The following is a 108,141-nucleotide window of genomic DNA, read 5'->3' as shown; positions in this document are numbered from 1 at the left end:
TGACGGGTGCAGCTCTGCAGGCCCAGAGGCTGCTGGGAAATCTGGCCTCTTCATCCTCCAGGTCGTAGGTGGAAGCCATAGTAAAACTGCAAAGTCTCTATAGCAACTCAACAGTACAGTTGGACTTCCTGTTCTCCGCTCTGAGCCGACCCACAATCCTTTGCTCCGTCAAACTATTTGGCAAACAGATGATCAAACGTGGACTTCAGGCTTCCTACTGACGGACAATGAACTCCTCCTGATCAACTTCTAATGTCGCAGCATCGAGTCTCAGACTGAATAGAATTGATTACATTGATTGGAAACAATAAGTCCTATTCTTCTTGCACTTTGTAGTTTGCACTACAGTGTAGGCAAATGTTTGTGTTCTGTGTTGTGTCTTGTCTCCTGTGTGTTCAGTTTGTCTGTAACTTTGTGTTTTGCTGCTGCCAACCGAACAGGTCTCTCTTGTAAATGAGATCCTGGGTCTCAATGAGATTTTACCTGTATAAATAAAGGTTAATAAAATAATAAAAAAGTTTGATCAGAAGCTGCAGGAACTCCTGAAATTGTATTGAGACTTTGTCACTGTTGGTTTTTCTGAGTTAGTGTTTATTTAAATGTTTTGATTTTAGATGTTTTATTAATTTTTGACTATTATTATTGAACATTTGACAAATTTCTTTTAAATATTTTATTGATATGTTTCCCTAAAGTTTGTAATATTTAGGGTTATGGTCAATTACTTCTTAATAACAAGCTGCTGCAAAGATTTTGATACTAATCATATTACAATTTCATACTAATCATTTAGTTTTGTCATTTAAAAAAAATGTTTTTCTCAAATTTCCCAAAAATCAACCAATTTAGATTTTACAGACACAAGTATTTCTCTAAAATCTTTCATTTTAAAAAACATTTTATCATTCTTTTGTCAATTTTCTTTACTCCCTTTTAAAGAAACCATTTTATTTTTTATACAGTTTATAGTTTTCTACAATTTTTGTTGATTATTTGCTAATATTGTTTAGTTATCATTATCAGATATGTCTTCCTATAATATTATAGTGTCAATGCTTAAAACTTTCATCTGTGTCACATCTCCAGACTGTAACGACTGTCTCTCTCTAGCACAAACCAGCCCGATCAGTTTCCAGCGTCTCGTTCTACAGAATTTCAGACAAAGAAGTTAAATTCCTTTTAAACTTTTTATTGGTTTTGTAGTTCTTATACAATATTGTACATTTCCTCATTTATACAAGAATTCACATATTAACAAGTAAGAGTTGATAAATGATGCAGAGATGAGGAGGCAACATGCTGTCGAGACCATCAGGTGACCCTCAAAAAAAAAAAAAAAAAAAACGTAAACAATTTATCTCCAACTTTGTTCATCAGTTTATTAAAAATCTGATTCAACAAACTGATAAATAAAGTAAAAGACAGAGACTTCCTGTCGTCTTTAATCTCAGTTTCCTGTTGCTGCTCATGTTTCAGCACAAACTCAAACCCATAAAAAACACACAGCTCTCCACACAAGCAAACACACACACGCACGCACGCACACGCGCACACAAACAAACACACACACACCCAGAGTCTCTTTAAATAAAACCTTAAAACAAAACTAAAAAGAACTGATCGGGATCAGTCTTTCATTCCTAATCAATACGCAGATCTGATATGTGGTGTCCGATCAATACTCGGCTGAAGCTTTGACCTCGAACTCTCGCTAACGACACACAGAGCAAACGATTAATAGGACTAATTAATATTCCTGTCTTTAATGAGGTGAGGCTCAGCAGCTGCTCTGACAACCGAAAAATATCTCATGTGAAGATCAGAGGCGTCTTATCAATTAAATCAATTAGAAATCAATCAATCAATGACTATTCCAGTTCCATCAACCCATTGATCAATTAAGTCATTTAAAAAAAAAAGAAAAGGAAATTATAAATCATGTTATGACCAATGGGGAGAATGCGACGGGCGTCTTTTCAAAAAAACAAAAACAAAACTATCAATAATTTATCAATTCAGCTGAACAGAAGAGATTTTCACAATAAAAGTAATATCAGTCATAAGTTTCAACTCTTTAGATTTTCAGAATAAAACCAATTAGTTGTCGTGTTGCGTTCAAACTCCGTAGTAAATGTGAACATCATGTGTTTGACCCTGGAGGTGAGAGTCTCTCCAGGTGAGTCCGTTCACAGGCGAGTTCAGACCAACAAACAGGAAGTTAAATCTTCACGTATTGATCTCTTGACCTATTGATTATCAGAGCAGCTGCCGATCGATCGCCTCGTCTTCTTCGCAGCAGCAGCTCTAAGAGATGTGCTGTAGAGGCGTGAATGAATGAGCGTGCTCCGGTGCGACTTGGCTGATGATAATAACTACATTACCCATGAGCCTTTGCTGCTGTTGTTGTTGTTGCCGCTAATTTATTCAGCTGACTGATTTTCTCAGGTTTCTAAAAAAAAAGATGAAGCCACAAACTCGGCTCTGATCAGCTGTTTAGTTATTGAAATGCACCCTGGGAGTTGTAGTTTTTCTGTCCATCACACAACAGAGCGACACACCTGTTTGAACCTCTGCACCAATCAGAGAGGAGGACGGCGGCGGCGACTACAGAAACCAGGTGTTTTTTGTGTGTTTTTTTTTCTTTTTGACCTGAGGAAGTTTTATTCTGAAAAGAAAGAGTTTATCTGAAACCGTGTGCGTGTGGGGGCGGGGCTTCACTTTGGCTCTGCTGACGACTTAATATAGGGATAGTTCAACATTTTGGCAAATTGGCCCATTGCCATAATCCCTATAGTCATAGCAGTAGGTTCGTTACCTTTAATTGTCGGTGCAAGCTATTTTTAGAACGGCGGAGCAGAGCCGTGAGCTGCTCAGAGCTACACTACGGAGGCTCATTATGGGATTTCGTCTTGGTTTCCCTCATCAAACTCATCAAATACACAATCCAACAACTCCACATCGCTCTGGTGGACAAGTTGTGAGCTGCACATTCACCACGCTATGAGATAATAACACAACGTTACCAGACAGAGTTGTTTTAGAGGGAAATTCATGTAAAACCGCTGATGCACGTTGCCTTCAGGGACAGTTTTTCATCAAGCAGTCTCTGTATTTACCTCTAAAACAACTCTGTGTGGTAACGTTGTGTTATTATCTCATAGCGTGGTGAATGTGCAGGTCACAACTTGTCCACCAGAGCGTTGTGGAGTTGTTGGATTGTGTATTTGATGAGTTTGATGAGGGAAACCAAGAAGAAATCCCATAATGAGCCTCCGTAGCGTAGCTCTGAGCAGCTCACGGCTCTGCTCCGCCGTTCTAAAAACTTGCACCGACAATTAAAGGTAACAAACCTACTGTACTGCTATGACTAACTTGCCTAAATGTTGAACTATCCCTTTAAAGAGTCTTTTTATTTTAATTTAATTCTTCAGGATTTCGGTGTCATCGCCGCCGTCGCTTCGCTCTCTCTGATTGGTGGATGTGGAGACGCGTTGACTTTAAGACAGAAACCAGAAAAAAAACAAAAACCAAACGTCCTGAAAAAATCCCTGAAAGCTGATCTGAGCTCAGCGCTGGGCTGCAGGAAGCTGATTGGTTGAGAGGAGGAGGAGGAGGAGGAGGAGGGGGAAAGGGGAGGAGGGGGGGTTGTTATTAAAAAGAGAGGAGGGGGAGAGGGAGGGGAGGGGAGGGGCAAGGTAAAAAGCTGAGAGCCAATCACTTGCTGTCTTTCTAAGCATGAGGGGGGCGGAGCTTCTTCACAGGTGCTGCCAGTCGATGGCGACCAGCGTCTGATTGGCCTCCTGAGCGTGACCTATGACCTCAGCGATGCCGTGCTGCCGCCACAGACGCTGGATCTTCCTGTAGCGCTCCGAACACAGGTGGAGGGGGTTTCCCCGCCTGCAGCAGGGGCACAACAAAACCAACTTTAACAAACGCAATGAACGATATAAAAGCAGAGCAGAGCAGAAAGAGCAAATGTTGATTTATTAACTTAACCCTCTTGTCGTTTTTCTGGGTCACCCGATTTGTTCCCTTCCTCCATCCTTCCTTCTTTCCTTTCTTTTTCCCTTTCCTTCCTTCTTCTTCCTTCCTCTTTTGATACAATTTACTTTCCCTTCCTTCCTTCCTTCCTTCCTTCCTTCCTTCCTTCCTTCCTTCCTCTTTTGATACAATTGACCTTCCATCTCTCTTTCCTTCTTCCTTTTTTTCTTTCTTTTCCCCTTCCTTCTTTTCTCCCTTTGTCCTTCCTTCCCTTCGTCTTTCCTTCTTCTTCCTTCCTCTTTTGATACAATTGACCCTCCATCTCTCTTTCCTTCCTTTTTCCCTTTGTCCTTTCTTCCTTCCTTCCTTCCCTCCGCCTTACTTCTTCTTTCCTCTTTTGATCCAATTGACCCTCCATCTATCTTTCCTTCTTTTTCCCCTTCCTTCTTTTCTCCCTTCTTTCCCTTCGTCCTTACTTCTTCTTCCTTCCTCTTTTGATCCAATTGATCCTCCGTCTTTCTTTCCTTCCCTTTCCCTTTCCCTTTCCCCTTCCTTCTTTCGTCCTTCCTTCCCTTCGTCTTTCCTTCTTCTTCCTTCCTCTTTTGATCCAATTGACCCTCCATCTATCTTTCCTTCTTTTTCCCCTTCCTTCTTTTCTCCCTTCTTTCCCTTCGTCTTTCCTTCTTCTTCCTTCCTCTTTTGATACAATTGACCTTCCATCTTTATTTCTTTCCTTCCTTTTCCCCTTCCTTCTTTCCCTTTGTCCTTCCCTCCCTCCTTCCTGCCTTGACCCAGGTGGACAACAGGAGGGCTAAAGTTGGTGTACATGTTTGGTAGGAGGGAGGGGAGATGGGGGGTTCATGAACAACATAAAGGGAAACAACAATGTAAACAACAATGTAAACAACCACACCCACTTGAGTCCCTGGTCGGTCTCTCCGTAGTCGTCCAGGTACGGAGGAGGATAGAAACAGCCCTTTGTTTTACCTGCTACAAACAACACCTGGCTCTCTCTCACCCTACACACACACACACACACACACACACACACACTGAGTTAACAAACATTGTATAATTTAGATTTACACCGATAATTGACAACACTTCCAAGCCTGTTGTTGTTAACCAACCAAATATCTCCACATTCTCTGTGGTCTTTAAATTGTGATTATGAAGTTTTTTTTTACCAAAATCACAAATCCTGATATTATACCGATACCGATTCAGCGCGTTTAGCGTTTATACCCCCATTGTCTCGGTTCCACTGAGCGTTTCAGTGACGGTGAGTAACGGTGCTTCATTATCACCGACGATGCTCCGCGCCGGTCGACAAGCGCTTCTGCCCCTCAGCTGTGTGTGTTGTGTGTGTGTGTGTGACTGGGTCCAGCTGAATGAGGGGCTGACTGACAGAGATGAAAGATGGTGAAACGCTGTTAAAACAAAAAAACCTTTGTTTGTATTTTCTCGGTGAGAAACTATGGCGGACCCATACAGACTGTTGCAGGCCGCTACACCGAGCTGTCGAGCCGTTCACCTCTGAGCCAGATGCAGAGCGGGGCGGGAGCTTGTAGCACTAGTGCCCTCCCCTGAAACGGCCAGTTTGCGTCTGCCGTTGGTTCACAGCAATTTGAAGGCAGAAAAACTCAGAAATGCAATTTTGCACTTCCTTTTCTGCTGCTATGTCCTCTAACACAAGAAAAATGCCTCAGGAACACATATGTGAAAAGCACGAAAAACAAGATTTTCATCGGAGGGGGTCTTTAAATAAAGGTTGAAACAAAGAGAAAGTGTCGTCAGGTATCGTCAGGTAAAGTAAAGTTACCTGAGGAAGAGTCCGAGTCCGGCTCCGCAGGTGAAGGTGTGAGCGGTGCAGGCGCCCACGTCTTCTCCGTCCACCTCGGTCTGGCAGCAGTAGCTCTGAGAACACAACATGGAGCCGCACACCAGACACAGAGTCGGAGCTCTGGACTTATCTCCACCGGACCGCGGACACCTGCACACGGAAACACACAGAGGTACAGGTACAGCTCAAGTCAAGTTTAACCTTATTATCATCAAAGAGGAAGTTCATATGGTCATTGCAAGGCCCATGTCAGATAGATAAAAAATAAATAGTTAAAATAAATACAAACATACATACAAGCGTTTAAAGCATTTAAAGCTACAGGAGACAGGGTGTGTGTGTGTGTGTGTGTGTGTGTGTGTGTGTGTGTGTGTGTGTGTGTGTGTGTGTGTGTGTGTGTGTGAGTGTGAGACTGACGTGAAGCTGGACGCCTGGTTGATCAGGACGCTGTAATCTTCCGGCAGCTCTATCAACCTGTTCGATTCCCTGGGGAACCTGACGATGACTCCGCCCCCCTGAAGCGTGTGTGTCACACCTGGATGAGAACACCATCTACACACACACACACACACACACACACACACACACACACACACACACACACACACACACACACACACACACACACACACACACACACACACACACACACACACACACACACAATCAGTGTTACATCATGGTTGATCGATGGCAAAACAGGAAAAGTCTCATAAATCTTAATAAAAACTCAATAATAATTGATTATTGATCATCAACATATCCATGCTATTCTTGTTGTAATATTATTCAGTTATTATCATCATTGATTAGTTATGATCTACGGAAGCGTATTGCATTCACTTGAGTAAATTTAGGGATTTTGGTGAAACCCAGCCATGTTTAGCTTGAGTTTTCTCAGGAACGGAGGCACGTAGAAACAAACGGTTTGTGGCCATTTGAAGCATAAAGTTTCACCTTTCAAATGAGCCACAGTATGTGTTGGTGGCAATAATATAGAATACATTGTGGCTCTACAAAAATCATCAAAAATGGTCTAAATTGCCGGTACACTTGACTAAAACTTTGGAAAGGAGCGCGGCACTCAATGAGTTAACATACATCCATGGATATGCTCCACAAAAATACAGTCTTATTTTCACTGTGTTCCAAGTAAATTCAGATTTATATTGAAAGGAAACGACCTGTTATTACAGAATACCTCCTCAGAGAGAGTCACTCAGAACAGTCTGATGTAGCACCTTTATTTTGAAATCAGTCCTTACGTTACTTGCAGTTGGGAGCTTCTCACGGGATTTTGAAATCTCAAAGCCAAGTCAGAAAACAATTACCACGAAAAACAGAAAATAATTAGTCGGAAAAACAAACCAAAAAAAATAAATTATTCAGAAAAACCTGATTTTCTTTTTTGCTCAAGTGAATACAAAACGCTTCCGTAATGATCAGAGTGAAAATGGGAAACAACAGAAAATCTTTGCCTTAGATGTTAATAAAAACCTGGAAATTGATTATCAATCATCAAAATGTTGATTAATTTGATGCTAAACAACCAATTGATTATTAATTATTCCACCTCGTATATTGTGTATGAATGTGTGTGTGTGTGTGTGTGTTACCTGTGTATGAGCGGCTCCAGCAGTGTGTGTTGGCTCTGGTAGAGCTGCAGCAGGTTGGAGGGCAAGCCGAGGTAGCTGCACAGCGCCTCCCACTGGCCGGGACCTGCAACTACAACACACACACACACAGTCACACAACATGACACTTTGTTCTCTGCCTCACCTGCTGTGTGTCGTCACATCCTGTTGTGTATCTTAGATGAAATGTCAAGAGTGTGATCTGCTGCAACTCAATTTCCCTACGGGGACAAATAAAAACTACTACTACTACTACTACTACTACTACTACTACTACTACTTACTACTACTACTTACTACTACTGTATCTGTATCTGTATCTGTGTTGTTGTTGTGTTGTTGTTACCGAGCAGGTCAGCAGGCGGCGCCGTTGAGTTCAGGTAGTGGAAGAAGAGGGCGGCGGCTCGGAGGAACGGGAGGAGGCCGGCTTTGACACAACGCCACAGCTGCCACCCGGAGGAAACCTCAGGTAACAAACTGAAACACACACACACACACAGACACACACAGACACACACACAGTACGATGAACAACTGTAACACCACGTTAGTTTGTTTATGTTTATATCCATGTAGATTTAATAGACACTAGGGATGTCATGATCATAGATTTTCTTGGTACGATTATTGTCAGAGAAATAATCACAGTGTTACGATTATTATGCATTAAAGCAGAAGTAAGTGATATATTTGTGTTAATATAAGTCTTAAATAGTTATATCTTCCGACAGCAATCACTTACATAGAGTGTTTGGTCTGAAACACGGGTCTCTCAGTCCCTCTGCTCTGCTCTGAGCCGAAGAGAAAACATTTATCGTATCCTACAGTTTTTATCCAATGAGGAGAGAGAACGGCATGCAGGGCTGTGTGTGCAGCCAAGGGACGCCGTGAATGTGGCGACGTAGGGACGAGGACTGTTATGGTGCGTTCAAGGAAACTCGTATTTTTCCGACCGTGAAGTGGTACCAGTTCGATCTGGTACGAGATCACAGGTCGGAAGTTACGAGTGGCCGTTATAGTGACTTTCACCGGTAAAACAGGTCGGAAAAACACGAGTGGGTTGCCTGAAACGCTACAAAGTCGTAAGTTGTGACTTGAAGCTGTAATTTACGATTTCAAAAGCCTGCCTGTAACGCAGCATTAGCGAAAACGACCGGACCACTTACTTCTGCTTTAATTAATTTCACAACACTATGAATGTGTAAAATCAAATATAATCAAAATATAATACATTACTAATTGTTTACACAAAATATTTCAAGTATTTATTAATATAGGACCAATTATCAACCAACCAGGGGAAGCGCTTGGAATAATCAGGTCATAAATTGTCATCTATACCGAATGTTTACGTTTATTTTAATCGTTTTCTGTTTTGTTTTGTTGTTTTTTTTAAATACAAATGACATGCTAACATTTAATTTCCTACCAATTCAATGTTACGTTAGTTAAATGGACCAGTATCTGAGCATTTACCTTTACTTTGGCGCCACATCTGCCAATACGGTTCTGACATAATCTTTTTTGGAAAGTGGCGGTATTTAGGAATCTTTACAATTAATTAATTGCGTTGTTTAATACCTCGATTAATAGTGAAAACAAGTAATTGTGACATCCCTAATAGACACACACTGATGCATAGGTGTGTATTGTGTGCGTGTGTGTGCTCACCTGCCCAGGTGTCTCCTCAGTGTGTCATAGAGCTGACAGGTGAACTCCTCCTCCTCTGATCCTCCACTGTCCTGATCCATACACACGTCATCTACACACACAGACAAGTAAAAGAGTGATACAGGTGTTTGCTGTGTTTGTGTGTGTGTTAGGGATGGGCATTTAGAATAATTTTCTACCTGGTGTTACCCGGGTAACCGATTACTGTAATAAAAATAGAATGACGTCATGTATCAGGTGGATAATAAGAGTAGAGACTGGAGTTTAAGATGCACATATGGGTAATATGTGCATCTTTATGCCGCAGCTGAGGAGAAAACTTTTTTTTTCTTCAGTCATTAGCGGTGCTTATTTATTAGTCCACACTACATTTTGGTGACTACGCTCCCCTCTGCCTCGCATCGTCTCAGGAAATAACTGGGAACATTTCAGAATGTTTGTAAACTGAAAGCAGATTTTCTAACAGACTTGATGACACCTGTCGTCTCCCTCCCGACGGTTTACGCCGAGGGAACCACCACAGATTCTTGTAAAAGGTTTGAAAGTCAGAGGCTCGATCCAAAAAATGCTTTTACACAGCAAAAAAACATGTTACTTGATCTGAAACTGCTACGAAAATACCGAACCAGGCACACACATCCCTAGTGTGTGTGTGTGTGTGTGTGTGTGTGTGTGTCTCACCTGAAGCCGAGGTGAGCAGGATCTGAACCAGGTGAGCCACGATGACCAGGTGAAGGAGGTGGAGGTGGGCGGAGTCAACGAGGCTGCGTCCCGATTGGTCCAGAGTGTGAACTGAGGTGTAGGACAGCACACTGTACACCTGCAGATACAAACACACGACACACACTTTTATTCTGAAATTCAACTGGAACTAATGACTAACTGACTGACTCAATAACTAACTAACTGATTGACTAACTAACCCAATAAATAACTGACTAACTAAATGACTAACTAAGTAACTGGATAACTAAATAACTAACTGACTCAATAACTAACTGACTGATTCAATAACTAACTAACTAACTAACTAACTAACTAACTGACTCAATAACTAACTACATGATCTAAATGACTAAGTAGCTGACTCAATAACTAACTAACTAACTGACTCAATAACTAACTACCTAACTGACTCGATAACTAACTAACTGACTCAATAACTAACTAACTGACTCAATAACCAACTAACTAACTGACTCAATAACTAACTAACTAACTAACTGATTCGATAACTAACTGACTCGATAACTAACTAACTAACTAACTAACTGACTCAATAACCAACTAACTAACTGACTCGATAACTAACTAACTAACTGACTCTATAACGAACTAACTAACTGATTCGATAACTAACTGACTCGATAACTAACTAACTAACTGACTCAATAACTAACTAACTAACTGATTCGATAACTAACTGACTCAATAACTAACTAACTAACTAACTGATTCGATAACTAACTGACTTAATAACTAACTAACTGACTCGATAACTAACTAACTAACTGACTCAATAACTAACTAACTAACTAACTAACTGACTCAATAACTAACTAACTAACTAACTAACTGACTCAATAACTAACTAACTAACTAACTAACTAACTAACTAACTAACTAACTAACTAACTAACTGACTCAATAACTAACTGACTAACTAGCCCAATAAATAACTGACTAACTAAATTAATAACTAAATAACTGAGTGACGCAATAACTAACTAACTCAATAACTAACTGACTAACTGACTCGATAACTAACTAACTGACTCAATAACTAACTAACTCAATAACTAACTAACTCAATAACTAACTAACTAACTAACTAACTAACTAGGTACTGACTGACTAAATGACTACGTAACTGAATAACTAAATAACTAACTGACTAACTGACTCGATAACTAACTAACTGACTCAATAACTAACTAACTAACTAACTGACTCAATAACTAACTAACTCAATAACTAACTAACTCAATAACTAACTAACTAACTAACTAACTAGGTACTGACTGACTAAATGACTACGTAACTGAATAACTAAATAACTAACTAACTAACTGACTCGATAACGAACTGACTCAATAACCAACTAACTAACTGACTCGATAACGAACTGACTCAATAACCAACTAACTGACTAACTAACTAACTGACTAAAGAACAGGAAGTGATGAAACTCACCAGCAGGTGGAACATGTCGACGTCGAGGATACACACGTTGTTTTCCACCTGAGAGTCTGGAACCAGGACTGAAACACACACACACACACACACTTAATACAGCTGCCCGCGTGTGTAATAGAACGTGTGTGTTTCTTACTGTTTGTGTGTGTGTGTGTGTTTTTACCTGCAAGCAGCCTGATGAAGTGTGTGTGAACTGTCTTCAGCGGAGCGCCCGTCCAACAGGCCGAACTGAACCTGGTCAGAGAGCTCAGACAGTCGTCCTACACACACACACACACACACACACACACACAGTGACGTCATTACACACCTGAACCAGATGTAACAGTGACATCATTCAGCCCCTCCCCTCCCGACCAATCAGAATGCTTCTCTCTGTGTTTGCCTGTGTTACCTGTCGACAAGGTAAACTTCCAAACAGCGGCTTCTCCTCGTCCATCAGGAGGCGCTCTGCAACAAACAACACAATCAAGTTGACCTCTGACCTCTCAGGCGTATGTGTGTATCTGTGTGTGTGTGTGTGTGTGTGTGTGTGTGTGTGTGTGTGTGTGTGTGTGTGTGTGTGTGTGTGTGTGTGTGTGTGCGTGTGTGTGTGTGTGTGCGTGTGTGTACCTATGCTCTGGATGGTGTAGGCGCAGGTGGACCAGCTCAGCACCGGGACTCGCTGGTCCTGCTCGTTGGGGTTCACCTTCAGTCCGACCTTGTAGGTCGACATGCTGAAGGTGGTGATCATCTCGCTGACGCTGCTGGAGAACGGGTTCCTGAGGGACACAGTGACATCATCAGTGACATCATAACCACCACCTACCGGCCAGAGATGGACAGTAGTACTCGACCCCAGTACTTGAGTAAGAGTACAAATACTACTGGTCAAAATTGACTCCGTTACAAGTAAAAGTAGCTCAGTCGACATGTTACTCGAGTAAGAGTAAAAAAGTACTTGCTTTTAAAGGTACTTAAAGCAGAAGTGAGTGATATATTTGTGTTAATATAAGTCTTAAATAGTTCTATCTTCCGACAGCAATCACTTCTATAGAGTGTTTGGACTGAAACACGGGTCTGTCAGTCACTCTGCTCTGCTCTGAGCCGAAGAGAAAACATTTCTCGTATCCTACAGTTTTTATCCAATGAGGAGAGAGAACGGCATGCAGGGCTGTGTGTGCAGCCAAGGAACGCCGTGAATGTGGTGACGTAGCGACGAGGACTGTTATGGTGCGTTCAAGGAAACTCGTATTTTTCCGACCGTGAAGTGGTACCAGTTCGATCTGGTACGAGTTCACGGGTCAGAAGTTACGAGTGGCCGTTATAGTGACTTTCACCGGTAAAACAGGTCGGAAAAACACGAGTGGGTTGCCTGGAACGCTACAAAGTCGTAAGTTGTGACTTGAAGCTGTAATTTACGATTTCAAAAGCCTGCCTGGAACGCAGCATTAGCGAAAACGACCGGATCACTCACTTCTGCTTTAAGTATCCAAAAGTGCATGCTTTTAAATTTACTTTAAGTAAAAGTAAGAGTAAGAGTAAATTTCTTATTTTTCACATCAATGAATTACTATAATTTTTTCTAAATGAATTTAAGGAGCTTTTCACTCTTGTTTCTGTGAATTAAGTGCTGCTTTTAGGGTTAGGGTTTCCTTCTTTGACAAACACAGCTTGTGTCCAATAGGATTTTAGAAAAAAAAAAAAAAAGAGCAGACCTGAAAGTAACGAGTACTTTTCAGCCTTCCTAGAAATTAACTAGAGTAAAAGTAAAAAATATTTGTCTTGGAAATGTATTCAAGTAAGAGTAATAAGTACCAAAGAAATCTAATACTCAAGTAAAGTACAAGTAAATTTACTCCGTTACTGTCCACCACTGCTGCCGGCTGGCTCCGCCCACTGATGGAGGTTATATACGATACAGGGTTATATTATATATTGATCGGGGGGATCGATAGAAGCAGCTTCTGACTCACTGTGGAGTGAAGTCGACTCTGAATCCTTCGGGAACCGGAGGCTCCGCCCCCTCCATCGCACCTGACACACACACACACACATTAGTTAATACACACACAAGTTAACACACACATACACACACCTTGCAGTGACTCCGCCCTCTGAATTACTGACAGGTGACTCACTTTCAGACTGCTTCCTGTGGGAGGAGTGTAGTGCTGATATCTGCTGATTGGTCGTCCTAAGCCACGCCTCCAGATTGGGATGATTGACACTGATAGAAAAAAAACAAAAAAACAAGAGGAAGGTCACCTGTCTGCAGGTGTGTGATCAGGTTGGGTGTGTGTGTACCTGTGGTTAAAGGGACATTGTGTAACTTCTCCTGTTATCTATTCACGAAAATCGAATGAGCCGTTCATATCATTCATATCTCCATGGAGCGGGTAAGCTCGGTGCTGGCTGCCATGTCGTGTCGCCATGTTGTTACGTTCAGTGGCAGCGTGACGGTAGGAAACCACGGAAACTCAGCGGAGACAACATATTGTCATGTGTATTGTTTTGCCTCGTGTTGACGGACCACTTGTTTACATAGAGGCTTGTTTATGCCGTTACTGCAGCGGCTGTCGTCCGTCTGCCGTCCGCCCAATTTCACGTGAATGCAGCATGAAAAATATGATTGAGTTGCTTGTGATATACAACCACAACACTAGATGGGAGTAATTCCTACATAATGTCCCTTTTACTTGAATTCGAATCGCTTTATTAAGAATCTCGATGCATCTTTGAAAATATTATTTTCGGCGCCACTAGAGGTCAGGTGTGTGTGTGTACCTGTGGTCAGGTGAGGGTGTGTACCTGTGGTCAGGTGGGGGGGTGTGCGGCAGCAGGGGGATCACCGTGTTGCTCAGACACTCGCAGAGCGGACACAGGAACTCTCCGTTCTCCACGTCGTAGCTGGTGTGACCTCGAAGACGCTGCTGACGTCTCTGCTCCTTCAGCTGCACCGCCTCAAAGTACCTGTGCACAGGTGAAACACCAAATTAACAACTAATGTAATGATAATATATCATAATAATGCAAGTAGAACCTTTTAAAAGCAATAAACCTTTACGTCTTATTACTTTTTACCACTGTAACTGGAATGTCAGGAACTTTTAAGTATCCTAAATAAATAACAACAATAACAATAAAATGGACTCTTGGTCTCTGCAAAAATTGCACTTGAATAAAAACTAGAAAAAGATAGCATTTCCTGCAGAAAATGCGTGTGAATGCTGCAAGCAGCTGAACGCTGTTGCTGAAGCAATGCTGAATTAGCTGAAGAAATTGTTGAATCAATGCTAAATTAGTTGACGAAGCTGCTGAAGCAATGTTGAAAAGACTAATGTTAGAGTAGAGTAGAGTAGAGTAGAGAGTAGAGGAATACTTTATTCATCCCTAGGAGGGAAAAAGCTGAAACATGTAACTTGTAGTGTGAGATGAATGCCTTTTTAAAGGTAAAAAGCAGTAGAAATGCTAAAGGGAGAAGAAAACATTGAAATTCTGCATGTTTAAATGTAATGGATAGTTGAAATCTGCAGCTAACCTGACAGGAAGGACAACTGATGAACCAGCACTAACATAGCCGAAGCAATGGCTGAGAATATATTTAAAAGTAGAAGATGTGAGACTTTGTATGAAATGGCTGGAAATTACTTGAATTGTCAAAGAAGAGTTTGAAAAATTCCTGAATTAGGAAAAAAGTTAATGCCTACTGAAATACATTGTAAACTGACAGCAGAAGAACATTGTTGAAGAATATAGATCGAGCATTAGCTGAGGAGTAGAACATGTAAACAGCCGGTTTAATGGTGTGAAATGGTTGAGAAGAGCCTCAGTAGTTTAGGATACGTGTAAAACAATGTGTTCAACATGACCAAAATGGGGAAATGTGTATTTTCAGTTTAAATAGCTAAAGAACAAAATTAACAGCAACGAGTCCATTAACTACAACAGGAAGATAGAGAGGTACACAAAACAGTCAGACAACTGTAGGAAAAGTGTGTGTGTGTGTGTGTGTGTGTGTGTGTGTGTGTGTGTGTGTGTGTGTGTGTGTGTGTGTGTGTGACCTGACAACTGTATGAAATATGTGTGTGTTGGACGTGTGTGTCCATTTGTGTGTGTGTTTGTTGTGTGTGCATGTGTGTCTGTTTGTGTGTAATTGTGTAAATTGTGTATGTGTTTGGTAAGTGGTTGTATGTTTGTTGGGTGTGTGTGTGTTTGTTTGTGTGTGTGTGTGTGGTAGTTAGTGTGTGTCCATTTGTGTGTGTGTGTGTGTGTTGGATGTGTGTGTATGGTGAGTGTGTGTCCATTTGTGTGTGTGTGTGTGTGTTGGATGTGTGTGTGTGTAGTAGTTAGTGTGTGTCCATTTGTGTGTGTGTGTGTGTTGGATGTGTGTGTATGGTGAGTGTGTGTCCATTTGTGTGTGTGTGTGTGTGTGTGTGTGTGTGTGTGTGACCTGACAACTGTATGAAATATGTGTGTGTTGGACGTGTGTGTCCATTTGTGTGTGTGTTTGTTGTGTGTGCATGTGTGTCTGTTTGTGTGTAATTGTGTAAATTGTGTATGTGTTTGGTAAGTGGTTGTATGTTTGTTGGGTGTGTGTGTGTTTGTTTGTGTGTGTGTGTGTGGTAGTTAGTGTGTGTCCATTTGTGTGTGTGTGTGTGTGTTGGATGTGTGTGTATGGTGAGTGTGTGTCCATTTGTGTGTGTGTGTGTGTGTTGGATGTGTGTGTGTGTAGTAGTTAGTGTGTGTCCATTTGTGTGTGTGTGTGTGTTGAATGTGTGTGTATGGTGAGTGTGTGTCCATTTGTGTGTGTGTGTGTGTTGGATGTGTGCGTGTGTGAGGAAGATATACAAAAAGTTCTGACCTGACAACTGTATGAAATGTGTGTGTGTTGGACGTGTGTGTCTGTTTGTGTATGGTTAGTGTGTGTCCATTTGTGTGTGTGTTTGTTGTGTGTGCATGTGTGTCTGTTTGTGTGTAATTGTGTAAATTGTGTATGTGTTTGGTAAGTGGTTGTATGTTTGTTGGGTGTGTGTGTGTGTGTGTGTGTTTGTTTGTGTGTGTGTGTGTGTGTGTGTGGTAGTTAGTGTGTGTCCATTTGTGTGTGTGTGTGTGTTGGATGTGTGTGTATGGTGAGTGTGTGTCCATTTGTGTGTGTGTGTGTGTCCATTTGTGTGTGTGTGTGTTGGATGTTTGTGTGTGTGTGTGTGTGTGTGTGTGTGTGTGTTGGATGTGTGTGTGTGTAGTAGTTAGTGTGTGTCCATTTGTGTGTGTGTGTGTGTTGGATGTGTGTGTATGGTGAGTGTGTGTCCATTTGTGTGTGTGTGTGTTGGATGTGTGTGTGTGTGTGTGTGTGTGTGTGTGTGTGTGTGTGAGGAAGATATACAAAAAGTTCTGACCTGACAACTGTATGAAATGTGTGTGTGTTGGACGTGTGTGTCTGTTTGTGTATGGTTAGTGTGTGTCCATTTGTTGTGTGTAATTGTGTGTCTGTTTGTGTGTAATTGTGTAAATTGTGTATGTGTGTGTGTGTGTGTTGGATGTGTGCGTATGGTGAGTGTGTGTCCATTTGTGTGTATGTGTGTGTCCATTTGTGTGTGTGTGTGTGTGTGTGTGTGTAGTAGTTAGTGTGTGTCCATTTGTGTGTGTGTGTGTGTTGGATGTGTATGCATGGTGAGTGTGTGTCCATTTGTGTGTGTGTGTGTGTGTGTGTGTGTGTGTTGGATGTGTGTGTATGGTGAGTGTGTGTCCATTTGTGTGTGTGTGTGTGTGTGTGGTAGTTAGTGTGTGTCCATTTGTGTGTGTGTGTGTGTGTGTGTGTGTGTGTGACCGACAGACAGTCAGACAGAGAGAATGTGTGTGCGTTGCCATGGTGACGTTGCCATGGTGAGGTTACCATGGTGAGGTTGCCATGTTGAGGTTACCATGTAACTGTTGGCTGGTGGCTTTAAGGCATGGTGGCAGCTTTAACCATAGGCTTTAACTGCTCTGTGACACCCTCAAACAGATCTAATGTACGACAAATCTGTACTTAGTACGAGCAAAAGGTTTACATTTTCCGAACCATAAGACCTTGCTGAACGCGTCCATGTCACTTAGGTGTTTCTAGAGTAAAAATTGTTGATTGTGACGCAGGTTGGAAACTTTGGGATGTTTAGAAAATCAGCGCCTACACTTGAATGGGAGTCAATGAGAGGAGAGAGGGAACTGGCCGCACTCGGAGGCTCCCAGTTTAAATTGTGTAAGTCTCTCTGGTTTTTTGAGCACATGAAGAGATCGAGGATGAGCTTGTCTACAAACGTGGTGGAAATTATGTGTGTAGAGTGTAATCTGTGGCCGTGCTGACAGGATAGAGAGAAAAATGTGAGAGGATTTTTAGACCCTCTGTCACTCTGCCAACTGCCAACGTCCGAACATTCCGTCCCATTGACTTTCATGTTAAATCTGAATTTTGTCAGAAATTTTAATGATTTTAAAACTATACATATATCTGAAACTGTTGAAGATATCAATAAGCTGAGATATAGCTGAATAGTTGAAAGGTTTGTGAACAGTTTAAAAGTTGAATGAAGTCTGTAGCTGAAAGTATGCTGAAGCTATTAGAGGCTGAATGAAGCAGAAGATTTTAAGAGTTTGAAGACTGTTTCAATGTATTCCTATGGGAAAAAAATTTGCAGAAAAAGTTAAATATTTTAAAAAGTATAAATAGTATGAAAGAGAAAAGTCATAGCATAAATGTCCTGAAAAAGCTGCACATTTTGATATATGAATTGTTGAAATAGCACAAAGTATGAAGGACTAGTTAAACGCAGAAAAAGGGAAGAAGACTCAGAATAATAATAAGTTTAAAGAAATAAAATGGCCGAACAGAATAACAATACTGTGAATGCTTTCAGCATTCACACTAATCACAACCAAAAACAATAAAATAGATCCCGACTCTGTTAATAAAAAATGCACTCAATTATAAAACCACACACAACCAAAACAATAAATAAAATGGCTTATCAAGTCTCAACAAAACTGTTTGATGAGGGAAACCAAGAAATCCCATTAGCCTCCGTAGCATAGCTCTGAGCAGCTCGCGGCTCTGCTCCGCCGTTCTAAAAATAGCTTGCACAGACAATTAAAGGTAACAAACCTACTGCTATGACTATAGGGATTATGGCAATGGGCTAATTTGCCAAAATGTTGAACTATCCCTTTAAGAATCAAGAAAGTTTGATGTGAAACTGCTTCTTTTTTTGTATTTTTTAAGTAGCCTAATGAATTTAGAAGCTTGTGGGTTCTTTTTTTTTTTTTTTTTACATCGTATCGTGACAAGCCTGACCTGATGTCACCTGTATCTAAGCGGCTGTCAGACTGTGTCGTACCTCTGCCAGCAGGTGGCGTGCATGATGTGTCCACAGCTGGCGGTGTGAATCCCCAGCGACAGGTCGGGGTGCATGAACACGGGGTCGTGTCGCTCTGAAACACACGTTCACGCATCCATCAGTCAATTACATAGATCGTAACTCTGATTGGTGCTGCTGTGCTGATGATGTCAGAGTGAGGCTCACCTGGGTCAGGTAGGTTGCGCCGGCGGTTTTTGGACAGAACGGTGGACCTCTGGACGAACGCGGCCAGCACCATGGCTCTGCCGTGACCTCGGACCTCCTGCTCCTCCTGACACAGGATGCAGGTCACCAGCTGACGGCGCTCGGCTCCGCCCACTCTCCTGGGACCGACGCACACCTGAGACACACAGGTGGGCGTCGCGTTGGGAGGACTGAGAGGAGAAGGAGAGGAGTTCATTAGTATATTAGAGGGAGGGGCCCAAGTGAGGATGATGATGCAGTGATGGATGTTAACAGTGTTGCTTTCATCAACAAAAATGATGACGAAATATCATCGTCATAAACCTTAAGCACGCGACGAAAACGAGACAAGACGCAACGTAAATAGTAGTCATGTGACGATAACTAAAATGAAATATATAACGCAATATTGTTCACGAATAAGAATGAGACTAAATGTGGTTTACAAAATAAACATGACTAGCGTGTGTGTGTTTGTGAGAGAGAGAGTGTAAAGTGGGTTTCTCTAAAATATCTGCTAAAATAGTGTGTGAACTGAAAATAAATATGTTGAGCATCTTCCATGTCTGGAATGGATGTTTTCTTGAGTCTATAAGGTAACAATAATACAACCAGACTTCATTGTAAATAGGAAAAGTTGAGATCTACAGCTGCTGCTCCTCGCACGGGAATGAGGAAAAACCTGATAATCTGCTCTCAAACAGGGAGCTGCACCTGATCAGGTGTTTCCTTGTTCCGTCTCTGTCTATGGCTATAGCCATTCTACCAACTGTGAGTGCAGAGACAGTTGATGAACTCCTGGATAATTTCAACTGCAAGATCTCAAATGTCATGGATACCATTGCACCTATTAAAACTACAGTGTTTCCCATACATTCATTTTCGTTCGTGGCGGCCCGCCACAAATAAATGACGCCCGCCACGAATAGATTTTTCGTCTTTTGGCTCGACCAATGCAATATCGTTCCGTTCATTCATCTCTGCATTAGGGGTTGCACGACTTCAGATTTTTTAAAGTCGACTCTAATGTTATGAAAGTCGAGTCGACGTCGACTAGTCGCTGATGACGTCATTCATATTTTTCCCATCATAACTAAAATCACAGGAGGAGGGAAATGCTTTGCAACAATCTGTATTCACTGACAGACGCTCATGCACAGAAATTAGTCCACAGAACAGCAGCTTTATAAACAACAAGCTGTAAATCTGTTTGTTTTTTTGTAACATACACTCCTATACAAGTGCAAAAGATAATACTGTAGCTACTGTCCGTTAAACAATTAGGGAGGAAAACGACACACAGGCCTCGTCACCATCACAGTCCTGCTCACTCACAGTTTCACTCACAGTTTTTTTTCCTGGTTGGTTGTTGTTGTTGTTGTGCGCGACGTAAAGCTGTCGATATGAGCGGAGTTTTTTTTTTTAATTGCCCGGACACACTGGCCGCGGAAGCGCGCTTGGCTTGTGTCAGGCAGCAGCTTCTCCTGCTCTCTCCTGCTCGGTTTTCCACACACACAGGTCTGTCTCTAGCGCTGTATGTATGGATGTGTGTCGTGTGCAGACGCAACTGATAAATATTTATAGACGGACAAGCAAACTAATCATCATTTATTTTATTTTGAAAATTGACCGGATTCTCTCGCCTTTTCTGTGCCCGACTTCCTGTCTGGTACGAGATCGTTCTATCCAGCTTGACGGCGCTCGTATTTTTTTCATTCAGCGCACTCAGCTGTTGTTTCAAGCTGCTACTCTTGGACTGTCACATGATCAGCGACTAGTCGACGTCAAGCTGAAAACGTCATTGTGGAGCAGTAAAGTCGACTAGTCGACTAGTCTGTGCAACCCCTACTCTGCATAGCGCTCTTTCTCCGTTATTGGCGTTCACACACACACAAGCGCGCAGGCATGACAGCAGTGTGTGGTAAAAGCGAGACTCATACTGTCCGAACAAAAATCGGCAAAATAATACAATGATGCAATCCCTAAAATCACCTAGGAATAAATCAGCTGTAATGTCAGAATTTAATACAGTCGGACGATCTGACTGTCACATCAACATCAGTCGCAGGGTGTCGCTAGCTCCTCCAAGGACTGGAGTGGCTCATGCCATGGGCAAGAATGGTGTTCAAACAGTGTTTCCCATTAATTAACGAGTCTGTGGCGGCCCGCCACAGTCTCTCACAGAAAAAAAAAAAAAAAAATTCAACTTTTTTTTCTTCTTTTTTTCTCACGTGTGTCTACGTACGGTGCGCCCGCACGCGAGAGAGGCGGCAGTTTGAGAGGCTGACTGGCAGAGATGAGAGCTGGTGCCCTAGCATGGTTATGTAAAACACCATCTCTGATCTCTGCTTGCACATAGATACACAGACACGGGCGCACGCTAAATGCGCTATATCGCGCTAATTGCTCAGTTGCAGCGCCAAAACTGAAAGTTCTTTAGTACTGCTTTAAGGACTTTAAACTTCACCTATTTTCTATTATTCTATTTTGTTCTTCTTTGCTCCTGCTTTTAACTCTGTTGTTTAAAAAAAGTCTGTTTTTATGCAGTTTTATGCTGTTCTTTAAAAAGTTTTTTCTTTATGTAAAGTACATTGAGTTGCCATGGTATGAAATGCACTATATAAATAAAGATGCCTTGCAGCTGCTGCGCCTCGCACTGGAATGAGGAAAAATCTGATTATCTGCTCTCAAACACAGTAAGCGCCACCCTTTTCAGGTGTTTCCTTGTTCCCTCCCCTTCAGATATGTTGTTTATGTTGTTGAGATCAGAGCTCAAACTAGTTTTACTTCTGAGCAACAGAAACTCAGACAGTCGTCGTCGTCTGTGAGAGGTGAAATGGCGCAGAAAGGAGTTCATCTGGACCAGGAGACGATCTCTTGTTCCATCTGTCTGGATCTACTGAAGGATCCAGTGACTATCCCCTGTGGACACAGCTACTGCTTCAACTGTATTAAAACCCACTGGGATGCAGAGGATGGGAAGAAAATCTACAGCTGTCCTCAGTGTAGGCAGACCTTCACACCAAGACCTGTCCTGGTGAAAAACATCATGTTAGCAGATTTAGTGGAGGAGCTGAAGAAGACTGGACTCCAAGCTGCTCCTGCTGATCACTGCTATGCTGGACCTGAAGATGTGGCCTGTGATTTCTGCACTGGGAGGAAACTCAAAGCTGTCAAGTCCTGTCTGGTTTGTCTGGCCTCCTACTGTGAGAATCATCTCCAACCTCATTTTGAGTCTCCTACATTTAAGAATCACAAGCTGGTGGAGCCCTCCAAGAAGCTCCAGGAGAACATCTGCTCTCGTCATAATGAGGTGATGAAGATGTTCTGCCGCACTGATAAGAAGTGTATTTGTCTCGTCTGCCTTGTGGATGAACATAAAGGCCACGACACAGTCTCAGCTGCAGCAGAAAGGACTGAGAGGCAGAGACAGCTGGAGCTGAGTCGACAGAAAATCCAGCAGAGAATCCAGGACAGAGAGAAAGATGTGAAGGTGCTTCAACAGGAGGTGGAGGCCATCAATGGCTCTGCTGATAAAGCAGTGGAGGACAGTGAGAAGATCTTCACTCAGCTGATCCGTCTCATGGAGAAAAGAAGCTCTGAGCTGAAGCAGCAGATCAGATCCCAGCAGGAAACTCAAGTGAGTGGAGTCAAAGAGCTTGAGAAGAAGCTGGAGCAGGAGATCACTGAGCTGAAGAGGAAAGACGCTGAGCTGAAGCTGCTGTCGCACACAGAGGATCACACCCAGTTTCTACACAACTACCCCTCACTGTCAGCACTCAGTCCATCTACAAACTCATCCAGCATCGACATCCGTCCTCTCAGACACTTTGAGGATGTGACAGCAGCTGTGTCAGAGCTCAGAGATATACTACAGGACCTTCTGAGAGACACATGGACAAACATCTCACTGACTGAGACTCAAGTGACTCAGAATCAGGTCACCCTACCACTTCACATGAACATGCAAAACAAAGGGGTAGGGCCAAGGAGGCAATTCAACCGACCAGTACCAATACCAGAACCAGTACCAATACCAGTACAGACTCAAGTGGATGTTTTACTGTCACCACCACCAGAGCCCATGACCAGAGCTGACTTCTTAAGATATTCACAGGAAATCACACTGGATCCAAACACAGCAGACAAACGTCTGTTATTATCTGAAGGAAACAGGAAAGTAACATACATGAGTAAATTTCAGTCTTATTCTAGTCACCCAGACAGATTCACTTGGTATCCTCAGGTCCTGAGTAGAGAGAGTCTGACTGGACGTTGTTACTGGGAGGTGGAGTGGAGAGGAGAAGGAGTTAATGTAGCAGTCGCATACAAGAATATCAGCAGAGCAGGAGGAGAAAGTTTGTTTGGACGTAACGACAAATCTTGGAGGTTAGATTGTTCCAACAACAGTTTCACATTTATGTTCAACAGCATCCAGACTCCAGTCTCAGGTCCTCAGTCCTCCAGAGTAGGAGTGTACCTGGACCACAGTGCAGGTATTCTGTCCTTCTACAGCGTCTCTAAAACCATGACTCTCCTCCACAGATCTAAAACCATGACTCTCCTCCACAGAGTCCAGACCACATTCACTCAGCCTCTACATGCTGGAGTTTTTCTTTACCGGTTTAATGGATTCACAGCAGAGTTGTGTAAACTCAAAAAGACAAAGATCATTGAAGGAGCAGTTGGTTAAAATCTGTATTTTAGTTCATCTCTTTCTTTAGTCTCCATGTTTGTTGCTAAAAGCTCATTGCTGTTGTGTCTCTGCACTGCACAGAGATCACCTGTCAATCATTAAACATTGTGGGTGGGACTTTGACCTCTAGTTGTCATTTCTCGTTGTGTTGATGTTTGAGTTTGTTGAGGTGGAGCTGGAGCCGTGGAGGAGATCACTGCTCATGATGATGTTTCTTTACCTAAACTCACATTTCTCCACATGGAAATAGAAACTTCTCTGAGCTCTAAATGTTTGTTGGATATTTGTGTTGATGTGTTGTGTGTTGTTGTTGTTATTTGGGCCTTAACAGAGAAACCACCAGACCTTCCTGTATCACTGAGCTTTGTTCTCACTGTGGAAACTAAGAAATCTACAATCACATTTACATTGATGTGTTTGAATGATGTTTGACAGCTAACAGACCAATGTTTGCATTCTCTGAGTGAAATGTTTGAATATATAGTTAGTGTTTTTGACAATAAACTTTGTGTGATATATATTTTTGCATTTTGTATGTATATAGTGGGAAGTGAATAATAAATATGTTGAGCATCTTCCATGTCTGGAATGGATGTTTTCTTGAGTCTATAAGGTAACAATAATACAACCAGACTTCATTATAAATAGGAGAAGTTGACATTTACAGCTGCTGCTCCTCACACTGGAATGAGGAAATATCTGATTTCCTGCTCACAAACACACTGAGCTGCTGCACCCTGATCATGTGTTTCCTTGTTCCCTCCCCTTCAGATCTACAGTTTGAAGATGGGTGGAACCAACATGTGGTGAAGAGGAGGAGCCGACAGGCCCCGTTCACTGCAGAGACACATGTTGTTGAGATCAGAGCTCAGACTAGTTTCACTTCTGAGCAACAGAAACTCAGACAGTCGTCGTCGTCGTCGTCGTCGTCTGTGAGAGGTGAAATGGCGCAGAAAGGAGTTCATCTGGACCAGGAGACCTTCTCTTGTTCCATCTGTCTGGATCTACTGAAGGATCCAGTGACTATTCCCTGTGGACACAGCTACTGCTTCAACTGTATTAAAACCCACTGGGATGCAGAGGATGGGAAGAAAATCTACAGCTGCCCTCAGTGTAGGCAGACCTTCACACCGAGGCCTCCTCTGGTGAAAAACACCATGTTAGCAGCTTTAGTGGAGCAGCTGAAGAAGACTGGACTCCAAGCTGCTGCTGCTGATCACTGCTATGCTGGACCTGAAGATGTGGCCTGTGACTTCTGCACTGGGAGGAAACTCAAAGCTGTCAAGTCCTGTCTGCAATGTCTGGCCTCCTACTGTGAGAATCATCTCCAACCTCATTTTGAGTCTCCTACATTTAAGAATCACAAGCTGGTGGAGCCCTCCAAGAAGCTCCAGGAGAACATCTGCTCTCGTCATAACGAGGTGATGAAGATGTTCTGCCGCACTGATCAGCAGTGTATCTGTCACCTCTGCCTGGATGAACACAGAGGCCACGACACAGTCTCAGCTGCAGCAGAAAGGACTGAGAGGCAGAGAGAGCTGGAGCTGAGTCGACAGAAAATCCAGCAGAGAATCCAGGACAGAGAGAAAGACGTGAAGGTGCTTCAACAGGAGGTTGGGGCCATCAATGGCTCTGCTGATAAAGCAGTGGAGGACAGTGAGAAGATCTTCACTCAGCTGATCCGTCTCATGGAGAAAAGAAGCTCTGAGCTGAAGCAGCAGATCAGATCCCAGCAGGAAACTCAAGTGAGTGGAGTCAAAGACCTTCAGAAGAAGCTGGAGCAGGAGATCACTGAGCTGAAGAGGAAAGACGCTGAGCTGAAGCTGCTGTCGCACACAGAGGATCACACCCAGTTTCTACACAACTACCCCTCACTGTCAGCACTCAGTCCATCTACACACTCATCCAGCATCGACATCCGTCCTCTCAGACACTTTGAGGATGTGACAGCAGCTGTGTCAGAGCTCAGAGACAAACTACAGGACCTTCTGAGAGACACATGGACAAACATCTCACTGACAGTGGCTGAAGTGGATGTTTTACTGTCACCACCACCAGAGCCCAGGACCAGAGCTGACTTCTTAAGATATTCACAGGAAATCACACTGGATCCAAACACAGCACACAGACAACTGTTATTATCTGAAGGAAACAGGAAAGTAACATACATGAGTAAAGTTCAGTCTTATTCTAGTCACCCAGACAGATTCACTTTATATGTTCAGGTCCTGAGTAGAGAGAGTCTGACTGGACGTTGTTACTGGGAGGTGGAGTGGAGAGGAAGAGGAGTTTATGTAGCAGTCGCATACAAGAATATCAGCAGAGCAGGGGATGAAAGTTGGTTTGGAGGTAACGACAAATCTTGGTCATTAGATTGTTCCAACAACAGTTTCACATTTTTGTTCAACAGCATCCAGACTCCAGTCTCAGGTCCTCAGTCCTCCAGAGTAGGAGTGTACCTGGATCACAGAGCAGGTATTCTGTCCTTCTACAGCGTCTCTGAAACCATGACTCTCCTCCACAGAGTCCGGACCACATTCACTCAGCCTCTACATGCTGGATTTTGTGTTTACGGGTTTGATGGATCCACAGCTGAGTTGTGTAAACTCAAATAGACAAAGATCATTGAAGGTGCAGTTGGTTAAAATCTGTATTTTAGTTCATCACTTTCTTTAGTCTCCATGTTTCTTGCTAAAAGCTCGTTGCTGTTGTGTCTCTGCACTGCACAGAGATCACCTGTCAATCATTAAACATTGTGGGCGGGACTTTGACCTCTTGTTGTCATTTCTTTTTGTGTTGATGTTTGAAACTAAGAAATCTACGATCACATTTACATTGATGTGTTTGTCAGATCAAAATGTTGTTGTTGTTCAAATCCACTCACTAATAAGGTCTATGAGCTTTAATCAAAGTGTAAACATCATGATTATAATCATACCCATGTTACTAATTAACCTAACTAGTTGCTCCTCCAGCTGTTTATTATTGGTATCATTTACTTTTCCAGCCTTTTGTTGCTCTTGTCCCAACTTTACAGAAACAATCAGTGTATGTTGTACTCCAGGTATCAATAGATGAGATCATTACACTACAGAGAATGATGTATTACAGCTAACAGACCAATGTTTGCATTCTCTGAGTGAAATGTTTGAATATATAGTTAATGTTGTTGACAATAAACTTTGTGTGATATATATTTTTGCACTTTGTACTGTATGTATATAGTGTGTGGGAACTGAAAATAAATATGTTGAGCATCTTCCATGTCTGGATTGGATGTTTTCTTGAGTCTATAAGGTAACAATAATACAACCAGACTTCATTGTAAATAGGAAAAGTTGAGATCTACAGCTGCTGCTCCTCGCACGGGAATGAGGGAAAAACCTGATAATCTGCTCTCAAACAGGGAGCTACACACTGATCAGGTGTTTCCTTGTTCCGTCTATGGATATAGCCATTCTACCAACTGTGAGTGCAGAGACAGTTGATGAACTCCTGGATAATTTCAACTGCAAGATCTCAAATGTCATGGATACCATTGCACCTATTAAAACTACAGTGTTTCCCATACATTCATTTTCGTTCGTGGCGGCCCGCCACAAATAAATGACGCCCGCCACGAATAGATTTTTCGTCTTTTGGCTCGACCAATGCAATATCGTTCCGTTCATTCATCTCTGCATTAGGGGTTGCACGACTTCAGATTTTTTAAAGTCGACTGTAATGTTATGAAAGTCGAGTCGACGTCGACTAGTCGCTGATGACGTCATTCATATTTTTCCCCATCAGAACTAAAATCACAGGAGGAGGGAAATGCTTTGCAACAATCTGTATTCACTGACAGACGCTCATGCACAGAAATTAGTCCACAGAACAGCAGCTTTATAAACAACAAGCTGTAAATCAGTTTGTTTTTTTGTAACATACACTCCTATACAAGTGCAAAAGATAATACTGTAGCTACTGTCCGTTAAACAATTAGGGAGGAAAACGACACACAGGCCTCGTCACCATCACAGTCCTGCTCAGTCACAGTTTCACACGCAGTTTTTTTTCCTGGTTGGTTGTTGTTGTTGTTGTGCGCGACGTAAAGCTGTCGATATGAGCGGAGTTTTTTTTTTTAATTGCCCGGACACACTGGCCGCGGAAGCGCGCTTGGCTTGTGTCAGGCAGCAGCTTCTCCTGCTCTCTCCTGCTCGGTTTTCCACACACACAGGTCTGTCTCTAGCGCTGTATGTATGGATGTGTGTCTTGTGTGCAGACGCAACTGATAAATATTTATAGACGGACAAGCAAACTAATCATCATTTATTTTATTTTGAAAATTGACCGGATTCTCTCGCCTTTTCTGTGCCCGACTTCCTGTCTGGTACGAGATCGTTCTATCCAGCTTGACGGCGCTCGTATTTTTTTCATTCAGCGCACTCAGCTGTTGTTTCAAGCTGCTACTCTTGGACTGTCACATGATCAGCGACTAGTCGACGTCAAGCTGAAAACGTCATTGTGGAGCAGTAAAGTCGACTAGTCGACTAGTCTGTGCAACCCCTACTCTGCATAGCGCTCTTTCTCCGTTATTGGCGTTCACACACACACAAGCGCGCAGGCATGACAGCAGTGTGTGGTAAAAGCGAGACTCATACTGTCCGAACAAAAATCGGCAAAATAATACAATGATGCAATCCCTAAAATCACCTAGGAATAAATCAGCTGTAATGTCAGAATTTAATACAGTCGGACGATCTGACTGTCACATCAACATCAGTCGCAGGGTGTCGCTAGCTCCTCCAAGGACTGGAGTGGCTCATGCCATGGGCAAGAATGGTGTTCAAACAGTGTTTCCCATTAATTAACGAGTCTGTGGCGGCCCGCCACAGACTCGTTTGGGCCCGCCACAGTCTCTCACAGAAAAAAAAAAAAAAAATTCAATTTTTTTTCTTCTTTTTTTCTCACGTGTGTCTACGTACGGTGCGCCCGCACGCGAGAGAGTTTGAGAGGCTGACGGGCAGAGATGAGAGCTGGTGCCCTAGCATGGTTATGTAAAACACCATCTCTGATCTCTGCTTGCACATAGATACACAGACACGGGCGCACGCTAAATGCGCTATATCGCGCTAATTGCTCAGTTGCAGCGCCAAAACTGAAAGTTCTTTAGTACTGCTTTAAGGACTTTAAACTTCACCTATTTTCTATTATTCTATTTTGTTCTTCTTTGCTCCTGCTTTTAACTCTGTTGTTTAAAAAAAGTCTGTTTTTATGCAGTTTTATGCTGTTCTTTAAAAAGTTTTTTCTTTATGTAAAGTACATTGAGTTGCCATGGTATGAAATGCACTATATAAATAAAGATGCCTTGCAGCTGCTGCGCCTCGCACTGGAATGAGGAAAAATCTGATTATCTGCTCTCAAACACAGTAAGCGCCACCCTTTTCAGGTGTTTCCTTGTTCCCTCCCCTTCAGATATGTTGTTTATGTTGTTTAGATCAGAGCTCAAACTAGTTTTACTTCTGAGCAACAGAAACTCAGACAGTCGTCGTCGTCTGTGAGAGGTGAAATGGCGCAGAAAGGAGTTCATCTGGACCAGGAGACGATCTCTTGTTCCATCTGTCTGGATCTACTGAAGGACCCAGTGACTATTCCCTGTGGACACAGCTACTGCTTCAACTGTATTAAAACCCACTGGGATGAAGAGGAGGGGAGGAACATCTACAGCTGCCCTCAGTGTAGGAAGAAGTTTGCACCGAGGCCTGTCCTGGTGAAAAACATCATGTTAGCAGATTTAGTGGAGGAGCTGAAGAAGACTGGACTCCAAGCTGCTCCTGCTGATCACTGCTATGCTGGACCTGAAGATGTGGCCTGTGATGTCTGCACTGGGAGGAAACTCAAAGCTGTCAAGTCCTGTCTGCAATGTCTGGTCTCTTATTGTGAGAAACACCTGCAGCCTCATTATGAATCTCCTTCATTTAAGAATCACAAGCTGGTGGAGCCCTCCAAGAAGCTCCAGGAGAACATCTGCTCTCGTCATAATGAGGTGATGAAGATGTTCTGCCGCACTGATAAGAAGTGTATTTGTCTTGTCTGCCTTGTGAATGAACATAGAGGCCACGACACAGTCTCAGCTGCAGCAGAAAGGACTGAGAGGCAGAGAGAGCTGGAGCTGAGTCGACAGAAAATCCAGCAGAGAATCCAGGACACAGAGAAAGATGTGAAGGTGCTTCAACAGGAGGTTGGGGCCATCAATGGCTCTGCTGATAAAGCAGTGGAGGACAGTGAGAAGATCTTCACTCAGCTGATCCGTCTCATGGAGAAAAGAAGCTCTGAGCTGAAGCAGCAGATCAGATCCCAGCAGGAAACTCAAGTGAGTGGAGTCAAAGAGCTTGAGAAGAAGCTGGAGCAGGAGATCACTGAGCTGAGGAGGAAAGACGCTGAGCTGAAGCTGCTGTCGCACACAGAGGATCACACCCAGTTTCTCCACAACTACGCCTCACTGTCAGCACTCAGTCCATCTACACACTCATCCAGCATCAACATCCGTCCTCTCAGACACTTTGAGGATGTGACAGCAGCTGTGTCAGAGCTCAGAGACAAACTACAGGACCTTCTGAGAGACACATGGACAAACATCTCACTGACAGTGACTCAAGTGGATGTTTTACTGTCACTACCACCAGAGCCCAGCACCAGAGCTGACTTCTTAAGATATTCACAGGAAATCACACTGGATCCAAACACAGCATACAAATACCTGTTATTATCTGAGGGAAACAGAAAAGTGACATGGGGTGAAGTTCAGTCTTATTCTAGTCACCCAGACAGATTCACTTCATGTTGTCAGGTCCTGAGTAGAGAGAGTCTGACTGGACGTTGTTACTGGGAGGTGGAGATGAGAGGAGAAGGAGTTGATGTAGCAGTCGCATACAAGAATATCAGCAGAGAAAGTTTGTTTGGACGTAATGACAAATCTTGGTCATTAGATTGTTCCAACAACAGATTCTCATTTTGGTTCAACGACATCCAGACTCCAGTCTCAGGTCCTCAGTCCTCCAGAGTAGGAGTGTACCTGGATCACAGAGCAGGTATTCTGTCCTTCTACAGCGTCTCTGAAACCATGACTCTCCTCCACAGAGTCCAGACCACATTCACTCAGCCTCTCCATGCAGGAGTTGGGTTTGCTTGGTCTATCAGAGACACAGCAGAGTTGTGTAAACTCAAATAGACAAAGATCATTGAAGGTGCAGTTGGTTAAAATCTGTATTTTAGTTCATCACTTTCTTTAGTCTCCATGTTTGTTGCTAAAAGCTCATTGCTGTTGTGTCTCTGCACTGCACAGAGATCACCTGTCAATCATTAAACATTGTGGGCGGGACTTTGACCTCTTTTTGCCATTTCTTGTTGTGTTGATGTTTGAGTTTGTTGAGGTGGAGCTGGAGCCGTGGAGGAGATCGCTGCTCATGATGATGTTTCTTTACCTAAACTCACATTTCTCCACATGGAAATATAAACTTCTCTGAGCTCTAAATGTTTGTTGGATATTTGTGTTGATGTGTTTATGTTGTTGTTGTTGTTTGGGCCTTAACAGAGAAATCACCAGGCCTTCCTTTATCACTGAGCTTTGTTCTCACTGTGGAAACTAAGAAATCTACAATCACATTTACATTGATGTGTTTGTCGTTGTTGTTTATGGGCTATTGGGATATTTTCTTTTCAGTGTGTAACAAAAAAAAAGATCTAGAATTACATTTACAGTTATGTGTTTGTCAGATCAAATGTTATTGTTTAAATCCATCCATAAATAAGGTCTCCCGGATTTATGATTATCACCAATTACTGTAGGAGATGATTTATTATTTTCTTTTCCATATCTGAGATTCATGTTAAACAAACTGTTTGAATGATGTGAATGTAACTGAAGTGAATAAACGATTCTCCATAATATAAGAATCAATGAGTAATATTTCCGTTGTGTTTACTTTTGAAGGTCTTCTTTAGGCATGAGGATACAGGATCTTTGACATTTAGGGAACAAGGATTACACATATGACAGATGATGGAAAACATTAGAATTAGGGGGAACACTTCATCTGAAGGGTGGGTGCATAGCACATTCATAAGTATGGAAGCCCATTTCAGCCACTTGATGAAAAAAAATAATGAGATCCTAAGTCATAATTATGAGATAATAAGTCAAAATTATGAGATAGCTAAGTCATGATTATGAGATACTAAGTCAAAATTATGAAAAAAATCATAAGTCATAATGATTTAGTATCTCATAATTATGACTTAGGATCTCATAATTTTTTTTCATCAAGTGGTGGAAACGGGCTTCCATACGTAAGACCTTTCATATGCTGTGGTAATTATTTACTTAATTTTCATTTAGTGTATTTGAATTGTAACCTATAAAACAATCAGTCAATCTGTTAGAAGAGCATAAGAGCTGATTATAAAAACTTGAACCAAAAGATCAGCAAATGAGTTGATAACAAGTGAGAAATGAGCAGGACTGTAAATAAAAAGTTAAAACACACAGTATCAAACTGCTCCACCTACTGGAACAAAGTCCAACCTGATCCCCTCCCTCTTCTTCCTGCTCTCAAACACACTGAGCTGCTGCACCCTGTTCATGTGTTTCCTTGTTCCCTCCCCTTCAGATCTACAGTTTGAAGATGGGTGGAACCAACATGTGGTGAAGAGGAGGAGCTGACAGGCCCCGTTCACTGCAGAGAAACATGTTGTTGAGATCAGAGCTCAGACTAGTTTCACTTCTGAGCAACAGAAACTCAGACAGTCGTCGTCGTCGTCGTCTGTGAGAGGTGAAATGGCGCAGAAAGGAGTTCATCTGGACCAGGAGACCTTCTCTTGTTCCATCTGTCTGGATCTACTGAAGGATCCAGTGACTATTCCCTGTGGACACAGCTACTGCTTCAACTGTATTAAAACCCACTGGGATGGAGAGGATGGGAAGAAAATCTACAGCTGCCCTCAGTGTAGGCAGAACTTCACACCAAGACCTGTCCTGGTGAAAAACACCATGTTAGCAGATTTAGTGGAGCAGCTGAAGAAGACTGGACTCCAAGCTGCTGCTGCTGATCACTGCTATGCTGGACCTGAAGATGTGGCCTGTGATTTCTGCACTGGGAGGAAACTCAAAGCTGTCAAGTCCTGTCTGGTTTGTTTGGCCTCCTACTGTGAGAATCATCTCCAACCTCATTATGAGTCTCCTACATTTAAGAATCACAAGCTGGTGGAGCCCTCCAAGAAGCTCCAGGAGAACATCTGCTCTCGTCATAATGAGGTGATGAAGATGTTCTGCCGCACAGATAAGAAGTGTATCTGTTATCTCTGCTCTGTGGAGGAACATAAAGGCCACGACACAGTCTCAGCTGCAGCAGAAAGGACTGAGAGGCAGAGAGAGCTGGAGCTGAGTCGACAGAAAATTCAGCAGAGAATCCAGGACACAGAGAAAGACGTGAAGGTGCTTCAACAGGAGGTGGAGGCCATCAATGGCTCTGCTGATAAAGCAGTGGAGGACAGTGAGAAGATCTTCACTCAGCTGATCCGTCTCGTGGAGAAAAGAAGCTCTGAGCTGAAGCAGCAGATCAGATCCCAGCAGGAAACTCAAGTGAGTGGAGTCAAAGAGCTTCAGAAGAAGCTGGAGCAGGAGATCACTGAGCTGAAGAGGAAAGACGCTGAGCTGAAGCTGCTGTCACACACAGAGGATCACACCCAGTTTCTACACAACTACCCCTCACTGTCAGCACTCAGTCCATCTACACACTCATCCAGCATCAACATCCGTCCTCTCAGACACTTTGAGGATGTGACAGCAGCTGTGTCAGAGCTCAGAGACAAACTACAGGACCTTCTGAGAGACACATGGACAAACATCTCACTGACAGAGACTCAAGTGGATGTTTTACTGTCACCACCACCAGAGCCCAGGACCAGAGCTGACTTCTTAAGATATTCACAGGAAATCACACTGGATCCAAACACAGCATACACATATCTGTTATTATCTGAAGGAAACAGGAAAGTAACATTCATGAGTAAAGTTCAGTCTTATTCTAGTCACCCAGACAGATTCACTAGCTGGTTTCAGGTCCTGAGTAGAGAGAGTCTGACTGGACGTTGTTACTGGGAGGTGGAGTGGAGAGGAGTAGGAGTTTCTGTGGCAGTCGCATACAAGAATATCAGCAGAGGAAGTGTGTTTGGAGGTAACGATAAATCTTGGTCATTAGATTGTTCCAACAACAGTTTCACATTTTGTTTCAACAACACCAAGACTCCAGTCTCAGGTCCTCGGTCCTCCAGAGTAGGAGTGTACCTGGACCACAGAGCAGGTATTCTGTCCTTCTACAGCGTCTCTGAAACCATGACTCTCCTCCACAGAGTCCAGACCACATTCACTCAGCCTCTACATGCTGGACTTTGGGTTTGTTCTGGATCCACAGCAGAGTTGTGTTAACTCAAATAGTCAAAATCATTGAAGGAGCAGTTGGTTAAAATCTGTATTTTAGTTCATCACTTTCTTTAGTCTCCATGTTTGTTGCTAAAAGCTCATTGCTGTTGTGTCTCTGCACTGCACAGAGATCACCTGTCAATCATTAAACATTGTGGGCGGGACTTTGACCTCTTGTTGTCATTTCTTGTTGTGTTGATGTTTGAGTTTGTTGAGGTGGAGCTGGAGCCGTGGAGGAGATCACTGCTCATGATGATGTTTCTTTACCTGAACTCACATTTCTCCACATGGAAATAGAAACTTCTCTGAGCTCTAAATGTTTGTTGAATATTTGTGTTGATGTGTTTGTGTGTTGTTGTTGTTGTTGTTGTTTGGGCCTTAACAGAGAAATCACCAGACCTTCCTTTATCACTGAGCTTTGTTCTCACTGTGGAAACTAAGAAATCTACAATCACATTTACACTGATTTCTTTGTTGTTGTTGTTGTTGTTGTTGTTGTTTATCTTACACTGTATGGGCTATTGGGATATTTTCTTTTCAGTGTGTAACAAAAAAAAAAAGAAAGATCTAGAATTACATTAACAGTGATGTGTTTGTCAGATCAAATGTTGTTGTTTAAATCCATCCATAAATAAGGTCTCTGGGATTTATGATTATCACTAATTACTGTAGGAGATGATTTATTATTTTCTTTTCCATATCTGAGATTCATGTTAAACAAATTGTTTGAATGATGTGAATGTAACTGAAGTGAATAAACGATTCTCCATATGTAGTGTAAGAATCAATGAGTAATATTTCCGTTGTGTTTACTTTTGAAGGTCTTCTTTAGGCACGAGGATACAGGATCTTTGACATTTAGTGAGGGAACAAGGATTACACATATGACAGATGATGGGAAACATTAGAATTAGGGGGAACACTTGATTTGAAGGGTGGGTGCATAGCACATTCATAAGTATGGAAGCCCATTTCCGCCACTTGATGAAAAAAAATTATGAGATCCTAAGTCATAATTACGAGATACTAAGTAAAAATTATGAGATCGCTAAGTCATAATTATAAGATAGCTAAGTCAAAATTATGAGATGCTAAGTCATAATTATGAGATCGCTAAGTCATAATTATAAGATAGCTAAGTCAAAATTATGAGATGCTAAGTCCAAATTATTAGATAGCCAAGTCAAAATTATGAGATAGCTAAGTCATAATCATGAGATACTAAGTCAAAATTATGAGATAGCTAAGTCAAAATTACGAGATACTAAGTCAAAATTACGAGATAGCTAAGTCAAAATTACAAGATACTAAGTCAAAATTATGAGATAGCAAAGTCATAATTATGAGATAGTAAGTTAAAATTATGAAAAAAAATATGACTTAGGATTTCATAATTTTTTTTCATCAAGTGGCGGAAATGGGCTTCCATACATAAGACCTATCATATGCTGTGGTAATTATTTACTTTATTTTCATTTAGTGTATTTGAATTGTAACCTATGAAACAATCAATCAATCTGTTAGAAGAGCTGATTATAAAAACTTGAACCAAAAGATCAGCAAATGAGTTGATAACAAGTGAGAAATGAGTAGGACTGTAAATAAAAAGTTAAAACACACAGTATTAAACTGCTCCTCCTACTGGAACAAAGTGCAACCTGATCCCCTCCCTCTTCTTCCTGCTCTCAAACACATTGAGCTGCTGCACCCTGTTCATGTGTTTCCTTGTTCCCTCACCTTCAGATCTACAGTTTGAAGATGGGTGGAACCAACATGTGGTGAAGAGGAGGAGCTGACAGGCCCCGTTCACTGCAGAGACACATGTTGTTGAGATCAGAGCTCAGACTAGTTTCACTTCTGAGCAACAGAAACTCAGACAGTCGTCGTCGTCGTCGTCGTCTGTGAGAGGTGAAATGGCGCAGAAAGGAGTTCATCTGGACCAGGAGACCTTCTCTTGTTCCATCTGTCTGGATCTACTGAAGGATCCAGTGACTATTCCCTGTGGACACAGCTACTGCTTCAACTGTATTAAAACCCACTGGGATGCAGAGGATGGGAAGAAAATCTACAGCTGCCCTCAGTGTAGGAAGAACTTCACACCAAGACCTGTCCTGGTGAAAAACATCATGTTAGCAGATTTAGTGGAGCAGCTGAAGAAGACTGGACTCCAAGCTGCTGCTGCTGATCACTGCTATGCTGGACCTGAAGATGTGGCCTGTGATTTCTGCACTGGGAGAAAACTCAAAGCTGTCAAGTCCTGTCTGCAATGTCTGGCCTCTTACTGTCAGAATCATCTCCAACCTCATTTTGAGTCTCCTACATTTAAGAATCACAAGCTGGTGGAGCCCTCCAAGAAGCTCCAGGAGAACATCTGCTCTCGTCATAATGAGGTGATGAAGATGTTCTGCCGCACTGATAAGAAGTGTATTTGTCTCGTCTGCCTTGTGGATGAACATAAAGGCCACGACACAGTCTCAGCTGCAGCAGAAAGGACTGAGAAGCAGAGAGAGCTGGAGCTGAGTCGACAGAAAATCCAGCAGAGAATCCAGGACAGAGAGAAAGACGTGAAGGTGCTTCAACAGGAGGTTGGGGCCATCAATGGCTCTGCTGATAAAGCAGTGGAGGACAGTGAGAAGATCTTCACTCAGCTGATCCGTCTCATGGAGAAAAGAAGCTCTGAGCTGAAGCAGCAGATCAGATCCCAGCAGGAAACTCAAGTGAGTGGAGTCAAAGAGCTTGAGAAGAAGCTGGAGCAGGAGATCACTGAGCTGAAGAGGAAAGACGCTGAGCTGAAGCTGCTGTCGCACACAGAGGATCACACCCAGTTTCTACACAACTACCCCTCACTGTCAGCACTCAGTCCATCTACACACTCATCCAGCATCAACATCCGTCCTCTCAGACACTTTGAGGATGTGACAGCAGCTGTGTCAGAGCTCAGAGACAAACTACAGGACCTTCTGAGAGACACATGGACAAACATCTCACTGACAGAGACTCAAGTGGATGTTTTACTGTCACCACCACCAGAGCCCAGGACCAGAGCTGACTTCTTAAGATATTCACAGGAAATCACACTGGATCCAAACACAGCACACAGACAACTGTTATTATCTGAAGGAAACAGGAAAGTAACATACATGAGTAAAGTTCAGTCTTATTCTAGTCACCCAGACAGATTCACTAGATGGCCTCAGGTCCTGAGTAGAGAGAGTCTGACTGGACGTTGTTACTGGGAGGTGGAGTGGAGAGGAGGAGGAGTTTATGTAGCAGTCGCATACAAGAATATCAGCAGAGCAAGGAGAGAAAGTTTGTTTGGACGTAATGACAAATCTTGGTCATTAGATTGTTCCAACAACAGTTTCACATTTATGTTCAACAGCATCCAGACTCCAGTCTCAGGTCCTCGGTCCTCCAGAGTAGGAGTGTATCTGGATCACAGAGCAGGTATTCTGTCCTTCTACAGCGTCTCTGAAACCATGACTCTCCTCCACAGAGTCCAGACCACATTCACTCAGCCTCTACATGCTGGAGTTCAGCTTTACTGGTCTGATGGAGTCACAGCAGAGTTGTGTAAACTCAAATAGACAAAGATCATTGAAGGTGCAGTTGGTTAAAATCTGTATTTTAGTTCATCACTTTCTTTAGTCTCCATGTTTGTTGCTAAAAGCTCATTGCTGTTGTGTCTCTGCACTGCACAGAGATCACCTGTCAATCATTAAACATTGTGGGCGGGACTTTGACCTCTTGTTGCCATTTTCTTGTTGTGTTGATGTTTGAGTTTGTTGAGGTGGAGCTGGAGCCGTGGAGGAGATCATTGCTCATGATGATGTTTCTTTACCTGAACTCACATTTCTCCACATGGAAATAGAAACTTCTCTGAGCTCTAAATGGTTGTTGGATATTTGTGTTGATGTGTTTGTGTGTTGTTTTTGTTGCTTATCTTACACTGTATGGGCTATTGGGATATTTTGTTTTCAGTGTGTAACAAAAAGAAAAAAAGATCTAGAATAACATTTACAGTGATGTGTTTGTCAGATCAAATATTGTTGTTTAAATCCATCCATAAATAAGGTCTCCCGGATTTATGATTATCACCAATTACTGTAGGGGATGATTTATTATTTTCTTTTCCATATCTGAGATTCATGTTAAACAAACTGTTTGAATGATGTGAATGTAACTGAAGTGAATAAACGATTCTCCATAATATAAGAATCAATGAGTAATATTTCCGTTGCGTTTACTTTTGAAGGTCTTCTTTAGGCACGAGGATACAGGATCTTTGACATTTAGTGAGGGAACAAGGATTACACATATGAGAGATGATGGGAAACATTAGAATTGGGGGGAACACTTGATTTGAAGGGTGGGTGCATAGCACATTCATAAGTATGGAAGCCCATTTCCACCACTTGATGAAAAAAAATTATGAGATCCTAAGTCATAATTATGAGATACTAAGTAAAAATTCTGAGATAGCTAAGACAAAATTCTGAGATACTAAGTCATAATTATGAGATACTAAATAAAAATTATGAGATAGCTAAGTCAAAATTCTGAGATACTAAGTCAAAATTACGAGATAGCTAAATCAAAATTATGATAGCCAAGTCATAATTATGAGACACTAAGTCAAAATTACGAGATAGCTAAGTCATAATTATGAGATACTAAGTCAAAATTATGAGATAGCTAAGTCATAATTATGAGATACTAAGTCCAAATTATGAGATACTAAGTCAAAATTATGAGATAGCTAAGTCAAAATTATGAGATACTAAGTCAAAATTATGAAAAAAACTTATAAGTCATAATGACTCACAATTTTGACTTAGCTATCTCTTAATTATGACTTAGGATCTCAATTTTTTTTCATCAAGTGGTGGAAATGGGCTTCCATACATAAGACCTTTCATATGCTGTGGTAATTATTTACTTTATTTTCATTTAGTGTATTTGAATTGTAACCTATAAAACAATCAGTCAATCTGTTAGAAGAGCATAAGAGCTGATTATAAAAACTTGAACCAAAAGATCAGCAAATGAGTTGATAACAAGTGAGAAATGAGCAGGACTGTAAATAAAAAGTTAAAACACACAGTATTAAACTGCTCCACCTACTGGAACAAAGTCCAACCTGATCCCCTCCCTCTTCTTCCTGCTCTCAAACACACTGAGCTGCTGCACCCTGTTCATGTGTTTCCTTGTTCCCTCCCCTTCAGATCTACAGTTTGAAGATGGGTGGAACCAACATGTGGTGAAGAGGAGGAGCCGACAGGCCCCGTTCACTGCAGAGACACATGTTGTTGAGATCAGAGCTCAGACTAGTTTCACTTCTGAGCAACAGAAACTCAGACAGTCGTCGTCGTCTGTGAGAGGTGAAATGGCGCAGAAAGGAGTTCATCTGGACCAGGAGACCTTCTCTTGTTCCATCTGTCTGGATCTACTGAAGGATCCAGTGACTATTCCCTGTGGACACAGCTACTGCTTCAACTGTATTAAAACCCACTGGGATGGAGAGAATAGGAAGAACATCTACAGCTGTCCTCAGTGTAGGCAGACCTTCACACCGAGGCCTCCTCTGGTGAAAAACATCATGTTTGCTGCTTTAGTGGAGCAGCTGAAGAAGACTGGACTCCAAGCTGCTCCTGCTGATCACTGCTATGCTGGACCTGAAGATGTGGCCTGTGATGTCTGCACTGGGAGGAAACTCAAAGCTGTCAAGTCCTGTCTGCAATGTCTGGCCTCCTACTGTGAGAATCATCTCCAACCTCATTTTGAGTCTCCTACATTTAAGAATCACAAGCTGGTGGAGCCCTCCAAGAAGCTCCAGGAGAACATCTGCTCTCGTCATAATGAGGTGATGAAGATGTTCTGCCGCACTGATCAGCAGTGTATCTGTTAACTCTGCTCTGTGGATGAACATAAAGGCCACGACACAGTCTCAGCTGCAGCAGAAAGGACTGAGAGGCAGAGAGAGCTGGAGCCGAGTCGACAGAAAATCCAGCAGAGAATCCAGGACAGAGAGAAAGACGTGAAGGTGCTTCAACAGGAGGTGGAGGCCATCAATGGCTCTGCTGATAAAGCAGTGGAGGACAGTGAGAAGATCTTCACCCAGCTGATCCGTCTCATGGAGAAAAGAAGCTCTGAGCTGAAGCAGCAGATCAGATCCCAGCAGGAAACTCAAGTGAGTGGAGTCAAAGAGCTTGAGAAGAAGCTGGAGCAGGAGATCACTGAGCTGAAGAGGAAAGACGCTGAGCTGAAGCTGCTGTCGCACACAGAGGATCACACCCAGTTTCTACACAACTACCCCTCACTGTCAGCACTCAGTCCATCTACACACTCATCCAGCATCGACATCCGTCCTCTCAGACACTTTGAGGATGTGACAGCAGCTGTGTCAGAGCTCAGAGACAAACTACAGGACCTTCTGAGAGACACATGGACAAACATCTCACTGACTGAGACTCAAGTGACTCAGAATCGGGTCACCCTACCACTTCACATGAACATGCAAAACAAAGGGGTAGGGCCAAGGAGGCAATTCAACCGACCAGTACCAATACCAGAACCAGTACAGACTGAAGTGGATGTTTTACTGTCACCACCACCAGAGCCCAGGACCAGAGCTGACTTCTTAAGATATTCACGGGAAATCACACTGGATCCAAACACAGCACACACACGTCTGTTATTATCTGAAGGAAACAGGAAAGTAACATTCATGAGAGAAGTTCAGTCTTATTCTAGTCACCCAGACAGATTCACTTCATATGTTCAGGTCCTGAGTAGAGAGAGTCTGACTGGACGTTGTTACTGGGAGGTGGAGAGGAGAGGAGAAGGAGTTTATGTAGCAGTCGCATACAAGAATATCAGCAGAGGAAGTTTGTTTGGATATAATGACAAATCTTGGTCATTAGATTGTTTCAACAACAGATTCACATTTTGGTTCAACAAGATCCAGACTCCAGTCTCAGGTCCTCAGTCCTCCAGAGTAGGAGTGTACCTGGATCACAGAGCAGGTATTCTGTCCTTCTACAGCGTCTCTGAAACCATGACTCTCCTCCACAGAGTCCAGACCACATTCACTCAGCCTCTACATGCTGGAGTTCGTCTTTACTATGATTATGGAGTCACAGCAGAGTTGTGTAAACTCAAATAGACAAAGATCATTGAAGGAGCAGTTGGTTAAAATCTGTATTTCAGTTCATCACTTTCTTTAGTCTCCATGTTTGTTGCTAAAAGCTCATTGCTGTTGTGTCTCTGCACTGCACAGAGATCACCTGTCAATCATTAAACATTGTGGGCGGGACTTTGACCTCTTGTTGTCATTTCTTTTTGTGTTGATGTTTGAAACTAAGAAATCTACAATCACATTTACATTGATGTTTGTCAGATCAAAATGTTGTTGTTGTTCAAATCCACTCACTAATAAGGTCTATGAGCTTTAATCAAAGTGTAAACATCATGATTATAATCATACCCATGTTACTAATTAACCTAACTACTTGCTCCTCCAGCTGTTTATTATTCGTATCATTTACTTTTCCAGCTTTTTGTTGCTCTTGTCCAAACTTTACAGAAACAATCAGTGTATGTTGTACTCCAAGTATCAATAGATGAGATCATTACACTACAGAGAATGATGTATGACAGCTAACAGACCAATGTTTGCATTCTCTGAGTGAAATGTTTGAATATATAGTTAATGTTTTTGACAATAAACTTTGTGTGATGTATATTTTTGCACTTTGTATGTCACATATTTTTTATGAATATCTCTTGTCTACGGGCACTAGTTATTGCATATTGTCACATTTCTCTGTCCCTGGGTGTCTTCTTCTTTAAGAATAAGTGTCAGTGCTGATATCGAACATCCAGTCCTTCTCTAATAATAATAAGAATAATAAGGATTAAAGCTGCAAGCGGCGATGATCGGGCCCTCGGGTCTGAGACATGTGGAGGCTGTGGCTTGAAGCGAGAAGGGAGAAAAAACCTTGCAGGACTGAATGAAATTTTCATGAAAATGTTTTCATTGTTTTTTATGGCACCGTGACTATGCAGTAGGCTACTTTGTTGTCTTTGCAATGGACCCGATAACGCCGGTAGACCCGGAAATAAAGTCGTGATGTCAGGCAAAACAACAGGATAGGGCTTTCGCTCCGGGCCTAATAAGACAACCATGTAAAATGTGGTCTTGTCTATACTATACTAGATGATTATACTGTATTGACTGGATTAATTAGAATTACATTACTAGAAAGAGATTAAAATCATTGACTAATATTAGACTAAAATGTCAGTTTTCGATGACAAAAACTAAATGAACATAGTCATGGGTTATTCTGACGAATATAAGACTAAAATGCTCAGAGTTTTAATCGATTAAAACTTGACTAAACAAAAAAAAGAGCATGACTGTGACTAAAACTAATAAAAAATAAAATGACAGTTTGACACAAAGATTAAAACTAAAATTAAAACAGTCCGCCATAAACAACACTACTGTAGCGTTACCGCGGCCCTAAAACCGTGATGCGCGTCCCGGTGTGTGTGTTACCTGTTCTCGGCGGCAGCGGACGTCGACGCCTCCAGCTCCTCCAGACTTTGCTGAAACAGCTCTTTGTTCTCGTTGATGAAATGTTTCTGCATCTCCGACATCTGAGCCATGATCTTCTCCCTGCGGAGTCGCGCCATCTCCGCCTTCCTCTTCCTCTCCGCCTTGTCTTTGTCTCTCAGCGTCTGCAGGTGGAAAACACACCTGGAGTTCAGCTCTCGCCTGTCGTTACCGTGGTGATGATGATGATGTAACAGAGTGTGAGTGTCTCACCTCCTCCTGTCCTTGACCTGGACTGATGGTGATGCTCGACGTGGACGACGTTCGCTCCCTCGTGGTTTTGATGTTCGTCACCATCTGCACATGGAAACAAAACAGCAGCAGCCATCGTCTTATTATTGTTTTACTCAACTGTTCTTATCTTTTCTTACTGATTTTAAAACTGATTTAATTCTTTTTATCTCATTCTGTGCGTTATGTTGTTAATATTATCTATATCTCCTCCTGTTCTAATGAGTTCTTATACCGTTGATCTTTTATGCGTATGGTTTTATATCAAAGCAGTTTGTAGAAGTCCTATATTTATAATAAGAACAATTAGTAGTTGTGGTAGTAGAGTTATTGTTTTTTTTTTTTTTTTTACTTAGTTTTCATTTCAGTTTCATACAAAATCATACATATAGAATCATATTCATCATATTATTTGCTGTTTTCCTATATTTTCAATACAAAGTAGTGTTTATAGGCACACAATAACAGTAGTTGTTGTTGATTTTAAGAGCTGACTAAGTGCAGATGAGGAAAGAGGAACATTTTGGTCAACGTAGCCTCTGTGGGAACGCTAGTACAGCAAATTTTTCGTTTTCATTTTCACATAAAAACTATTGAAATTTATTATGAAAAACGACCTGAACAACAAATATTTTTGGCTGCTGTAGGAAAATATTCCTACAGATCAATAAATAACTTCACATCAGTCGTTTGTCCCTTTAATTTAAACCTAAACCTTCTGGAATTTAAATGTTAGCATGTCATTTGTATTTAAAAACAAAAATAAAAAACTATTAAAATAAATGTAAACATTTCGTATAGATCACAATTTATGACCTGTATATTTCAAACACTTCGCCTGAGGGATTAATAATTGGTCATATATTAATAGATACTTGAAATATTTTGTGTAAACAACGAGTAATGTACGGTAATTATATTTTGACTACATTTGATTTTACACATTCGTAGTGTTGTGAAATTAATTAATGCATAATAATTGTGATACAGTGATTATTTCTCAATGGGCTCTATGCACAGCTCGACCACTTCCTGAATTTAAGGCAGGTCCTTCATTTCCTGTCTTACATTATTGGACAAACTGATTAATCCAGGTGTGTCTGACCATTGCAACTACTCAGACACACCTGGATTAATCAGTTTGTCCAATAATGTAAGACAGGAAATGAAGGACCTGCCTTAAATTCAGGAAGTGCTGGAGCTGTGCATAGAGCCCATACAACAATAATCGTACCTAGAAAATGTATAATCGTAAGGAAACACATCAGTCAACCTCTAGTTGTTACCTTGAGGATCCAGGTGATCATGTCTTTATGGACCTCCAGGTGAGGAGCGTTCTGCAGACTCTCCAACAAGGCCAGGACGCTTCCTGACGTACTGGGGGCTTCACCTGGACCTGAACACACACACACACACACACACACACACACACACCGCAGGAGATGTAGTCACAAACTCAAGTAGAAAAGTGTCCGTTGGGGTGTGTAGTGTTAATATGTGTATGTGTGTGTACTGACGTGTGATCTTGCAGGTGTAGTTGAAGGTGACGTCGTCGTCTCCGCTGCTGTTCTCCAGCTGCTGCTGCTCCTCCAGCAGCGCCATGCCCACCAGGTGCAGCACCTGAGCGTCCAGCACACACACACACACAGTCAGCAGCCACACACACACATATGTACACTAACTACTAGGGCTGGGACGATATGCTTTTCTCCCGATTCGATTCTTCCACAATTTTTTGGATGGCGATTCGATTTAAATTGCGATTCTATGATATTGCCGATTCTCTCGATTTTTAATCTGCATTTTTAACATTTATCTGCACACAAATACTGTAGGAGCCTATAAATTAACATACAACATTATAAAGTGAACTTAAACCCTTTTCAAAACCTGGACTCTCTGTATGTAAAAAAGGCGAACAAATGCACATTGCACAATATTTAAAAAAATTCAACAAAAAAAAAAAAATTCAAAAAAAGATATCGCGATATTTATGTGAATCGATTTTTTCTCTGACCCCTACTAACTACAGTGTCCCCTGAGGGTCATCCTGAGGATCATCCTAACTCACCCTCTGCAGCATGGACTCGGACCAGCCGCCCCCGCTGGGCTCCACGGCCCACTGCAGCACGGCGCCCTCTACAGCCAGCAGCACGTCACACTGCAGCAGGTTGACCAGGCTGGCCAGCAGGGGGCAGAGGGGGGGAGGGGGAGGGGGGGGCAGGGCTGGCACACACACACACAAACACACACACGACCGTAAATATACACACACCTGTTCAGGGTATATACAGGAATCTTGAAGTTAATTCTAATACCTTTTTAAGACTTTTTCAAGACCTTCTCAATATTTTTTAACACCTCACCGCCGCTTCAAGCTGTAACCATTTACATCAGTGACACTTTCAACTTAACAGTTTTAGTTTGTGATAAAGACTATAGACCACTATGATGCAACAGTATTCAAAATAGGCTGCAGGATAATAAATAAAAGGCAAAGTTTATAATAAAAAGAAACAAAAAACATTGCTCCACTCTCAAAAAACCAAAACAACAATCTTCTTTTCTTTTTTATGAACCGGTTCATCTTTGTTTTTTAATAAAATGAATAAATTCACACACTTTCACAATGTTTTTTAGGACTCAAACTCTTGGACAGCCAATTCAGAAAAAAATACCTTGAAAATTTAAGACTTTATAAAGTCGTGAAAATACTTTTTAAGGGTCTTAATTTTCCCAAAATTGATTTATCACCTTTTAATACTTTTCAAGACCCCGCGGATACCCTGCTGTTACTGTGACGTTACACTCGGGTGTGTTGATGACGTTTACCTGTGTCCTCTCCGTTCTGTCTCCTCAGCTTCCTCTGAGCCTCCTCAGCCTGAAACACACACACACACACACACACACGGTTACCATGGCAACACACAGACCCACAACCCACAGATCAATAACTTGATTAACATCCTGATCAGTGTGTGTGTGTGTGTGTGTGTGTGTGTGTGTGTGTGTGTGTGTGTGTGTGTGTGTGTGTGTGTGTGTGTGTGTGTGTGTGTGTGTGTGTGTGTGTACCTTGGACTGGTCTGCTCTGCTGTAGTGGTGGAAGTACAGGTTGAAGTATTTGTTCCACTCAGGACGAAGCTCGTACAAACCTCGACCCGTCACCCCGGGCTTCCTGTCCACGCAGTACAAGTACACACAGTACCAGTCAGTACTTCACACTACAAGTCAGTACTACACACTACTACTGCATCAGTACTACACAGTACTGTATCAGTACTACAGACAGTACTAGTCAACACTATTGACCCCTTGCACGTGACGTCACGTTCCACTCGCGATAGCTCCGGACGCCATGATGGACGGCAAAAGAACAGTGAACGTCAATGTAATTGAATGGGCGGCTGGGCGCGTTATAGTTTTGTGACATACCGGGGTTGTAGGGTTTCCCCTCCTTTTCCACTGAGCTGGTTCGAGTGCTGGTTCGGAGCCAGAGCCTGACTAGCACCGGGTCTTTGCTTTTCCACCGCTTAAAACCCGGTTATTGGTTCTTAAAACTGGTCTGAAGCACCAACTCCTTGCTGGGCTAGAGCTAAGAACCAGGGCTGGCCACTGGCAGCGGGGTTACATGAGCAACAGGACCAGTGCGAAGATATACAGACACGTTATCGATGCCATTATAAGTTAGTTTATCTACAGTGTGTAGTCGATGTAAACACAGTTGAAGCTAACTAGCTGAGCTACATGCTGTGGCTAACAACAGCTAACGCTCGTATTAAACATAGCACCGTCACAACGTAGTTGCCGCCGGCGGACGGATCGCGGCGATTACAACGAAGACGGCTTCCTGTTTTCTTTTCTTTTCCAGCCGGGTTTAATCAGAGAATGATCACTAATTATACAGAGGTCGGGTCAGGTCTTCAACACCCACGGGTCGGACCAGGTTTTAATTTCCAGGTCCGTTAACTGTAGTTGGCACAGCAGCAGCTGCTGTATGGGGAGTGTGGCACTGACTGACGTTAACTCCTTAGCAGTGGAAAAAGCACAGAAAACTGAGATATTCTACGGTGAATAACAAAAAAACAAACATATATTGCAACGGATGAGTAGATATTCTATTTTAAATAAGTGATAATGCTGTGAGGTTGTAGTGTGAAGTGATCGAGCCACATTGTTACGGCACCCATAGACAGTACATTATCATTGAGCACTTTCTGCCGTCCGTCATGGCGTCGCCTCTCGCATCACGTTCTAATTGTGACGTAGCTGCAAGGGGTCAATAAATACAGTATATTTTCCCCCCTGATATTAAACACAGTTGTTAAGGTGGACTGGTGGTTGTTGTATTTAAGGTGGTTGTTGTATTCAGACTGACTTGAATGAGGCGACACTGTCGATGACTCTCTCCAGACCCGTCTCCTTGTTGCCCTGAGAGACAGAGAGACACAGACACACCTGTCAGTACTGACTCAGGACAGACAGGTAACAGACAGACAGGTAACAGACAGACAGGTTAAAGGGATAGTAGCATTTTTTTTAAAGTGGGGTTGTATGATCTCCAAATAGCCCCTAAGTACTTTAATTGCAGTAGAAGACTCTCTGCACTCCTCCCGTTAGCAACGCCAGCCCATAATAGCCCTGCCCAGAGATTTACAACATACAGTGTTGTGAACAGACCCAAAGAAACGGCCTATTTTCACGACCTAAAAGAGGTTTTACCTGAAAAAAGAAATACACAGTTCCATTGTTCGCTATAATATAATTTTTTTCAGCCCTTCAAAGTGCAGGAAAAACACAGTTTTTATTTGGACCTAACCAACTGCTGATCGGCGGGCGCTAACCCTGGGCGGAGGGATACGTGAGTTGGTTAGGTCCAAATAAAAACTGTGTTTTTCCTGCACTTTGAAGGGCTGAAAAAAATTATATTATAGCGAACAATGGAACTGTGTATTTTTTTTTCAGGTAAAACCTCTTTTAGGCCGTGAAAATAGGCCGTTTCTTTGGGTCTGTTCACAACACTGTATGTTGTAAATCTCTGGGCAGGGCTATTATGGGCTGGCGTTGCTAACGGGAGGAGTGCAGAGAGTCTTCTACTGCAATTAAAGTACTTAGGGGCTATTTGTAGATCATACAACCCCACTTTAAAAAATGATACTATCCCTTTAACAGACAGGTAGGTTAACAGACAGACAGGTTAACAGACAGACAGGTTAACAGACAGACAGGTAACAGCTGAGTGCCTCACGTTCTCCGGCAGGGCCTTCACCAGCTCGCTGTGAGCCATGGGTTTGATCGACAGCTGGTGGATGATTTCTCTTCTGACTTCATCAAACGGCTCCACCTGGCCCACGCCGGCCACGTAGCGCTCACCTGCAGCACACACACAACCACACACACACACACACACACACACACACAACCACAGACACACACACAGAGAGATGACATCACCGCTGCAGCTTCCTGTCTCACCTGTTGAGTGTAACGACGCAGCACAGACAGACTCAGACTCACCAACCACCATGATGATGAGGTGAAGCATCTCCTCGATCAGAGTGTTGTTCTGCTGGACCACGTCCTGGTGGAGGACAGATAGACACGACGACAGACACAACAACAGACCGTCAGTGGTGTCAGTACCTAGTTGGCCAGTTACTGTGTCAGTTATTCTGTCAGTAGAGGGGAGGGAGTATTTAGAGGGTGGAGAGAGGCCCGTCGCTCTCTCTTTACACACACACGGTCACGGCAGGAGGAGGTTTCTTTTGTTTTCCGTTCTGAGTTTCGTTCCAAGCGTTTATTTTCCTCCTTATTCATTCGTTCCCACGTGGTATTAGACTGCTGGGCTTTGCAACCGTTTATTGATTATTTTAACCACAACATAGTGTGAGGGCAAGCTATAGAAATGCTCTTCTCGAAGGAAAGACTTTGTATTTTATTTTATTTTATTCTATTTTTTATATATATACAAATATTTATTTTTCCCTGTCTCTGTTTAGTTTTTGTCTCCCCTTTTTTTTTTTTTTTTTACTTTTGAAGAATGTATACATTTGGTTACGTATAATCTTGTTTATTTCCTTTTTTATTTTTAAATTAATCCCCTTCATCTGTCTATTTTTCATTTTGAGATACATAAGTTAAAGCAATACTTACCGATCTGGCATTTCACTCAGCACAGCACAAACATTTGAAAATCAACAGCTCCACCTCCCTCACAAGTCCCACCCACCTGTCCCTCCTGCGCAGCTCCACGAGCCCCCTCCCTCCCTGCTGCATGCGTTGGCATGGCAACGGTAAACAGAACAGGAACGCGAGTGAAACGGGAACAACACAAACAAACACAACACAACACCGGAGTTTTAAACCGTATAAACGGACTCAGTGATGATGACTGATGAGTTTTATAATAAACTGTTGTTAGCCCACTGCTACTGGAGACGCAGGGGAAGTGATTGTTACAGATTACAGTTCTCAACCAGCCGGGCTGGCGGCCGGACCAGCGCCACCTGATGCGCTGGTTCAGGCCGAAAATAAATCCAGACCGAGCCGAGTCGAGCCGCGCCGGTCCGGAGTTCAACCGGGTCCGGACCGCTGAGAACTCACAGAGCTAACAGTAGCCTAGCCCCCTAGCCGTTAGCACTGGATGCTTTATAGACACATGTGACTTCCTGTGTTTACGTATCACTCGCGGCTGATCACTATCAACGTTACAATATCAGTCATGAAACTCCGCGACCAGCTGCGGCTGCAGTTATTGGTCTTTTAAAAAACTATTTATTTCCAAAAACCTTCTTTCAAGTGTGTTGTGACTCTAGTCTCCTCTGCTCATGTCCTGCTACTGCTCTGTCAATAAGCGTTCTTCCTGGTCGGGAGGGGGGAGAGGAGGAGAGGGGTGCACAAAGTGATTACATATTAAGTAGGTTCGGTCGCTCGTCAAATATTATTAATCGGACCGAATAATATTATTGGTCAGACTTTTCTCAGAATTATATGAGAATGAAAAAATGATGAGTTTTTAACCCTGTTGGGTTTCTCTTACATTTTAATGTATCATCAGATTATTAATAGCATTTTAACTTAGACAAAGAAATGTGCAAAAGTTCCAGAAAGGTAAGTATTGCTTTAATACAATTTAAATGACCCTTTTTATGTAAACGTGTACGTGTAAATGTGTAAGATGTCTGTTGTGTCTGATGTGTTCTATGTTCAAAATGAGAAAAATCAATAAAGAGAGTTGAAAAAAAAAAAAAAAAAAAAAGACTGCTGGGCTTTGTTGTTTTAGTTTGGGGTGTAGGTGACCGGTGGTCCTGTTTTCGGTTTTGTTCCCCTCTTTAGGAAGTTTGGGTTAGGTAGTTTAGTTTGATGGTGGACAGTGATCCTACGGCCCATTGCTGGGTCGGTCTCTGTCCCCGTCTCCCTTTTGTTTTGTTCAGCCGACACCTACAAACCCCTCTTTATTTGCATTAGTTGATTTCTGTGGTGTTTGTTATATATTCTACATTTTGCTTTGGTTTAATAAAGCTTGGTTTGAGTTGTTTAAAATCGAAACCTGTGTTTGGTGTCCTTAATTTATGTTACTGGCCTCTTTGCGTTTGACCCTTTGTTCCTTTTGCTTTGAGGCCGTAACAGTCAGTATCAGTGTCAGTTACTCTGTCAGTTACTGTGTCACTAGAGGACTCCAGATGGAAATTAGCCCTCAGGCTACAATCTGGCACATTTACAGGTACTACGGTACATGTTCATTAATGTGCATTGTCCTGACTTCTAAATAAATAAATGAAATGAAAATGAAACACCTTGTTGGCCAGTTACTGTGTCAGTTACTGTGTTAGTTACTGTGTCAGTACCTTGTTGGCTTCTCTGTATCTCTTCCTGACGTCTGCGGAGCTGAAGATGTGAAACAGTTCGAAGCGACTGAGGACGATCATCAGGAAGTGGTTTGGATCCATCATGGACGCCCCGGCCTGCAGCACAACAACAACAACACACAACAACACTGTGAGCGATATTCTTATACTTTTTCGTAGGATAGGTCCGGGAAGTCCCGCCTTTCCCGCCTCTGATTGGCTAGATGGGCTCCATTTTCGACTCTGATTGGCTAGAAGGACTCTCGCCTGATTGGTTGTTTGTTTTGGCTGTGAAACGGCTGTGAAACGCAGGCTGTCGGCAAGGTGTGATAAGTGCCTAGATCTACCTGCGCTCTCTCTACTTATCTGGTCTGTCTACACTCTACCTGGTCTTTTTACTAAACTTAACCAACTCCTTTCTTCATTGCCTAAACCCAACCAATGGCACAATTACACTTCTCTCAAACTCAAAATGTAAACTTGGAATATAAATTTAAAAACTAAATTTTTCACCACACTGCAGGCGAAAACGCAAACCGCTACGCCAGTGATCATCAACTGGCGGCCCGCGGGCCGAATCCGGCCTGCTGAAACTTCCAATCCGGCCCGCGACTGAGTTCTGATAGTTAAAAAGTAGCTATTATATTTCTCCGTCTCTGTTGGTGTGCGCCTGTAAGTCAATGCGCTGGGACACGGAGACACGCAGACACGCTCAAAGAAAGTGTTAGTGTGCACCTGTAAGTCAATGTGCTGGGATTAGGAAACGCCGCGGTACTCAAAGCCCCGTGCATGAAAGTTTAGGGAGCTGGACTGCAGGGTTTTCCCTGCCTGTCTGCAGAGGTGAGCTGCCTGGGTGATTTTGGCCGCCGCCTTGGTTAAACTGGGTGTGCACGGGCCGTTCAGATGTAGCGTCTTTTGCGCACTCAAACCCATTCAGTGTAGATGCGTGTCATGCGTGCTCACAACCCAAAAACGATGCGGTAGCGACGCGTGTTTGATGCCACGCGGTTGTTTTTTTGTGCACGTCCTGCGGCGCACGGACCTGCTTCTCCCTCCGGTGTTGTGTCCCGGTTCCCCCTCGGCCTGTGTCTCTCCTACTGTTTCCCACTGAGCTCTGCCCGTGTGTGGAAAAACGTCACCTCCGAGATGTAGAATGTGTATTATAGAAGAGAAACACTACTGACTACTCGGGACTACTGACTTTTATCATCAGAACCGATTGTCAGCCTCCTTTCATATTTAGGCTGAAAATCACAGGGCAAGTCAGCAGTGTAAAGCTCCAGCATGTCGGAGTATCTGAAAGTCCAGCTGTCAAGATTTTTCATTTTATATCATACCAAACACCAAAGATATGTATAAATGAAAATTATGAGCTTACAGGTAAAATAGAATATAAACAAATAAATTAGGCCTATTAGGCAAAAAGGTGAATTTAATTTCAATCTCTGCCTATTTGAATGTCCGGCCCCCAAGGTGTCTGTTGAGAACAATTCTGGCCCTTCAACAAATATAGTTGATGACCCCTGCGCTACGCCACGGCGTCAGAACACACTAGAAGTTTGTGCAGTTTGTGTATATTTTAGTTTACTGCAGTACTGTTGTGAGATGACGTCACAGGGCCAAATCAAATAACCAATCGGAGGAGAGCTCATCTAGCCAATCACAGGCAGGGAAGGCGGGACTTTCCCGGACCTATCCTACGAAAAAAAAAAAAATTGCACACTGTGAGTCTGTGGTCATGATGTCATCACCAGAGTGTGTGGTGATGATGTCACACCACAGCGGAGTGGGCGGAGTCAGAGCGCGTCCGTACCTGCAGCATGATGACGTCTTTGTCGAACATCTCCACTCTGCACTTGACGTTGTGGTAATAATAGATCTGAAACACACACACACACACACACACACAGTTACCATGATAACACATCCCTCCAGTATTGATCTGCACCGATCAATCGATCGATCGATCAGGTGGAGTATCTGGACTCACCTGGTTGATCAGGGAGAAGCCGTTCCGCCTCCACATCCCAGCATGCACCTGGGCACAGAGCACCAGGCAGCGGAGGGGGAGTTCGATCAGGAGGGGGGGGCTGAGCTCACCCTGAGGACACACACACACACACACACACACACACACAGAGTTAACACCGATGTATTGACCCGATTGGTGACTGATCAGGTTTTGAGAGATGACGTCATCACCGACCAGAGGCAGTTGCTCAGGGAAACGGGAGGCGACCTCGGTCCGGCTGAGGAGCACGTGGAGACCTGGGGGGGGGGGGGGGGGGGGGCTTATCAGGTTAACGTCGTCACACATCACATGTAGCTTATTGAACAAATCTCCTTGTTGTTCATTTACAACTACTTCCTGGTAGAAAACAAACCAGCATGAGAACAATAGTGACGGACGAGAGTTTCGCTATATATATCTAATTTTTCATGTCACTATATCACCGTTTAGACTAATCTGATGTTTGTAAAGTTTATAAAACCAATGATTGGACAAACATTACTATTTCTGTGTGCACGTTTTTGTAATTAGTCATGGTTATTATAGATTAGCCGGGCTAACGGTTAGCTACCTGTTTAACTTTAATAACTCAGTGACTCAATAAACGCTCCATGAAAAAATATTTTCTCCAGCGGATATCTGAGTTCCAACATGACTGAGCTAACTGGAGTAGTTTCATGTCGTGTCCCACAACGGGAGGGTTTTAACAGCTGAAGTCCTGGTGTTAGCTTAGCTACCGCCGTTAGCTTAGCTACCGCCGTTAGCTTAGCTACCGTTAGCTGTCCCTGTCAGCTGCAGCCACTGATGCTTTCTAGACACTGTGATTCCCCCAAACTGAATAAATACAACACATAGCAACACAAAACACACACACAGAAATAGTAATGTTTCTTCAATCATTTCAGATTTGTCTAAACGGTGATAGGGCGTGAAAAATATGATATACTATATAGCTAAACTCTTGTTCGTTATTATTGATCTCATTCAAATTACGTGCTGGTTTTCTACCCAGAAGTAGAATGTAAACAACAAGGAGATTCAGTCTACTATTGATCCGTGTGTGTTTACCTGCCAGCAGCCTGCAGACCGGCAGGTGTATCGACACTTTGTCCTGAGACACCTGGTACCTGAACGTCTCCACGCAGTGACCGGCCAGGCTCAAGCTGATTGGCTGCTCGCCGTCCGGGAGGCCGCTCTGACAGTGACTGAGCGCGGTCAGACACTTCCTGTAGGCCTCGATCAATACACGCTCCTGACACACACACACACACACACACACAGAAACCGAGATTGTTAGCATCTCATCTCTTCTATAATTTTATATTGATCAGTTATTGATCAGACACAAGTGAAAAATCTAATTTGCTCTTTTTAAAAACCAAGAAAATCAGAAATTTATCAAATTTTCAGCTGCAAAATTTATATTTTTTGCTTTAAAGGGACATTGTGTAGCTTCTCCTGTTATCTATTCACGAATAATAACGATTATTTACACGTTACACTGATGCTGCATTCACGTGTAGTCAGGCAGACGGCCGTCGGTAACAAACCAGATGCCATTTTAGTCACAGAAGTCCAGAGAAAGCCGGTAAAACGTGGGTCAGGTCAACAATACCACATCGCCATGACAACATATTGCCACGTGTGTTGTTTTGCCTCGTGCTGACGGACCACTTGTTTACATAGAGGCTTGTTTATGCCATTACGTCTGTCTGCCGTCTGCCCAATTTCAGGTGAATGCAACATGGAAAATACGATTGAGTTGCTTGTGATCGCTGGATAAGAGGAATTCCTACACAATGTGCCTTTAAAAACCAAAAAAATCAGAGAAATTCACATTTTCAGCTGCAAAATATTTATATTTTTTGCTTTAATAAAAACTCTAGTAATTGATTATTGATCAATCATCAACATTTTGATACATTTACAACCAAAGAACTAATTGATTTATTATTCCTGCTGTAATTTAATTCAGGTCTATGTTTTCACCTATTATTATCATCATTGATCAGTTATTGAGAGAAAGAAATCAGGAGAATCTCTGGTTTCTATGTTAATAAAAACCTGGAAATTGATTATCAGTTATAAAAATGTTGATCAATTTGATGCTGAACAACCAACTGATCAGTTATTTCAGCTCTATTATATTTCAGATCTATGTGTATCCTCACATCGGACGAGCACCACTCCTGGATCATGGAGATGATGTTGGTCAGTTTCATCTGCAGAGTGAACGCTGCCTCCCACTCCGGCTCCATCTCGATGTGCTGCCCCACCTGCCGCACCACCGGGTCCATGCCCTGAGACAGAGAGACAGACAGACGGGTCAGAAGGTCGCAGACAGGTCGTCCTCGTCGCCACGGTGACCTCAGCTGTGTGTCCTGTTCAGGGCCGGCCCTACCATTTTGGTGGCCCTAAACAAGATTTTTGTTTGTGGACCAAATCACTGGTTAAAACTGAATACAGACGTGTTTATGCCCTCTGAGGTTTGAGGCCATTTTCTCGACTTTTACATATTTTCTTAAATTGATCTTTTTAAGATACTTGCAGATGTAACAATACTCAAGTGTTTTATGTCTAAATATTAGAACCTCCGCTGTAAGCACACTGAGGCCAGTTTGTCCTAGAACACTGTAGAAAGAAATAATTTAGGACAAATGCTGGAAATTTGAGGTCTGCTTTTTGAAAATTTCAAATCCCTTGTGAAAACACACCTTCTTACCTTTTTTGGTAATATATATAAGGCAAGGCAATTTTATTTGTATAGCCCGTTTTTACAAACAGTTTGTCTCAAAGGGCTTCACATGGCATCACAACAACATCCTCTGTCCTTAGACCCTCACATCGACTGAGGAAAAACTCCATGGAAACCCTTTTAACAGGGAGTGTAGAAAACAAGTCTAAAATGACATTTTGTACTTTTTGAGCACAAATGTTGTCATTCTGCCGTTCTATTTTCACCAAATGTCTCAAATGTGAGATAAAAGAAGCTGAATATTGACTTCACATTACATATAAAGCTCATAGCTGCACGTGCAGACCTCAGGATGTTTAAATGACTTGAATGAACCCCGGTACCTTTCTGATCATGTGGCCCCCCACCTAACGGCTGTGGCCCTAAACAACCAGCAGCCGGCCCTGGTCCTGTTACCTGCATACACTTGAGCAGCTCCAGAAAAGCGTCGAGTCCTTCTAGGAACTTCACTCTGAGCTGATCGCTCCACTCGGTGGGTCGACTGATCAGCACGTACCTGAGGAACAAAACCGGGTCAATAAGGAGGAACTGATACAACTGGTGTCGGACTGATCAATAACTGGTGTGTAACTATGGTGACCAGATGTCCCACTTTGCACATGATTTCACGCATTTCTGTCTCTTTCCAAGCATCACGCAAATACAGACTAGGGTTGGCACTTTTTTAGAAATATTAAGTTCGAATGAATATCTAACGACCCGTAATTCGTTTGGATAAATTTGAATACCGCCGCCGCCCACACGCTGCTGACCCCTCTCACCCTGGACACAAACTCTTCCAGTCCCTCCCCTCTGGCAAAAGGCTCCAGTCCATCCGGACCAGGACCTCACGCCACAAGAACAGCTTCTTCCCCTCTGCCATCAGCCTATTGAACAATGGCCCAGCTCCCCCTAAATAACACTAAACCTATGGACAGTCACTCTGCACTACAACATTTTGCACAATAACTTATTTAGTTGTACTTTGTATATATCTTTATTCTATTCTTTTATGTGTATTTAGAGTATATGCATATTTCCTTTTTGTATATAGTATATGCGTATCTTTTGCACTAGTATATTTTAATTCATTCTTTTTTATTTTATATTATTTAAATTCTTAATTCTCTAAATTCTTATTTTATTCTATTTTTTGTACTTTTATGTTTGCACTTGACACCAAGACAAGTTCCTGTAAACTGACCTTTACTGCAATAAAACAGTTCTGATTCTGAACTACAATCGCAGAGTTTTATTTTGAAAATTGTTTTAAATTTGAAAACTGACTGGATTTCATGTTTGACTTCCTGCCCAGCTTGACACGATAGCTCACGACACGACACCAGCGGTACAGTTTTTCTCAGTTGGTTTGGCTCATTTCTCTAAACAGAAATTACATTCTCAAAACTCTAAGATCATTTGGCAAAACAGTGTTACAGTTCAGCACAACACCACAGATCACCTGCAAAAGCGCAAAACAGTTCACTCATGTGTCAAAACTAAATTTCCTTCTCATACAAATAGTCAGTTTCCCCCAGAATGCATCATCCCTTTGGCATTGTGTGAGCACTGCAAGTCAAAATGTTTAGATGTTTTGTCAAGCTACTTTTTATTTGATGAGTCCTATTGTAAGTATAATGAGATTTGTTTTGACTAGAAATTACATTTTGACTATAAATAAGACAAATATTCTTGGTAAGATAGAGTTTTTGCAGTGTGTAACTAACTTGAGGTCTCCGATGAGGCTCTGGACTCGTCCGAACTTGAAGGCCTGCTGAGCCGTGTAGCGGTCGAACTGGAAGCGGCCCTGCAGGTCTCTGTGACGGAGGTGGTCCACAAACGTCCTGATGATGGTCGTCATCAGGTTCTCCTCCACCATCAGCATCCGGGCCTGCAGCGCACACACACACACACACACACACACACACACAGAAATGTAAACCAAACTCCTCATAAAGAACAAACTAGAGATTCTGTGGTTCTTTTGTAAATTAAGTCAAAAACAAGACGTTTGTCTATTTATAGGGCCCTATGGTTGGCCAATTAAAACACAATCTATTTTTAACATGGAATATCACGGAATATGATGTTTGGATGTTGTTGAATGTCATTTCGATTTAATTTGTGTACATTTTAGCGGTGCAACTAACGATTATTTTCATTATCGATTAATCTGTAGATTATTTAAATGATTACTCGATTAGTTGTTTGGTCAATAAAATGTTGAAAAATATCAATCAGTGTTTCCTAAACCACCAGACGACGTCCTCAAATGTCTTGTTTTGTTCACAAACCAAAGAGAGACTCAGTTTATTGTCATAAAGGAACAAAGAATCCAGAAATATTCACATTTAAGAAGCTGAAATCAGAAAATTTTCAGGGTTAGGGTTCGTCAAAATCGTTGACGATTAATTTAATAATCGATTATTGTACATTTTAGTAATTTACATTAAAAAAAAACACTGTTTTTGGTAGTAAAATAAGACTAAAAGGTAAAAAAAAAAAAATTAAAACAGAAAAAATGCAATTTGGGAAAAAATAAAAAGAATTTTACAGGGCTTTATAAAGAGTTTAAACGGAGACAGCGTCAGGTGATGGGAGCAGGTCAGGGATGTCACAATTACTTGTTTTCACAATTAATCGCGGTATTAAACACCACAATTAATTAATCGTAAATGTTTGCGTGTCATTTGTAATTTTAAAAAATGATTAAAATAAACTTAAACAATTGGTATAGATGACAATTAACTCATTGAGTGCCAACCACGTAATTTCTCGTTTTTCGTTCCCATGCGTTGAGTGCCAAAAACGTAATTTTACGTTTTTTGCTTTTTTTTTAAATTATGAAAATAGACACTTTAACACACATTATATGTAAATTTGGGGACTCTACGACGAGGAGAACTGAAATAGATGACGATCAAAGTCACATGACAGCTCATGATCTGGAAGTTTTTATCATAACTCGGCTTCTGCAAACGAGTTCTGCATGCAGATGCAGCAGCTGCTCTGCTCTCACCCGCGCTGCTGCTCCAGCTGCTCGAGCTGCTCGGAGCAGAACCAGGAAGCTCTCAGCCGACAGTCCGCCCGGTCTTCAGCTGGAGCAACACCGTGTCCTCCCCAAAGTCCTCCCGCGGTAAAATCTGATGGTCTCTGGACCAAAGCAGACCGGCATCACCGACCCGTACCACAGAAGGACCGCGACCACCGGCGGGACCGGTCTTCCCGAGCCGCGGTGGCCGACTGACCCTCACGCTCCGCGGGGAGAAGCTGTGACACGGCACGGTGCGTCTGTGTTATTGTTGTTTAGTGGCGCCCCCCCCCGCCCCCGCTGGTGGTTTTGTGAAAAGAACAACCATTGTTGTATATATTTATCTTATACGAGCCCTTTGATCCAGAAATGCGAGTGTGAGAAGAGCGACAGGCACAAACAGCGCACCTTTCATAAAAGACGCTCTATCTCCTTTTCTAGAAAAAAAGGAGGGATTTTGGTGAAACCCAGCCATGTTTAGCTTGACTTTTCTCAGGAACAGAGGCACATAGAAACAAACGGTTTGTGGCCACTTGAAGCATTAAGGTAAACCTTTCAATTGAGCCACAGTATGTGTTGGTGGCAATAATATAGAATACACTGTGGCTCTACAAAAATCGTCAAAAATGGTCTAAATTGCCGGTACACTTGACTAAAACTTTGGAAAGGAGCGCGGCACTCAATGAGTTAATGACTTAAATATTTCAAACAGGGATTAATAACTGGTTGTATATTTAGAGATTAGTAATGTAATTATATTTTGACTATATTTGATTTTACACATTCATAATGTTGTGAAATTTATTGATGCATAATAATCGTGATAATCATGATAATCGTAACACTGTGATTATTTCTCTGACAATAATCGAACCAGGAAAATCTATAATCGAAGTTGCAGCAGCAGCAGGTGCGACTGACTGACTGATGTCGTGTGACTTTTTGGTCTCACCTGCTGCGTCGCCTCATATCAGACAAGTCAGACTGAACTCACCAGCGACGGGACGGTGAACATTTGCACCGACAGGTCAGTGATGGAGAACTCACGGTCGTGGTCGTCCTTCACATAGTCGCTCTGCAGGCGCTCATAGTTCTACACCGGCGGCGAAGAGACGGACAGACAGAGAGAGAGAGAGACAGAGAGGAGAAGAGGAGGAGTGGAGGAGGAGCAGGAGTACTCACCATGGTCGGGACAGTGAAGAGCTGCACTGACAGTGAGGTCACAGACACCACTCGCTCGTGGTCGTCCTCCATAAAATCTGTCTGGAGGCGTCTGTAGTTCTAGAGGGGGGGGACGACATTCACCTCCGGGTCAGAGGTCACTGCTGCCGGGCCGATGCACCCCTCCTCTCCTCTCCCTCCCCCCCTTAAAGGGATAGTTCAACGTTATGGCAAATTGGCTCCATTGTGCCATAATCCCTATAGTCGTAGCAGTAGGTTTGTTGCCTTTAATTGTCGGTGCAAGCTGTTTTTAGAACGGCGGAGCAGAGCCGCGAGCTGCTCAGAGCTACGCTACGGAGGCACATTATGGGATTTTTTTTTTTGGTTTCCTTCATCAAAATCATCAAATACACAATCCAACAACTCCACAACGCTCTGGTGGACAAGTTGTGACCTGCACATTCACCACACTATGAGATAATAACACAACGTTACCACACAGAGTTGTTTTAGAGGGAAATACAGAGACTGTTTGATGAAAAACTGCCCCCGATGGTAACACGAATCAGCGGTTTTGCATGAATTTCCCTCTAAAACAACTCTGTGTGGTAACGTTGTGTTATTATCTCATAGCGTGGTGAATGTGCAGCTCACTACTTGTCCACCAGAGCGTTGTGGAGTTGTTGGATTGTGTATTTGATGAGTCTGATGAGGGAAACCAAGAAATCCTGAAATGAGCCTCCGTAGCGTAGCTCTGAGCAGCTCACGGCTCTGCTCCGCCGTTCTAAAAACAGCTTGCACCGACAATTAAAGGTAACGAACCTACTGCTATGACTATAGGGGTTATGGCAATGGGGCCAGTTTGCCAAAATGTTGAACTATCCCTTTAACCTCCCAAATAACCCCACCCCCACCTCCTCCCTCCCCCCTTTTTTTTTTACCAACCAACCACAGTCCTGTGATGTATATGACCCCACTGAGCAACAGACCATGACATCATCACCAACACACACAGAGACACTTAGAGTCGACTAAAACTAAAAATTAGCCGTGAAAAAATTATTTAGCAAACTGAAATAAAATAAAAATAAAAAAGACAATTTTTCCAAAAATTAAAGTTGTAGTAGTTGTAGTTTTCTTGTCGATGTCTAAAGCTGCAGGAAGAAAAGGCCACAGCTCAATATGGGACGACTTGGAGTACGACCCACAGGTAGATAAGCGTGAATGGAACCTGATGAGGACTGATGGGAACATTATGGGATGGATGCAACTAAAAAGAAATTTGGAAGTTCATCTTCAGAGGTCTGACAGAGGCTTTCTCCTAAAACCTAAAAAACTACAACTAAGACTAAATAAAAACTAAAAACTAAGACTAAATAAAAACTACCGGTAGTCAATTCCTCAACAATAAAAACTAAACTAAAACTGATTCATCACTGAAATAAAAGCAAACTAAATAAAAACAAAAACTAATGAAAACTTTAAAACTATAATAAAATTGCTACAGACTCACTACAGCAACACATCTGGATTAATACGCCACAGAAATAAATAGTTCCTCCTGTTTGTTTAACAACAACAACAACCACAGAAAACAGCTGTTTGAGCAGCAGCTGTCTCCCAGAGAAACCAGCCCAGACTGACTTTATTCTTTTATTTTTTTCTTGGTAAAGTTCATTAAAGTTCTAATAATTAAAATCAAATCAAGTGTGACGACAACAACACTCAACGTTGTGAGACATTTTGCCTTTAAAAATGTAAAATAAGGCAGTTTAACACAAAAGTGTGAAAAGATCATAGACATAGGATCAGTGAAAAATTTAAATTGCCGTTATTTTACATGGCAATTAGTTTAAAAACTGGCAAACCAGCACCGGTGTTGCACTAAAATACCCAGAGATCATCTGTGGATAACCACCAAGAACAGCCAGCAGCACTTCTGATTTTTTGGTATAAAATAAAGCAGCTCTTACTATCTTGGTCACGTTACATCCGTCTCTCTATTATTATAATTAAATTAATTGTGCTGCTCTAAATAATAAATAAATAAAAGAAACTTCCAGTAATTCACAAGAGCAGCAACACAAAGAGAGGAAATAAAAATCTCAAGAACTCAACGGCTGCACTCACACACACACATAAACCTGCTCTGTGCTGCTGGGGGAGTAAAACACACCGACAGCAGCAGGTAAAGTGTGTGTGTGTGTGTGTGTGTGTGTGTGTGTGTGTGTGTGTGTGTGTGTGTGTGTGTGTGTGTGTGTGTGTGTGTGTGTGTGTGTGTGTGTGTGTGTGTGTGTGTGTGTGTGTTACCTTGGCGAACTTGATGGCGAAGATCTTCTTGTACTTGAGGTCCATGAGGAGGCTGTTCATCAGCAGCTGGTGGTAGATGTTCCTCGCTCCTGAGAGAAGGAGATACCGGGTCAGTTCCTCCTCCATCATCTCACCTGTGTCGTCATGGTAACTGGGAGCAGCTTCAATCACTCAAACAGGTGTTTAAAGAGGGAAACGTTGCCTGCAGGTTTGAAATCTATTCTATTTTTTCTCTCTTATTGGTATCTTTCTTTTGAGTGTTTATTTTATCTTTTTAATATTTTGCTCTATATTTTTATCCTGCATTTTATTCTATTCTATTTTATTTTTTACCATTGCTATATTTTATTGTTGTTTTTAATCTTCGTGCATTAGTCTCCATGTTAATCTTCTTGTTTCACTTCTTATATATACCTTTTCAATCAAAATGTAAAGCACTTTGAACAGCATTTATTTGCTTTGAAACGTGCTATATAAATAAAATTTGATTGATTGATTGATTGATTGATTGATTGATTGATTGGTTGATTGGTTGATTGGTTGATTGATTGATTGATTGATTGAAATAAAACCTGCAGAATGTGATGTAAAATCATATTTAACGAACAGTTTTGGACCATTTTCAGTTTTAAGACCAATTTACTTGGTTGTGAAAGAGATTTTCACAAAACTAATGTTACAAATTGCACAACGATGGAAATATCTAACCTGTTAAATTATTAAAAATATTCATGTTTACATTACATTGATTTGATTTGATGAATCGATATCGGATCTTTCAAATGAATTGACAGGAATCGGAAAATCATTTTTTAAAACCCAGCCAGGTATGAAACCAAAAGTGGCAAATGATGGCGCTGGGATCAGTTTCAGACTGTCACAGGTGGGCGGAGCTTGTGTTCTGCTGTTTAACCCTTTACCTACTGAAGCTAAAAATCACCATTTGGACATATTTTTGTTATTATGGCTATAAAATGGTCAGAAAATGTCCTCTGTCTTTGCGCTCTGACTCATTTTTCCAGGAGTACTTCAGCTTGAATTTGTGACATCTGGTAATGGAAGAATTCAGCAGTTTAACACAAAAACGAACTTGGTCTTTTTAGGGGTTTAGTGAGAGAAAATACTGTTACTGTACATGAAGTTTTGATTTGATATTTGAAATAAGAACCTGTACATGCTGAGAATCAATCATTTTTTTGAGTCTAGGACTCTGGGTTTACAAAAAAAGTGCAAAAGTGAAACTCTATTCACAGGCGAATAAATTTCAAAATGAAATTGCAGGCATTATGGTAATATAGATAGATAATATAATATATAATATAGACGTCAGTGTTGGATTTTTTTCTGATTGGACAAACTATGACAGCATTACAGTAATAATACTCCACACATAGTAAACATGGTGCCAGCGCTATCGCAGTAGGTTAAAACTAACATGACAGGTGAAGGTGCCACATCCAACATGGCGGATGAGTGAGGTCAAAACAACAACAGAAACCATAAAACAACATGAAACTGGGATGTATTCAGGCTCTGTGTGTGTGTGTGTGTGTGTGTGTGTGTGTGTGTGTGTGTGTGTGTGTGTGTGTGTGTGTGTGTGTTACCTTTCCACATCTTGGAGTCGTTGAGCATCAGCCGGTCGACCAGAGACGAGTTCTCTCCCTCCGGTCCTCGCTGCAGTCCCACCTGACACAGGACCCTCCTCAGCCCGTCTGAAACACCACAAACACACGTCAACAACAACAACAACAACAACAACAACATGAAGCAGCAGCAGTGACAGAGACAGAGAGATGCATCATGGGTAACGAAGTGCAGACGCACCAGAGTACTGGATGATCTGTCCCAGCCAGCTCAGAGCCTTCAGAGCGAAACACTGATGAGCCACGACGGACGAGTGCATCACCTGCACCCGGAGCGGCTTCGACTGGCGGCTGGTGTTCCTCTGAGGGGGAGACGGGGGGGAGGGGGGAGAATAAAGACTTTAACATGTTTATTATGTTAAGTCACATCTGTACCAGAGTCCTGCAACGGGTCAGACCCCCACGGGTACTAGGGGTGGGAGAAAAAATTGATTCACATACATATCGCAATATCTTTTTTGATGATTTTTAAATCGATTTTTGAAAAAAAAAAATCAATTCTTTTTTTGGGGGGGGGGGACTTTTTTTTTTTTTTTAATATTGTGCAATGTGCATTTGTTAGCCTTTTTTTTTTTTTTTTTACATACAGAGAGTTTTGAAAAGGGTTTAAGTTCACTTTATAATGGAGTATGTTAATTTATAGGCTCCTACAGTATTTGTGTGCAGATAAATGTTAAAAATGCTAAAGACAAAAAATCGAGAGAATCTGCAATATCGTAGAATCGCAATTTAAATCGAATCGCCATCCGAAAAATCGTAGAAGAATCGAATCGGGAGAAAAGCATATCGTCCCAGCCCTAACGGGTACCCCGCAAAAACGGTGTTCAACGGGTGGATAAACTGTCTTGTGTAAATTCACGGGTCGGGCACGGGTGGAACTCACATGAACGCGGGTGGGTACGTGGGTGAATGTGTGTAGGCTTACAGAGAAAAACTCACGTGCAGCTGTACGAACCAGCGTAGCAAATCTTTTTTTTTTTAAATGATTCGGGAGATTTCCTGATAGTAGCAACCATCTTGATGTAAATAAACAATCTTTGGCCGCTCATGTGACCGCTCAGAGCTTTCCCCATTGGAGTTTAGCCTGTCATGGCTTGACTGCTCGGCTTCTGGGTGAGCTACAAACACCCCGATGGGATCAATGTAAAGGCTGAAGTGTCCTGCTTTCATAAAAAAAAAGAATTACGTAGCTATCATTCTCCGTTCCGGATATATAGGCGCGAAAGAGTACGGCTTTTTTTCCTCGGGGGCTATACTACCCCCGTTATCGCTGGTGATGACGGCGATTTCACGGGCAACGGGTCTTAAAAAACCTTGTTACAGATATTTATACATTTAATCTTCTTCACCATCTCACTACAGCCGTCTGTATGTTTTAAGTATTTTGTATATGTGTAATGGAGTAGATGTGTCCATATTAAATTATGGCAAAACAGTCGCAACACCTAGACATAGCGGGGGGTCGTGGGAACTACACAGAGGAGAGAGAGGTTCTCTCAGAGACAATTATTGGTTTTCCAGAGTGTTTCATACTTTATATTTTACTGTGTACGATTTTCGTTATGTTTTATGCCAACTGGGTTGAGCACTTGCTGTGAGTTGTAGCCTATTACACGTTGTTTGGAGACTTCATTAGTGAAGCTAACCTAGTTTAAATATTGCTTTCATTTCACAGATTCAGATTATCCCGAGACTGACTCTAACCCATGCCATTGCTGTGTTGCAGGTAATGTGCTGTATATTTTTATATTATTTTCAAGAGGGTTTTATTGAATATTATGCCTGTGTGAACTGATTTTCTTTACACGTTCAGTTAAATGGCTCATTCGTTTTATTAGCTTAGGATTTAGTGTGTGTGCCACATGTGAATTATTTGTGTATTTACCTCATGGTGAATGTTGAATGTGTTCTTCAGTTTAAAGCCATATAATGGATTATGTGGGGGTTTTAATGTATGTTTTATAGACCAATATACACTATACGATCACTGTAATATTATTTTTTTGTTTCTGTTTTATATAATCAGAATTGTTTTGGGTTTTTTTGTTTGCCGAGTGAACACAGAGGAGAGAGGATCTTGCTATGACTCAGATTGTCCCGAGACTGACTGACGCTAACCCATCGTCTGTCATGTATGAAGCCCCGGTAGCGTGGAGCTGCATTATCAGAGAAAAGTGACCTGTTTGTATTATTTGATCATATTTTCTAATTTCTAATCAAATTCAGGGGCGGATTGGTTGGTCGTCATGACAACAGGGGGGTAAAAAACTCACCACAATCACAGACTTGGACTGTTCGCAGAACTGGAAATCTCCGTACCGGACCGACTTCCTGCCCTGCACACACACAAACGAACACAGTTACAGGTTTATTCTGCTTGACTTAAAATATAAAAATATGTGGTTTATAATAATATTAATAATAATAATAATATTAATATGAATAATATTGAAGTACTGACGTCTCTGTCGACCGTGGTGGCGAAGCTGACCGCCTCCTTCTGGCTGCAGTTGACGGCTTTCTGCAGCGTGTAGATCACCTGCTCGTACGTGTGGACTTCATCATTGAACAACATGCAGTAGTAGGTGTCTCCTTTCTCCCTACACACACACACACAGGAAGCATCAGTATACACAGTACACACACCTACTGGTTGGTGTGTGTCTCCACTGCAGGAAGGAACCATCTCTGGAACTTTTACGGGGGCTAAACGAGTCCCGAGTCCCGAAAAATCCCAGGGCTTGAGATCTAGGCTACATGTTTACACAGAAACGATCTGAACAGGAAACACAAAAGTGGTGATGCGTTCTCACTTTCTATTCCGCATTTAGATGAGCGTTTTTGGGAAGAAGTCTGCGTGAACATGGTGACAGCAAATTGAAGCTTTTGCGTTTTCACCCTTTAGACAGGAACGTGACGGCGGAGCGTTAAGATATCCACTCTGGAGGCTGGTTTCACTATTTTTGCGTTTTTAAGCCCCAAAAACGCTGTCGCCGTCCAAACGAAAGGCACTTCACGATAAAATATTTTGTCGTTTTCACCCGCGAGCGTTGTCGTGTTAACAGGGCCTTACTCTGTGCTGATTGGTCAGACTCAAAGCGGGGATGTGACGCCAAGAGAAAGCCCCCAAAAAAGTGGCATATAGAGAAAATAAGTCAGTAAAAGATCTATGATAGTAGTGGTAATAGTAAGAAATGTATGATAAATAGGTGATTTAAAACTCAGCTTTATTAGAAAGCGTTTATACTGATGGAAAAACAACAACAACAAGAGCAGTAAAAAAATAAAAAATAAAAAAAAACGTCGCACAACGATGGTGCAGTGATCAAAATTGCTGCACGTGTCCGGCGGTTCCTGCTCTGCAGTGGAGACACGGCTCTTATTGTAACTATATTACTATGCTGCCCTACAAAGGCAAAGTGCAGTATCTGCATCAAAAGTGTAAAGGCATATTCTCTTCAATCTGGTAGAATTTGATATTGGTACTGCTCCAAATTCCAGAGTTATTGGGCTTTTTATTTTGCTGTCCATCCAAAAAAGCACTGTGAAACCAAGGCAAAGTGCAGCATCTGTAGCTATTATCTGCCATAAAACTGTCAAAATTGGTCAAAAAGACAAACTACAAACTACATTTAATTCAGTCCACCACCTTTATCTAATCAATTATAGACTTGGTAGTTATTCATAATTTGATGCTTAAACCTGACAGTGAAAAACACAAAAAGCTGTTTTTCTCAGTTTGCCATTTTTACAGATACTGAACTTTGCCTTTGTAGGGCTGTATTGTAGTGTGTGTGTGTGTGTGTGTGTGTGTGTGTGCGTGTGCGTACGGCGGCTCCAGTCCTGCAGGCAGCTGGTCCTCCTGATCCCAGGTCAGCATGTCCACGGCGTACTTCAGGATGATGGAGAAGATGCTGTGACCACGGGCAACCATGTCGGCCGGGAGCTGAGCCACGGGGTCCTGGAGGGGAGACAGACGAGGTGAGAGGGGTGTGTGTGTGTGTGTGTGTGTGTGTGTGTGTGTGTGTGTGTGTGTGTGTGTGTGTGTGTCTCACCTCCTCGGTGTCTCTGCTGCCGTCGGTCGGTGTGTGTTTCTGGCAGTAAGGACCCTTCTTCCAGGCCTCGGCGTCGCCACAGTCGCAGAAACCTCCGCCTCCGGACGTCGTCATCTACAACACACACACACACACACACACACACCACACACACCACACACACCACACACACCACACACACCACACACACACACACACACACACACACACACACACACACACACACACACACACACACACACACACACACACACACACACACACACACACACACACACACACACACACACACACACACACACACACACACACACACACACACACACACACACACACACACACACACACACACACACACACACACACACACACACACACACACACACACAGAGAGAGTCAATTGACCAATTCCAATCAAATTTGAATTAATATCGATCTTCATTTTAAAGATCCGATAACGATTCATAAAATCCTTAGATCGATCTTTTTATGTTTGCCATTTCCTGTTAGTTAGATTATTTAAAGGGACAACAAGGAGTTTCTATTTGGTTATAAAAAAGTCTCATATTAATGTGGATGAATCTACGTTACCACTTGTTAATGGTCCATTTTAGATAAATCTATCGTTTTGTCTCTATGGTTATTTTGTTATTATTAGTGGTGGTGGAAATGCTGGGCGAGCCGACCAGCGTTTCTTTACTTTCGGTTTCGTGGCGAGTCATGAGAATAACGCCGCCGAATCTCCGTTTATGGTCGGAACTACGACGGTATGTGATCGTCTTCCAACCTCTGACTTTAATTCTTGATGAATGAAAACATGAGTCTGTCTTGCACCGGTCAAAGAATTTCACGGTGCGGAGGCTCATAAATGTAGAGTGAAAACACTTCGCTTTCCCAAAACTCCTCATTGTCCCTTTAATATGAATATGAAATTAAATATGAAATCGTCCTGAAGAGTTGCAACTACTTTTGGCTCAACTTTTAATGTAGCCTAAATATTAATATGTTCAATAATGCACCAGGTTAGAGAGTTCCATCTTTGTACAATTTGCAGCATTAGTTCTGTGATAATCTCTTTAACAACCATGCAAAATTGGTATTAAAACTGAAATTACTGTAAATGAATCAAATCAATTCAGTAAATTAAGTAAATGACTGCATCAGCGAATGAGGAAAATAATATTCAGACACTACTTTTAAACAAATACATGATCATACTCATGAATATTACAATTAACCACTCAGATCTTTTTTTTGTACCATGTGAAATAATTATTAACCAGATATTAAAAATTTAAGTTGAAGTACTCGTGGAAAAACGGGTCAAAGCTCAAAGACAGAGGACGTTTTATAGCCATAATACAGGAACAAAATGTGTCCAAATTAGTCCTAGTGGCTTTAATCCAAAACTGATCCTCACACACACACACACACACACACACACACACACACTGTGTTGTGCAGTGCGATGACTCAGGTGTGTGTGTGTGTGTGTGTGTGTGTGTGTGTGTGTGTGTGTGTGTGTGTGTGTGTGTGTGTGTGTGTGTGTGTGTCACCTGCAGCCGACAGCAGCAGACTCTCAGTGCTGCTGCTGTCGGCTGCAGAGTCGCAGCTCGTTGTGCAGCTGACGGGGCGACCTTTAACCTCCTGTTGTCCTCCTGGGGCAAGGAGGGAAGGAAGGAAGGAAGGAAGGAAGGAAGGAACAGACTGGGCCAAGGAAGGGAGAAGAATAAAGGACAAAGGGAAAGTAGGAAGGAAGGAAGGAAGGAAGGAAGGAAGGAAGGAAGGAAGGAAGGAAGGAAGGAAGGAAGGAAGGAAGGAAGGAAGGAAGGAAGGAAGGAAGGAAGGAAGGAAGGTGAAAAAGATGGTGGAAAGAAGGAAGCGAGAAAAGAAGAAAAGAAGGATGTAGGGAAAGAAGGGAGGAAGGAAGAAAGGAAGGAAGGAAGGAAGGAAGGAAGGACAAAGGGAAAGGGATTGTGGAAAGAAGGAAGGGGAAAAAGAAAGAAAAGAAAGATGGAAGTGGTGAACAGATTGGGTCAATTGGGCTAAAAAGGAAGGAAGAAGTAGTAAGGACAGAGGGAAGGGAGGGAGGAAGGAAGGAAGGAAGGAAGGAATGGATTGTAGAAAGAAGGGAGAAAGGAAGAAAAGAAGGATGGGGAAGGGAACAGATTGGGTCGTTTTGGTCAAGACGAAGAAGTAAGGACGAAGGGAAAAGGGATGGTGGAAAGAAGGAAGGGAAAAGAAAGGAAAGAAAGATGGAGGAGGGGAACAGATGACAAAGGATGAAGGGAAGGAAGGAAGGGATTGTGGAAAGAAGGAAGGACGAAGGGAAGGAAAGAAGGATGGGGGAAGGGAACAGAGCCAGGAGGACAAAAGGAGGGAACACCCACAGGTGATGTGTGTGTGTGTGTGTGCGTGTGTGTGTGTGTGTGTGCGTGCGTGCGTGCGTGTGTGTGTGTGTGTGTGTGTGTGTGCGTGCGTGTGTGTGCGTGCGTGTGTGTGGTGTCATGTGACTTCAGTTTCGCTCCACAAACAAAAACACCGAGTCGTGTTTCCGTCCTTTAACCTGTGACATCATCACTTCCTCCTGGTCAGTAACCAGGCAACAGGACCTCACCTGTGTGTGACATCATCAGAGTGTGTGTGTGCGTGTTTGTGTCTATTCAACAGCTGCAGTGTCGCATTTCTGTTGTCACATCAACCATCTGGTTCGTGTGTGTGTGTGTGTGTGTGTGTGTGTGTGTGTGTGTGTGTGTGTGTGTGTGTGTGTGTGTGTGTGTGTAGGTGTGTGTGTGTGTGTGTGTGTGTCTGTGTGTGTGTGTGTGTGTGTGTGTGTGTGTGTGTGTGTGTGTGTGTGTGTGTGTGTGTGTGTGTGTGTGTGTGTGTGTACTCACCCTGTATCTGTGCTCTTTGTGAACGCTGCCCAGGAAACACTGCATGCACAGAACACATGTTGGATCAGCTGCACACTCCCTGAACACACAAACAAACACACACACTGTTCAAGTATAAACCAAGATCTGACTTTCTCTTTTTCTCTCTGTGTGTGTGTGTGTGTGTGTGTATTTGTGTGTGTGTGTGTGTGTGTGTGTGTGTGTGTGTGTGTGTGTGTGTGTGTGTGTGTGTGTGTGTGTCACACAGCTGCCGACTCAGCTGGTTGAAGAACTCGTGGTGAGGTCACTAGAGTTCACTCAGCTCACCAGTTGTGTTTGTGCATTTCTAGAGGGAAATGCACCAAAACTAAATATCACAATAAAAAACAGGTCATGGAAACACTTTTTTCAGACGATCACTAAACGCTAAATGTTTTGAACCGGTGGCAAAAAGGAAAAAAGGAAGAAAAAAAAAACAATCGATCACGGGCTTCATGATCGATTACCAAGGCAACGAACGAACGAAGCTTCGACTTTTTTGGGTCAGCCCCATAGATATATATACTGACTAGATGCTGCGTTCCCGTGTCGACTTCAACTATCAACTATTAAAATCACCATAACTCACCGAATATTCAACCGATTTTCAAGCCGTTTGGTTTATTATAAATGTCAGACATATATTTATGATACAACAACAACAAAATTTTGAAAATGTTTTATAATTTCTTTTTTAAAGGTTGACTATGTAGAATTACAAGAACAACAACAGAAAAAGAATTCCAGCAGTCGATTGCCAGACCGTTGCTAGGTAAAACGGACCGTTGCTAGGGACTCCGCTCTGATCAGAGGACAGCAGAGGAGGAGAGCTAAGCAGGATATTTACCTTATGTTTCATTTTTACCGTCATTAACAGCATAATAAATGACTTGTAGCTTGTTACAGGGACAGTGGAGGCTCTCTGCCTTCCACACCGCTGCTGCTCAGAGCCTCCGCTGTCACTGCTCTCGTCAAGTTGGAAAAAAAAAAAAAAAAAGGAGCTCCGTGGCACCGAAAGTCCGCGACGATAAACGTGTTTATGACAGATAAGACTACACAAATACACCCATCCTAACAAGTATATGATAATCCATTGATCCACCGATTGCTTATTAAAAAGGCCTGGTTGGAAACAAACGCATAGGACCGGGAGGAGGCAGGAAAACAGCTGAGAACTGAGCCACATGTCGGCTACAGGCAGGTACGAATGTAAACAGAACGTTGACAGAAAGTCATTGTCGAGCCCGTCAAAAAAATAAAAAATAATAATTCAGACTAAAAAAAAAAAATTTGTGGAAAAGCAATACTTTCATTCTGTACCCCTCTAAAGGCCCCATGGATGTATTATTTTTGAAAAAATATAGCTTTTAATAAATATTCTACATATTCAACCTTTAATGTATTAAACATTTACTTACATACTCAGACACACACCCACATGCATAAATACATTGAAATGTGTTCTACAAGGGTCCGACCGGGTCTGACTGCTGGTCAGACGTATATTATGTCTATGGTCAGAACCCCCGGACCGGGGCGTCGCGTGGCGTAGTGGTTTGAGCGGGCGCCCCATGTATAGAGGCACAGTCCTCGCTGCAGTCGGCCCTGGTTTGAGTCCCGCGTCGGGCGACATTTACTGCATGTCATTCCCCCTCTCTCTGCCTCCCCGTTTCCTGTCTGTCTCAACTCTACTATCTATAAAGCCCAAATGATGCCATGATGATGCCCAAAAAATATACTTAAAAAAAAAAAAAAAAAAAAAGGAAAAAAGGAAGAAAAAAATAAACAATCGATCACGGACTTCATGATCGATTACCATGGATCGATAACCACCTCAGCCCTAGTAGAATCGCAATTTAAATCGAATAGAATCGCCATCCAAAAAAAACGTCGAAGAATCGAATCGGGAGAAAAGCATATCGTCCCAGCCCTAGTGTGTTACCTGCGCAGGTGTGTGTGTGTTACCTGCGCAGGTGTGTGTGTGTGTGTGTGTGTGTGTGTGTGTGTGTGTGTGTGTGTGTGTGTGTGTGTTACCTGCAGGAGTAGGTGGGCTCTCCCACCTTGAACACGTGTCCACACAGCGGCGACGGCTGGTTGTTCTCCTGCAGCTGAGCCAGGCCGGCGGCCGGCTCCTCCCCCAGCAGGAGCCACTCCAGAGGAGCCAGGAGGAGCAGCTGACAGGCCAGCTCCTCCCTCTGCTCCTCACGCTGCTCCTCCTTCTGCTCCTCCTTGCTGCTGCTGCCGCCACTCGGCCCCAGGCAAAGGATTCTGGGAACGTACGTAGCCAGGTGACCGTACACCTCCTGCTGCAGGTCGGCCGCTGCCAGCCATCGCTGAGGAGGAGGAGGAGGAGGAGGAGGAGGAGGAGGAGGAGGAGGAGGAGGAGGAGGAGGAAGGAGGAGGAGGAGGAGGAAGGAGGAGGAGGAGGAGGAAGGAGAGGAGGAAGGAGGAAGAGGAGGAAGAGGAGGAGGAGGAAGGAGGAGGAAGAGGAGGAGGAGGAGGATGAGGAAGAGAGGAGGAGGAGGAGGAAGAGGAAGAGCAGGAGGAGGAGGAGGAGGAAGGAGAGGAGGGAGGAGGAAGAGGAGGAGGAGGAGGAGGAGGAAGAGGAAGGAGGAGGAGGAGGAGGAGGAGGAGGAGGAGGAGGAGAAAGGAGGAGGAGGAGGAGGAGGAGGAGGAGGAGGAGGAGGAGGAGGAGGGAGGAGGAAGGAGGAGGAGGAAGAGGAAGGAGGAGGGAGGAGGAGGAGGAGGAGGAGGAGGAAGAAGGAGGAAGGTGGAGAAGGAGGGAGGAGTAGGAGGAAGAGGAAGGAGGAGGAGGAGGAAGAGGAGGAGGAAGAAGGAGGAGGAGGAGGAAGGAGAAAGGAGGAGGAGGAGGAAGAGGAGGAGGAAGAAGGAGGAGAAGGAGGAGGAGGAAGAAGAGGAGGAGGAGGAAGAGGAGGAGGAGGAGGAAGGGGAAGGAGGAGGAGGAAGAAGAAGAGGAGGAGGAGGAGGAAGAGGAGGAGGAGGCGGAGGAGGAGGAAGAGGAAGAAGGAGGAGGAGGAGGAGGAGGAGGAAGGAGGAGGAGGAGGAGGAGGAGGAGGAGGAGGAGGAGGAGGAGGAAGGGGAAGGAGGAGGAGGAGGAGGAAGAGGAGGAGGAGGAGAAGGAGAAGGAGGAGGAAGAGGAGGAGGAGGAAGGAGAAAGGAGGAGAGACTGGGATTAGACAGACTCTAAAAATCAAACACTATAAAACTAGACAGATAATTAAAGGGATAGTTCAACATTTTGAAATATGAAATAATCATTATGCAACATTACAACACATATGTAGAGCTGCATCGATTAATTGAACAATAATCAATCAAGATAGTTGACAATTAATTTAATAATCGGTTAATTGAACAATAATCGATTATTAAATTAATCGTCAACTATTTTGATAATCTAATAATCGGCTTGAGTCGTTTTTTTTATGGAAAAAAGTCAAAATTCTCTTTTTTCAGCTTCTTCAATGTGAATATTTGTGGTTTCTTTGTTCCTTTATGACAAGAAACTTAGTCTCTCTTTGGTTTTCGGACAAAACAAGACACTGATTGATATTTTTAAACATTTCTTAACATTTTATTGACCAAACTAATCGATTAATCGTTTAAGTAAACGACAGATTAATCAAAAATGAAAATAATCGTTAGTTGCAGCCCTACATAACTGTGTCTTTTACACGCCAAAAGATCCATTGCAATAGAGTTAACGTAAACCTTATAACAGGATTAATGAGTTCAAATAACCGCAATTATATTAGGTCATTAAATAATGCATAAAATGTTTTATGGCTGAGAAGCGGATGTATATGTGTATTGTTTGTTCGTAATTTGATTTTGTTCTGTTTACAACACTTGTACCACAGCAGGTGCCTTTTTTAATGAAGCACAGGTCTACATATTTGATATAACAATATAAATACAAGTGTATGTCTTAAAATGTTAATAAATATATAGTTTTAAACCAATAATACTGGGAACTACTTGTGCTTTTGAAATCCCTCCGCCCAGCAGCCGTGTCTGGAATGTAGTTCCAGCTGCACATTTACCTCTAAAACAACTCTGTCTTGTAATGTTACGTTATTATCTCATAGCGTGGTGAAAGTGCAGGTCACAACTTGTCCACCAGAGCGTTGTGGAGTTGTTGGATTGTGCATTTGATGAGTTTGATGAGCGAAATGTGGAAATATCGTGCACCCTGCCTGCAGAGTTCACATCTCAAAACAACATGCACCGATAATTAAAGGTGATGATGAACCTACTGCTGTGACTATAAGGGGTTATGGTGAGAGGAGAATCTGACTAAATGTTGAACTAACCCTTTAAACAGTAAAAGTTTCATTCTGTACTGATAAATATTTCAGTTCTACTGCACAACAATACTCCTGCGGTAGTTGTACTGCAGTAATCCTGTGCCCAGGTGCCACAACCGGTTCACGTAATCAGCTCTGTAACAGTTTAACCTAGTGGACTCACTGACACACTGACCCAGATACTAACGCCGGGCTAACGCCGAGCTAACACAGAGCTAACAAGTAACATAAAAATAAAGGTGTTTTAACTACTAAAGAACTGGTTAAAGGATGTTAAAAACCGCATTTGATTAGTTAAGATTTATCAAAATCTGAAAACTGTTCAAATAACCAACACATTAATGTGTGTTGACATGTTTCATTGTTGTGTGTTGTTTGCAAACAAACCCACTGAACTTGTGACACCTCAGTGTATAACTTTGGATTAATAATCAGTTATCTTCAGCTCTTTAGTTGCAGATCTCACCAGAACAAAACATGACAACAACAACACAAAGGAACAGCCTGTCTGGTTCTGCTATAGGTTTATGACAATAATTAATTAAACTGATTGGTTAATAAATAGAAAAAATAATCAGCACCTACTGTGTTTTGATGAATAACTAATAGTTTTAAAATAAATATTGACGGTTCAACTTCTCAGATGTGAATAAAACAAGTTAGTTCTTCAACATCTGGGGATAAATATATATACAAGTCATGTTTATGGATCCATCAGCTCTACTAATGTTATTTACTATAATAAATATAAATATTCTCCAACAGCAGCCACAGCTCCACAAAAACACTACTAAATGGTCTCCTCCTCAAATAACAACAGTAATTTTTCACAATATCTGCAAATACTCTGATTAATACTAATTATTATCGATTTATTTTACCAATCAGACTGTCCGTTGTCAGTGATGGTGACAAAACAAAGCCTAGTGAAAACTGACGAGTAATTATTAGCCTATTTCTCTCTCATAATTAACGCATCTACCTGACGTCACAGGTGTGTACACGGGCAGCTGTCGTCACACCTGTGATGTCATTGTGTTGGTCGTCAGTGTGTGTTTTTTTTAAGAGAAAAGGAGCAAACAGACACACACATACACACAAATACGTTTAACGGTAATAAAAATATCCGTTCAGAAGCGGCTTAACGCGTAACAACCGTGTGCACGAGCCTCTACCGGATCGATAATCGGTGTGTCAGCTGTGTGCTCGCGCTGACAGCGGCGGAACAGATGTTTTCTGCCCGTTTTTCTGTCTTTCTAACAGCCTGTGACATCCAGATGTTTAACACATCACTCACCCGGTTGGGAGCTAACGTTAGCATTAGCATTAGCGTCTGTAACGTTTAGCCGTAGTAGTAGTTAGCTGTCTGTAACGTTAACGTTAACGGATTGACCTCTAAAAACCGGTTTCAGCAGGTAACGGCGCGCGGAGTGACGTCATTACCGGACAGGTGAGACTCGGCGGAGCTCGGGGCTCGAGGAGCCGCTTACCGACGCGTTGTCTTTGGCGGAGAAATTGAGGAATTCCGCGCACAGAGCGGACGGTGGATCTCTGTCGGACTCGGCCGCCGCCATCTTTCCTCCCTCTGCTCCGCTGCTGCAAGAAGAACCGGAAATGATCAACAGCTGAGGGGGCGGGGCCTAAATAATAGGAGAGGGGGAGGGGGCGGGGCTACGACGTGTTTATTTACGTTTTGAATGTTTGAAATGAAATGAAATGAAAAACACATTTTCAACACAAAATTTTCCCCGTCAATAGAAATAAGTATTTACTCAATAAACGCAGAGCACAACCAGAAAATGACCAAAATAATATAAAAATGAAATCAAAATAAAATAAAAAAAAATAAAAAATAAAAAAAAAGCAATAATGAGTTACAGACTATTTATTCAGGCTGAGATGTTTTTTTATTTGATTAAATCAGTCAGGAATTTTATTAAATTTCATTTTACTCGTACGCATAAAACACTACAAATAATTTGCATATAGTTTTAATGGCATGTTGAGGATAAACCTCTAATATTTAAATAAAATAATAATAATTACACACACAAAAAAACAAAACATAACCAGTTTAACCAGTCTCCTCAGTTACACATCTCTTCTTTATTTTCTTGTGGTGACACAGATCTGTTTCCCATGCACCAGTTGCACACATTATATTATATACTATACAGGTAAGCCTGTGCAATAAGCATATACAGGTGCATCTCAATAAATTAGAGTATCATGGAAAATTTCAATAGTTCCATTCAAAAAGTGAAACTAATACCTGATACAGATTCATGACACACAGACTGAAATATTCCATGTAGAAGTCTGGTGTAATATTCCATTTTTTGAGATACTGAATTTGGGGTTTTCATTAAATATAAGCCATAATCATTACAATTAAACAAAATAAAGACATGGAATATTTCGGTCTGTGTGTCCTGAATCTATATCACTGGGTGTAAGATATTGTTGTTGTTTTTGAAATTTCACTTTGTCCATAAAATTATTTAGACAGAAATCCAATTCACCAACATGATGTAGATTTAAAAAGAGCAAACACTCAAAAAAAACAAAACAAGAACATAGATTCAGTTAAACATCATATGATGAAGCTGTTTAAATTAGTTTAAAACTGAAATAAATACTGGAGTTAAAAGTAAAGTAAAGTAAAGACATTATATAACAACATCTATTGCACGTCTGTCCGTCCTGGGTGAGGGATCCCTCCTCTGTTGCTCACCCTGAGGTTTCTCCTGTTTTTCCCTGTTAAAAGGGTTTCCATGGAGTTTTTCCTCAGTCGATGTGAGGGTCTAAGGACAGAGGATGTTGCTACGATGCCATGTAAAGCCCTTTGAGACAAACTGTTGGTAAAAACGGGCTATACAAATAAAATTGCCTTGCCTTGCCTTGCCTTGCCTTAAAAAAAAAAAAAGTTAATTAACACACCTGGACAGAGAGAGTTTTAATGGCATGTTGAGGATGAAACCTCTAATATTTAAATAAAATAATAATAATTACACACACAAAAAAACAAAACATAACCAGTTTAACCAGTCTCCTCAGTTACACATCTCTTCTTTATTTTCTTGTGGTGACACAGATCTGTTTCCCATGCACCAGTTGCACACATTATATTATATATACAGGTAAGCCTGTGCAATAAGCATATACAGGTGCATCTCAATAAATTAGAGTATCATGGAAAATTTCAATAGTTCCATTCAAAAAGTGAAACTAATACCTGATATAGATTCATGATGACACACAGACCGAAATATTCCATGTCTTTATTTAATACAGAAGATCAACAACTCATATTAAAAATCATTTTTTAAATTGGTCTGGTGTAATATTCCATTTTTTGAGATACTGAATTTGGGGTTTTCATTAAATATAAGCCATAATCATTACAATTAAACAAAATAAAGACATGGAATATTTCGGTCTGTGTGTCCTGAATCTATATCACTGGGTGTAAGATATTGTTGTTGTTTTTGAAATTTCACTTTGTCCATAAAATTATTTAGACAGAAATCCAATTCACCAACATGATGTAGATTTAAAAAGAGCAAACACTCAAAAAAAAAAAAACAAGAACATAGATTCAGTTAAACATCATATGATGAAGCTGTTTAAATTAGTTTAAAACTGAAATAAATACTGGAGTTAAAAGTAAAGTAAAGTAAAGACATTATATTGTTGTATCACTGTTAATTTAACAGTTGAATAACAAATAAATAAAACCCCTGGAGGATAATAACAAAGATACTTTATATACCAAGATACCCCATGAAAACCCTTTCAGATCTATTCATTGTGCATTTATTTCAAAATAAGAGCACATTGCAAACTGTATGTTCTGAGGTTAGTGTGATAATTAAACAGCAACTACAGCCTATTCCAATATTGTGTTTATTGGGATATATCCCTGAATCAATCTGAAGATCGCATAAGAACACTGTACATTTTTTGCTCATGTTAGGCCGAAAGGCTGTTATGACCAAATGGGTAGGAGAGGAACCTCCTTCAATACATCTGTGGAAGTCTTTGATATCAGACTATATTTCTCTGGAAAGACTAAGATTTCGTATCAACGGTCAGAACGACCTCTTTACAGCAAAGTTTGACAAAGTGTTAAAGTACCTGGGAGCTCAGAGTGCAACTGCCTGAAATGTAAGACGTAACAAGGACCTTTGAGATCACTGCTGTGGAATATATTCTGGATTTGCTACATACTGTATCTATAATCTGTATGCACTGTACTGGATTGTTATAATTTTGAAAATGTTCAATAAAAAGAATTTTCCAAAAAAAAAAGAAAAAAAGAGCACACTATTATTCACGATGAATTACTCCAGGCTTAAAAAATCAGTCCAAATCTGACAAACTTGACTGGCCCAATTCCAATGCGACCCCTCACAACCCCTTAGAGGAGCGTTCACGGGAAGTCTGTGAGTGTGTGAGGGCTGTTCCGTTGTCAGATCATCAAGTCAGTGAGTCAGTGAATGAGCCCTTACTGCCCCCTTACCGCAAGTCAGCACCGATGCTGACTTTGGGTAGGGGAATTACCCACAGTTCATAGCGTTGTGAAGTCAAACACATGAGATGCCGTCGGAACGCGAGTGTTAAAAAAAAAAAAAGTAAATTAACACACCTGGACAGAGAGAGCTCCGCCGCTCTCTTTATTGTTAATGGACAAGAGCAACAACCAAAAAGAGAAAGAAATTTAAAAGAAAGAAGAAGTTTACTGTCAGTATTAACGTGCAGTTTGTGATTATTGATGATGATTTGATCAGATCTGATCCAGGAACATTTTGTTTTGAGTCCGTCCACCTCACACACCTTGTGCGTGTTGAAAGTACGTAAATTATCGGTCCAAGGGCGGAGTTAAAAACATGTTGTTGTCAAGGTAACGTGTCGTGAGAGTGGGTAAGTGCTGTTCCATTCATGTTTACAGCATCTGGACCCTCACACACTCCCACACTCTGTCACTTAGAGCTGACGTCACTTTAGTCAGTGAGGGTTCAGGGCCTGAGGCTTTAGGGGGCGGATTGGAATTGGGCCACTGGTCTCAACTGGTCCAATCTGGTCTGAACCGGTCTGGTCTGGTCTAAACCGGTCCAATCCGAGCTGCTGTGTCCGTTCAGGTTTTGGATCGGTCAGTTTGAGTCGGTCCTGTTCTGAACCAGCTGCTGGACCAGAGTCCTCAGCTCCCTCAGCTCAGCTCGGATCGCCTGCAGCTCCTGGTTCTGCTGCTTCTCTGTGTTCTGGCCCTGCAGCTCCTGGTCCCGCTGGTCTTTATCGTCCTGGTTGTGGTTTTGGTTCTGCAGGTCCTGGTCCATCTGGACTCTGCTGGAGAGAAGACGTGTTAGTGTTGGACCAGCAGGAGAGAGACACACAGGCTGAAACTGTTTCTCTGGTTCAATCTGGACTGATCTGTTCTCACCCTGGACCTGCAGCCGCCTCGTCTCTCTTCAGAACCAGGAACTGGTCCAGAGTCTCCTGCAGGACACACACACACACACACACACACACACACACACACACACACACACACACACACACACACACACACACACACACACACACACACACACACACACACACACACATCTTCACTTTCTGATCTTTAAATCAAACCAGAGCTGCAACAATTAATCAATTAAACAAACAATAATCGATTATTAAATTCACACAAATTAGACCACGGACCCCCATTGGACAAAATTTTGAAGCAAAACACTAGAAATACACAAATATTTTTTCTGAGACTGAAGAACGTTACTTTTTTGGTCAGTTTACATACGTTCAAATTTAGGGCCAATGGCAATGGAAAAATGTATCAAAAACATTCTAGTAAAAAGTGGTAAATTTTCTAAAAAAATTGGTACAATTTCTCAACCAGAGCTGCAACAATGAATCAATTAAACGAACAATAATGGATTATTAAATTAATCGGCAACTATTTTGAGTCGTTTTTTAAGAAAAAAAAAGTTCAAATTCTCTGTTTTCAGCTTCTTAAATGTGAATATTTCTGGTTTCTTTGTTCCTTTATGACAATAAACTGAGTCTCTCTTTGGTTTGTGGACAGAGAAAAAAAATTGAGGACGTCATCTTGTAGTTTGGGAAACACTGATTGACATTTGTCAACATTTTTTTTCAACATTTTATGGACCAAACAACTAATCGATTAACCGTTTAAAGTGATCAACAGATTAATTGATAATGAGAATAATCGTTAGTTGCAGCTCTAAATTAAACCGTTTGGACTCTTGTTTGTTTCTTCTCACGCACTTTGATCTGCGTCGTGATCCGTCCCATCTCGTCATGGTAACCGGGGTTCGTGGCGGCGATGTCGTCGTCGTCGTCGTGGGCGTCGGCCAGCGGCGCACACCGGTTGGAGATGTATTGGTTGTCGTAGAAACGGCCGAGGAGCGGTATGGAGTCCTCCACCTGCAGGATGACGGCGGCCTGCTGCATCACAGCGATGGCCTGAGAGTTGTCGTGAACCCTGAAACACACACACACACACACACACACACACACACACACACACACACACACACACTTTAGCTCATGTTTGCGAGGGATGATAGAGTAAAAATAGGTCAGATAAATAAAAGGGCCCAAGACTGTTAAGACAGTTCTCAAACTTTTTTACATCAAGGACCCCTAAATTGACACAATTTTGACCACGAACCCCCATTGGACAACATTTTGAAGCAAAACACCAGGACGGAAGAACATTACTATTTTGGTCAGTGTATGTTCAAATTAGGGCCAATGATGAGAAATTTCTGGAAAAATTTCTCAAAAACATTCTAGTAAAAAGTGGTGAATTTTCTCAAAAGAGTGGTAACACCCCCCCCCCCCCCCCCAAAAGAAAAAAAAAAGATTAAAAGAAAAAAAAAAAACTCAGTTTTTTTAAATTTTAGAAAAAGTGGTAAAAAATAAAAAAAAGTTTGAAAAAAATTCTAGAAAAAGTGGTAAAAATTGAAAAAAAAAAAAAAAGTTTGAAAAAAATTCTAGAAAAAGTGGTAAAATTAAAAAAAAAAAAAAAAAACTGAAAAGAAAGAAAAGAAATCCTCCAAAATTTCCAAATTCTAGAAAAAAGTGGTAAAATTTCAAGAAAAAGTTGGGGACCCACCTTTGGGAACCATTGAGTGTGAGTCCAGATGTGGACAGTCCAGCTGTGTGTATAAGTCCAGCTGTGTGTGTGAGTCCAGCTGTGTGTGAGTCCAGCTGTGTGTATAAGTCCAGCTGTGTGTATAAGTCCAGCTGTGTGTGTGAGTCCAGCTGTGTGTGAGTCCAGCTGTGTGTATAAGTCCAGCTGTGTGTATAAGTCCAGCTGTGTGTGTGAGTCCAGCTGTGTGTGAGTCCAGCTGTGTGTGTGAGTCCAGCTGTGTGTGTGTATAAGTCCAGCTGTGTGTGAGTCCAGCTGTGTGTGAGTCCAGCTGTGTATAAGTCCAGCTGTGTGTGAGTCCAGCTGTGTGTGAGTCCAGCTGTGTATAAGTCCAGCTGTGTGTGTGAGTCCAGCTGTGTATAAGTCCAGCTCTGTGTGTGTATAAGTCCAGCTGTGTGTGAGTCCAGCTGTGTGTGAGTCCAGCTGTGTGTGAGTCCAGCTGTGTATAAGTCCAGCTGTGTGTATAAGTCCAGATGTGTGTGAGTCCAGCTGTGTGTATAAGTCCAGATGTGGACAGTGCAGCTGTGTATAAGTCCAGATGTGTGAGAGTCCAGCTGTGTGTAAGTCCAGCTGTGTGTATAAGTCCAGATGTGTGTGAGTCCAGCTGTGTGTATAAGTCCAGATGTGGACAGTGCAGCTGTGTATAAGTCCAGATGTGTGAGAGTCCAGCTGTGTGTAAGTCCAGCTGTGTGTATAAGTCCAGATGTGTGTGAGTCCAGCTGTGTGTATAAGTCCAGATGTGGACAGTGCAGCTGTGTATAAGTCCAGATGTGTGAGAGTCCAGCTGTGTGTAAGTCCAGCTGTGTGTATAAGTCCAGATGTGTGTGAGTCCAGCTGTGTGTATAAGTCCAGATGTGGACAGTGCAGCTGTGTGTATAAGTCCAGATGTGGACAGTGCAGCTGTGTGTATAAGTCCAGATGTGTGTGAGTCCAGCTGTGTGTATAAGTCCAGATGTGGACAGTGCAGCTGTGTATAAGTCCAGATGTGTGAGAGTCCAGCTGTGTGTAAGTCCAGCTGTGTGTATAAGTCCAGCTGTGTGTGTGAGTCCAGCTGTGTGTATAAGTCCAGATGTGTGTGTCCAGCTGTGTGTGAGTCCAGATGTGTGTATAAGTCCAGATGTGTGTGAGTCCAGCTGTGTGTATAAGTCCAGATGTGGACAGTGCAGCTGTGTATAAGTCCAGATGTGTGAGAGTCCAGATGTGTATAAGTCCAGATGTGTATAAGTCCAGATGTGTGTGAGTCCAGATGTGTAAGTCCAGATGTGTGTGTGTCCAGCTGTGTAAGTCCAGATGTGTGTGTGTCCAGCTGTGTGTGCGCTCAGACCTCTGGAAGGTGTCGGACAGCAGGGCGATCAGCAGGTTGACACACAGGATGGAGGACGCGGCCAGGAAGCTGCCGCACAGCAGAGGAGCCATGACGTCGTCCACCGTCACCATGGCAGCGTACTCGTACTCGTCCACCAGCGTGATGCGGTACAGGCTGTAGAGCAGGCCGGAGACAGACTGCATGCTGGGAACCGAGGCCGAGCCTGGGACCAGGGGTAATGAGACGTAAACTCTGGATTAACGTAACAGGCACACCAAGGTTATTATAGTTTTAGATTTTCAGTTTACTTTTTTATTTCAGTTTAGTTTTAGTTAGTTCAACAAGTGATGAAACAGTTTTAGTTTAGTTTTTATTGTTGAGGAATTGACTAGTTTTAATTTAGTTTTTATCCAGTCTTAGTCTTAGTTTTTATTTCGTTTTTATTCAGACTAAGTTTTAATTCAGTTTTAAAGGGACAACGAGGAGTTTTGGAAAAGCGAAGCGTTTTCACACTACATTTATGAGCCTCCGCACCGTAAAATTATTTTGACCGGCGCAAGACGGACTCATGTTTTCATTCATCAAGAATTAAAGTCAGAGGTTCAAAGAGGTTCACATACCGTCGTAGTTCTGACCATAAACGGCGATTCAGCTGCGTTATTCTCATGACTCGTTGCGAAACCGAAAGTAAAAAACGCTGGTCGGCTCGACCAGCATCTCCGCCACCACTAATAATAACAAAATAACGATAGAGACAAAACGATATATTTATCGAAAATGGGCCCATTAACAAGTGTGGGTAGCGGAGATTCATCCACATTAACGTGAGACTTTTTTATAACCGAATAGAAACTCCTCGTTGTCCCTTTAATTCAGTCTACGTCTTAGTTTTTATTCTTAGTCTTAGTTTTTATTCAGTCTTAGTTTTTATTCAGTCTTAGTTTTTATTCTTAGTCTTAGTTTTTATTCTTAGTTTTTATTCAGTTTTTATTCAGTCTTAGTTTTTATTCTTAGTCTTAGTTTTTATTCAGTTTTTATTCTTAGTTTTAGTTTTTATTTCGTTTTTATTCAGACTAAGTTTTAATTCAGTCTACGTCTTAGTTTTTATTCAGTCTTAGTTTTTATTCTTAGTTTTTATTCAGTTTTTATTCAGTCTTAGTTTTTATTCTTAGTCTTAGTTTTTATTCAGTTTTTATTCTTAGTTTTAGTTTTTATTCTTAGTCTTAGTTTTTATTCAGTTTTTATTCTTAGTTTTAGTTTTTATTTAGTCTTAGTCTTAGTTTTAGTTTTTATTTAGTCTTAGTCTTAGTTGTAGTTTTTATTTAGTCTTAGTTGTTAGTTAGTTTCAAATAACTAAGTCCAGTTGCTTTCGATTTAACCTCCTTTGAAATACTATGACCTGGGCAAATGAGAATATGCACCGGCTTTTTGTCTTAGTTGTAGTTTTTATTTAGTCTTAGTTGTAGTTTTCCAGGTTTTAGGAGAAAGCTCCTGAAATCCGGGAGACGCTACAGGGTCCCATTAGCTAAGGGAGCCTTTAAAAAATCTTTTATCCCCAACACAACTCGCCTCCTCAACTTAACATAAGTGATGCACTAACACTGAACTGCTCTTAACTGTCTTTTTTTCTTTTTTTCTAACTCTATGTTTTAACTGTGTTTTTAACGGCATTTTTAAAGCAGAAGTCAGCGATCCGGTCGTTTTGGCTAATGCTGCGTTCCAGGCAGGCTTTTGAAACCGTAAATTACAGCTTCAAGTCACGACTTACGACTTTGTAGCGTTCCAGGCAACCCACTCGTGTTTTTCCGACCTGTTGCACCTGTGAAAGTCACTATAACGGCCACTCGTAACTTCTGACCCGTGAACTCGTACCAGATCGAACTGGTACGACTTCACGGGTCGGAAAAACACGAGTTACGAGTTTCCTTGAACGCACCATAACAGTCCTCGTCGCTACGTCACCACATTCACGGCGTCCCTTGGCTGCACACACAGCCCTGCATGCCTTTCTCTCTCCTCATTGGATAAAAACTGTAGGATACGATAAATGTTTTCTCCTCGGCTCAGAGCAGAGCAGAGGGACTGACAGACCCATGTTTCAGTCCAAACACTCTATGTAAGTGATTGCTGTCGGAAGATAGAACTATTTAAGACTTATATTAACACAAAAATATCGCTTACTTCTGCTTTAACTGCTGTATGTTTTTAATGAAATGTTGTATCTTTACGGTGAGCCTAAGGCAAATTTCCAACATGGTGGATAATAAAGATTTGTTGTATTGTATTGTATTGTATTGTATTGTATGTATTGTAAGCCTCTGTCAGACCTCTGAAGATGAACTTGTTCCCTTTTAGTTGCATCCATCCCATAATGTTCCCATCAGTCCTCATCAGGTTCCCTTCACTCTTATCTACCTGTGGTGTTTTCTTCCTGCAGCTTTAGACATCGACAAAAAAACTACAACTAAGCTGCTGTTATCTGACTCTACTTTACTTTACTTTACTGCAGTTTAGCATCAAACCTGGAGGTTGGAGTTAGTTCTAGTTTTTGGAAAACATTTTTTTTATATATTTCAGTTTACTAAATTATTTTTTCACTGCTAGTTTTAGTCTAAGTTTATGTATATTCATATTTATTTATTTATATTTCTATAATAACCCTGGTGCACACACCTCCAAATATGATCCAGAAGCTGCAGGCGTAGGGAATGTAGATCTCAGCGTACAGGAAGAGGAAACGCAACAAATCTCCGAGGATGCATCCCAACATGACGATGAACGGTCCCATCAGCCTGCACACACACACACACACACACACACACACACACACACACACACACACACACACACACACACACACACACACACATTATTAGAGCCATATTTACACTCATTGATCAGAGTGAAGGTCAAACGTTACGTCACATCTCAGTTTTGTGCACAACACACATCCGCTGGAACTGCGCTCCTCCGTTGTCATGGTAACACCGGGATGTGCATCGCTGTCCCGCAGACGACGCACGGTTACCATGGCAACCAGGCCAGATGACCGAAAGGTATAGAGGAAGTGTAGCCTACTCTACACTGCAAACACTCAAAATCTTACCATGAATATTTGTCTTATTTTTTAGTCAAAATGTCTCATTTCTAATCTCATTCTACTTAAAATAAGACTCATCACATTAAAAAGTAGCTTGTTTTTAGACACTTTAACTTTTCAAGCATATTTTCACTTGAAATAAGTAGAAGAATCTGACAAAGTTTTTCTTTCTTATTACAAGCACAAAAAACCTGCTTTCACTTGCAGATTTTTCTACTTATTTCAAGTGAGAATTTGTTTGAAACAAGTGAAAATGATCTAAAAACAAGTTCATTTTTAGGTGATGAGTCTTATTTTAAGTGGAAAGAGATTAGTTTGGACTAGAAATGAGACATTTTGACAAGAAATAAGACAAATATAACTCCAGTAAAAGTATTACGGTAATATAATACCTGTGTGTGTGTGTGTGTGTGTGTGTGTGTGTGTGTGTGTGTGTGTGTGTGTGTGTGTGTGTGTGTGTGTGTGTCACCTGAAGGCCCTGACGTGTTTCATGAGCCGCAGCCACAGGAAGACGACGGTGACGGAGAAGAGACGCAGGCTGGTGGTGTGGAGCAGGACGGACGGACGGACGACGTCGGCCAGGTGGACGGAGAAGGACGCGGCCAGCAGAGAGTACACCAGCCAATCACACACGTTCCTGAACACACACACACACACAGACCCAGGTGAGAGTCACACATCACACACAGCAGTGAATGACACAAATTAGACCACGGACCCCCATTGGACAAAATTTTGAAGCAAACCCCAGAAATACACAAACAATCAATGTAGCTACGTTTAAATTAGGCGTATAGATTACAGAGAAATTTCTGGAAAAAAGTGGTACAATTTCTCCAAAAAATTTGAAACATTTCTAGGAAAAAGTGGTATAAATTCTCACAAAAAAATAAACAAAAAAGTATTACAAAATTTTAGAAAATTGTGGTAAAATTTTGCAATTTTTTTTTTTTTTTAAATCGAGTATAATTTCCAAAAGAAAAAAAGTTTTAAAAATTTTAGAAGAAACTGGTAAAATTTCTCAAAGAAATTCTAGGAAAATTGGTAAAATTAAAAAAAAAAAAAAAAATAGTATAGTAAAAAGTTTTTTTTTTAATTGAGAAGAAACTGGTAAATTTACTCAAGAATTCTAAAAGAAGTGGTAAAATTTTTCAAAAAATTATAGAAAAATTTGGTGAAATTTCTCAAAAAAGGGGGGGGGCAAACAATAATACAAAATGGGTAATATTGCTTTAAAGTAGTTAAAGCAGAAGTGAGTGATATATTTGTGTTAATATAAGTCTTAAATAGTTATATCTTCCGACAGCAATCACTTACATAGAGTGTTTGGACTGAAACACGGGTCTGTCAGTCACTCTGCTCTGCTCTGAGTCGAGGAGAAAACATTTATCGTATCCTACAGTTTTTATCCAATGAGGAGAGAGAACGGCATGCAGGGCTGTGTGTGCAGCCAAGGAACGCCGTGAATGTGGTGACGTAGCGACGAGGACTGTTATGGTGCGTTCAAGGAAACTCGTATTTTTCCGACCGTGAAGTGGTACCAGTTCGATCTGGTACGAGTTCACGGGTCAGAAGTTACGAGTGGCCGTTATAGTGACTTTCACCGGTAAAACAGGTCGGAAAAACACGAGTGGGTTGCCTGGAACGCTACAAAGTCGTAAGTTGTGACTTGAAGCTGTAATTTACGATTTCAAAAGCCTGCCTGGAACGCAGCATTAGCGAAAACGACCGGATCACTTACTTCTGCTTTAAGTAGAACAGAAAAATTAAAAAGAAACTGTTAAAATGTCTCCAAAAAAATCTAGGAAAAATGGTAAAATTAGAAAAAAATGTGTTAATACCACAGGTCGTGGCTGTAGCTTCCTCTCGTCTTTTGAATCCTCTTCTTCTGATCCATCAAGAACAGTCTCTCCTGCAACACGTCACGTCACATACACTTTTTAGACTTTATTTATTTGCACATATGAAATAAAACAAATACAATTACTACTTATCTCTCTAATAGGGAGGAAGATGCAAAAAGAATGTGCAGGTGAGGTCGTTAACCCGAAAGGCTTATAGCATGACCTCACCTTGACCTAACAGATAATTTAAACAAAGTAAAGAAATAATATGTGTCACGGTGATAACTCAGATATAGACTTTGATGTTTTTGTAACTCACATCCTACTAAAAAATTATGGGTCAGCAGGTTCATCACTGATTATCTCACCAAAGATTTTTATTTTACTCTGGGAAAGTGTTGTTTTTGGTTTCCATAATTATTCTCAAAGAGACGGAAAATTTTACTTTTTAATAACTTTGTTTTTTATTTGGCAAAATTCTTAGTTCATGCAAGTAAATTTGATAGGAAAACCCCTTGTTTTGTTGTTTTCCAAAAAGAAATTGAGCATTATTTTAGGTTTAAGAAGGTTATTACCAATATTAAATAAGTAAATTTTCTCAAAAAAGTGGTCCCCCCCCCCCCCGAAAAAAAGTTAAAAAGAAAAAAAGAAATTCTAGAAAAAGTGCAAATAATTTCTGAAAAAAAAGAAATCCACCCAAATTTTAAAATTCTAGAAAAAAGTGGTAAAATTTCTCAAAAGAAAAGTTATAAAAAAAAAATCTAGAAAAAGTGGTAAAATTTAAAAAAAAAAAAAGAAAAGTCTTTTTTTGATTCTAGAAAAAGTGATACAATTTTCTCAAAAAAAAAAAGGTTTTTAAAAAAATTCTAGAAAAAGTGGTAACATTTCTAAAAAAAAAAAAAAAAAGTCCTCCAAAATTTTTTAAATTCTAAAATTCTAGAAAAAAGTGGTACCATTTCAAGAAAAAGTTGGGGACCACCTTGTTTAATGTAGGTTACCCCTGGCTAATCTGTTATTGGGAAATACAGAGACTGCTTGATGAAAAACTGTCCCTGAAGGCAACGCGCATCAGTGGTTTTGCATGAATTTCCCTCTAAAACAACTCTGTGTGGTAACGTTGTGTTATTATCTCATAGCGTGGTGAATGTGCAGCTCACAACTTGTCCACCAGAGCGTTGTGGAGTTGTTGGATTTAGTCTTATATTAGTCAGAATAACCCATGATGACATTTTAGTCTAGTTCTAGTCAATGATCTAAATCTCTTTCTAGTAATGTAATTCAATTTAATCCAGTCAATGTAGTATAATCATCTAGTATAGTATATGTATGTATGTAATTTGCCAAAATGTTGAACTATCCCTTTAACTGTGATGATCGCACTTGTGTTTCTTTGCACCTGAGGCCACATGGGATGTGAGCAGCGCAGGTCGTCATGGAGACGCTGCTCCTGCCACCGCTGCCAGAGGCGGAGCTTCCTCCTGGAGCGCAGGATGTCCAGCACCTCCCTCAGCACCTCCTCCAGCGTCAGGAGGAGCGCCAAGACCACCACCAGGAGGCGCCACCAGTCCTGAGACCGACCGGGGAGAGGGACAGAGAGAGAGACAGGTGAGACAGACAGACAGGTGGGAGGGGCAGACAGGTGAGAGACAGACAGACAGACAGGTGGGTCACCTCGGGGAGGACGTAGCGATCAGCTGAGTCTCGGTTGATGGACACGGAGATGGCGACGGTCGTCCAGGCGACGTTGAACAGGAAGTTGAGAATGAGGAGGAGCCAGGCACCCAACCTGCCGTACAGTTTCCATTTGACCTGGATCAGTTTGAGGAAGACTGGACTCATGATCAGGTCCAGTTTCTCCTCCTGGACCACGAGCTGCAGCTGGTGGACGGGACGGGAAGGGGACAGGAAGGGGACAGGAAGTGGACAGGAAGTGGACAGGAAGGGGACAGGAAGTGGACAGGAAGGGGACAGGAAGTGGACAGGAAGTGGATAGGAAGTGGACAGGAAGTGGACAGGAAGGGGACAGGAAGGGGACGGAAGTGGACGGGAAGGGGACGGGAAGGGGACGGGAAGGGGACGGGAAGGGACGGGAAGGGACGGGAAGTGGACAGGAAGTGGACAGGAAGGGGACAGGAAGTGGACAGGAAGTGGACAGGAAGGGGACAGGAAGGGGACAGGAAGTGGACAGGAAGTGGACAGGAAGGGGACAGGAAGTGGACAGGAAGGGGACAGGAAGTGGACAGGAAGGGGACAGGAAGGGGACAGGAAGTGGACGGGAAGGGGACGGGAAGTGGACGGGAAGGGGACGGGAAGTGGACGGGAAGGGGACGGGAAGGGGACAGGAAGGGGACAGGAAGGGGACAGGAAGTGGACAGGAAGTGGACAGGAAGGGGACAGGAAGTGGACAGGAAGGGGACAGGAAGGGGACAGGAAGGGGACAGGAAGTGGACAGGAAGTGGACAGGTGAGCGCTCAGGTGTGAACCAACCTCCGCTGTAGAGGACAGGTAGACTACGACACTACGACAGGTGAAGACTCACAGGTGACGTCGGCTCACTGACCACGGCCTCTACAGGAAGACACAGACACAGACGGTTACCGACAGCAACACAGCAGCAGACCGTGACCAAAGATATTCAATATACGGAAAGATACTCCATGGCTGTGTCTGAAATCACCCCCTACTCACTATATAGTGAGTAGGCCATTTTGTAGTGGTGTCTGAATGTTTAGTGATTATTAATGTTCACTATATAGTGCACTGAATCTATCCCACAATTCACCGCAAAATGTAGTGAACATCCGATGGTCACTAACCAGAGCAAGATATCCCATCATGCATTGCGGTCACGGATCGACACTGTTACCACAGCGGCCCAGAGCGACCGGTGTAGCTACCAAATAAATGCAAGTAGTGACCGGTGTAGCTACCAAATAAATGCAGTAGTGACCGGTGTAGCTACCAAATAAATGCAGTAGTGACCGGTGTAGCTACCAAATAAATGCAGTAGTGACCGGTGTAGCTACCAAATAAATGCAAGTAGTGACCGGTGTAGCTACCAAATAAATGCAGTAGCGACCGGTGTAGCTACCAAATAAATGCAAGTAGCGACCGGTGTAGCTACCAAATAAATGCAGTAGTGACCGGTGTAGCTACCAAATAAATGAAGTAGCGACCGGTGTAGCTACCAAATAAATGCAGTAGCGACCGGTGTAGCTACCAAATAAATGAAGTAGCGACCGGTGTAGCTACCAAATAAATGCAGTAGTGACCGGTGTAGCTACCAAATAAATGCAAGTAGTGACCGGTGTAGCTACCAAATAAATGCAAGTAGTGACCGGCGTAGCTACCAAATAAATGCAAGTAGTAGTCAATAAATGTGTCCAGCTGCCAGAGTTGTCCGGTCGCGGCTTCCACAGACTCCCACAACAAACGTCGGAGCAAATTTTCTAACAAGTGTTATAAACTGACCACAGGCTCTGGATAGCGAGGCTAATTTCTGTTAGCCCATCTATGGTGTTTTACATTAACGTCTTTGATGCTTAAATATATATATTACCGCTTAATATATTGCTTTACTCCTCTACACCGGCAGTTACCATGGTTGTATCCATGGTAACTGCACCGGCCGTTACGATCGTGGTCGGAACGTTTTAATTACGCGACGTAATACGTCATTAACTGTGCGGCGGAGTAGTGTCCGAAAGTGTTTTTTTATTTGACCAGTGAGTCACTATATAGTCACTATATTGAATTCACTATATAGTGAGTAGGGAGGAGGGAATGAGGGAGTGATTTCGGACACAACCCATGAGAGGCTGCTCCAATGATAGAAATGGTATACACTTCCTGTCTCTCTAAATGGGCGTGGCCAACCGCCACCCCACCTCGTCTGTGACTGTGTGTGGATTTCACTGTAAAAAGAATGGACGTAGCATCCGTGACGTCATCCATTGGTTTTGGGGAGTCGTTTTTGTGACTCAAATATGGCGGCCTGAACAGCGCCATGTTGGATTGGCCGGCCGAGAACCCGCCCACTGGCCTCGAAGCAGCGGTCTTCGGACCTGTCACTCAACGTTTCCGCGCCCTAATTGGCCAGAGTTTTAACCTAATAACAGTAAAACGGTAGAGTTTTTTAAAAAATTCACCCCCCTCAGAGTGTGTACGGGGGTAGAAACTATCGATTGAGACCAAAAAACGTGATGACACCAGGCTTTGATCATGTTTATTGAGGATGTAAAGTCGTCGATTTTAACATGGGGGTCTATGGAGAATGCTGCTTTCTGACACCAGCCCCCAGAGGAAGCCGAGGGGATTGCAGTTTGTTGAACACGGAAGTGAAGAAGCTTCACTTCTCAGACCGACAACTGCCCCCTTGGTGGATTTATACAATTTGTAGGTAGATGAAAGTGAGATATTTATATTTTCTTATGATAACATTACATATTTACACTACTAACAGTCATATTTAGCATGACGAAAATTAGTTTTCACAGGAGTTTGCGGCCGTTTGTTTGATGTTGCCTAGGAGATCTGTGCCAAATCTGGCGAGAGTGTGTCGTAGAGACAGAGGCAGGTCTTGAACAAAGTGGATTTTCTCCTGATGTGTCCGTCTGAAAATCGCCATTTTGGTGTCAAACTGTTCAGAAGAGATGTGGCTTGTGAAAAATGAGTCCAAAATTTACTTCAGTGACTGTTGGGAGAAAGACTTGACCATAATTGGTGTTCACGTTAAATTGTCCCATTGGAGTCAATACACTCCAGGTTGCCTCTGGTCTCCTTAAAGGGGCGTGGCCAAGCAGAAGCCTAGTGACATCATACAGGAAGCTGACTCCTCATGGAAGGTCTTGGTTTATAAACCGTCTTTGCCGTGACTACTGTGCTGTTGTCATGGTGTTACCTTGCAGGTGTTTCCCTGGTGACGGCGGCTCCGGCTCCAGCAGGTTGAGGTAGAAGTACTGCTGTCTGGTCATCCGGTCGGCCACGTGGAACTGAGCGAGGGCCAGCTGAGCCTAGACAACAACAACAACAACAACAACAGCAATGCATCACAGACAAACAAACCAACCAATCACAGCCCAGGTACCAAAATTATTGTATGACAAACTACACTCCCATTTTGCCCAACATAGTTATCGAACAAGAAGTACATCAGAAGGGAGGTTCATATTGCCGAGAGTGAGAACAGGTATAATTCAGAGAACAGTTCTGTACAGAGCTATGGTTGCCTGGAACTCTCTACCAGTTCATATTGCTCATGAAAGTAACAAAGATCGGTTTAAAATGCTGTTAAAACAGTATCTCTTAGAATTTAATGAAATATGATTTAATATATTGAGGTTATTAAGAGGACCGGCTACAGTTGTGGTTGTACCCTTTTTCTTGGAGTGTATGTGTATGAGTTGTTGAAGTGCATGGTCGCAGTTACTTCAGACAGTCAGTGCTTATTATATGATCTATTTATTTTTATTATTTACTTTGCGGTTGTACTCAAGGTATTGAAGTATTGAATGTAATCTGAGTAGAGACATGGTGATGTCTGTGTTGTCTGTCAAATGTCTGTAAGATTTTTGCTGTGGTTTGTTCATTATTAGGGAGCCTTGTTGTTTGTTCTTGTTGTGTCATGTATAAATGTGTGTTTCTCATGTGTATATGTGAATGTATGTTTCTTAGGTGTAGATGTGAATGTTTATGTGTATGTTGTGTGTATGTCGGACCCCAGGAAGAATAGCCGATGCTGCTGCAGGTGCTAATGGGGATCCTAATGAAGAAAAGAAAAGAAAAGAAAAGAAAAGAAAAGAAAAGAAAAGGTGTCTGTCAGGAGGCGGGACTTTGTTACCACTGGACTCATCCGACCAATCAGAGCGGTGATACAGAGCTGTCCGTCAGAGTCCTTCAGCCCCGCTTCCGCTCCGAGCTCCAGGAGGAGACGAGCCGCCTCGCTGCGCTCTGAAACACACCGGCATGATGATGTCAGTGATGATGTCAGTGATGATGTCAGTGGTGATGATGTCAGTGATGATGTCAGTGATGATGTCAGTGACAGTGGTGGACAGTAACGGAGTAAATTTACTAGTACTGTACTTAAGTACATATCCAGAGGATTTGTACTTTACTTGAGTATTAGATTTCTTTGGTACTTATTACTCTTACTTGAATACATTTCCAAGACAAATATTTTTACTTTTACTCGAGTTAATTTCTAGGAAGGCTGAAAAGTACTGGTTACTTTCAGGTCTGCTCTTTTTTTTCTTTTTTTTTTCTAAAATACTATTGAACACAAGCTGTGTTTGTCAAAGAAGGAAACCCTAACCCCTAAAAGCAGCACATCAGTGCAGCTGCTTTCAAAGAGTTAATTCTTAGAAACAAGAGTTAAAAGCTCCTTAAATTCATTTAGAAAAAAATATAGTAATTCATTGATGTGAAAAATAAGAAATGTACTCTTACTCTTACTTTTACTTAAAGTTAATTTAAAAGCATGTACTTTTGGATACTTAAGTACCTTTAAAAGCAAGTACTTTTTTACTCTTACTCGAGTAACATGCCGTTCATATCATTCATATCTACCTGGAACGGGTAAGCTCGGTGCTGGCTGCCATGCGGTGTCTCCATGTTTGGTAATGGTAACAAACCAGATGTCATTTTAGTCACAGAAGTCCAGAGAAAGCCGGTAAAACGTGGGTCAGGTAAACAATACGACATCGCCATGACAACATATTGTCACGTGTATTGTTTTGCCTCGTGCTGATGGACCCCTTGTTTACATAGAGGCTTGTTTATGCCGTTACGTGCAGCGGCTGTCGTCCGTCTGCCGTCCGCCCAATTTCAGGTGAATGCAGCATGAAAAATACGAATGAGTTGCTTGTGATCTACAACCGCAACGCTAGATGGGAGGAATTCCTACACAATGTCCCTTTAAGTACAGTACTCATGTACATTTACTCCGTTACTGTCCACCACTGGTCAGCGGTGATGTCAGTGGTGATGTCAGCGGTGATGTCAGTGGTGATGATGTCAGCGGTGATGTCAGTGGTACCCAGGTTGGCGGCGAGCTGCAGCGGCGTCCTCAGCTTGTAGTCGGTGCAGCTGATGGCGGCTCCGCTCTGCAGCAGCAGCCTGATCGAAGCCACCGCGTCGTTCTTGGCGGCGAAGTGAAGAGGAGTCTGCTGGTCGTGCAGCGTCCGCGCCTCCGGGTCGGCTGGGGAGCACACACACACACACACACACACACACACACACACACACACACACACACACACACACACACACAGAAATTTCACCACTTTTTCCAGAACATTTTTAAACTTTTAAAAAAAAAAAAATTTTACCACTTTTTTTTCTTACTTTTTTCCAGAAATTTCACCACTTTTTCCAGAAAAAATTTAAACTTTTTTTTTTATTTTTTTTTTAGAAATCTTAGCGCTTTTTTCTAGAATTAAAAAAAAAACTTTTGAGAAATTTCACCACTTTTTCCAGAAAAATTTTAAACTTTTTTTTAAAGACATTTTTTACCACTTTTTTTCCTTACTTTTTTTTCAGAAATTTCACCACTTTTTCCAGAAAAAATTTGAACTTTTTTTTTTTTGAAATCTTAGCGTTTTTTTCTAGAATTAAAAAAGAAAACTTTTGAGAAATTTTACCACTTTTTTCCAGAAATTTCTCTAAAATCTTTCCAATAATTCACACCATTTGAACGTACTTTGACTAAATGTATTAAGTAACGACTAAGTAATGTTCTTCAGTCTCAGAACAAATACTGTATTTGTGTGTTTCATGGTGTTTGCTTCAAAATCTTGTCCGATGTCGGTCCGTGGATTTAATATGTGTCACTTTAAAGGTCCTTGATGTAAAACAGTTTAAAGGGATAGTTCACTCAAAATTGAAATTTCACTCATTATCTCCTCCCCCTCATGTGGACTAAGGGCTGGGAGAAGTTTCAGAGTCCTCCGTGGCTTCTCTGAGTTACAGGGGGTCTCGGCGTAGCAGTGCATGTCCATATAACGGTTGCAAATGGATACCAACTGTCTTCGTAACAAAAAGACACACCAAAAAACATCCAAATACCTCCATGCTGCTCGTATGTAATGTCCGTCTTGTATTGAAGCCCCGAAATGAAAAATTGTTCCGACAAAAATTAAATAAGTCTATATTTCAAGCTTGTTTGTAGCGGAAGCTCCTCTTCCTGGTCCGTCCAAATCTTGCCCCCCTGTAACTCAGAGAAGGCACGGAGGACTCTGAAACTTCTCCCAGCCCTTAGTCCACATGAGGGGGAGGAGATAATGAGTGAAATTTCAATTTTGAGTGAACTATCCCTTTAAGAACCACTGAGCTACCAGGTGAAGTGTCCTCTGATTGGTCCACAGACCTTTCTGGTCCAGCAGGAACTGGACCATGTCCTGGTAGTCCAGAGCCGCGGCCACGTGCAGCGCCGTGACTCCAAACTGGTCCGGCCGGTGCAGGTCCGAACCCCGGTCCAGGAAGAACCGCATCACATCCACACTCCACGCCCGGGAGATCTGACACACACACACACACACACACACACACACACACACACACACAGTTTTAGACCTGAGGAACTGGTTCTAACAGAATGACTTTGTGTGGTTCACGGTCACACACACACACACACACCTCGTGCAGGACGGTTTGTCCGTATCGGTCTGAGCAGTTTGGGTCGGCTCCACCTGAGATCACGTGATCCAGAAACCCGAGGTCCACCTACACACACACACACACACACACACACACACACACACACACACACACACACACACACACACACACACACATCAGAGGTTCTGGTCGGACCACAGGTGTATGTGATAGTCAGATATACTCGGTGTACCCACTGAAAATGCATAAGTATTTCAGTATACCCAGTACAACAAAACTATCTAACTAAAGTAAATGTCAATGGTTCTCAAAGTGGGAGGGTTGAAATTTTACCACTATTTATTTCTCTTTTTTAATTATTATTTAAATTTTTTTTTCATTTTTTTTTTTCATTTTACCACTTTTCCTAGAATTTTTTTGAGAAATTTTACCAGTTTCTTCTTAAAGGGACAACGAGGAGTTTTGGAAAAGCAAAGTGTTTCCACACTACATTTATGAGCCTCCGCGCTCACCGTAAAATTCTTTTGACCGGCGCAAGACGGACTCATGTTTTCATTCATCAATAATTAAAGTCAGAGGTTCAAAGAGGTTCACATACCGTCGTAGTTCCGACCATAAACGGCGATTCAGCTGCGTTATTCTCATGACTCGTTGCGAAACCGAAAGTAAAAAACGCAGGTCGGCTCGACCAGCATCTCCGCCACCACTAATAATAACAAAATAACGATAGAGACAGAACGATATATTTATCGAAAATGGGCCCATTAACAAGTGTGGGTAGCGGAGATTCATCCACATTAACGTGAGACTTTTTTATAACCGAATAGAAACTCCTTGTTGTCCCTTTAATTTTTTAAAAAACTTTTTACTATACTATTATTACTTTTACCACTTGTTTTTTATTTATTTTTTATTTTTTTCATTTTACCACTTTTCCTAGAATTTCTTTGAGAAATTTTCCAGTTCTTCTAAAATTTTTTAAACATTTTCTTTTTTTAATTATACCACTTTTTCAGAGAAATTTTACCTGATTTTTCTAAAAAAAAAAAAAATTGAAAATTTTTACCATAATTTTCTAAAATTTTGTAATTTTTTTTTTGTGAGAATTTATACCATTTTTTTCTAGAAAGTTTTCAACATTTTTGGAGAAATTGTACCACTTTTTTTCCCAGAAATTTCTCTATAATCTACGCCTAATTTAAACGTGCATTGATTGTTTGTGTATTTCTGGTGTTTGCCTCAAAATTTTGTCCAATGGGGGTCCGTGGTCTAGTTTGTGTCAATTTTGGGGTCTATGTGATACAAGTATGAACAGTTTACCACCTAAAAAGCAGTTTACCCGCTACAAAACATTAGACTACACCACTGGGTTGGACTTACTCACCTGGTCTGTGTCCTGGTTGCTCGCTGCCAGATGTCTGAAGTGATCCAGCACTTTCCTGTCGAGGTGCAGGTTTCTATTCGTTGCGTCGACTTCGTCTATCCGGTCTGCAGCAGCACCTTCATCATCCTCATCATCATCACCTCCACCATCGTCCTCAGCCAGGCCGCGGTACCTGGCCTCCATCTGAACTCCTGATGAACATCAAGAAGAAATTCACCGAACCCATGGAGATCTGCTGTTGTTGAAGTTGTTTATTGTCGTAGGAAAGGATAAGCCCCTTGAGTTGTCACAACTCGTTTACGAGGGGGTCCTACACACAAAACATCAAGACATAACACAACTCGGCACAATACAATGAAAGGAAACAAGACAATACAATACAAAACAATACAATACAATCAGTGTTGGGAACGTTACTTTTAAAAAAAGTAATTAGTTATAGTTACTAATTACTTCTCCCAAAAAGTAACTGAGTTAGTAACTCCACTGCTTCACTATAATAGTAACTAGTTACCAGGGAAAGTAACTATTGCGTTACTTTTTCTTTCTTTTTTTTAAGTTTAAATATGTCGAAGAATTTGGATTTTTTTTCTCTCATTTTTAAATTGTATTTTATTGTTTTCATATATTTCACTGATCGCAATTATGGAATGCGAGTGTGTGTTTTATTGAAAGCGAGGCTGGTGTGCCTATGAAAATAGGTTACAGTGGGTTTTTTAAGTGCTGTGGCTACAAGCAAATCTCATATTGTCTCTGTACAAAGACAACAAAGACCTTTTTAAATGTGAAAACAGCGGAGACCTATTCAAGATTTGCGTTTAATAACAGGCGAAACATCGAAATTAATTTATTCATGGCCACATTAAGTGAAATTATTAACTTTACCGATTATCCATCTGATTATCTGTCCTGCTGCGAGCGCACAACTTCTCAGGGTATCCGCGGATCCTTAAAAAGTCTTAAATTCATGTATCTAAAATTAAGGCCTTAAAAAGTATTAAATTTATTAGAAAATTCTAAGACGGTCTTAAATATATAGTAATATATAGCCTAATACACAGCATCATAAAATATGTATGCACTTAAACTTTTATATGAAATAACAGGGTATCCGCGGGGTCTTAAAAAGTCTAAAATGTGAAGATCTAAATTTTAGGTCTTAAAATGTCTTAAATTTGTTGAATTATTGTGTTCAAGTCTTAAATAATTTTAGACAGGTCTTACATTTTCTTATGCCCACCATGGGCGAGCATTTCACTCGCATTTGCCCCTAAAAAAAACAAACATGTGTGAACCGGGAAGATCACTGAAAGAAAGATCACAACCTGCGATTGGTCAAAAACTACAAATCCCACAATCCTCTGGCCTCAACAATAACAGTAGTTAGTGTAAGTAAGGGAGAGTGGAGCTGTCGGTGAAAAGAGGAAACAACGCCACGTCTGGTCCTGTTCTATGTTGTTCGTTCACACCGTCACCGTTTATTCGTTACGTCCGCGGCGTAAAAGGCCGTGACGCAAAGACGCGATTAGGCGCGAGACGCGATTAGGCGCGAGACGCGGTAGACGCGACTTTTTTTTTTTTTGCGACAATACACCCGATTCTTTTATGGCGACGGGACCTTCGCGTCTTCGTCCTTTTCATCGTGTTTGGTGGGAAGACCCACGAGGGGCTTCCCACCAAACACGAGGAACGCTTTTTTTTCGCTCGAGTTTATACGCGCGACCAAACGCGAGATACGCGAGATATGCGATTTGACGCTCGTTTAAAAAAAAATTCACGAGCCCGCCAACAACTTTTTTTTTTTTTTTTTTTTTTTTTCAAAGGAGGTTCAACTGGACTTAGTTATTTGTCTAGGAAGACGTTTCACCTCTCATCCAAGAGGCTTCATCAGTTCATGTAGCATCTGACCAGGCTGAGACTGGACCAACTAACTGGTCTGGAGACTCAGTATAAGTCCAGTTGCTTTCGATTTAACCTCCTTTGAAATACTATGACCTGGACAAATGAGAATATGCACCGGCCTACAACAACATTTCTGCTCTCACCAACCATGAGGGTTGAGGTCACAACGCTGCTGTAGCTGCTCTGGAAGTCCGAGACACTGAGGCCAAACGCCGCCGTCGCTTCTGATCCATGAGGCGATTTCCAGCTGATGAGCTACAGAGACTTTAAAGTCAAAGAGGAGCAGTGCGTCGCTGTGTCGGACTGTTTGGATTTAATGAAGAAGCTGCACAGAATCAGGTGAGCAGAAGCTGCACAGCGTCCTGCTGTGCTACCAGAGCTTGATATATGGAGAAAAAGAAAAAAAAACGCCAGGCGCACGTCGCGGTGGAGAACAGCTGAGTTTTCCTCCTCCAGCTGAACATCTGATCTGTGATCTGTGGTGAAGACGTACAGAGACCTGCCACAGTGTCACGGTGCATTAATATAAACTCTGTCCTCAGACTGTCCTGACTGTCCCTGAACACCACACAGAGACAACATGGAGCTGTGTGACAGGTTGAGTTTTATTTATCATGATAATTAATACATACTTAGTAACAAGCCTGTAAGTTCAACACATCAGTATGCTACTGTGATTTAACTAGCCTAGTTAAATAAAAAGATGTAGTTTAATACCATAGTATATAGGGCTGACCAAAGGCCAATGTATTTACTTCATGTGTCAAATATTGTCTGCAGGCAATCTGCATTGCAACCAGAGTTTGAACAAATATTAGATGAAATATGGTGACAGAGTTAATGAAAGCATGAGCAAGATGTTTCGAAATAGGAGGATAGGACTTGATTAAAACAGATTAGTGATTGCGATGATCTAATACCCACAGGTAAATGGTTCCAGCTCGTTTGGTCCTTTGAACATAAATGCTTTTGTACCTATTGATTTCCTATTGTGAGGCACTGCAAAGTAGGGATAATAAGTATATTGCCTGGTTTGATGGTTGGATGTAAGTTGCACAAATTACTGTTTTAGATAAGGCGGGTAATCAAGGTAAATACATTTAAATCTAAATTGAAACCAGTGTATCTGTCGTCGAGTATGCAGAGAAGAGAAGAGACTGGTACATTGAACAATGCACTGCAAAAACTCAATATCTTACCAAGAATATTTGTCTTATTTCTAGTCAAAACAAATCTCATTATACTAAAAATAAGACTCATCACATTAAAAAGTAGCTTGTTTTTAGACACTTTTTACTTATTTCAATCATATTTTCACTTGAAATAAGTAGAAAAATCTGATAGTGGAGCAAGTTTTTCTTTCTTATTATAAACACAAAAAACCTGCTTTCACTGGCAGATTTTTCTACTTATTTCAAGTGAAAATTTGTTTGAAACAAATGAAAATGATCTCAAAACAAGTTAATTTTTAGGTGATGAGTCTTATTTTAAGTGAAAGAGATTAGTTTTGACTAGAAATCAGACTTTTTGACAAGAAATAAGACTTTTTGACAAGAAATAAGACAAATATTCTTGGAAAGATTTTGAGTTTTTGCAGTGGTGAGTATGATGAGGACAATCAAGTATACATCTGCAGATTCTATTGTACACTTTGTTGTCCTCTGTTGAGAAGACTGATAAAAAACAAACCAACACCTGGACTCACCTGTCAGTTTTCTTCTCTGCCTCCAGCGGCCGCAGGAGTACGACGCCCACCGAGCTGCAGCCTTCACCGCCGCCACCACCGAGGGCCGGGACCCCCGAGGACTCCCCAGGCTCAGAGGACTCCCCGGACCCTGAGGACTCCCCAGGCTTTGAGGACTCCCCAGGCTCTGAAGGTTAAACAAATGAGACAAATTTGAGACCTATAGGGACACTGTGGTATATTGATGTGTTGATGAAAAGAAGGGATCACCATTCACCGCTGACACGTCTTCACTTGCATTCAAAAATAGTTTTATTACAAGAAAAAGAACAGTGTCAAAAATGCAGAATCCTAGAGCATCTCTGGTGCCAATATGAGATCTCTCTCTCTCTCGGCCTAAAGCTCTAACTTTATACACGTTTTCTTCTAATTCTCCACCTTCTCCCAATATAAGGATGTGTTTGACCAAGATGGTCAGACAAAGACAGGATCTAAAAACAGAGTCTAACTTATGCCTTCTGACATTTAACCTCTTGACCAAGCTAACTCAAACATAGATATAGTGTAAAAACTATGACCCACAGAGATGGGTAGATGACAAGAAACAAATTTCTCAGGGTACATTCCACACTACTACTAGACACCTAATCTAAACATCTTGCTGTAAATGTATGTGTGTGCCTTTCTCTCTTGTAAGATCTACATTTATTTATGTTCATTCTATTTGAATATAAACTGTTACTTATCACAAAGGAAGTTCCTATCCAAATGGTGAATAACCTCTGACCATGAAGACCGTGAAACACCATGAAGAACATAAGATAATTGAAGATATTAAAGCAAAAATGTTAAGGATAATACACTACAACACTAAATAGACAATAAAAAAAAACAGCCACAAGACAATAAATACACACGAGACAGTGAAACATGAGTGTACAGTCTTTTTACTACTAGATTGTGTATATTTAAGTTCCTGGGTGTGCAGTGCAGACGTGGAAACTCTCTTGACGCGTGTCCACAAACCAATGTCCTTTAATGTGAGGTTTCTTTTGCATATAATCATTATTTATTGACACAGACAGATCATTTAGCACAGGTAAGGCACGGCATCACTGCTCCTCTCATGTGAAACAGATACATCACCCTTCATCACGGTCGAAATCACTCTATCACACTCAAAAACATGTTAAATCAAGTTAAAGGGATAGTTCAACATTTTGGCAAATTGGCCCATTGCCATAATCCCTATAGTCATAGCAGTAGGTTCGTTACCTTTAATTGTCGGTGCAAGCTATTTTTAGAACGGTGGAGCAGAGCCGTGAGCTGCTCAGAGCTACGCTACGGAGGCTCATTATGGGATTTCTTGGTTTCCCTCATCAAACTCATCAAATACACAATCCAACAACTCCACAACGCTCTGGTGGACAAGTTGTGACCTGCACATTCACCACGCTATGAGATAATAACACAACGTTACCACACAGAGTTGTTTTTAGAGGGAAATTCATGCAAAACCACTGATGCGCGTTGCCTTCAGGGACAGTTTTTCATCAAGCAGTCTCTGCATTTACCTCTAAAACAACTCTGTCTGGTAACGTTCTGTTATTATCTCATAGCGTGGTGAACTATCCCTTTAAATCGCGTCAATCACGGTCAGAAAACCTTTTGCCTTTCCCCTATAGCCTACACACACACCTGAGGCTCATTACACCCTAACCTATATGCCCTAACCCAACATAGGCTAATACCTCACCTAGTGGTTAAACAAAATTGGCAAAATGACTCCAACAGTGAGAAACAGTGCAAACACAGTACGGGTAAAAAAGAAATTGCATCCTGTGCTGCGTAAAGTTGCAAAGCTTGACTCAAAGTGGGACAAATGAGTGTTTGTACCAGTTGGTCTCACATAGGGGAAGCCCCTATCTCCTCCCTGAGTGCATTAGTTTGTATTCATCTCAATTCATATTCAACTGCCGGGTCACATGAAGAGCTGTTTCTATGGTTTTATTGGCTCTCAGAAAAGTGAAAGTGAAGAAAATGGTATTTGTTTTATTTTCCTGGTGTAAAGCAGACGGGTGGGGTTTAATGAGACCACCTAAAGGTTTGTAATCTTTACTGTTTTTAAGTTCATGTTTTAGTTCATGAGTTAAAGCAGAAGTAAGTGATATATTTGTGTTAATATAAGTCTTAAATAGTTATATCTTCCGACAGCAATCACTTACATAGAGTGTTTGGACTGAAACACGGGTCTGTCAGTCACTCTGCTCTGCTCTGAGCCGAAGAGAAAACATTTATCGTATCCTACAGTTTTTATCCAATGAGGAGAGAGAACTGCATGCAGGGCTGTGTGTGCAGCCAAGGGACGCCGTGAATGTGGTGACGTAGCGACGAGGACTGTTATGGTGCGTTCAAGGAAACTCGTATTTTTCCGACCGTGAAGTCGTACCAGTTCGATCTGGTACGAGTTCACGGGTCAGAAGTTACGAGTGGCCGTTATAGTGACTTTCACAGGTAAAACAGGTCGGAAAAACACGAGTGGGTTGCCTGGAACCAGTGGCGTGCACAGACTTTTTGAAGGGCAGGGGCGAAAAGGAAAAAAAGGGGCACCTAATAGCGCGTCCTCGCCACTGAAGAGGGCACTTTAGCATGCGTTTTGGCTTTCCTGAAGGCACTTTAACACGTGTTTTAGCTCCCAAGAGGCCACGTTAGCACATGTTTTGGCTCCTAGATGTGGCTCCTAGAGGGCACTTTCAGGGCTGCCAAGTTTCAGAAAATGACAAAGGTGAGACTGTAGCGACATGGTGCGTTTGGCCGGCGACCACAGGTCGGCGGCGAAATTTTTTTTGCCTTTTTAAACGTTGATTTGGCCTGTTTTAATATCGATACCTTAAGACTAAAAAAACGTCGATTTGGCCTGTTTTAACACGTGTTTTGGTCCCCTTGAGGGCACTTTAGCACACGTTTTGGCTCCTAGAGAGCACTTTAGCACGCATTTTGGCTTCCAAGAGGGCACTTTAACATGTGTTTTGGCTCCCAAGAGGGCACTTTAGCACACGTTTTGGTTCCTAGATGTGGCTCCTAGAGGGCACTTTCAGGGCTGCCAAGTTTCAGAAAATGACAAGAGTGAGACTGTAGCGACATGGTGCGTTTGGCCGGCGACCACAGGTCGGCGGCGAATTTCTTTTTGCCTTTTTAAACGTTGATTTGGCCTGTTTTATAATATCAATACCTTAAGACTAAAAAACATCGATGTGGCCTGTTTTAACACGTGTTTTGGCTCCCAAGAGGGCACTTTAGCACACGTTTTGGCTTCCAAGGGCACTTTAACATGTGTTTTGGCTTCTAAGAGGGCACTTTAACATGTGTTTTGGCTCCTAGAGGGCACTTTAGCACACGTTTTGGCTACCATGAGGGCACTTTAGCACACGTTTTGGCTCCTAGAGGGCACTTAAGCACGTGTTTTGGCTCCCAAGAGGGCACTTTAGCACGCGTTTCAGCTCCTAGAGGGCACTTTAGCACGCATTGTGGCTCCTAGAGGGCTCTTTAGCACACGTTTTGGCTCCTAGAGGGCACTTTAGCACACGTTTTGGCTCCTAGAGGGCACTTTAGCACACGTTTTGGCTTCCAAGGGCACTTTAACATGTGTTTTGGCTTCTAAGAGGGCACTTTAACATGTGTTTTGGCTCCTAGAGGGCACTTTAGCACACGTTTTGGCTACCATGAGGGCACTTTAGCACACGTTTTGGCTCCTAGAGGGCACTTAAGCACGTGTTTTGGCTCCCAAGAGGGCACTTTAGCACGCGTTTCAGCTCCTAGAGGGCACTTTAGCACGCATTGTGGCTCCTAGAGGGCTCTTTAGCACACGTTTTGGCTCCTAGAGGGCACTTTAGCACACGTTTTGGCTCCTAGAGGGCACTTTAGCACACGTTTTGGCCCCCATGAGGTCACTTTAGCGCACGTTTTAGCTCCTAGAGGGCACTTTAACACACGTTTTGCCCCCCATGAGGACACTTTAGCACATGTTTTGGCTTCCAAGAGGGCACTTTAACGCGCGTTTTGGCTCCCAGGGGGCACTTTAGCACGCGTTTTTCAACAATTGGGCCACGAGGGGGGGCGACCGCCCCCCCTGCCCCCCCCCTGTGCACGCCACTGCCTGGAACGCTACAAAGTCGTAAGTTGTGACTTGAAGCTGTAATTTACGATTTCAAAAGCCTGCCTGGAACGCAGCATTAGCGAAAACGACCGGACCACTTACTTCTGCTTTAAGCTGAGATGACTATACCAAAACAAACACTCACACTGCAAAAACTCAAAAATCTTACCTATATTTGTCTTATTTCTAGTCAAAATGTAATTTCTAGTCAAAACAAATCTCATTCTACTTAAAATAAGACTCATCACATAAAAAGTAGCTTGTTTTTTAGACACTTTGTACTTCTTTCATCAGATTTTCACTTGAAATAAGTAGAAAAATCTGATAGTGGATCAAGTTTTTCTTTCTTATTACAAGCACAAAAAACTTCCTTTCACTGGCAGATTTTTCTACTTATTTCAAGTGAAAATTAGTTTGAAACAAGTGAAAATGATCTAAAAACAAGTTAATTTTTAGGTGATGAGTCTTATTTAAAGTGGAAAGAGATTAGTTTTGACTAGAAATGAGACATTTTGACAAGAAATAAGACAATAAATATTCTTGGAGAGATTTAGAGTTTTTGCAGTGCACTACAACTCTCTGGTTCTGGCAGCAGACTGACTGACCTGGGTTGTGCTGGTGCTTCTGGTCATCTTCAGCTCCAGACCAGGATTGTCCCGGCCGGTCAGACCGGCCCGGTTGCCCTTCTTCATCCTGGATGTGTCCATGCTGGACCTTCTAAAACCTCCTGGACCTGCTAGAACACATTGATCCTGAACTAAAGACTTAAAACCTTTTGGTACCTTCGTCTCTGACTCTTCTGACGCTTCGTGGTGTTCAGCTCCAGCTGTAGAAAACAAACCCATAAAGTCGATGGGTGGTGACGTTTATCATCTTTATCACGGTTTATAGTTCATCTTATCAGCTGGTGCGAGGGTCCAAGTCCAGGTCCAGGTCTCAGGCTCAGCTATATATAATATGTATAATATACAATAACAACAAAAATAGTATCTAAATAGAGCAGCAACATGAGGCCACGCCCGCCAGAGGTCAACCCTAGGAACATTTCCAGATGTTACAGATGTGTTAAAAACATTTAATAGCTTGTCAGAGGATCTCAAACAATGCAAAAACATAACACAATTTAAAAATAGATTAAAAAATAGTATGATAGAAAGCTTTTTTGGCTACACTTGTTAATTATTGGATAATTATTTCTTTCTATGACTCTGATTGCAACTGTAATACTGTTTAATCATCAATTTATTTTATTTTTTGGCAACATTTGTTAATTATTGGATACTTGTTTCTTTCTATGACTCTGAAATCATGAAGAGCTCTAATGGATATAATTGGAAAATTTGAATTAAAGGGTAGTAGGCATCTATAAGCTAGATGGCTTCAGCCTGCACCTTTTCCATCTATTTATGAAATAGATGAACGAATGATGGTTTTATGGAAGGTTGATTGACTGTGATTGATGCTCAACTGTAAATAATTTTGTGTTAGAGAGTGAATAAACTACTACTACTACTACTATACTACTAAGTGAGAGTCTGATGTTGTTCAGAGGAGCGACGTCTGAGTCAGTCAAAAGTCAATGAACTTTAATTTATAAAACACAGTTTATTTCAGTTTCACATCTGATCCACGTGTTCATGTCGTTTCCAACAGAAGCAGCTGAACTCAACTCACTGTGAGAGAAACAAACACCATCCCTGATATATGTCTTTTCTTTTTTTAATAAATTAAATATTTGATTTGTGCATTTTCGCCTTTGACACACACACACACACACACACACTGACCGACAGCAGGCAGGTAAACAGGAAGTGGATGTCAGGACGCTGTGGTGAAGGGATAGTTCACCCAAAATTGAAATTTCCCTCATGTGGACTAAGGGCTGGGAGAAGTTTCAGAGTCCTCCGTGGCTTCTCTGAGTTACAGGGGGTCTCGGTGTAGCAGTGCATGTCCATATAACGGTTGTGAATGGATACCAACTGTCTTCGTAACAAAAAGACACACCAAAAAACATCCAAACACCTCCATGCTGCTCGTATGTAATGTCCGTCTTGTA

At 42.0% G+C, this 108,141-nt stretch overlaps 4 protein-coding genes and 2 pseudogenes across 7 annotated transcripts in view; 4 read left to right on the top strand and 2 right to left on the bottom strand.

Annotated features, from left to right (window-relative positions):
• Positions 1-3,404: 3,404 nt before the first annotated feature.
• Positions 3,405-76,513, bottom strand: ubr2 (ubiquitin protein ligase E3 component n-recognin 2). 2 transcript variants are annotated; one of them, XM_083987738.1, is made up of 46 exons: positions 76,407-76,513; positions 72,623-72,921; positions 70,571-70,649; positions 67,677-67,790; positions 67,452-67,582; positions 66,083-66,221; positions 65,895-65,957; positions 63,803-63,923; positions 63,583-63,690; positions 61,979-62,067; positions 59,690-59,788; positions 57,204-57,367; positions 55,894-55,993; positions 54,914-55,042; positions 53,811-53,994; positions 52,938-52,999; positions 52,722-52,832; positions 52,545-52,610; positions 50,732-50,848; positions 48,402-48,465; positions 48,133-48,257; positions 47,263-47,315; positions 45,960-46,062; positions 45,720-45,768; positions 44,959-45,113; positions 44,405-44,507; positions 44,174-44,283; positions 42,870-42,953; positions 42,600-42,781; positions 18,864-19,072; positions 18,678-18,771; positions 14,116-14,277; positions 13,446-13,534; positions 13,281-13,341; positions 11,938-12,086; positions 11,720-11,775; positions 11,489-11,585; positions 11,323-11,390; positions 9,811-9,949; positions 9,130-9,220; positions 7,805-7,935; positions 7,441-7,549; positions 6,242-6,376; positions 5,804-5,974; positions 4,899-5,000; positions 3,405-3,897 (listed from the first exon to the last, which is right to left on the bottom strand). In XM_083987738.1, the coding sequence occupies exons 1-46, from the start codon at positions 76,488-76,490 to the stop codon at positions 3,756-3,758; spliced, it is 5,292 nt and encodes a 1,763-aa protein (XP_083843864.1). In that variant the 5' UTR covers positions 76,491-76,513; the 3' UTR covers positions 3,405-3,755. The 2 variants fall into 2 exon arrangements, with proteins under 2 accessions (XP_083843864.1, XP_083843865.1); XM_083987739.1 differs by lacking the exon at positions 59,690-59,788 and adding an exon at positions 59,502-59,600.
• Positions 21,718-26,192, top strand: LOC310998550 (uncharacterized protein; the record flags this gene model as incomplete). The annotated part of the gene is made up of 3 exons (XM_083988659.1): positions 21,718-22,821; positions 22,927-23,538; positions 24,519-26,192. 3 exons carry the CDS (start codon positions 21,718-21,720, stop codon positions 26,190-26,192), a joined length of 3,390 nt encoding a protein of 1,129 aa, XP_083844785.1.
• Positions 29,126-30,787, top strand: LOC310997916 (tripartite motif-containing protein 16-like; the record flags this gene model as incomplete). The annotated part of the gene is made up of 1 exon (XM_083987757.1): positions 29,126-30,787. One exon carries the CDS (start codon positions 29,126-29,128, stop codon positions 30,785-30,787), a length of 1,662 nt encoding a protein of 553 aa, XP_083843883.1.
• On the top strand, positions 32,304-37,623 carry LOC310998549 (annotated as a pseudogene). The gene is made up of 2 exons: positions 32,304-34,027; positions 35,788-37,623. The product of its transcript is annotated as an uncharacterized misc_RNA (transcript).
• LOC310997918 (tripartite motif-containing protein 16-like) lies at positions 39,423-41,201 on the top strand (annotated as a pseudogene). The gene is made up of 2 exons: positions 39,423-40,511; positions 40,650-41,201. The product of its transcript is annotated as a tripartite motif-containing protein 16-like (transcript).
• A 31,166-nt stretch (positions 76,514-107,679) lies between the features above and the next one.
• Positions 107,680-108,141, bottom strand: part of prkn (parkin RBR E3 ubiquitin protein ligase) — a 13,841-nt gene continuing 13,379 nt past the window's right edge. The window contains exon 12 of the transcript XR_014595961.1: positions 107,680-108,016. The gene's annotated coding sequence lies outside the window, so the exon portion shown is untranslated. The remainder of the gene's footprint in view (positions 108,017-108,141) is intronic.

This window comes from Trachurus trachurus (genome assembly GCF_905171665.1).
Source record: "Trachurus trachurus genome assembly, chromosome: 15".
Classification (NCBI taxonomy): domain Eukaryota; kingdom Metazoa; phylum Chordata; class Actinopteri; order Carangiformes; family Carangidae; genus Trachurus; species Trachurus trachurus.
Note: the sequence above shows the minus strand (reverse complement) of the source record. Positions and strands in the feature narration are given on the sequence as shown.

What these genes read in the sequence shown, in the direction of transcription:
- ubr2 (XM_083987738.1), bottom strand. Translation starts at nt 76,490, where the DNA reads ATGGCGGCGGCCGAGTCCGACAGAGATCCACCGTCCGCTCTGTGCGCG. An exon ending in TCGCCATCAAGTTCGCCAAG is followed by an intron (nt 59,789 to 61,978) that starts GTAACACACACA and finishes CCCCCCCTCTAG; the next exon opens with AACTACAGACGCCTCCAGAC. An exon ending in AGGAGTGGTGCTCGTCCGAT is followed by an intron (nt 53,995 to 54,913) that starts GTGAGGATACAC and finishes TGTGTGTGTCAG; the next exon opens with GAGCGTGTATTGATCGAGGC.